This window comes from Vanacampus margaritifer, chromosome 7 (genome assembly GCF_051991255.1).
Source record: "Vanacampus margaritifer isolate UIUO_Vmar chromosome 7, RoL_Vmar_1.0, whole genome shotgun sequence".
Taxonomy (NCBI): domain Eukaryota; kingdom Metazoa; phylum Chordata; class Actinopteri; order Syngnathiformes; family Syngnathidae; genus Vanacampus; species Vanacampus margaritifer.
The window spans coordinates 10,194,597-10,306,938 of NC_135438.1; the positions used below are offsets into that span (position 1 = coordinate 10,194,597).

A 112,342-nucleotide genomic window follows, 5' to 3' on the forward strand; every position below is an offset into this window, starting at 1 on the left:
TGAATAGGTTTTGCCTAAATGTGTTAGCTGGGATAGACGCCATCTCAGCTACAAGTTGCAACCCAGTGTAAACAAGTACTATGGCTGGGTATATGCCACGGAGGAGGCGGGACTTGCGACTTCGGTGTTTGCGACGTGTGGGCCGCGTCCCGGTGCTTGCGCTTCCGCCCTTGTGCCCATCAGTTGCGCGTTCCCGTCGATGGGTGCAAATGTGTAGTGTGTCTGTCTCAGTTCTCCGAAGCATTTCAAAGAGCGGCCCCCACCGATGGGCGCCAGCGCGCGGTTGGGGGGCGCCAGGGTGGGAGTGTTGGGACGCGACCTGACCGGAAACAGCGTGTGTGACTTACGGAAGTCGGAAGTCCATGGCATCTACGCCATAGAAAATGGATAGACATCCAAAACTGAGATATCAACAAACACTTTTAAGCTTAATTTATTGATACAATGTTGTTTCCAGTCACAATGACACAACACAGCACATACAGAAGTGTTGATGCTTTGGTTGCATGTATTTGACTACCTAGCATATTAATAAAAGTACAGTAAAGTACAAAACAAATCGTACAGATACAGAATATCCAACACCATCCGGCCATGAGGCGTTCGCAAGCAGAGAGGAGCCACCGTCCCTCTGGTCCTTTGTCTTGAAATAAAAAAAGTACACAAAAAAAGTTCTGCCAAACTAAAGTCACCACATACAGAAAACATGAGGAAGCAATCAAAGATACAGTAAATAATGGCTGGATCGAGACCTCAGTGTGCTCTAGTAATTTTGAAGTGCTACGAGCCGTGCAAGCAGCAGCATCCAGGCTGTTTTGATGCAAACATACACAAACGTGAAGCGCGACCTCTATTAACCGTTATCGGTCACTTCACGTTATTCAAAAAGGGCTTCAGGCTCAACATCCAACCCAAACACACCAGTGTACACAAACGTTGCTTTCTGAATGTCTGACTGTTTGACACAGGTTCAATCGTGTCCGCATGGTGAGTATACATTCAGTATATTGTTCCATCTTAGGCCTTATTGATGCTCAGAATTTTTTTTTCTTAGCATTTCATGGCACGTTACATTTCCTTCTAATTACTTATATTTAATGTGTGACGTCTAAAGCGCTTTGTCACTCTTGCAAAAGTGATTGTTAACCTCAATCAGAACGAGGGTTTTTTTTGCAAAGAAAAAAAAATAGGAATAGGCCGACCCCAAAAGTACAAACATTCAACCACATAAAAGTAGTAAACACCATTTTGAACACTTAAAGGTTTGAAGTGAGCAGACTTTGTGTGAAAAGAAAACAAACTGTAGTTTCACAATAAGTCTAGTCTCACTAATTGGCTAGTTGAAAGATATTAGAGAGGAAAAGCGGAAGAGTTTGACTCCTCACTGTCTTCGTAAATCTCGTTATAGTTATTAAAGTGGCCATGTGATAAATTGATCCTCATACAGAAAAATTTAATAAACATGAACTTTTCTCATGTTGTGATTTAACAACTATAAATATTGAGCAAAGATCATAATGTAAACATTTTTTTAATACTTAGAAGGGGAAGTCAACCCCCAAAAAATATTTACAATATGTCCTGTGTAGTCTAAACACAGTAGCCTACAGTATTCTGATTACTATTGTATTTGTGGAAAGCAGCAAAACCCACTTGTTTTTATCCATCTCAGGGGGCGGCCATTTTGAGATTTGCTGTCGACTGGAAATGACATCACGGTTATTCGAGGTTCAGGTAACGGCCAATTAGGGCTCACCTCTTTTCTGAAACTGAGCTGTGATTGGTTACTAGCTGAGCCCTGAGCAACCGTGATGTCATTTTCAGTCGACAGCAAGTACAAAATGGGATTTTGCTGCTTAACTCATATTCCACAAAGACAAAATTAATGAGGGTGTTTAGGTAAGTAGGGGAAAACAACATACTATTCAATTGTAAATAAATTATTTGGTTTGATTTCCCCTTTAGGCTACTCACAGTAAAAAAAAACACAAAAAAAAACCTTTTAATTGCAATTGTCCATTCTACATTACAAGCAAGACTAAACAAAGTTTTTGGAAAAAGTGCCCAATGGAAATGTGAATAAGAGTATGGTTTTGTGCAAATTGCACAAAACAAAGATTTTTCTTATTCATAAGTACTTCATGCCTACGCAATCACCTAAATGCAAAACTAATTTTAGTGCCAACCGCTTTAGTCGAACGAGCAAGACTTGTCTCAATAATGAGCAAAAAAAAAAAGGCGAAATCGTGTCTCTACGCTCAAGCAAAGTTCAATAAAAGTCCCCTAACATATTTTTGAACTACATTCTAAACTAAAGTCACAAAATGAGGCTACTTTGTATGTCAACATGTGCTTGTGAGTTTTGCCACAAAGGCTGACGACCACTACAGGGTATGCGGCTGGTATAATAGGCTCCAGCACACTCGCAAGCCTCGTGGGGGATGAAGAAAAGTGGATGGATGCAGATAGGGGAAGCACATTCTTTTGTTGTTAGCATTGTTTTTAGCATTAGCATACCTACTGGTCCACCAGTTACAGTAATGCCTTTTCCCTCTTGATTTGTTTTGACAGCGACAGATGTCTATTGGGCAACCAAAATGTATTTGGATTAGAAAGGCATAGCTTATTTCAATTTTTTATTACAATTACATTTAGTGCAATTAATTCATTCATTACAAAGCTTCTAATTAGATTTTTGTTTACTGATGAACTGAAAATGAGTGAGCAGGCGGAACATCCCTTCATACCACACCTCTCGCTTACATTCGTACATCACAGTGCCGACCGATCACGATTCTTCATCAGTGGCACTGAGCGAGTGCTCCTGCAGAATACACACACACACAGATTTGTTTTACTGTCTTTGTGGGGCCATCTCATTGACATAATGCATTTCCCTAAACCTAACCATCAAAAGTGGTTGCCTACCCCTATTCCTTACCCTAACCTCAACCATAACCAAATTCAAACCTAAACTCTAAAACCAAGTCTTGACCCTCAAAAAGAGGTCTAAACTTGTGGGGCCCAGCAAAATGGCCCCACATGGACGGTTGGGCCCCACAACTATGTGAAATCCCAAAATGTTGGCCCCACTATGTAACAAAAACAAGAACACACACACACGCATGCACGCACACAAAATTAGAACTCAATTACAACTCTTTCTTGTAATTCATTTAAAATTGACAAGAATTACAGTGAGCGAGTCTTTTTCTAAGTAATACTAAGCAAACACGGGATCTGTGGCAGTAGACATTCTTCGCAGAGGATAAGGAATAGATGCCTGCGAACGCACACACACACTCAATTACCTCTTCTTGTTCTTCGTCAGAGTCATCGTCACTAACTACAGGTTTGGCTCTAGTGCGTCCCGATCGTCTGCTTCGTCCTTTTCCTCGATCGCCACCTCGCTCCTTCTTGCCCAGTCGGATCTTGACCTTGACGGAACGGGCTGAGCACGCAAACACACGCACACAAATGAGGTCTAAATGAGAAGCATAGAGCCATTGGAATGCAGAGAAGATTGAGAGTAGATGTACGTACATTCCGACTCGGATCCGTCATCCTGCTCGTCCTCTTCTTCCTCGCTGTACTCTCCCTCGCTTTCCTCCTCCTTCTCGATCTTCTGCCTCAGACTGGTGAAGACCGACTGCAACACGATGGAGTCTTCGTATATCTGCTCGCATCACATGGCAGGAAACGTCATTATCATCATCATCATCATTTCTAAAGAAGAGGTCTTGTAACTCGTTGGCCCTCACCAGGGATCCCTCCAGGTTGAAGGTTTGCGCGTTCTGGAAAAGCAGCATGATGTCTCTCTCCAGGTCGCCAAGACTGCGGTAGCGGTGACCTCGAATCCTCTCCTAGTGTCGGTGACACATATTTTAAAATAAGTTAACTTTGGGAAAAAAAACTGCACTGTCTGCGACTTGACCTTGATCTTCCTGAAGTCCACTGGCTTGCGGATCAGCTCGTAATATTCAGGCAGCTCTTTGCGAGATGGCAGCTGGATGAAGACCTCGCTCAGCTGACGTCCACTCGTGCTACAGGAAGTGACATCATCAAGATGAGACAAGGAAGGTCTGACTCATGAATGTGACTTTAGATTAATAAAATATAATGGGATAGCTAACCAGAGGTGGCAAATCCAGGTCTAGAAAGTAAAATCCCTGCTACAGTTTGGCTTTCGCCCCTGATGCTAGCTAGCTCCCTAGGAGGTAAACGAGCACCATGGGAGCTAGCTAGCTAGCACCTGAAAGTAAAAACCCTGCCACAGTTTAGCTTTAAACCCTGATGCTAGCTAGCTAAATTCCTAGCGGGTAAACAAGCACCATGGGAGCTAGTTAGCTAGCACCTGAAAGTAAAAACCCTGCCACAGTTTAGCTTTAAACCCTGATGCTACCTAGCTAGCTAGCTCCCTAGCAGGTAAACGAGCACCTAGTGCTAAAGCCAAACTGTGGCAGGGGTATTACTTTTAGGTGCTAGCTAGCTCCCATGGTGCTCGTAGCTAGCTAGCATCAGGGGCTAAAGCCAAACTATGGCAGGGATTTTACTTTTAGGACCTGGATTGCCACCCTTGTAGCTAACCAACATTGAATTTAGTGTCTGAGCTGTAAAATCTAAAATTGAATCTCATGAGAATGTGCAGGTGTCCAGTGATTACGTTTGGAACAAACAAAGTCCGTTTTTCTACCCGTCTTTATATCTGATGACGGCCTCAATGATCTTCTTCATCTTCTTGGCGAGGGCAGGAGGATTGGGCGATATCTTCTCAACAGGTGGTCTCCCCCTTTTTCGTTGCCTCTTTGCATCTTCGTCTTTGTCTCCTCGTCCTCTTCCTCCCGAGGAGCACGAGGGCACGGGGAGGTCCGGGTCCCGATCCCGCTTCCTCTTGCGAGTCGTCTTCTTGTGCCGCACCTCCTCCTCCACCTCCTCCAGGGTGCCCTCCTCGATGGCCTGCTCGGGAGGGAAAACCGCGAGTCAGTCGACCCTCCGCCTTGCCGTCCTCCCTACTTTCTCCCCGCCCCTTTTCCTCCAATTACCTTGAGCCACTGCTTCTCGGTCAGCGAATCGCTGTAGTCCACCTCCTTCCGTTGACGAGAGCCTCGTCCGAACATTTTCTCCTCCTCCTCCTCGCAGGTGAGCCGCTCCACCTCGGCGTCGTCCTTCATGATCCAGGTAGGCAGCTCGTCCTCCTCCATCAGACGAGGCTTGCGCCGCGGGTTGCGGGCGTCTTCGCGCCGGCGGTCTAGGTCCATTCGCTGCCAGAGAACAAAACCACAAAAAATGTTCACGACCTCAGTCAATATGTATTCCTCTGTTGCGCCGTGACTTACAATTTCTCTTAAGGTTCTTCTTGCTCAGGATTTAATGCAGTAGAGGGGCAAACACTTGTTTTAAATAAAAAGACGAGCCCAAACAGAAGCACATAACTACAATTTACATGAAATGATCGTTATTTTCAATAGTTTAACGTCTTCATTTCACAGTGTCTTAGCTGCTCAGCTTCCAGTTGCTTGTGTATGTGTGTGTGTTTTTTGTCCAATCAGATTTCAGCGTCAATGTGTCGCCATGCAAATATTATTTGCCCAACGTCTTCAGAATCCCGAGTGCTGGTGTCAATCACACACTGTTAAAATCATTGTTTCATTTTTTTAACCAATGAGATTTCAGATTCACCAAACAAATCCTGCTAGCTGGCTTAGTGACATCAGCATTTTTCTGCCCACTGATTGGTTCAGTTTAATGTGCGCACCAAAGATTGATTTACAGGGGAAGATGCCAATAATTCTTGCTAGAGATGGGTGAGTACAGATACCAAATTAGCAGGCCGAAATGACAAATTTGAAGAATAGAAAATTGCCATTCATTTTATACAATTTTAAGGAAAAATGCTATATTGGGATATGTAGTTATTTCTTTAAAATGATCTGTTATTGACTTATTATTTATTGGGGGACATTTTATGTATCATAAGTACTGCACTGGTGGTATTGGTACTTGGTATTGGTATCGGTGATTACTCAAGAGTTGAATGTTTGTTCATTCCTAGCTCTTGATCATTGGGATATTTTCGACAAAAAGTGTGTCACGGACATGTTATTAATACACATAGGAACCGTTTAAACTATATTAATTTGAGTCTTTTATTTTACGACATTACTTTTTAAAGGGAAAGTCAACCCAAATTTTTTTTTTCAATACGTTTTCGCTGGCCCCCACTAGCCTAAACATGACATTATGTTTGTGGAATAGGCTTTAAGCAGCAAAATCCACTCATTTTTTCAAATATCAGAGGGCAGCCATTTTGTTTCTTGCTGTCGATTGAAAATGAGATCACTGTTGCTCAGGACTCAGGTGACGACCAATCATGGCTCTGCTCCATAAAATAGGTGAGTCGCGATTGGCTGTTAGCCCTGCGCAACTGTGAAGTCATTTTCAGATGACAGCAAATGTCAAAATGGCCGCCCAGATGGATAAAAACTGGTGGATTTCCATAAACACAATATTAATCTGAATACTGTGTTTAGGTTAGTGGGACTGCGTAGAACATATTGTAAAGAAAATGTTGGGGTTGACTTCGCCTTTAAAAAGCAAGTATTGTCATCCAAGGGATTGTCCATGTATGCTTCTACATAAGACTCATTGTGTTAACTTGTGCAACTGAACGGGGAGCGGGTTATCTTGGGTTCTAATGAAACTCTTGTTAAGAGAACTATCAGAATATTTTGTGGAACAAATTGATTTAGCTTTGTTGTAAAAAATATTTCCACGGTCTAAAATACAAAAAACAAATATAAAAAAACAAAAAAACAATTATATTGCTTATTGACCGTTATCTTGCTTAGTGTTTCTTTGTTGTTTCCTTTCCTACAGGGAATACAGCTGTTGTTTGTCCTAAGACTGACCATGAACTGATCAAACTCCTCCTCGCTCCTGGCGATCATCTGGTTGACCGTCTCATCGTCCGGAACCTCATCCTCCTCCTGAAGCAGACGCACATTGGCGAGCACAGCGTAAACAAGGAAACCCTTTTCCACCCCCCCCCCCCCACCACACAAAAAAACTGCTGTGTTGCTGGTGCACGCACACACATTTATCCGTAGACACACGTCTTGTCCCCAGACCTCGTCTTGCTCCTCGTGCTCCAGGATGGCCTGCAGGAAGGCCCTGCGCTCGTGGCTGGACGACTTCTGGTCGAACATGCCGGCCTGGATCACCTTTTGGTCTACGTTCAGTTTGTACTTGGCGGCGGCCAAAATCTTCTCCTCCACGCTGTTGATTGTGCACAGGCGCAGCACTCGCACCTCGTTTTGTTGGCCTATGCGGTGAGCTCTGTCCTGGGCCTGCAGGTCCTGGGGATGAAACAAAGCTAAGAGGTTTATTCTAAATCCACGAAAATGGAAATAAAAAAAAACATAAAAAAGGAGAGAATCGAGCAAAACCTGGTGCGGGTTCCAGTCCGAATCAAAGATGATGACGGTGTCAGCGGACTGCAGGTTGAGGCCGAGGCCTCCAGCTCGAGTGCTCAGGAGGAAGATGAAAAAGTCACACTCGGCGTCGTTGAAGGTCTTCAGTAACATTCCTCTGTCTTCAGCCTTTGTGGTGCCTGGCAGGATGACACATAATCAACATCTTATACTGTCAATGATAGACTGGTTGATAAGAAAGAAAAATCCATGGTGACTCAAAATATTTTTTTGGTGCTATTTTATATGTTACATTATGTAAAAACGACCCCACGTAAATTCCATTACATTCTGATGAATTCTCAGAGAATGCGTTTTACCGTCCAGACGCAGATACTTGAAGCTGCGGTATGCGAAGTAGTCCTCCATGATGGTCATGAGTGAGGTCATCTGACAGAAGAGCAGCACTTTATGGTTTGTCGCTCGCAGTTTGGGGAGGATCCGATCCAACACTTCAAATTTTCCCGAAGCTCGATACAAGTCGAGGCTGACAAAAAAAAGGATGAGATCAGATTATTTTTGAATGAATGTGTTTTTATGGGAGCCACAATTAGCACTTACCCCTGGACTATTCCTCCAGAGAAACCTAAATGTTCTGAGAAAGATTCCTGTAAAAATAGTCAAAGTTAATCATGAAAATCCCTCGGAGGACCTGACCCACAGGATGTGTTTTTCCATGACTTGTTTTTCTAAAATCCTTATCAGTGTGGTCCTAGCATTCTTTTGTAATGTAACTAATTGTAAAAAGTTACATTAATAGATTAATATTTATTTGACTCAGAAATTCTAAGTAAATTTTATAAGGAGAGATTTGAGTAAATTTTACCAGTATATAAAAAATAATAATAATTACTTAAGCGTTGAGGAACATGACCTTCAACTTGGGGGACAGCCACCCCTGAGCCATGCCACCCTTGCTGTTTGCCACTATACGGCATTGCTGGTGTGTCCAAAATGAGAGCAAAAACTCTCATGGAAGGATCAAACCTGACACCATCAATATACTAACTCACAGCAGGAGCGGCATGGCTCAGGTGGTAGAGTGTCTGTCTCCCAACCTGAAGGTTGTGGGTTCATTCCTCAACCCTTGAGTAGCTTTTTTTTTAAATACCAGTCAATAAATTGGTGAAATGTACTAAAAGCTCTCCTTGTAAAATTGACTTTGAGTGAAAAAACTTTTTCAAGTAAATATTACTGAATGCATTCAGCGTTACCTCAATCTGCTGGAACATGTACGGATGGTTACAGATCTTCCTCAGCTGCATGATGGTGTTCATCAACGTCTTGGTTCCTCCTTTGCCCTGATCAGACGCACCAGAAAGCAACATCACAAAGCTTTCCCCCCACCCCCGTACAGTCGACAGTATGGAAACAAAGCCCCTCGCTTTTATGAGCCCCTTCAAACCTACCTTCTTGTCTTTCTCAGAGCCATCGGTCAGCAGGACGCCCTTGGCCTGCATGTGTCTGTAGAGCACTCGCTGGAGAGACGACATGTCACATTTGATCACGTACTCCACCTACAGGGATGCACAATGAGTTAACGATCATCCAATCAATTAGAAAACCTCCACCAATTAGATCCAAAACTTAAAGGAATTACACGAGCGCATTATATGGGTCTATTTGCTGTGTATTGCAAAAGACAGAGGTTAGTCCTGCCTTCTCTGGAAGCTGTGCCTCCACTTCCTTCTTCAACCTGCGCAGCAAGAAGGGGCGGAGCACTTTGTGAAGACGACGGATGATCAAAATGGTTTCCTCTTCGTTGAGATCCACCTGCAGGGTGGGACGGGCACATTGAACGGACAGCAAATAAACCCTCAAAGAGGTATTATATTTTTCAACCTGACCATGAAGAAAATGTCAAGGTTTATTTTTTATTTATTTATTTATTTATTTATTTTTCAGGAAAGCTCAGTATTGTTCATTCGATTTGACATCATCATTGCTCTCCTTTTTTTTTTTTTATAAAAAAAAATAAAATAAATAAAAAATAATAAAAAGAAAAATTATTTTATATATATATATATATATATATATATATATATATATATATATATATTTTTTTTGTATGTGGGTGAGTATGTGTATGTGCATGTGTGTGTGCGTGGGTGCGTGCGTGCGAGCGTGTGTGTATTCATCAGTTCACCTAAAGCCTATTAAAAAAAATCCCATACTAATAATATAATATAATAATAAATTGCCAAATGCAGAAACATCAATGTAAGTTATGACGATGTGGTGGCTCTCGCTAACAGACAGAATTAAGTAACCAGAATTAGGTTAAAAAATTCTATATACGTAGACCATGTTTCTATAAATTTTGATATTTGGTTTTTATTTGAGGCAGATATTTTTTCCATTAAAATGTGATTTATGAGGAGGTTAGACCATTGGTCGATATTCAGAGTTTGTTTATTTTTCCAAGGCTTATTTTGACATCAACTCAATCTGCTATTTCTACACCGATAGTACAAAATAATCCCGAATGTAGTTTGATCCACTCACCTTCTCCCCGGTCATCGCAAAAGGGGCATTAAACCACTGCTCGAAGGTGCTGCAGCTCTTGAAGATGGTGGGCAAGAGGAAGTTGAGCAGCGCCCACAGCTCGGGGAGCTTGTTTTGCAGCGGCGTGCCCGTCAGCAGCACTCGCCGGGGTGCCAGGTAGTGCGTGTTCAACACCTGGGTCAGTTTACAGTGGTGGTTCTTCATGCGATGGCCCTCGTCCACGATCATGTACTTCCAGCGGATCTGTGGGAGGTTTGTTAGATATTATTAACATTTAAATTCTTTATTTCATATATTAACCATTGTTATACATTATTAACATTTTAATTCTTTATATTAACCATGTCGAAATGTTTTATAGATGTGAAGTAGTGTTGAACTCAGTACAATTTGACCTTAAACTAAACTGGAACATATTGTTTAGTCTAAAAAAAATTCCTTCTCAGTGTTCTGTGCGAAAACACATTTGGTCCTTGAGAACAGAATCTGCTTCGAACACACACACCCCTGACTCTGTTTGCGCCATCGCTCACGGAAAAGTACCCAGAGAGTATGTTTTGTCTACAAATGAAAGAGAGGCGGTCTGTTTAACTATAAGAAGCCATTTTCCACGCGGAAGAGACACATTCGGCACTCTGAAATTCCACCTGTTACGTGATGTTTGGAGTCTGTCACGATGTCCAGAGATCTCTGTTTTTTAAATAAATCCTCTTGCAAAGGTGTTTTTTCTTACATTAAATCTGTCTTGATATTTTTGGAACACGCAAAGAGGCCAAATAAATTTATTCCTCTTCAGGTTCCAAGTGAAAAAAAAGAGCATGTCAGGATTTCAGAATCCAACATCCACTTGTTAACATTCAGATGAAGCCCATATGTCTATTCTTGCAAAGCTGATGCTCGGTTGACAAGAGGAACAACCTAAAAGCTAAAAATAGAATATGTATATAGTGTGCACTGTTTTTGATAGTGAAGCCCACCTTAGCCAGGACTTGTTTGTCCTTGATGATGTATTCATAGGTGGTGAGGAGAACATTAAACTTGCCACTACGCAACTGAGGGACAAAAGCTCTTCTGGCAGCTGGAGAACCCTAAAATCAGGAATAACACAACAAATGGAATTGTAAAGTAGCACTAAATACTACACTAGATTATCTGCAGACAAGTAAAATGTTGAGAATAGACAGTAGGAAAACCTTATTATTAAAATAGAGAAGTGTTATATTTCTATTTTTCATTCCTCATGATTGCATCTTTAAATTCAGTAGGAGCTTCTTTTTTTTCATTTGTTAAGCTTCATTTTGCTTTTGTTTTTTAAATACAATGTCAAAATCATCGAGTTAAAACTTTTTTTTTTTTGGTCTAAATCCAGTACAGTATTTTATTTTATTTTTTAAAGCAAATTACATGTTTCCTTAAAACACATCTTAGACGTGTTTAACTTTGAGGTACAAACATTTGCATTTAATCTTTAGCTGTGTGTTTTTAAAATATAGTTTTTATTTAACTTTTATGCAATATTGTTTTAAATGAGTTTTTTTTTTAAACAAAATGAATGTTCCTATATTTAGACTAAGTGTTATTATTCAAATTGTGCATCATGTTGCGGAGGCTTACAATTACAAATTTATTAATGAACACTTATGCCTACTTTGCGTCTGGATTTCAATGTTACTACACTCTAAAAACTGTTGGGTCAAATGTAACCTAAATTGTGATAATTATGAATCGACCCACCCACATTTTTGAGTTATTTAACCCCCAAAAATGTGTCGTATTAAATTCATAACCCACAAAGCAACCCCCTTTTTGGGGGGTTGTTTTGTGAGTTATTCATTCGACCCAACTTTATGGTTAATTGAATAACTCAATTGAATGGACCAACCCAAGTTTTTCAGATATTTAACCCAAAAAGCTAAATGAAAATTAAATGAATAACCCAAAAAAGAAGCCATTATGTGGGTTGTTTTGTGGGTTATTCATTTGACCCAACTTTTTGGGTCAACTGAATTGGGTCAAAATTGAACCGACCTGACTTTTTGGGTGAAATAACTCAAAAAGTTGGGTCGGTTAATTTTGTGGGTTATTCATTTGACCCAACTTTTTGGGTCAACTGAATTGGGTCAAAATTGAACCGACCTGACTTTTTGGGTGAAATAACTCAAAAAGTTGGGTCGGTTAATTATTTGAGTTATTTCTTCATTTACTCAACATTTTGACTAAATCGAATAACCCAAAAACTTGAGTCTGTCCCTTTTTGACCCAATTTGTGTTATATTTGACATAACTGTTTTTTGAGTGTAGTATTAAGTATTATTTGAGGTGGTACTTTGTGTAAAAGGTTTGAGACTGCTGCATTATAAAATGCAAATGTGGTCCCCTTGCTGGTAAAACTGATTACAGTGAGTAAACTTGCCTTATAGGACACTTTAACAACTGTGGGTCCCCACTTGTCAAACTCGTACACCCAGTTTGAAAGAGTCCTGATGGTCAGAAAGGATGTTCAATTCCAAAACGACTTCATGTTTACTTCAAATCTCATAAATGACAAAAAAATGATAAGCTTACGAGAGGGGCACGATGATGAGGTAGGGTCCGTTGAGCCGCTTGTGCTCCATGAGATACGTGATGAGCGCGATGGTCTGGATGGTTTTGCCCAGGCCCATTTCATCAGCCAGGATGCCGTTCAGGTTGTTATTATACAGCGACACCAACCACTCCAAACCTTTAACCTGACAGCCAACCGCAAATATTGTTCATTGTATATACAGTACACAACACACGCTAAAAACAGTTGGGTCAAAAATGGACTGACTTTCTATTTGTGTCAATTTCACCTAACTTTCTTTCTTTTTACCTTTCTTGTTGTTTTGTACCAAAAAAAAAGGGGGGGGGGGTCTTTTGTATCAAATAAACCATAAAGTTGGGTCAGATCTTCTACTTTGGTTACCTTCACACAATTTTGGGTAAAAAAAAAAAAAAGGTCAATTTGTATAAAACAACCCAGAAAGTTGGGTCAGATTTACTTGGGTCAATTTGACCCCATTTTGGATCCATAATTGGGCCATTTTGTATAAAAACACCCAGAAAATCTCAGAATTCTCACTTTAAAGGGAGAATTGTGACAATTCTTACTTTAAAGTCAGAATTCTGTGATTAAACTGAGAATTCTGAGATTTTCTGGGTGTTTTTATACAAAATGGCCCAATTATAATTCTGATTTTAAAGTGACAATTCTTACTTTGCTCTCAGAATTCTGACTTTAAAGTAAGAATTGTCACAATTCTCCCTTTAAAGTGAGAATTCTGACTTTAAAGTGAGAATTCTGAGAGCAAAGTAAGAATTGTCACTTTAAAATCAGAATTCTGAAATTAAAGTGAGAATTCTGACTTTAATCCCAGAATTCTCACTTCAAAGTCAGAATTCTGTGATTAAAGTGATAATTCTGAGAGCAAAGTCAGAATTGTCACTTTAAAATCAGAATTCTGAGATTAAAGTGAGCATTCTGACTTTAATCTCAGAATTCTCACTTTTAAAATCGAGAATAATAGAAGCAGATTAAAGTGAGAATTCTGAGTCAGAATTCTGAGATTTAAATCAGAATTATGAGAATAAAGTGAGAATCCTGCTCAACTTTTTTTCTTTCTTCACTGGCCCTAATCCTCTTCCGTACAAATTGACCCAAAAAGTGGATCGGTCCATTTTTGATCCATAATTGGGTTACTTTTGACCCAATTGTTTTTTTAGAGTGCAAGATGGCAAATGACACAAATTTATATCACACAGTAAAAAAAAATTTATTTCATCACCCAATGAGAATCGATAAGAGAATCCATTAGGAATCAAATCAATAAGAACTCTGTAATCGGAATCCCATCCCAACACACAACCCATGATTATACACTTTTGTTTAGCCACATTATTTTTTATTTACCTGATACTGTTTAAGTTGTCCGTTTATCAATAAAGTGGACTGCTTTTCCACCTTTTCTGTAACGGCATGAGCCACAGCATAGTAAGACTGAAGTCCTCGTTCAAACGCTGCTCCACTGTACTCGTCATCCACATCCTGTTTGGCGTTCCTACAAGGGAAATGCTTATTGATGCTTATCGATAACAGTTGAATAACATGGGAAGAAAATGAACGATTCGTGCGTTATAGTAAGTAGCAGGGCTATTCGCCGGTTTACTCACTCGATAATGTGTCGCACGTCCACCTCTGACACGTCCTCGCTGTCAGGGTCCTTTATCTTCTTCTTGTCATCTGTTGTTGCAGTTGAAGGTTGATGCTCCTCCTCTTCCTCCTGACACACAGACGGTACAGTCAAATAAAATTTGATTTTTTTCCCCCAGTAAATAAATGAAAACACCAACATCTTCTTCCTCTTCATCCTCGCTGTCTTCACTGTCAGAGCGTGGGGCCACCTCATAACTAAAAAAAATAAAAAAGTAAATTCATTCCAGCAATTTAAAGATAAATATGCCAATGTTTACATTGGCGCTGCCCAATGAAGAACATGTGGACTGTATTTCACATTATATCTTAAAAATATATATTTTTAGTATACTACACCATATCATACTCAAGCAAGCCTTTCAAAAAAAAAACAATTTTTCATCTCACCCAGGGTTCATCTCCAGCCACGTCTCCAGCTGCCCCGCCTTAGGAGCATCCACCCCGGTCAAGATGTTGCCACTGTCCACGTGGATGACCTTCACAGGAAGGTCACTCATCTGACTGGTTTCATCCAGAGGCTGCAGAGTTAGGTGAGATCAGGATTTGTAGTCTAAATAGAAGCCACTGACACAAAAAAAGAAGGCGGTTTAACGTTTGTCATATTCCTGCCTGCTCACCTCTCCATCAGGCCCCAAAGCTGGAGTCTGTCCCTCTGGGCTCTCCAACTGAACAGGCAAATTAGTGTAAGTTTGCAATTATGACAAATAAGGCAACTTTTTCCTCCACCTGCATACCTTCTTCTTCTTCTTTTTCTTCTTCTTCTTCTTCTCCTTGAGGGCCTGCGCAGCCTTATGCGCGCGGACCAGTTCGGTGAGGTTGGCCACGTATTCGTCCGTCTGCTGTAGAAGGTAGGCCAAACGCTTGTCCTTCTTTTGGTCGATGAGTTTACGGTAGCCCTCCTCGTCTTCAGCCTGAGCGGATAATATCATGCAAGGGGTAGTCTGCCAGGAGGCGTGCGCGTCCGTGATAGAGTATGCGGTGGCCGCACGTTACCATGAGTCTCCTCATTCGCTCTTTCTCAATGCGCTCGTTTTCTTTTTTCTGCTCCCGTTCGGTGTTGGCGTGATAGGTAGCCACAGCTTTGGTCAGCTTCTGGATTTTGCCCGTTATGGAACGATGATACTCCTTGAAGTCTTTGGCATGTTGAAGGATGCTGTTGAGATACTCCTGCAACGACATGGCGAGCGATATGGTGGAACGCAAGAGAAATAACGGATACAAAAAGGCGAGGAAAAGAGAATGTTGAGTTGTGCTTGAAACTTAATGATACAAAAATGCAATGAATCGTCAGCAAAATTCACCTGCGCATCTCTACTCATCTCAACTTCAACCTCTGAAAATATCAACAATTGTATGTTGTATGTTGCAACATTCAAGCATAATGTGCTTAGCTCACTGGACAATTCATTAGGTACACCTGCACAAGCTGTATTAACAACAGAAGTATACAAGTAAAATCTGTGGGGAAATCATCCCTCTTTAACGCCATTTTATACCTCTTAATTTATACATTAATATTTATATATTTTATCTAATACAATGTGTTTGCCAAAAACTGGATAGAAATAGTAAACAGAAGCAGACCTCAGGCAGATGAATGAGAGGATTCAGAAGGTGAGGTAGAATTAGCAACTTTTCTGCTATATGTCGCCTCTTTTTGATTAATTATAATAATAATATAATCTTAATTGAGTGTACATTCCAAGAAATTGAACATCAAACTGATCACATTTACTATTATAGTAATGAATGAGTAACACTGTAATATGAATAAGTTATCCATGCAACCAACGTAGCGCATCCGTGGCTAACGTTAACAGGGCTAATGCTAGGCTGCTAGCTTACTGTAGTTAGTGTTGCTAGGCTTCTCTTTTGTTGAAACTGGACTGCATGCTCTGTGATTATTCAATCACAAATATACACTTTCATCATCACACTCCTTTCTGAATGGCCGTGTTTGAGAAGTGCATTTATAAAATGATCACATTGTTGTTGTAATGTTATAAATGTATTCTTGGTATATGACTTTTTCATGTATATTACACATTTCCCCAATCAAAACTCAGACTTTATACTCCTCATAATATTATAATTTTCTCCCAGAGTACAACTGCATTTTTTTCATATTAAGACTTTTTCCTCAACTTTATTCGTATGTTATGTTTTTCTTGCAAAGTTATGACTATTTTTTTTTCATTTTGTGTGGCTCTGTATTAGCTTAATGTAGCTATATGATTAATATTAAGGTTGTATTGGATTTTTTGGGTAAAGGCTTTTTTTTTTTTATACAGCCTCCATGTTTTATTACTGTACAGTACATCTAATATTGAATCCTATTAGACAGTGGCGGTGTTCCTAATAATTTAGCCAGCAAGTTTTGCCTACCTGATGTTTCTGCCTGCGCTTGCGCTCTTGCTCGATCTTCTGCTGTTTCTCCAGCTTCTCTGTGATGCGAGCCTCCCTCAGGCTTTGGCGTTTGCTGCGTTTGTAGGCCTTGGCATCCAGGGCCGTTTCTAGAGCCGTGTCACGACGCATGCACACCACCACCTCTTGTCGCAGCTGGATGCAAACGCCTATCGTTAAAAAAAAAAAGTCAAATCGCTCAATTCCCAAAATGCTGTTGCGCTCACCTGTCTCTGGAAGTTAAGCAATCGTAGCGCTTTGAGTTCTATAGTAGCTTTGGTACGTAAATCTCCAGCCAGAGAGCCCGGCAAGTTCTCCAGCTCGGCGATACGATGTGTGATGCGAGCCTGCAACCTGCAGCGCACAATCGAGTTATGGTGACTGCTCAGGAACCCGTTCCATAACTCGATCCTGGTACCTGTACTCCCTCTCCTGCAGGATCTCCACGGGGTCCAGGCCGCATGGCTTCTGGATGGGGGTGATGCGGCTCTGCTTGCTGTGGTAAGGCATCATGGGAGGAGGCTGCGCCGGCTGCCCGGGGGACTGCGTCTGCGGAGGCATGACGGGGGAGGCCGCGGGGGGCACCGAGGGGGGAGCGGGAGAGGGTCGTCCTGTGGGCTGAGGCGGGATCAGCTTTTGAGAGGCGTTGGACGGTGCTGCTGCATTCACCATCGGGCCTGAAGAACGTACAGTACGTGAGGGAATGAAGATGGGGATGCGAATAGTTCATTATCCTCCTAAACATTTGATTTGAGTTTGTGGTGTATATATAGTAACATCCCTAAGATACACTGCGAATTAGAGATAGGCCGATTATCGGTGCCGATATTTGGCATTTTGACTAATATTCACAAAATGTTGCAAAAGGTTGCAAAGATGTTAACAGTTTTTACTTGTCGCAAACAGTTTTCTTGTTGCAAAGAAATGTATACTATATGTATATATACTATACAACTATATAGTATATAATACATATACTATATGTTTAAAATTAAAAGGTTTTTTATTTTTAACCTTTCAACAAATACGCTCAATGACATTTCAACAAGTTTTTTTTTTGTGTGATATTTTTCATAAATATCGGTTATTGGCCTCCTTAAATACTAATCAACGGTATCGTTATTGGCATATATCGGTCTATCATTACTACAAATAAAAATTAATATCAAATTAATTCATTATTTTTTTAAAAATACAATAAAAAAAGCTTTGGCCAGTTCTGCTGATTCATTTCCCTCCCACGCGTCTGCTGAATTAAAATGGATTAATGAGGGGAGCCGCTTCGATTGGCCGGGAGTCGGCTGCATTCTCTCCCACAAGGGCGCACATCAAAAGCGCAAACGCTAGTCAAGCGCTAGACTTGCACATGAAAATTGGGCCCTATTTGGGCAAATACATAAAATTGTAACACAATAGACACTACAAACCTTCAGGCCAGGACTTTGGAGGTCCATTGTGGTTTTGTCCTTGCATTCCTACTGCTGTACCTGATGGACCTGGTGGAGGCATATTGGGGCCCATTATTCCTAGAGGGGAAAAATATTCTTGTTGTGTTAAATCAATATTTTTATGTGCAGTAATAAACATCTGCAGCTTCAAGAAATCCTGCACTCTAAAAAAAAAAAGTCAAGAATAGCCCAATTTGGGTCCAAACGGACCACTACTTGGGTCAATTTAACCCAACTTGTTGTTTTGATCACCCCACCTCAAACCCGAAATAAATAAATAAATGATAATAATAATAATTATAATAATAATAAAGGTTTTTTTTTTTAACAACCCCAAAAATTGGGTCATTTGTACAAAACAACCCCAAAATTTTGGGTCATTTTGCTGAAAACAACCCATTAAAAAATTGGGTTAATTTGTTTAAAACACCGCCCAAAACATGGACAGTTTAGTGCAAAACAACCCAAAAATAATTGGCTCTATTTTTTTTTTTAAACAACCCAAAAAATCGTGTTGCTTTGTACAAAACGCAGAAAGTTGAATAAAATTACCCCCCCCCCCCCAAAAAAATGGGTTATTTTTGACCCAAGTGTTTTTTAGAGTGTGGAAGAGGTTAACAAAGACAACATACAGTCCTCACCGTGAGCTCGACTGTAGCCTGAACTCATTGGTCCCGGTGGCCCAGCTCCCGGCGTCAAGCTCGTCATGGGCTGCTGCATGCCAGGCATGGGCCTTTTCCCTTGGACGGCCATCTGGAGGTGGTCCGGCAGGGGCTGACCCCGGGCCAGCATCTTATAGGCCATGATCTGAGCTCTGAGTTGGTGCAGCTGGCTCTGATTGAAAGGAGTGGGGCCCCCGGGTCCAGAAAGCCCACCGGATTCAAGGCCTGACACCAGGGTGGGGACGGTGGAGCTCAGGCTAGGTCCTGGGCTGGGTCCTGGCCCTGAACTGCCGAGTGGTCCCGGGCGGGTGCCGGGGCCCAGAGAGTGCTGGTCGCCACCGGGGCCTTCTAAAGGTGTGGAGGCGGAGCCGGGGCCAATTGAAGAAGAAGATGAGGAGGAGGATGGAAGTAGAGGTCCAGATGGAGGACCGTTGGAAGGGACCGGACTAGAATGGTCAGAACCACCTAATGGAGAGTGATAACCTGGAAGACATCCGAGAGACAGGAAAACAGACTTACGTTAAAGGGGACATAATATGGACAATTGACTTACAGTAGTTTCTTATTAAAGTTGAGTTATTAAGAAGTGAATCAAATTCTCGGTGTGCCGTTGGTCAAGATCATGTGACATCACGCTCACAAGACTCGCTGTTGTTACTTGCACAATGTTGGAGAGCATTACTTAACAGTGGAATGTTTGATTTGCCAACCTTGTGAGTGTTGGTCCAAGGGACTGGGTGGGGGACCCATACCAGTGTGCCCGCCCGGCCTCACCGTCAGTCCTTTCATTTGACTGAAGCGACTCTCCTCACTCATGCTCTTGTCATGCATGCCCTCCATGGGCTGAAAAGACAACGGAACAAACTTTGAAAACATGTACAATGCACCACTGTTGTTGCTAGTGTTACCTCTGCCATGGATGTGTAAAATATTTCTCTACCGCCCTTACTTTATGCATAGGGTGCATGCTGTCCTGGCTGTAGCCAGATGGGCCCGGCTGAGAGAGTCCAGAGGACGGAGGACCGGGACTGGGTCCCATCATACTGTGAGCGGAGCCAGGGGAAGGACCCGGGCTGGGCCCCAGCATTGCCCCAGGCGAGGGACCGGGGCCGGGGGATGGACCCGGGCGGGGGTTGCCTCCCATGGGAGGATCTGGGGTGGACATTGCGGTGGCTTCCTGCAGCAGGGATCTGGAAGGAAAGTCACACTATGAATGTAAACTTAAAAAAAAAAGACATTTGAATTGAGCAGGGCTTCCTGACTTAGCTTTTATTCACCATATTTTATAGAAGAAACGTAATCTCTCTTCAATCATCTCTTAAACATCTTAAAACATGTTTAAAAGATGTTCTTCTTTTCCTATGACAGTCATACTGCCAGGTTGCTACACATAAGTAAATTGTACCTGCTGCCATCTAGTGGAAGAAGATTTAATTATTCTGCCTGTAACTGTACGTTGTTGGCTGGCGTAGACAGATGAACAAAACAAATTATTAATAGTAAATAAAAAGTTATTTTCAGACTAATTAAAGGGTGATTTTTGCTTTTTTTTCATTATCTTTTGTTGCATTTATTAACTCATTCACTGCCATTTATGGTTATAGACGTCAAATATTCATTTGAACTATTTCTATTAGTTTAACATTTTCTTACCCTTTTGTTAACAAGAGTATGAAAACCTCCAATTTTTTAATTGTACTTTTAGAACAGATATAAAATGTGTGATGAATCGTGAGTTACCTCATGAAGTCATGCAATTAATTAAGATTAAAAAATGTAATCGCCTGACGCTCCTAATTTTTCTAGGTTTTCATACTCTTGTTAACAAAAGTGGAAAAAAAATTAAACTAATAGAAATAGTTCAAATGAATTTTTTACGTCAATAGCCGTCAATGGCAGTGAACAAGTTAAAATTGTGATTATAACCTGACAGTAGTATCTATCTGTGGAAAATCTGTCATCTCTGTCTTCATCTATACCTCTAATTAAGTGCGTCTCAATTTGTTTACTCTTTTTTTTTTTACACCCCTGCAGAGGAGCTCATAGTACTTGCACACTCTCGAACAATGAGAGCGCCACTGCCACCTATTGTAGTGGATGTGCAATTACATTTTCAGGACGGCGAAAAATAATCATGTTCCCTCAAGTCGCACGCACCCCACCCCCATCGCATCGCATTTGATCTGTCATGCCAAGTCTAAAAACTAAAACTCAGAGGAACTATTATAAAAACTCAGTAACACAACACAACACAAAAATGCTAATCAACAACAAGAGTGGGCAAAGTTCAAGCTCAAAGGCTACATTTATTTTTTGTCAACAGACAGATGGGCTAATTAAGTCATAGATTAGGTATACACATTTTAATGAACACACAAATAAAATCTCATTTAAGGCAAAAAAAAATACAACAGGACACTTTCAATGTAAATGTCCGGTGGGCCAGATTAAATATATTTTTCCCCCAAGGGAACCTCATAAAATATTAGCCATAATGCATTAATCGGAACAGTGACAACTGAAATGGCCATGTCATATGGAAAAAAGCATGATGCTGCAATGAATGACATGTCCACAGTTTACATTCTGTCCAAACGCCTATAAATGAGCTGCTGCGCCAAATCATCTCTGGCGCGCATTAAGTAGTTGCGGCTGCACCGTCCATCCACACTTGCACTTGAACTGACGAACATCAAGCACACGCTGTAGTGTGGATCAAATCCACACACATACCCTGTAAGGCCGCGTTGGATATGAAACAAAAAAGATGGGGGCAATGGCGGACTGTGCAAACACGACTCATCTACCTGCACGAACACAACTGGCAAGGCGTGATGGATTTCGGCGTGGAATTTGGGGAGGATGGACATTTGATTTGACTCATCAACGTGACACGCAGCAAACGAATCCACTCACCGTGTTCGCAGTCGAGCGATGATGATTTTTGTTTCACCAACGTAGCTCGAGCGCCCCCCCACCCACCCACCCCCGCCACAGAACCACTCCACTTTCCACCGCCTCCCCCTGCTCCGGTACCGCCGCCGCAGCTCCTATGACCGAATGTCTAGTCACCGCTGCAAGAAAGTGCGCATGCGCGGATGGTCGGCGTCTTTGGATAGCACGCACAATGAATACTGTACAGGTGGACCTCGGTACCGACATACGACGTTACAAACGACACACATGGACTAGTTTAGCAGCGGTGGAACACGTCGTCATGCGACACTAGAACTCAATGTCTTGTTTGAGTCGTCTAGTCCGAAATGTACGTGCCCCCAACACGGTTTTCTGAATAAAAATGCGTGGAATATAAACGCAGAAGAAATTTCTATTTTTATCCATCACTGGGCTGCCATTTTGCCCTGTACTGCCACCTGCTGTCGATTGAAATTGACGTCACAGTGTAGTGCGAAGGTCACGTGCCCAAACCCGAAAACAGGTGAGCTGTGAGCTTGTAACGTAATATAGCCTACATGAGGTTCTTCGGAGGCATAATTTGACGTAGCACTCAGAGAGAATAGTTTATGCTCAATTTATAATTATTGTGCTTTCAGTGAATTGTAGTCTGTACTGTGGGCTGTTATTATTCTGGTTGTTGTTTAACTATGTGCAAACTATAACTGAGCATTATTTTCCTTCTTAAAGGCATTTTTCTAATTGGGATTGTGGTCAATGTTGTGGCCATTTAGTTTAGTCAGAAAAGTAGTAAAATATCATTTAAAAAATGTAAATGAATGTAAGCAATACATTTTTAAAAAGACAAAAAAAAAATACAAGAAATATACACAGAAAATCACTTTTTATGTCTGAAATTGACAGAACTTTCCAATACACAATATTCTGTTTGGGAAGCTTTGTCATGTATTATCTTATCATTGTCTTTAATTTCAGTTTTAATATGGAATCTGAAACAAAACTACCACCTTAAATATATATATATTAAAAAGTCAGTGTTGACCAGTGAGAACCAGCAGAAAGAGATAATATACAGATGAAGTGATTTCAGTGTTTAATGAGGACAACAAATATCAGTAGAAGTGCAACCTGCAGTAAGTAGCGTAGCAAGACTTTGCATAAGAGCCAAGACTAAATGAGATGATCATGATCGGCCCCCATGAAGTGACAAGAGTACGTACAACTGCTGAGGAAACCCCGAATGTGAGCTGAAATCAAGTGTTTTATCACCAGCATTGCGATCACCCTCGTGTGATAAAAAGATGATGAATGCGATCACGGGTGCGCTCTTTTGATTAGCAACTACGACACCAACATGAATGTACAGCAGGTCAAGACAGCTTCAGTGTGACAACGTGACACTCACGCTGTTACTCAAAAAACTCAAAACTAAACATGCACACTCACACACAGTCATACACTTGATAAATAGTGAAAGAATTAGAAATATAAAGGAGATACGCACAAACACAAACAGCACAGCTTGTCCCTGACCAAAGGAAATGTGACATTTGACGATGAGATTTTTAGGCCTGTTAGGTTTGTTTTATACTGTACATGACTTCTCATCCACTCGTGCCTCTCACGAAGGACAAACGGATTTGATGTTAGCTTATAAAAACCCATGTTGGGAAGTAGTTTTTGCTTCCAGGTCAGGTTGCGCCACTAAAAACAGAGCGACCGCCTCCCTGGTCTCACAGAAAGACAAACTCGTCACTGTTTCGTCGGTTGTTCACGGGGGCGGGCTTGCCGGGGGGCAGGATGTGTGGGGCGGGGCCAGTGTGGTTACTACTGTGCGCCTCAAGTCCATAGTCGTGACTCTGGCCCTCCACGAAGGTGAAGATGGGGTACTTCTCTGTGGAGGATGACAGGGCCTGCGAGGAAAACAAACAAAACAACAAACAAAAGATACGTTTAGGAGTTGAACACTTGCAGGGTGTTTTCATATCTTTGTACTGGAGGGTGAAAAGATTGCCAAAGCTGATCTGAGAGGAGGACATCACAAGTAGTGTGGGGTCAATTAGGCTGGAATGTGAAAGTTCTTCCACTGGTAAAATGGAGCATTCAATTGCTTAAGTTAAGCTAATCGTAACCAAATATCCAAATATCAAAATTTATAGAAACATGGTCTACGTATATAGAATTTTTTAACCTAATTCTGGTTACTTAATTCTGTCTGTTAGCGAGAGCCACTACATCGTGATAACTTACATTGATGTTTCTGCATTTGGCAATTTATTATTATATTATATTATTAGTATGGGATTTTTTTTTAATGGGCTTTAGGTGAACTGATGAATACACGCACATGCACATGCTCACCCACATACAAAAAAAATAAAATAAAATATATATATATATATATATATATATATATACATATGTGTGTATATGTATATATATATATATATATATATATATATTTAAAAAAAAAAAACTTTTTTATTATTTTTTTTTTAATTTATTTGTTTTTTTAAAAAAGGAGAGCAATGATGATGTCAAATCAAATGAACAATACTGAGCTCTCCTGAGGAAAAAAAAAAAAAAAAAAAGTTAAGCTAATCGTTATTTTCAAGAGACAATAACTAGAAGATTGCTGTTCGGACTACTGGCTTCATAATGCTGTATTGTCATTGTAAAAAATAATATCCAAATGTTGTTTCGACCAGAATCTGTTAGTCAGTCTACTTTAAATAGCTTAAGTATTTCCTCAAATAGTGCCCTGCAGTATCTGTGAGTAAATCGACCAAAATACACACATTTCTCCCGTGAGGAAAAATAAAAAACATCAGGTCACACCACTTGACTGAACCCAGCCGTGCAGTGTGTGGCGTTGAGCAACTAATGTTCATAAGTGGATCCAAAATTTGAATCGCTAGCCAATCACAGTATGGACAGTCTTTTGTCAGTCAACTGTACAGATGCAGTCAGTTAAACGTGGCCATCGATCATTGCCAACTGCCTCTCAGAATATCTACTCTCCTTTATTGTTGCCCATTTCCTGCTTACTTTCTTGACAATCGCGCCATGTTTTTGCGGTTCAGTAAAAGTAACATAGTACAGTAGCCTGCATGAGGAGCCTCAGGGTCGAAATGCTGCCCAAGTCAAACAGCAAAGTGGGAGGTCTCAACAAGTGAAGTTTAACAGCCAAGACTCACTGCTAAAGGCGCTTTCTATTGACAATAAATGTTTCTGTCCCATGCTTGTAATTATCTAAATGTGTGAAACCACAACAGCTGCGTGACGTCACAGACACAGCAACATCCCACTTGGGCAAATTCTATCTGACAGTCGAATAAATGGCCAATTTGGCAGAAAAGCAGTGTGAAAGGGGCTCGAGATTAGGTTTGCTCAGAATTTACATAGCAGTTAGAGGCTAGTGCTGTCACTAATGACAGTTTATTTTTTATAATATAGTCTTCTGTCACTATTTGGTGGAGTGAAAAAAAAAACTTGGAGTGAGTCTTACTCTGTTTAACATAGATAGTAGATACCGCCTTGTCTTATTACTGACGCACGTCGTAGGGCCGCCATCTTACGTGTGTTTGGCTCCAATAAATTCATTAGAACTCTTTGAATTCTTTAACAATTTTGACGCAGATTGTTTTGGTACAAACATCAGACATGTAGCGATGTTAAATTTTCTCCCTTTTCAGTCTAAAGAGACGACAAACAAACCCTAGGAAGCATCTTGGAAATGTTTTAGTGGAGGCTGGTTGGACTCCGTCAACTATAGGTGTCCGTGTGGAAACACAAAATATTGGTTCCTGCAACTTTGAGGTATTTTTTTAAATGATTAAAATAGCTTTGACGCATGCATTTTTGCGTCGACCAATTTTTGTGGTCGACTTTCCCCCCCCCCCCAGCCCTATTAGAGGCTATAAACTAACTTACCAAACTGACAGCGGAACATAACGACTCAAAGTCTTTCTTGTTCCTGGCATAAAAGCCGATGGTGCAGCTGGGGTCCATTCGAGTGAAGGGCATCTTTTTGGGAGAACTACAGTGGAAGGACTAAATGAAGGAATGAGAGGAAAAAAAAAAAGATCAACCACAGTACATGATTAAGCATGTTATCTTCATTGGCTACACTTTGAACAAGTGTGAAAGTCACATTGGTCTCAGTCGGATGGGATCAGAAGAGAGGAAATACAAATCCAGACCAACTGAGAGCAGCGTGGCAGACACACGAAGCGCACTGTGACGTCAGAGGCCGTGTGGAACTGACCTCGAGAGGAAAGTTGACTTGAGTGACGTCCACCACAGGTTGGCAGTAGTGCGGGTCCAGATACAGCAGCTGCTCATCTGGCAAACGGCGAGAGCGGACTGACGTCATTCGTAACGCATAGCGGGGACATCTCAAGAACATTTGTGAGACCTTGACGGATTCATTCCATTCCACGCCAGTCTCGTAAGAATGATACTACTGTAGTGTGCTTCCCATAATAAGTTAAACGTGGCTGTAGATTACGGGACATGGTCCAATTTTTTCATAATTATGTCCGTGTAACATTCAGCAGTCAACAGAGTTTACTATTGATTCAGTCTCAACTGGCGTGTTGGCTAAAAAGGGGAGATTGCAATCATCTGCTACGGCACTTTTACTCAGAGAATGCCTCCATTGTAACACCCTGAATGCTGAAAAGTAATTACACTGACATTCGTAAGCCAAGTTACCATGTCAATAAAAGCGGTCAAATAGCAGCCGTTTGGGTAATGGACCGGTAGAAGTTTCCCTAATGGCGTTTGAGTAGTGGATAATCCCACCGCAAACACGGTGTGTCCTCTAGCAAATGTTTAACTTGACTACACTTTCAGAATATTAAACCCCAACAAGCAAGTTTAGACAAAAGTGAAGACAAAAGAAGGCAAGTGTGCACCAGGTCAGGTTCTGCTAAATAATATATATATATTTTTTTTTTTACAGCAAAAGTAACAAAAAAATAGGATGGCTTTCCATGAAAGCAGAAAGATTATCTCTGTGTTGAACCAAAATGAAACATTTGTAAAAATCTGCTTTTAACATGGAACTCAACATATTTGCCCATTTTCTGACATGTTACGAACCAAACCAAGAACAGAATCACAATTAGTTTGTACGTTCTCTGCTCCCTCAATTTGAAATAATGGTCTGGGATGGAAATTAACGCATGTTTCATCAATGAATAGACAAAATAATCAATGTTAACCGATTTTTTAAATATTCATTAAAAAAAATATACTACATAGCTCACAATATTTTTTCTGAATTGAATTGTGCACTACTTACAACCTTGATTCACAATTAAAGAAAACTTTAAACTACAATTTAAAATATAGTAGTGTGATGCCAAACAAATCCATTGCTGTAGTGCACAATGCACATTATTGCTTTGCACTATATAGAAGTTCACATGAGTGTGGTGTTTTTAGTATTATGAACAAAAATCAATTGATCTATTTTGTTTATTGATCTATTTTTCCAAATATGAAGACTTAGAGGAAAAAGCGGTATCTCACCTTGGAAGCCAATAAAGTAGAGTGAGTGCTTTGGTTTGCCTCCAATGATTCCAATACAACATTCCAGCTTGAGGATGTTCTGGAAATGAAAAATAAAAAAGGTTTGAAATGTTCAATGCCTACCACCATATAAGAGGCTAACACAAAGAATCCCACCTTGACACATTCAATGTAAGACGGGTTGAGGGCCTCCCCACCGAGGCGGACCGGCACCAGGATGATGACAGACTTCCAGGATTGGTTGTCCAGTTCTGAGGGAATGTGGCTGAGTGGCGGCTCACACAGACGCGCCACGTCCTCCCTGTACACTAAAATAGAACACAAAATTGATAAGGGAAAGAATGTGCATCACTTTCGACACTTGTTCACATGAGTTTTCATGAGCAGAAGTTGAGAAGTCAAAGTGTCACCTGTACAATCCTGAGCGACATACACAGCCAGGTTGTGGAGAACAGTAGCTTTGGCTACAGCTTTCCTAAAAACAAAAAACATTCAAATTAGTGCTGTCACTATCGAATCTTTTAAAAATCGATTATGGTAGCAATTATTCCATCAAATAATCACCCCCACTCTCCTTTTTATATTGTTAATCCACTAAGGTTGGAGACAATCTGAATTGAGTGAATAAGTACTCATAATTTATCTTCTCTACATATGAATTATTATACACCAACAAAATTAGCCTAGGATAAACAGTTAGCAATCGCGATTAGCATCAGCACTCTAGCGATTACCACTTAAGGAAACAAATACCTCTAACAACGATTTAACTCAACCAATCATCATTATATCTTTATTACACATGTAATAGTGTCTTAAAAGTCACTTCCAGACAATGCTTCAAGAATAGTCCAACGAGTAAACAAGGGTAGAGCTAACTGTTAGCTACATGAGGTCAATAACTTCCTGTTCTTTCCTTCTTCTGGGCACATTGAGTGTATGACTGCCCTCTACTGGTTAAACGATGAACACCTAAAACCGAGTGGCAGGTTATATTTTGTAATAATAATTACAGCCCAAATGCTGTTGAGGACATTCTGAATTTATTTTTCCTGTGTTTTGGGAAGCTCAATCACTCAATGTGCTGTATTGTCTTTAATAAAAACCCATTAAGTAGTAAGTCAGGAAGTTGTCATTCCAATTCTGCGTGTGCCTGTAAAAAAAAAAAAAAGTCCATGCATAAAACATGGGTGGCCAAAACACGGTTCTGGTGGAGCTTCAAGGCAGAAATGTTTTAGCCAACCTATTTTCAAAGTCAACTTATCCGACTTGGTCAACTTTGTTTCCACAGCTCTTATTCAAAACTACTATCAAATTCAAATTTCGTCGCAGTATCACTCAACAGCTGAGCCTTACCGCAATATGTGTGCCACTATGGATGGGCCGTACCAGTCCCCAGCCTTCTTTCCAGAACTCCTCCCTATCGCCACCAGCTGGTGCACCCCAAAAAGTGTTGGCGGTTGATCCCCAAACCAGGTGAGCAACTTCCGGTGGACAGGCTCAGCTTGTCGATCCTGCGGCAATTCAACCCTCTTCTTCTGGCTACTCTTAGATGTCCGATCGCTCGGCGGCGTCTTCTCTGGGGTGCCGGACCCTCGCGGAGAGCCGAAAGAGGGGATGGGCACCCCACCGACGCGCACCGGTGAGCGTATTCGCAACACTTCAAAGTCCACGTCTGTTAACTGCTGAGCATCAGGCCAAGTCCAGTCTACGCGACACAAATAAGACTTGTCTTGGCAACAAACTGCATACAGTTTTTTAATCTTTAACTTTGACGAGCAAATGTATACTCGCTGGTCAGAACATTTGGTACACCAATACATCAAGATATGCCACACTAATAGTCTAACCAAAAAGACTAAATGCTGTAAGAAATGCTAGAGGTGGTACAAGAAAGTTTTAGTTAGAGGGTGTGTATACTTATGCAACTTGATTATTGTATATTTTTTATTTGTTCCCTCAGAAGATTTCAGTTTGTTGTACAGGTTGTAAGCGACATTAATTTGATTTTATACATAAAAAAAAAAGTTTTTAAAAGCCTAATATTTGATTGAGCTTTTATACGGAGCAGGTGTACCTAATGTTGCGGCCGGTGAGCAAAACAGACTGAGCGCCAAACCTCGGGGCATCAGATGGACCAGCAGGCCCTGAGCCAGCAGCATCTGGCCGCTGCGCAGCATGCAGCCCCAGCCGCAGTCGGTGGTCCAGCTGGAGCCCTCCAACTGCGGGAACTCCCGTCTGTAGGTCAGCCACAGCCTGGACACAAAAGCCAGGCCGAAGCGCTCCACTTGCTCTGAAACACAAGCGGGTGAAGAAGGAAGAAGAACGTGAGCGTGTGTGCACGCCGCCCACCTGACGAGTTTGTGTTGACGTGATGTTTATCATGACAGCAGAAGCATGTTTTGACATCTGTGGAATGCCTTTGATCTGATGAGATGTGGGAGACTTTTGAAATGACAGAACATTTTTGACAAGAACGCTCAGATGTGCTTATTAGCCATCTGTTCCTTTTTATATTCGATTTATTTTAGCGGTGCAACGATTTATTGATTAATGAACATCTAATCCATTTTCAAATGAATCCATTTAGAGACCTTGTTTGCTCCAAATTTTCCAGATTTGAGCCTCTCAAAAAGGAAGATTCTCCCATTTCTGTTGTCTTTCATGAAAGTGGATTTATTACATGATCTTTGTGTTGAATCAAAATTCATAAACATCTGCTTTTACTTTGGAAAACATTGATCAACATTTTTGCATATTTTCGCAGCAGACCAGTAACTCAATCTTTTGTGCATTTTCTGCAACATCAATTTGAAATTATGTACCGTTTTTGAGTGTAGGGATTGAAATGAAAACTTTAAATCAGATTCATAAAATGACTCGAATTTAATCGAAATAATCAACAGATTAAAATAGACCATCAAAATAATAGTTAACTAATTCACTGCCATTGACAGCTATAAACCTCAAAAAATCATTTGAACTATTTTTATTAGTTCAACTTTTTTTTTTTTTTTTTACATACAAGAGTATGAAAACATAGATTCTTTTAAATTGGACATTTAGAACAGATATCAAATTTGTGATTAATCGTGAGTTAACTAGTGTAGTCATGCGATTAATTTTTAATAATCTTTTTTTTTTATTCATTCACTGCCATACAAACGTCAAAAATTCATTTGAACCATTTCTATTAGTTTAACATTTTTTCCCCCTTTTGTTAACAAGAGTATGATTTACAATCCTAGATTTTTTTATTGTACATTTAGAACAGTTATACAATTTTTGATTAATTGTGAGTTAACTAGTGAAGTCATACGATTAATTACAATAAAACAACTTAATTGCCTGTCGCCTCTAAGTTATAATTTATTTTAATTTTTATGAATTTATGGCAGTGAATGAGTTTTAATTGTCTCTCAATGTTTTTTTTTTTAACATAGCATTGATTGTTTATTTATCATGTTTTTGAGAACAGGAGAACCTAGAAAGTCAAATGTCACTGACTCTTATATTACATCTTCTGTGAATAATAGGGATGTCGTGATCTGCACCCGAGTCAAGTCACTTGATATTTGTATTTATCAGGCTTTGCAGACTGAGTTTGCAGTGACTTTCAGCAGATCGACTAAAAAAAATGACACGACTGGATCAGGACAACTCAAAGATGTTTGATTGTTATTACTGTTTACTTTACCGGTACAGATGATTTATTTTCCAGCCTTGCTTATGGAAAAATGCAATTTTAAATCAAACCAAAGGTCAAGGAGCATCCTGGAGAGGTTATTTGGTCATGTAAGAAACACTGCAAGTGTTCAGTTGTATTTGAACATGATATTTGTGATGTCCTTTTGTTTGTATAGGTCACATGGTCAAGCCTCGAGTGTTTACGCCTCCATGACTAATAATGGCGTTTCCTGACAGGTTTGCCTTTCATTGACCTTTAAGCCCAATGGGAGTGCGCCTTTTTTTTCCCAGCCTGCTTGCGTAAACATCATATATAAATAGGTGTTGATTGACTGATAACATATTAAGTCCACTTTGTGAGGTTCTGGGTTCGAATATAGGTACCTGCCTTCCTGTATGGAGTTTGAATGTTCTCCACGTGCTTCTGTGGGCTTTCCCTGCATCCTACGGCTTCCTGTTAAATCAAGACGACTCTAAATCATCCGTTACGACGATTGTTTGTCCATACGTGCCGTGCGATTGGCTGGTGACCAGTCCTTGCCTCCCAAATTTAACTGGATGTCTCAATCTGAATCATGCATCATTCTATGGGTTGTACATTCCGCATGTTACCCTGTGACCTTGAACGGGATAAGTCAAGTGGAAAATGGATGAATAGACGATTGATAGGTTACCTTCACTGTTGAGCAGATAGGAGTGACCCAAAACAGTGACTGGTGAGATCTTATTGAAGGAGGTCTTTGATTTCACAGTCCAACCTAAACACAAATGATCCATAGGATAAAGTTGGGCTCTGCTTTTTAACATTACTCAAAATCTACGATAGACACATAAATTCTGTTTATATATGTTTAATTTTCCACAAACCATATTTGACGTTGTTCCAAGCTGACATTATTTTGGCTTTGAGTTTATCCATCTCTTCAGGTTCTTCACATGCTTCTTTGCTGGGATCTGGACTCTGCGAAGGTCGGACTCCAAAGCTGCCCTGCTGCGCCGGGGCCTGGAGCCTCCGCCCTTCCAGCAGCTCACTGTGCATCACGCCGCCCGTGTACTGCACCGCGTTGGGGGAAACAGAGTTCATGGCCCGGAGCGGTCAGAGCTGGACTCGGGAACGCCTCATTGCAACACAGGACAACTAGGGGAGGGGACACAAGATCAAAAACGTGAGAGGAAGTGTTGACTATTGAGCCTTTGTACAAAAGATTCATAAGCCTAGAGGCTTTTGAATGTGAAGCAACATTGTTAAAAGTAACATCTGGAGAAAAACTACTTGAAACACGAGATGCAAAACAACTCAATAAATCATTCCCGCATTGCAGCTACAGCCCGGAAAAGTCTACACACTGAAATGCCAGGTTGTTGTGACTAAAATAATTTCACAACTTTTTTCACTATTAATGTGAGCTATAAGATTGTGCAACTCAAATGAAAAAAAAATCCAAGAAGGAAAATACAACACAAATGAACTGTTAGTGATTTGCAAATTAAAAACAAATGACTTTACAGCTGCAAGCAAGTACAACAGAACAATTGTGACGGAGAGTTTTATTACATACGTGTAAGCTTACTATTGTTGTCTGCGTTATTATTGCCACTTCCAGGAAAAAGTATGAATGGGCGCAGCATCAACAGTTTCAATGCAAACTCAGCCTGTCTCAGACCACAACATTGCACAACAATGGGGACTCACAGCAAAGCAGCTGAGACTTCCCCAACAAGGAACACCAAAGAGATGAGAGTAATTATTTGAAGGCACCACGAGACTGTCATTTGACTTCAGACGCAACTGTTTCCAACGAAACTGGAGATACCGATCTCAGAACCATTTCACAGCAAATGTTTAAAATTTACGGTAATGAGCAATTTTAAAAGCCGGGGCCACATTTTGACACGGACATAATCCTTCATAAATCAAGTAATTACGTCATCGAGTTACACCTATTTAAATATTTACACATTAAGACAGTTACAACATAGCGAGCTCAATTGAACTTAGATCTGTACATACCTGTTAGACTGCTCGATCAGTAATACGTAGACTCATTTTGGTGATTTCCCTTTCTTGCTCATTGACTTTTTCGGTGCTGTTTAATTCACCGTATTATTAGCTTGCTAAAGCTAGCCGATAGTAGCATTAGCATTCGCGCAGCCGGCGTAAGCCAGGACCGCGACCTTCCAACAAAAAAATACAGCTTATATCATGATACGAGTTTCTGTACTGCAAACACAACTGACTTTACAGACAGCGCAAAAAAAAAAAGTGTCGATACAAGGGGAAGATTTTCTTCCCTGAAACCACTCACTTCCTGATGGCTCTCTTCAACTCAATGAGATTGGTTGGCGGAGACTCAGTGTAAGGTGATTGGAGGAATGTCATACTCGTCTCCTATTGGCTTTCGGGTGTCGTGACGTTTACTTTTGAAATAAATGTGGAAAGGTTGATGACAGCGTCAAGTTGCTCGTCTCCCTCGAGGTTCGCTGTTCCATTCTCGGCTGTAGCTTTCCTTTGTTGAGTCTGCATGTTCGTGTGTCTCCCATATTCCCAAAAATATAAATTACAAATAATTGGCTCCCCAAGTACCACCATAATGAGCTACAAGTAAAGCCCTCGAAGTGTTCATCTATAACAAGGTAGCGATTTTATTCTAATGAAGTATATTAAATTGAAGCACTAACACTGCGCGTACATATTTACACTCATTCAGTTAAAATGTATTGCATATATAAGTGAATTTGTATTAACACTTCTAAATGATTGCAAATGCGTTGCACTTTAAAGTTAAATGCAATACAACTGAACATAACTTTAGAGTGCTATAAAAAAAATAGTCATTGCAAAATTATGCACAGTTTGAACATTTCATTCAGTGATTTTTTTTTCCAGAGGGAGTCAGTCAGCATCACTAGTGGTAATCACACATTTCACTAATGGTTGTATTATATGAATAACTTGAGTTTCCATCAAATGTTTTTGTTTTATCAACATATTTATTGTGAATAAATTACATTTAATCTCCCCATAATAGGGACAGATGGAACAAAAAGCTCAAACTTTGTTGAAGTCAATGTTAGAAATACGATTGCCAAATGTCGTAAGTGCTGAACACGACATAAGATTACAAATTCGGGAACAACTCTCCGCACTTTATTCCACTCACTGCACTTCAGGTGTCTATCAGAAACAAAAATGAAAATCAAGGTACAAATAAATACATTAGCTGTGAACAGAGAACAGTGGAATGTTTTCAGTAAATTATTCAACTAAAAAATAAAAAATTTCCTCAGAGTAACGCACGTACAAATGTCCCCCACTCCCCAAAATAAATAAATAAAGTGCATAAAAAACTGCAGTCTTAAACATGTAACACAAGTGTAAGAGTGTCGTAAAAGGCCTGAAAATGTGAATAGTAGCACAGGGACTTAAATGATGACAATACATAAAAGACCCCCATCCTGACCTGTACAGTATATTTAGTAGAAATGTTGGCCCATAACCCCAAAGAAAATAACCACATAAGTACAATAAACAAAATGGTGTTTTTGTTGAATACTGCTAACACTTGGTCATTCGACACATATAAATGCATATTAAGTCAACCAGGCTGCAGCTCGCAACATCCGTTCAACACCAAATAAAAGGTCCTTCGTTTTGTTTTAGTTGCAGTTCATTATTGCACATTTCTGTGAATGAAGTTGGAACCACTGGGGGTCAGTACAGTACCATTAAACAAACTGCATGACTGCTTGCTGTACTGCATTTCCCCCTTTTTTTTCTTTTCTTTTTTTTAACCAGTGGGAATGAAAACCGGTTTTCAATGATGTGCTCGTCACAAAATTAATCATTGAATCAAAATCAATTACTGCTTCATAAAAGACACAACATCTTTTGCACAATGACTCAGTGATATGCAACCTTCATGTGCTCGCCACACTTTTGTTATTCTACACAAATAATGTAACTTGTAAAGACTACAACTATTTTCGTTTTGGAAAATCTTTTTTTTTTTTTTTTGAAGTCAACATTTGAAAGTCTGGTCTATTTATTACGTGTTTGCCATGTTTTAAAAACGAAGCTGATTGAGTGGTAATAAACAATGCACTTGACTACACAACTGAAGTGAGATCATTTAGTCCTACTGTCACGCGCACAGTTTGCATAATGTACACTGGCTAGCTACTGTTATGACTTACATGGAGATGAACGTGATCATTGTTCTGATTGACATTAAACACTATATAGCAACATGTAACCATCTTAATTCGGCTACCTTACACCACAATATCTTTTATTATATATATAACCCTATTATTTGATATATATAGCCCCACCCTTTGTTATCCATTGAGCCCTTTTTTTGCAAAAACTTTTCCTTACGCTATTTCCACAACTGCCCTGTTTGGGCTCAAATTGACACATTTTTGTGTGTGTGTGTGCACGTGCTCATGTCGTACGTGTATTTAGATATTATGGAAGGGCACACAAATAGCAGGCCAGCTGTCCCTAGCTGTACTGAAGCGGTTACTCCTTGGTGCCAAACGTGTCCTGTATGCCATCATTTCATTGATTTCATGGATTTTTCCGCATATCTTAAGCCATCATGGTTATTTCAATGAGTATTAGGGCCACACTGAGAAAAAAAAACTAATTTATATATAATAATATTAAAAGTTGTGATATTGCTAGAATAAAGCAATGGGAAAACATTTTTATTTTTTAGTGAGTAGGCCTACTGTCCCCTCCAAAAGTATTGGAACGACAAGGTCAATTCTTGTGTTTTTGTTGTATACTAAGACATTTTGAAAAAAAACAAAAACGGTTATAAGACAGAAATTCACAATTCCAGCTTTTATTTCATGGTATGTGTTCAACTTTTCAGGCCTTTACTCTAACCTCTTATAGTTCCTGTTCAGGAGCTAAAATGCATGCTCTATTGGGTTAAGGTCCGGTGATGACTTGGCCAGTCTAAGACCTTCCACTTCCCAGCCGATGAAGTCCTTTATTGTGTTGGCAGTGTTTTTTTGGGTCATTGTTTGTCAATAAAAGCTGGACTTCTGAACTTTTGTCTCATATTCATCTTTTGATCTGAAACCCAAATGTGTTTAGTATACGTCAAAAACAAAGGAATTGACCTTGCTGTTCCAATACTTTTGGAGTGGACTGTACGTGTCTATATTCCCATATAAACATAAACCCAACAGTCTGAGACCAGCAGCCGTTTTTTATTGGTAGTATCCAATAAAGTATGATGTCATTCAAAATGTTATGATTCAATTCATAATGTAATAAAATACTTTTATTTTTCCCCAGTGTTGCCCTAATCCGGTGTTATATGATTATGCAAATTAGTAACTGTCTGGAGGAACAATATCATTGATTGTATGACTACGTTGAGTGCATGAGAAACCGGTTCATGTCAAGTGCACACTCAGACTGAGCCACTTCTATCATACTGTGCATGGGAGTGACAACCCCTCCTTCCCTGCCCCCCCACCCCCACCTGCACTCAAACTGTGCTGCCATCTTTCAGGCATAACGTATCCTGTACCTTCCTTAATTCATTCACTACCAGCATAAGAAAAATGGATATTTGACGTCTTTATCCGTCAAAGGCAGTGAATGAGTAGCATCTAGAATTTCGATGTTCCCATGCTTAAACGTGAGATTGCCTATTGCGAGCGCGGCTTCAAACACAAACATAAGCGATTTGTTTTTATTCAGCGGGAACAACGACGCTAACATGATGGCTGACCTATTGTTTTATTTCCAGTTGTTTGTCATTGCCGAATCAAGCGTGTTGAGCGCTTCGCGCGATCCTTGGCTCGCTTTCAGGCAAACACATTTCATCGAGCTCGGCGTAATGGATTAAAAAATGCACCAATATCAGCTGCTGACATGGTTGCCTCCTGTGGCAATGCGTGTGTGCGTGAAGGCTTCAATCATAGGGGAGCGAGAAGGGCTGCGGCGGCCCTCCTGTGAGGAGGAGATAAGCGCTGAGCCTGAGCTGTCAGCACCAGAACCGCCAATAACAGACCCTCACATAACACGGCGGACACACACGCGCCAGACGTGACGCCTTCTGACAGCGCCATCCGCCGGGCCAAAATAAACAGCCGCATGAAGAATAAACAAGCCCAATCATCTGATCGTGTGCAGAGGTGGCAAATCCAGGTCCGGAAAGGAAAAACCCTGCCACAGTTGGGCTTTAGCCATTGATGCTAGCTAGCTAGCTAGCTCCCTAGCAGGTAAACGAGCACCATGGGAGCTAGCTTAAGGAGCTAGCTAGCTAGCACCAGGTGCTAAGCCAAACAAGGTTTTTAGTTTCTGGACTTGGATTTTCCACCTCTGATCGTGTGTGTCGTTTGATGCAAACATTCCAAGTGTGCCACAATTGACGACACAACAGCCACAAAATTTGGTCTTCACAGTTTTGATGACTAAAGCACTTTCCCGCCTTCGTAGACCTACTTTACATGTACATACCATAGGACATGCGTTCACGTGGACTCACACATAAAGAAAGACATCTGATAAAGTGTTCCACAATACATTAAGAATCTTCTTATTAAAATAATCCAAAATTAATGCACCTTTATAGTGGATTTTGTCGTCCTGGTTGACCAGTCAATGATTGGAATCAATAAATAAGATTTGATAAGCTCTAAAATTGGAATGTACAACGTTTTAAGTGCTTGACTTGTTCATCCAACGAAGGCATTTCAGTTTGCGGTTTCAGGGATCACATTTTGGTTGGGCTGCCTTCTCAAGGGACGAACTGGCAGGGCTTTGCGTCATCGCCGCCACGAGGCCTCTGCTGCCTGCTGCGGGTTCAGATCTTCCAGCCGTGGCCGCCTGCTTGTCGTCTGCCGCCTTGCTCTGCTGCTCTTTGCTCCGGGAGCCCTCCTGGGAGCCCAGCTTGATGGGGCCCAGCACGTTCTTGGCCACGGTAGTCAGCTGGCTGACGAAGCTGGTCTTGTCACCGGGGGAGACGGGCCGTGACTTGCACAGCGACGGTCCGCACAGGGAGGGGGTGACGGAGGTCGGGGAGGGGGAGGGAGAAGGAGAATGCTCCTCCAGAACTTCCAGGCGACATTTGTCCTCCCAGTCCAGGGTTCCCCGATAGCAGTTGACGGGCCCCAGTCCCTGCCTGACTTTGCCCAGGCTCAGTTGCGGGCCGTGCGGGGGGACGGCGGGGGCAAGGATCCGAGATAGCAGTTTGGGGCTCTTGGAGCTCAGGTCTGAAGTCCTTGAGTCAATGCTTTCAGCTTTTCTCAAGCTGTCCCCCATAGCGGAGGTTTTCAAGGCTTTCCGCAAAGCGAGCGGACTTCCGATCAGTGTTGCGTTAATGATTTTGTCAGGAGTAGCAGCAGAGTTCTTCCGTAAACAAGGACCGTTATTTGTGTCTCCGTCCTGCTTTGGTTCCCTTCCACTTCCTACAAGGTGCTCTTGAGGTGATTTACAACCGAATAGTATACTTTTGGCTGCCTTGAGGTCGAGTTGCTTGGGTGTTGGACGTTGGGTGATCTTCTCACACCCCTTGTTGCCATCTTCTACTGTTTTGGTCAAATTGCTTGTAGCTGTAGTTTCTCTACTCGAACCCAAAGGTTCCACATGATGTCTTCTCGTCAAGGATGTCTGGAGCGCCGCTGCTTCAACGCGACTCAACCGCTCCAGGACCGACTCGCTTCCGATCTCCCTCTCACGCTCCCTTCCCCTCTCCTTCTCCTCCTTCTCTCTGCCCGCCAGCAGCGTCTCCCTGCTGAGCGGCGACTCTTGCCTGCCTAATCTTCTGACGGGCTTCAGCACACGAGTCTCCGAGCCTGCGGAAGACGAGGAGCACGGCAGGGGTGGAGGATTAGGTGGAAAACTCTCGCCGTCCGTCTCCAGCAGACTCTGCAGGCCAAGTTCACACAGGAAGGCGTCCTTGCGGTACTCGGAATGCTGCACTTCAAGGCTGTGCTTTCTCAACGGGCCGCCGAGTCCTCCGGTTGAACTGGACTGGGTCAAAGGCGAGCCGAGTTTCTCTGCCGACTGCACGCGTTTCAGAAGGGGCGATCTCGGGGGCTCTGCGCTCTTTGGCCTGGGACGAACCACTGGGGGTGACGAGTGGAGCTTGACAGGGAATGACTGAGTGGTGTTGGAACTTCCCACAGTGTGGCCCGGTAAGGGAGGAGGTGAGGACTGGGTGGGAGACGGGGTGTGGGCCAGCGGGGACAAGGGGATGTTGCCGGCAGACTTGCAACGGGCAGAGCGGTACTGGCGGTGGAGTTTGGGGGACAGGCCGTGGAGGGAACTGGGCCTCATGTGCTGGGAGGGAGCGGGGGAGTTTGGTGTGCTGGAGGCTGGAGAGCTGCTTTGAGATGAAGCGCCTATTAAGAGAATACAATCAGGATGCAAAAAAGTCCAGATTTATACAAACTCCGAGTGTTGAAAAAAAAACCTGTATCAGAAAATCGCCAACAAAATCTAATTGTTAAACTTTAAAGAGGAAGTCAACCTTAAACATTTCTTGACATTAACATGTTATATGTGACCTGACTAGACTAAACATGACATTCTGATTAATATTACATTTGTTGAATATGAGTTATGAAGCAAAATCCAGCCATTTTTATCCATCTCAGGAGGGAGCCATTTTGCCACTTGCTGTTGACTGAAGATGACATCACAGTTGCTCAGGCAACGACCAATCACAGCTCACCTGTTTTCTGAAGCTGAGCTCTGATTGGTTGTTACCTGAGACCTGAGCAACTGTGATGTAATTTTCTGTTGACAGCAAGTGGCACAATGGCCGCCTTCTGATAGATAAAAAACTGCTGGATTTTGCTTAACTAGAATACCGTATTTAGACTAGTGGGGCTGCATAGAACATATTAGGGGGTTGAATTCCCCCTTAAAAACAAATACAGGAAGTCCTCGAGTTCCGGCCGAGTTCCGTTCCTACACTGGCGATGTAACCCGATTTTTGACTTAAGTCGGATTTCACCGTTAAAGCCGATATTTACATCAAAATACTTTGTAGAGTAATTCTAAAAAAACATATTTGCGCGACCCGGAAGAGCGGAACCAATATTTTGTGTTTCCACACGGACATTCATTGCAAACTTAAAACACGGAAATGTGACGCAACTGATGGCGAGCTGACCTGCTCGATGCACGTCCGTTGCTGGAGGTAACAACAGCAACACAACTTTAAATAACTTTAAAATGGCGTAATTACTGTGGGGAATTAACTAAAAAGAAGGTGCTACGGACGAGGCACGAGCGCCGTAAAGTCAAAATAACGTAGGTCGCTGAAGGGAAAATATCCATGGTTTGATATGTCCTCATGTAACCTCTTATATAAGGATATGTTGTTGTCCTGAACTGTTGTACGAATCCAGGTGCCCAACAATTTGTAAATAAAGGGCGGAATCAGCCTGGGAACTCTTCCTTGTTTATACTACAGCCTTCCCTGCTTCGCAAAACATGTTTTCGAAAGTGTCTGAGAAAGGGCTTGGCTAGCCTGGTTTCTCACGCTAACGGATAAAAGACGGAGCGGCACACGGTCCGGTCAGAGTCAGCTGTGGAATACGTACGATTGCCCAGCCGTTTTGCAGCTCGTTCTACCCGGACCGTGGGCTCTCCGGTCTAGTGTCAAGGTAGGCGCTGATGATGATCATATTGTGCTGCTTAACGTTGTAGTGTGTTGATTGCTGTTTGCGGGGAATAAAAGGCACCATTATTCTAGCAAAGTGAGTTCTGTTTATTGCTGTTTGCGGGGAATAAAAGGCACAATTATTCTAGCACAGCACAGGTGTTGATTACTGTTTGCGGGGAATAAAACGTACGATTATTCTAGCAAAGTTCAGGTGTTGATTACTGTTTGCGGTGAATAAAAGGCACAATTATTCTAGCACAGTAAATCAGTCTCTGTGTATTCATTGTTACCGCCGATCACTCACGATCCTGCATAAAAATGAAGTACTGTAGTGTTTTCCACAAGACAGTCGCGTACGATGTAACTCGAGAACTCCCTGTATTTATAAATAAACACTGTATTATGGTATGTATACAACTGATTTGAATTGGACAATTATTTTTTTTATTTAAAAGACGTGAGTGCGTTGATATATTATTCCTTGAACCAATCAAAAACCAATAAACATGTGTTTTGGCCTACTGCAGCTCCAAAGAGTTTTTCCACTAAAAAGCTGAGTTTCAGATCCACAGGAAAAAAAAAAAGTAAATCCATGAATTTGTGCATGGAGTTAATTTGTGAACGTACCCAGGTATGAGGGCTCAACAGAGGAACGGTACCCCTGAGTTGGAGAGCGGGCAGAGAGGCTGTGAGTCGGCGAGCCGGGAAGACTCTCGCTGGAGGACAGCGAGCGATTTAAAGACGACAAACTGCGGCTGGTGTGGAGGAGATTGGATTGCTTGGTGATCTTGCGGAACAGCGAGCTTCGTTTCTTACTGTGCCATGTAAAAAGAGAATTTTTTTTTTAATCATTGTGAATAACTACAAAGACATTTGACACAAAGTACTCTATCATGACAATTATTATCAATTATGAGACTAAATACTAAGTACTCATGATTCATTTCTTGAGATTCAAGAGTCTTGTGGTTGGAAGCAGCACCACATAAACAGTATAATTATGAAAATTGAATGACCGAGTTAGCTGTTTATGACAAATGTTTTAAATGCATTCATTTAACAGAAATCTGAATCAATTTCATCCCTTAAATTTGTATTCTAATTGTAAAACATTTGCATCCATCCATTCATTTTTTTATACTGAATTAAAGACTATTCCAGCTAACTTTGAGCAAAAGACAGACATGTTGGACTAGTCGCCGGCAATTATTATATGATACTATTTTATTGTTATAACAATAATTGTTTATATTTTTGGACTGAATGATTGCGGGTAAAGATAGTAAAGGAACAGAAAAAAAATCTACATTGCAACATTAACACAAAATTTGGTACTGATTTTTTTTTTTTATGAAAGAAAATGTGCCTTTAGAAAAATAATATTGTACTGTTTCGACTATAATGCTAGTTTTAAGTGGTGCAGAATTGCAGTATATCATATTGAATGATGTTTAAACCTAAACATCCATCTATTTTCTGCACCGCTTATGGCTGTTGATATTATTTATTTGTCTGTATTTGTCTGTTAAACCTCTCAGACAGTAGGTGGGTTTCCATCCACCTATTTTTATTAACATTTTCAAGAATTGCAAAAAAAGAAGAAGAATGGAAACGCCAGAAATTCCCCCCCCCAAAAAGCCCAAAATTTGCAAAAACGTTTTTTTACGCTTGGAGGAGGTGGTTTTTGAAGCGTATGGAAAAAAGGAAAATGCGCATTTTGGCGATGGAAACTGACCGATACTACGTCACACATGTTTGTAGTCACAATAAATGGCGGATGATAAAGTAAGATGTTTGGGGAGAAGAAGAAACACGATTCTTTTTATAATTGATTAAAGAAAAAATAACATTAATGCAATTTCAGATGGCTTTATTCACATCAGCTCTCAATGTAATGACACACTTCACTTTACATGCGGGAGGGAAGCCAACAAGACAAACGACTTCCGTTCCGTCCGTCAAAACCAACATTCCCACATGGAACTCCCCATTGTCCCAAAGTTCCGTCACTACAACGTCATCTCGCGACGCATATTCGCAAAGAAGAGCGGATGAAAACGGGCATAAGTCGCATGTCCCGTTTTGCGCATTTTCGCAAAATTCGCATAAAAATTTCAAAACATTTGGATGGAAACCTGACTAGTGTCAATTAAAAGTAAGCCTAATTATTAAGGACCTCTTAATAATTGCTTTTTGGGAGATTTATTTCCCCTTGTTTTTGGTGGGTTATCAGTGTTTTTGATTTTTTGTGGATTTAAATAATTCAAATTTTCCCCCCATAGCATTTCAATAGCCGTCAATTATAAATGGATTTTTTAAATTATTTTTTTTGGAGAGGGGAAAAAGAAAAAAAAAAAAAATTATACATGGATTTTTGCTATTCAAAGGCCAACCTAGTTGGAATCAACTTTACTATTTTACACATTGAATTTAACATGTAAAGTAAAAAATACACAAGCCAAAACTATCCATATTAGACAGCAAAATGTGGTAGCTCGTACCTGTCCTGGCTGTCCTTGCCCATGGTCCTCTTGTGTCTGCGGGCCATCTTACACTTATAACTGGCTTTGCGGGCAGGACCCACTTTAATGGAGGTGTTCTCGAATGGCGTGGTTGTCACCGTCACCTTGTTGCCGCTCTACGTGGGTGAGAGCCAATAAATAATTTACTTCTCAATATTTGAGTCATTAAAATTAAATGCACTATAAACACGAGTACATTCAGCAAATAAAATAAATATAATCCTTATGTAAACCGATTTATTCTTACCTTGAGGATAAGCTCCACCACCTCAGTGTGGACCAGACCATGGACCGGCTCGCCATTCACATGAGTGATGAGGTCGCCTGCACACAGACCAGCTTCCTGGGCTGGACCACCTTCCTCCACATGCTGACAACACGTAAATAGGAATAAGGAAATTTGTCCAACCATAGTTTAAATTGATAATATTGTGTATTGTAATATTGACTTTAATGACATACATAAAACATATGCAATAGATTCATATCTTTGGCTTAGGCAGGAAGTTGGAGACAAATTTGATTTATGGAAACAGTGAGCACAAGTTTCTTACCCAAACCATATGATGCACGCTGTAGATATCGCTGTCTCCAATGTAGACCCTGATGGCCCTGAGGGTGAAGCCGTATTTCTTTCCAGAGCGATGGATGGTGATAGGCGAGCGCAGCACGTTGACAGTGGGGAAGAAGTCTCGGCTGGGTGAAGAGTCGCGAGACGAGGGATTGGAGGAGAAGGAGTGGGGGGACATGGGACTAGCCAACGGAGAGAAGCCACCGTGCTGATCCACTGGAAGAGGCAGAGAGTAAGAGACACTCTGTTAAGTTTATCAAGGGTTCTTTTGGCCATATTTATTCTGTTTTAGTTAACAATTGTGCAGTATTTTCCAAATTCTTGGCTTTTTAAAATTTTTGTTAATAATAGCGTATCAAAAAATCGCTTGTGGAGCTGAAATTTCACCCAGATTGTCCAAACATGTTGAAGTTTCAAATGGCACCATCCATCATTTCAAAATTATTATTGTCATTATTATAAGTGGGAGACCAATTTTTATAGACGCAGGTCGTATTTATCCAATGTTTGGCTCCATTGAGTCCCATTATTTTTTTTCATATTTTTGATGCACTGTACACCAGATATGTTATAGTCCATTTCCCATTTATCCGTTCAGTGGGCCGAAACTAAACACGGAGAATAAAAAATGGGAATTGAAAGTCTTAAAAGTCATGATCCACCAGATGGAGCTAGAGAGCAACTTTTTTTTAAATTTTGTTTAAGCTGACATATGTCTTTACCAAGTGATCATATTTGCACCAAAACAAGCTTGCATGATCGGGATTGAGAGAACAGGCCAGTCCGTCAAAACCAACATTCACACCTGGAACACTCACACACACACACACACGTATGTGCCTTTGTCTTTGCTACATTGTGGGGCCCATACACGTATGTTTTTCCAGGTTTAACTACCATTGTGAGGACCGATTTGAAATTGTACATAAATTGGACATTTTGGTGGTCCCCACAAGTTCAGACCTCTTTTTTGAGGGTCAAGACATGGTTTTAGAGTTTAGGTTTGAATTGGGTTATGGTTGAGGTTAGGGTCAAAGGGACAATCACAGTTACATCACAGTTTTGCTCATTGCACACTATTGCGTTTGTTCATAGAGGGCATCAAAAAAAAAAAAAATAATAATAATAATAAATATATATATATATATATATATATATATATATATATATATATATATATATATGGATAGGTCTGATGCCACTGAACATTTTGAGGGCTAAAAGTAAAAAAAAAAAATCTTTAATGATATAATTATCACACTTCAAAGAGAGGAGCCAATTCTTGGCTTAAATACCGCGAGAGGGGTAAAAAAAAAAAAATCCCAGCACCAAATCTTAGTGGGTGTATCTTAAATGTGGTTGTGCTCAAGACAACTAAATGCCACTACCAAACCGACACTTCCCGTTCCCAATCCCCCTTACCAGATGGTATGATGACAGACAGGGCCGTGGCCGAGGCGGATTTGATGACCTTGTTTCCAGTTCGGGAGTTACGTTTCTCCCCATCTCCAGACAATTGCTGGTGACGCGCCCTCCTGAGGACCAGGTCATTGGTGGCCCGGGCCCCCAGAGGGTCATACAGAGGCGTCATCACATCGCGACCGACTGCTGCGGGAGCTGGACCCAACGTGTTAATGCTCACAATTCCAGGTGTTTCTCCTTGCTTGGGCGACTTGTCTGTAAAGAATCACGTTGAAAGCACTGGAAAATGTACTTACAAGTCGGTAATGGTGTCATTCTAACACCCACCTGCTCCGTTGATCTCTTTTAAACTGTTCCTCGGCTCCCCGTGGTGTATTGACGGAACACCGGTCCCGTCCAGGGAGGTTCCCCGGACCCTGATGGGGCTCGGCCTCGACACAAAGTCGGGTTCGCCCTCGATGGGGGAGGCAAATCGATGCGTGTCCATCAGCGCAGAGAAGCGTCGCCGTGCGCCCAAAGGAGGACTGGCGTCACCCTCCATGTAGAGCGACTCTGAGCAGGAAAGGCGCTTCCTGCACAGAACGCAATGAAAACACAGCAGACAGTTCAGGATTTTACGATGGAGTACTAAAGCACACTGAAATGAAGACAATAACAAAACTGTTGTGAGGCTGCAGTTTCAAGAACTTAAAAGGAGAAATACTGTTGAATGAGGTCCCTCTTAACCATGTTTGAGCAAATAAAATATTGTATATAACTGGTAGTCATGTCATCCTGGTTCCTTGATTATTATTAATCATGACCTTGGTAATCATTTAAGAGTAGACAAAATGTGTGTTTAAAAAAAGCAGGATTTAGCCAAGTAAAAGTTATTCATAACATTGAGATGAACCAGATACCTACCATGTAAAAAAAAGAAAATCGAATATGTAAGGTAATAAATACAGCATCTTATCAATGCACTTTATCTTGGTTGAATTCAAAATGTATGAATCATTCATTTCATTTCAATGTAGCCGGCTGATTTTTGCTTTAAGGACTGAAATAGAGTTATGGGATCTAATTGCAAACTCGTTCAGTTGCATGTGCACTCTTATCTCTAATGGATAAAACCAGCAGGTAGCTGCAGCGTGACAAGCATAGATATAGCGGCACTGCTGAATTATGTTTAATAACTCCCAGGATCAGCTTGCATTTTTCATGTCGTCAAGCTAAAAATGGAAACCCTGTGGCAGTGAGAAGTCTTTTAGATTTTCTATTCAACACCTTTGTGACAGATGAGAGGCGAAGCAGCCGCATCTGCCTATTATCAAGGATGACTGAAGCACTTGTAGAGTTGTCTGCATAAAATATGCCTGCAATCACTCTTTTTAAGAAGCGTAGTGTGGATTTTTAGTGAGACAAGCAGACAGATTTGGGTTATTCAACACCCTAGAAAAAAAAAGACCACTTAAGGGACATCTTGGGTTCAAATTGGACTACTCAAGTCATTTTCGTGCCCAGCACAAGTCTTAACTGTGCACTGTGCGTATTTTACTCCGCCGTTGTGGGAGGGTACACAAACAACTCAATCGAAGCATGTTAAAGATGGTAAACAAGACTTGACTTTGCATAAAAATGAAGAAGTGCACGGGCACCTGCCTACAAAAATAACGCCCATTGTGTGAACTCACTCAAAAAGTGGCAAGATGAGTTTCAATGAGGCTGAAAGTGGCCATACAGTCAAGACTATCATGTTGACGAATATCCAGAGCTTGCGCTGCACTGCTTACATTTCAGGAGATCCAGTCCGCCAGCTCTTGTCCCGCATGCTGAAGCTTCCCAGGCTCTCTCTCTTGGTTACCTTGTCCTCCCTTGAGCCCTTGTGCTCCCGACGGGACACGGAGGTGGAAACTTTCTGCTCCAGTTGAGAGAGATGCTCCATGCTGCTGTACACCTAAAGGAGACAGAGGCAACAATAAGGGCACATGGTCAGCACCTGCTCGGATTGCAATTAATGCAAAGAGACGTGCAGTTGTGACAAAATTGATTCATATGCTGGCCAAGTTTAGTTATACATCGATTTTTTTTTTCTTAGAAAGGTTCATGTTTAGTTGGAAATAACACCAAAAAGTGGCAAAAGAGAGACATCTTGGGTTTTGTTACAGTCACTTTACAAATGTCAGATTTTTTTTTTACATCATGAAAAAAAGTCAAAAAATATTAATAATCTTTCTCAGTTTATGTATATCTAATGTTCTGAATACATCGAGGGTTAGAATGCTCTATCAGTGCTTCCCAAACAAGGACCACTCAGCCAAAACCCCAAAACAACTGGCCTGTATCCTACTTTAACATTAACTCATTCACTGCCATTGACGGCTATAAAGATAAAAAATTAATTTGAACTATTTCTATTAGTTTAACTTTTCTTTTCCCACTTTTGTTAAGAAAATGGAAACCTCGAATTTTTTTATTGTACATTTTGAACAGATATAACATTTGTGATTAATCGTGAGTTAGCTATTGAAGTCAAGCGATTAATTAATATTAAACATTTTAATCGCCTGACGCGATTTAAAAAAACAAAAGAAAAAATTATTACTTTTTTTTAATCGTAATTGATCGCATGACTTCAGTAGTTAACTCACGATTAATCACAAATTTTATATCTGTTCTAAATGTACAATAAAAAATTCTAGGTTTTCCTACACTAGTTGACTAAAGTGGGATTTTTTTTTTTAAAACTAATAGAAATAGTTAGAATTTTTGCCGTCTGTAGCCGTCATTGGCAGTGAACGAGTTAAAGAGGTTAGACATAAAATAGCAGCCAAAAGTTAACAATGACTACAACACGAACATGTAACAAATATGGCTGCTTTCAAGCTTACTATGAATAACTTCATGCTGTGAAATCATATCGACGAAGGTTGCAAAAAGTGGCGCCCGAAGATAAAGATGAATAAAGTCAATGCTGTACAAGCAACCACACATTTACACATCTTATTACCTGCCACTGAAATGTGTGTGGGGGAGGACAACAAGAGCAAGAGCTGAATCAAGAGAAACTAGACGGGACTTCATCTGTTCACCATGGTAACGAGGAACAGCTGAAGACTCAGCAGCAAAGCCATGTCGACAGCCAGAATATATTTGTGGCACATTTCATCAACATACAGTATATGGAGGCCGCTCACTTTTTCATTCGGCCCTTCTGGAGGGATATTAAGTCAACTGCTGCACTTATTTCTTATGCACATTTTGTCTATTTGAGCCTATTTGTAGAATATACTGCAAGAATATTTGCTTGGTACATTTTTTTTTGTAATCAAGCTATTACTTGAACTGCAATAATGAGTACCCAAGTTGCACCATACAATTTAACCATCTGATTGAGTCCATCCGATTGGGGGGCATTAGGTTGGTCACGCACACAAACAAAATGGGAGTTTCAATGAGAATGGGCATCTAGTCAGTTAGCTAGTCAGTAGCACGGCGGTTCTAATACAGTCCTTCTCAAATAACACCTCTCTAGCTTGCAAAAAAGAGAGAAAAAAAGACAGTAAATAAAATCTTAAGATTTCTCATATTTTCGGGGTGCTTGGATTAATTTTAGCGGCGCTTCAGCACCCAAAAAAAATGGGCTAGAAACGCCTATCAATTAACATATTTTGTAGCTCTACTGTTAAGTACTACAAATCAAGCAAATGTGTGAACTACTGCGGCTAATACAAAGGTGCAGCTTATCCATCAGATCACAAGGGGGCGCACTATAAAGGAAGCGCAAGAGCGTCCGGCAGAGCAGAACAAACCAAGTGAGCCCAAATACAGTCGGAGAGACAGAACGAGAGCGAGACAATTTGCGCCCTCATCATGGAAAAGAAAAGAGCGGGAACCCGGCGTGGTAACATTAAAACACCTGCGGCTTATAGTCAGGTGCGCCTTATAGTCCAGAAATGACTGTATATAAGAGAAAAACATTTGGAGGCAGTAGAAATGATTGCTCAATTATTACAACAAACATTAGACTTAGGGCCAATCAGTCCTCCAATACAACTTGTAATATATAAACATTTAATGTTATGGAAAAGCCCCAAGAGATGAGTCGTCATTTTTTTTAAAGGCGGACACAATAAACACAACACGTTTTAACACACAATAATTAAAGGTGAAATCAACCTTAAACATTTCTTGACAAAGAGCTCTTTGCACAAATCCACTACTTCCTGAAGTCAATACCACTCCTTCATTTCCTGTCTTTCATGATTGGACAAACTGATTAATCCAGGTGTGTCTGGCCATTGTCGTCGTGGTTAATTAGGTCAGGTGGTATTGAGTTCAGGAAGTAGTGGATTTGTGCAAAGAGCTCGTAATATGTTGTACAGTATGTGACCTCACTAGTCTAAACATGGCATTCTGATGAACAGATTAACATTACATTTGTGGAATATGAGTTATAAAGCAAAATCCTGCCGTTTTCACCCCATCTCAGGGGGCGGCCATTTTGCCGTCATAGTTGCTCAGGGCTCAGGTAACAACCAATCACAGCTCACTGCTGCTTATCTCATATTCCACTAACACAATATTAACCAGAATACTGTATTAAGACTAGTGGGGCTGCATCTAACTTATTCTTGTCAATAAATGTTTGCGGGGTTGACTTCCCCTTTAAATCCATACAAACAAATCTGAAATTTGATTCAAGTGCAACCTCAATGGGGCACTTCTTATCAAACATGCAAAGTAGGGTTATTATAGTTTTGGAATTTTCATTTGAGTTAGTTTTATTTTGTTTTGTTTTTTAAATGTAGTTAGTTTTAATTAGTTGTCAGGGTGGTGCCGTTATTTAATAAAATGCTTAGTTTTAGCTAGTTTCAGTGTTATTTATTTTTTTTTAAGTGTATTAATTGTGCGCAATATTTAATAAACACCATGGTAAAATGAAAAAGAGTAACACATTTCTTACATAGCGGGCTGCTGCGAGATGACGTCACTTCTGTGTGACACACTTTCAAACGTCCTTAGTCTGGTTAATATCGAAATAAATATACTTAAAATCACATTTAAAATCATCCCCAAAGGCTCATGCATATTTAATAATAACAGTCCCAAAGACTAAAACGAAGGACATTTTCGCTATAATTATAGTTAGCTTTAGTTAGTTTTGTGAACATAAAATATAGTTTCAGTTAGTTTTTGTTGCATTTTTCGTTTTTATTTTATTTCGTTAACGAAATAGTTTTGGGGATTTTAGTTAAAAAAAAATCCCGTTAATTTTCATGAACTAAAATAACCCTGCATGGAATACAGGAAAAAAAGGCAGAAAAAAATGAGAACATCATGAAGATGTACGAAAGTCCCATGATGGAGGTAAGTGAGAGGTCGACACAATGAACGGCGGCAGGAAAAATGAGAATGCAGCGCTTAACAATGAGGATCATAAGGTAAGTCTAGAAAAAATACTCCCAAGCACAGTCGGACCTCATTTGTGTTTCTGCTCTCATTTAATCACGCGGAGGACCGAACGAGTGTGACAAAGCAGAGGTAAGCGCAGCTGGAAGGAGGTTCGTGATAAAAAAAAAAAAAATGACAGACAGAACAAGCTCAGGGAGATAAATAAGAGATTCCGACCTTGCTGAATCGAGGGGAGCAGGAGGAAAACTGTCTGATCTCCACCGGCTCGTCATCATTGGTGTCGTCCCCGTCGTACGTGTTGATGTGGTGGTAACGATCGGAGCGCGCTGGCACAGGTAGTAAAAAATATATGAGGTGTCACTTGGAACGCGTGACAGAATCACGGCGCGTCCTAATAGAGATGGAGCGTACTATCAAAGTAGCTGGTGTCCTCCTCTGACTCCAGATGAGGGACAAACTCAGCTTTCTGTCGCAGCAAACTATTCCAGTCGAGCTCAGTGAAGAACGGGTGCTCCTTCACTTCAAACGCTCCACCTGACACACACACACACAACGTTGTGAGTAAATGTGCTCTACAGGCGAAAGAGCTGGCGCAAAACAAAAAGTCCGCACCTGTGCCCAGCCTGACGAGAGGGTTGGTCTGCAGCAGGGCGGAGATGAGGGCTTGTGCCTCCTCGGGTAAGGCGTCGTCGCCATCAGGCCAAACCATATTATCTGACGAGACAAGAACATTCATGTACTCTGCATTAAATACGGATACACAAGTCAAAAAGTCCCCTCGCGGGAGTTTTGCTGGGAATGAGATATTTCTTACAGTGTGAACGGAATGCTGGTTATAGGAGAGGATAGCAGTTAGCAATCTTTACAAAATAAAATATTTACTTAGTATTCATTTAAAAAAGTATTTGTCCTATTTACCGCATGAGAATTGCAATATTAAAAACTCAAGAGAAAAAAATTGTCTTTAATGTGTTCTATGTGCCCCCACTAGGTCTACACGGTACTCTGATTGTTGGATTAAGAATTCAGCAGATGAATCCACCCATTTCCATCTATCTAACAGCGCAGCCATTTTGACATTCTATCACTTCCTGCTGTCGACTGGAACTGACGCTAAAGTCGCGTGAACATGTCAAAAAGGCGAATTTTGTCTTTTGGATTATTAAAAGCTGTTGTTCTTATGTTCTTTTACATCCAAATATTTTTGTGAGTTGTAATTTTGCGCAAGTGGCAGAATGCTGAATGCTAATGTTTACAATAGCTACCAACTACTTAATTGTGGCATTGAAGCACAAACTATGACATTTATGTTAAAACTGAATTTAGATTGTACATGATTGTTGTCTAAACATTTTGCACAGGAATTATTTTTGAATAAATAAAACATTTATATAAATGTTTGCTGGATTTATTAGATTAAAATCGATTAAAATCATAATCGTCCTGAATGACTGCAAAAATCGAGATTTTATTTTTTGGCCCATATCGCCCAACCCTACTTACTACCAATGCAATATTCATCAAGTGGGCCCATCTAACATATTATTCCAAAGATTTTTTTTTTTTTATACCTGATTTCACTTTAAGGACATTTAAAAAATAAAAATAAAAATAAAAATCAGTATACCATACAATACCAGCAAGTAAAGAAAGTGGTAGTATAATCAGCCATTAAAATAAAATGACTGATTTTCTCCATGCGAATTTTACCTCAGAGTTGAAAAATTAAAAAAAAAATCGATCAAATAGGGGCCAAACTGACTCTGTATGTAAAATCTGTTACATCTGATTTCAACTGTATTTGACTGCTCTTGCTGTTAACTTATTTTTTCCTCTTTTTTTTAATTTTATTTAACTTTGTAAAGAGAGGGAATAAATCTCTTGAAGTCCCGTATGCTAAAGTGAAGGGAGCATATGGCTCTTCTTCTCACCCGCCTCCTCTGGGGACTCTGACAACTTCATACACATTGAGACCACCAACAAGCCGCTGGTGGAACAGCGGGTGGTCAACATAAGGACTGTGACAGTTTGTAAAGACGTCAACTGGTTTTAGATTTTAAAGTGATAAATTATCAAACGGATCCATGCATCCATCCAAAAAAAATATTTATAATTTGATGTGGAAATTTTGGGAAGAGCAATTTGGTCAGATATATTTGGATTGTTTTTTTGTTTTTTTTTACACTACCCTACATGTTTCTCAAAAGGTGGCAGTGTTGTCAACTGATGTGATTCCAAACCGCACATTTTTCATTGGGGTAAAAAATTTAATCGAACTGTTGTTGTTGGCAAACCACCAAACAAACAAAAAAATCACAAAAAGTGGATACATGTTAATTGCTATCTAGTAAGAAATCATATTTTTTTTGGCTTGTAAATATACATTGCTGACATAGGTAGATGGACAAAAATGCAATATTTGTAGCAAATACATAATTTTCAGACTAATTAAGTGAACCAGGATACTTTTTTTGTGATTTACCTAATGACCACTGAGAGCAAATTGATTGGGAATCACGGAAACAACTTGACACAAAGACAGTGTCTAATGATGTAGATTAAATGTAATTGGAAACATTTAGCTTTTTCCCTCTAATTAACTCATTCACTCCTAGCCATTTTCACTGAAGCAACCCCCTTCGCTCCCGGTTGTTTTACCGGATTTTGACAGATTTTCTAATAATATTGTGTTCTTCTATTGCTATAAAAAACATGGAACCTACCAAAAGAGGGGACAAAAAGTATATTAAAAAAAAAAACGTGTTAACACATTTCTGGGAGTGACGGACAAAGTATTAAAAATATTTTTACACTTTTTTGGGGTTTGAAAAAAAAAAAAAGTCCAATATGTGGGATCTGATGGGTGACCACTGCCATGTTCTCACCAGTGATGACCTGTCCAAATAGCTCCTCGGGAGTGTCTCCAAAGAAAGGCACGCAGCCCACAAGGAACTCATAGAGGATGATCCCCATCGCCCACCAATCCACCGGCTTGCCGTAGCCCTGACGGAGAATGACCTCTGGGGCGATGTACTCTGGGGTACCGCACACCTGAAGATGTCGAGAAAAAAAAGATGCCGAAACAACCCCGACAAAAAAAGAATCAAATCAATGAGAGCAAAATCTGTCTTGTTCAAACAGAGTTGCCAGCGGGACTCATGCATCACACAGACTGATTACGACCACTATCATTTGTAAAGAGCATAAACAATAGCTATAATGGGATTGCCACAATGATGGAAAGCATCATGCTTCACTGGTTCTGGAAGCATGATTTTGCGAAGATGAACGACTTTGCAGGGAGACTTGGCAGGGTGGGATGCACCACCGCAAAAGATGGAATGATTCTTTGATTGCCATTTGACCGTGCATCAATCAAGCATCCGGATTTGGACTCATTTCATCTTATTGTCCTGTTTGTGAAGGAGACTGAGAAAAAAAAAAGTACCTGCTTATCCAGGAACTCTCTGGCGTCTTTCTCAATGTGTCCTTCATACAGATTGGTGGTGAGGCTCATCAGGCCCATTTTGGACAAGCCGAAGTCTGTCAGCTTGATGTGGCCCATGGAGGTGATTAACAGACTACAATAGGGGAGAAACAATAGCTTGTGTCATATATGACAGCCATACATTGCATAGTTCGGTCCAGACTAGTAGGCAGGAAAAACAAAATACTTTGACATGTTGGCACAACTCTACCGTAAAGTAGCCATAAACGATTTTCCACTTTTGTTAATATTCTCCCAACATCTGATGCAGCAGGTGGATTGCGGCCGTTCCAAATTGGACTGTGTGGCCTTGGCAGAGGTCTGCGCTCTACTGAGTGCCATTTGAGTTTGTCAAGTATCCAATCTTGTCCAGTTGCTGCTTTTTTTTCCCTTCAGTTTGGCCATTGAGGTCTTTTTAGCCTGAACCCATTGTGCTACTTTGTCAATGATGTTTCCTGGTAACATTCATTTGGATTAAATTAGGGACTCTCAACTGGCAGGACCGGAACATTCCCATGTTAATAAAGTCACAATCGTATTTACCTGAAGCACTTCAATTTGGCAAAAATAATACACAGAGCACAATATATAAAATGTCACTTTCAATTTTACGCATAGCAACCATGAAAGATCATTGAGGACTGACTTGTCTGGTTTCAGGTCTCTGTGAACGATGCCATAGTTGTGCAAGTACTCCAAGGCCAGAACGGTCTCAGCAAAGTACATCCTGGCCAGCTCCAAAGGGAGAGCCCCGATGTTCTTCAACAAAGTGGCACAGTCACCACCTGCACACATAAAGTCAGTTACACCGTGAGCGACTCATGACGTCATTGCTCAATTTGACACTGAGGAGTAAAATAACACAAAGCTGAAGCTGCTAAGTGCATATAAACAATTCAATGTGGAGGAAACAGCTGATGAAGATGAGACTTAACATCTCAGAGATGAATGTGATTTAATTTAAAAGTGAATTGAACATATTATGGTAACTTTATCGCATAGGAGATAACAAAAAAGCAACACCAGACGTCAAATATGCATTTGAACTATTTCTATTAGTTTAATTTTTTTCCCCATTTTTGTTAACAAGAGTATGAAAACCTAGATTTTTTTATTGTATTTAGAACAGATATCACATTTGTGATTAATTGTGAGTTAACTCGTGAAGTCATGCAATTAATTACGATAAAAAAAATTAATCGCCTGACGCTCCTAATTTTTAATAATCTTTTCTTTTCTTTAATCGCATCAGGCGATTCAAATTTTTAATTGTAATTAATCGCATGACTTCAATAGTTAACTCACGATTAATAATACATTTTTATATCTGTTCTAAATGTACAATAAAAAAATTCTAGGTTTTCATACTCTTGTTAATCTTACCTTCAACGTACTCCAGCACCATGCACAAGTGTTTGCGTGTTTCAAAGGAGCAAAACATGGAAACAACAAAGGGGTTCTCTGCAAAGGTGAGGATGTCTCTCTCGACAAAGGCCTGCTGGATCTGGTTCCTCAAGATCAGATTCTGCTTGTTGATCTTCTTCATGGCAAAGCGCTGTCGGGTCTCCCTGTGGCGGACTAGATACACGGCCCTGGAAAGATTGAGGACAGGTGACGAATAAACAAACATAAAATAGGCTGTCTTTAAACTAAGGATCAGATTTTAAAGGGGAAGTCAAGTCAAAAATGTTCTTTGCAATACGTTCTACAAAATATGCAGCCGCACAAATCTAAACACGGTATTCTAATTAACTCATTCACTGCCATTGACAGCTATAAACGTCCAAAAATTATTTCTATTAGTTTAACTTTTTTCCCCACTTTTGTTAACAAGAGTATGAAAAGCTAGACATATATATATTTTTAATAATCTTTTATTTTATTATTATTATTATTTTAAGAAAAGAGTATTAAAAATTAGGGGCGTCAGGCGCTTAAAATTTGTAATTGTAATTAATCGCATGATTTCAATAGTTAAGTCAAGATTAATCACAAATTTTATATCTGTTCTAAATGTACAATAATTTTCTTCTAGGTTTTCATACTCTTGTTAACAAAAGTGAAGAAAAAAAAAGAGTTAAACTAATAGAAATAGTTCAAATGAATTTTTGACGTCTATAGCCGTCAATGGCAGTGAATGAGTTAATATTGCGTTTGTCCAGCTCATGGGGCGGCCATTTTGCCACTTGCTGTCGACTGAAAATGACATCACATGACCAAACCCAGATAACAGGTGAGCCGTGATTGGTCGTTCCCCCAGCCCCAAATGATTACTTGTACAACAATCCTAGGAAATCACAATGTTGCATCACTGGTGAGGTATTTGTAGCCCTTGTGGGCTATTTGTTGGTGACCCCTAATCTATACAGTATGCTCATTTAGTTAAGCTAATACAGCACAAATGTGAATTGTGAAATATTTGTGTAGTGCAGTCGAGTGCTTTACCCGTAAGCGCCATTGCTGATTAGTTTGATGCTTTGAAAGTCTTCCTCACTTGGTGGTTTGATGGCTCTCCCCTTACCCTGGTAACAGAGACATTAGCCACTTACAAAAGACACTCAAGACAGATGTTTTTATTTATTCATTTATTTTAAATCTCTCTTAGGGAAAGGATGCTTTAATAATTTTTGGTTTGGATTATACAAAAATTACTTATTTTCAGATTTTTTGCACATTATAAGTAAATCCAAAAATGCAGTTTCTAACTGGTGAATTTATTTATTAACTCATTCACTCCCAGCCATTTTCACAGAAGCAATCCCCTTCACTCCGGGCTATTTTACTGGATTTTGACTGATTTTGCAAGGCCCACAGAATATTGTGTTCTATTGCTATAAAAACATGGAACCCACCGAAAGAAAAAAGGAAAAAAGTATATTTCTATTTGTTTCCGTTTTGCAGCAATTAGCATTAGAATTTAGCTAAGTTTAATCATTATTCACAAATCTATTTAGAAATGTGAGTAATTGAGGGTTTTTTTCAACATGGCCCTGATTGATCTCCTTTGCTCTGCTGCCACCTGCTGGCCGTTTGTGTAATAACTACCAATTCTTCAACCGTTCTTTGCAGTTGAGAGGCTGCATCAAAGCCTTCTGTATGATCCAACATAAAAAAAGGTATAAATATGTCTTTGGTACAGTAAAAATAAAATAAAAAATAGAACGTATTTATACGTTTTTGGGAGCAAATGAGTTAAGGGGGTATCTGGCCATATGTAAAATTTCCCAATGAACTTTAACGTTTGGATTGTTTTCCCCTTCATAAATCAACGAGTCACTAAACACTTTAAAAACTACATTTTACAATTGAATAATGATCAGAATTACAATTGTTGTAGCCTTAATGGAGGAGCGTGTTTATGTGCTGGATCATACACAATGAAAGACATGGACGTGTACTAGGACGTTTAGTCAGCTTGAACGTGTATTGCCGAATGTCATCTTGTAGACTACCTCTGTTGAGTCATCGGTCTCTGGCGTGTGTGGACCTTCGCTGTCGTAGCTGTCAAGACTCACGATATCTGGGAGGAAAAACAACACAACAGCTAACAAGAAAAGCGAGCTTCAAAACAAAAATAAATTATTCTTTAAGCTACGGTGGCAGGCGTCTCATCACAATGCAGACGTTGCGTACACAAAGTGATTCCGTTTTCAGAGCAGCCAAATGTGTCACATAAGGAAACACAGCATTAAGAAGAAAACGCTCCTATTAATTTCCCACGTTTCTTTCAGCGCTGCCTCCCACTCGTCCTGCTCTCTGCCAGCAGAAAGCTGCTAATTTCCACTGTTCTTGTACTGCATGTACCGTGCGTGACAGCTGCTGGAGCACGCTGATTATTATTTAAATGGTTCGTTAAAGCGCACCAAAAAAAAAAAAAACTTGAAGGATGCCACAAAGCATTTGATGGAACAGAGGACCATCAATTGTGTCTATTTGGGTTTGATGTGGCACACGCAGCCTCTATTGTGTGCCAAGAAAAACAAAGTGGGAGAAGCGATGTTGTTAAGAGAACATGTGCCCACGTGTGAAGTTGCAAAAATTGTCTTATCTTGAGCAGAATTGATCAGAAAGAAGCCAACTATTTCTCTTAAAAAAGGAGCCATTCCAGGCCATTTAGCCCATCGGCTAATGAATAACCTGCCTTGGTTTAGACCGGGCCCATCTGACAGGTGTTAATTAAAGGTTTGGAGGCGGTGATGGTGACGCTAGAGTCGCAATGATTAATTAGAGACGCTGATGCTGCCACACGTCTTCCCGGCGCAAATGCTTCCAGCAGCTTCGATTCCAGATGTCACATATTGTCTCATCTAGAATGTGGAAAAATATATCATTAATACGCCGTAAGAGAAAAAGCTTCAGTACACATGCAGGAGGTAAAATGTAATAGCTTTCTACAAGATGTTTGCGGTGTGCCACAGGGAATTGTTGCCCATTCGTTCATAATAAAAGAATGAGAAACAGAGGTTTAGTTAGTCATGTGAGGGTACGAGGAAAACGAGGAATGAAGCCCCTAAATACACTTACATTTGCCTCCAACCTCCATATTACAAATTCTTCTCATAAATTTAGCAAGTACGCTAGTATGTGAGTTTCTCTTCTGAAACTGGCCAATGTCTAGAGGCAATAATTAAAACAAAATCTCAAAAAAGTTTTTTCTTCTTTTCTATTTCCTCCCGCTCACCTTCCAGGGGGTCCCTGGTGAGCCCCAGCTGGCTGATGATGTATCGAGGGATGTCCGCCTTCATCAACTGGCCCTCCTTGGCGTGGTCCTCAACTGCCTCCAACAGATGGTAGAATTCTTCCGGATTAAACTCCTGTTATGTGAGCACGCAGACCAAAACAAGCTTGAAAATGGCAGAAAGCCCGGTGTTAATAAAAATGGATGCACAGAAATAAAAGCAGAGTGGGTTCATTTGTAAAGTGTGAAAAATTCTACCTTGTGTGTGTGAAAAAGCCCAAATAATGTCTTTTAACACGTTTATATAGATGTGAAAGACAATTTACACGTGGCCCAAGTGTTAATCATCTCTAGAAGATAAGGAAAAGGACTCTTTGTGACCATTTATTAACAGAGAGGAAAAATATTGATATTGATGGAGTTCAAGCTTTTGTCATCTAATTATACTTACTTCATGTTTGGTTGCTATTAACTTTGACCTTTAGCATTAGCGCCAAAATCCAAAAGGTGAAGAGGGACAAGGTTGAGACTATATGCACAACACTTGGATTGGATTGAACCGGCTTTGCAAATCTGTCATTTTGTTAGTATGATGTCTTGTGATAAAAAGAAACAATAACAAAAACTTTATTGATCAAAAATGTCTCAATGCCACAATCTAAAATATCAACATCATTTAGCATTGATATGGCCGTTTCTAAAAACAAAATACATTTTTCTCCTATTTTTCATATACAGACGCTCCCCTACTTACGAACATTCGAGTTACGAACAACGGTACATACGAACATGTCTGCGCGCATGTCAAAAAATGTTCGAAAAGAGATGCTGTAAGTTAGATTTTTTATTGCGCACCTTTTTCCGAGTACTGTAGTGCTTCTTTCCGCCGCTAATACCGACGCTTGGCGCTGTGAGAGCTCACCCAGCATTGGAGGCTCAGCAACGTGTCGAGGAGGAGGAAGAAGAAGAAGAAACGCCTGTCGCTCATAGATAAAGCCATCGCACTCTTCGAGCAGCAAGACCCAAATATTGAACGTTGCACAAAGGTTGCAAATCAATTGAATGATGCCATACAGTGCTACCGCATCATTTATGATGAAAAAAGAAGAAAACTGTGCAATCGTCGTTAGATCGCTTCTTTCGGCCAGTTTCTAGTAAATCCTCCAAGGAAGATACTCATCAACCCTCATCTTCTTCTCCGCGACCCTCAACTTCTTCCTACATTGAAGTTACGGAGGAGGAAGTAACTTTTGAAGCCCATTCCAGCGACGACGATGAACCTCTCATGATATAAAATCCTCCTCTTCCTCCTCCTCCTCCTCCATCAAATCCTTAACTCTTTGACTGCCAACCGTTTTCAGAAAAGGGATGCCGTGGGTGCCAGCCGATGTAAGCATTTTTGACTGATCTTTCAAGGTCCACAGAAAATTATGTGTTTGGACTATGGAAACACACATACTACCAAATGAAAGATTGGACTCTCATCTTTCATCAGGAAAAAAAAGTTTGTTTCTACCTTATTCCGTTTTTCAGTAATCAACAATAGAAAATGGTTAGTTTCACCTATGTTTTGAAAAAAACGTCTTTTAACGTCTTTGGCACTCCTCCATAGGATTTTACTAAATGTTATTTAACGTTTTTGGCAGTCAAAGAGTACATCTTCCAAAAGTAAGTTCAACTTAATTTTATTTATCTTATTACGTACATGTACATACTGTGTGTGTCTCTCGCTCTCTCTCTTTAACATACGTAGTACAGTACTGTACGTATTCTCTTTAAACATAAATTATAATACAAAATATAGCACTGAAGCAACTTACGAACAAAGTCACCTTACGAACGATCGCTCGGAACGTAACTCGTTCGTAAGTTGGGGAGCGTCTGTAAACCTAAAAAAATCACAGGTTCTTATAAGAGAGATCTAATATTTTCACACGGTGGAAATAAATAAAAATAAATAAATAAATAAATTGAATTACTGCATATTAAATGGCAGTAGATCATGTCCTGTACCGCCTGGTGTGGCCAGCGCATGTACATCTTTTGTCATTTAATACAACGGACCAAGCAATTCCAATAGTGCCGCCCAAATTATAGCCACAACATGAACAAAACAACAACAACACAGTGTTGTACAAGAGCCAACCTTGAATTACTTTTTGAAAAGCATCCCTTGTTCCTGTTTTGGTGTCTTGTGGGATCACATTGTGATTTTGATTACAAGGCAGAGCCGGGGGGGGCTGCCGGGATCATTTCCTGTGTATCCGACACCCCCCCCAGCCACCCTCCCTTAACCAAAAAGAAAAGAACCAGCAGAGGAGAAAGGATTAACCTCCCTCTCCTCAAGGATCATATTTTTTGCAGCTAACAACCTCCGGACCGGCTGACATTTCCACCACAGCAGACCTCAGCCCTGACTTAAATACTAAAGGATCATTTCATCACAGTGTGTTATTCTTGCTAACCGAAAGAGCCATGACAATGAAGGGGAAGAAAATCCATTCGCATCTTGTCTGACCCCATCGACCCCATCTGGATGGTCGTCTTGGCAACAGAATGATGAGCCAAATGTGGGCGGAGCGTCATCAGTGACAAACGTGCGAGGCCATTCGTCAGGTACGTCTTGTGTATATTCACACATTCATTGACTGCATGAAACATGCCAAGGTCATGACTTGCGACCTTCCTGCTTTTATGTACTGCGAAAAAATGAGCAGGGTCGGTATTAAAGCTGTCTTGTTAAAAGCATCTTGTGGCTATCAAGTACACCTGCATGTACAGCTGGGAAATAAGGCCTTAAAAAAAAATTGTGTTCACAAAAATACGATTTGATCCAAAATGGCAATGATAACAATCAAAACAAGGTTTGCTTTTTATTTTTATCAACCCCCTCGAAAAAAATTCTTGACAATAATATGTTCTATGCAGCAAATAATATTGGTTAACTCATTCACTGCCATTGACGTCTATAGACGTCAAAAATTCATTTGAACTATTTATATTAGTTTAATAAAAATTCCACTTTTGCTAACAAGAGCATGAAAACCTAGAAAACATTTTTATTGCAAATTTAAAACAGATATAAAATTTGTGATTAATCGTTAGTTAACTAGTGAAGTCATGTGATTAATTACAATTTAAAAAAAAATAATCACCTGACAGGCCTAATTAAAAAAATAAAAACAAGGGGCGTTTAATCGTAATTAATCGCATGATAATGTTGTATCTATTATTAATGTACAATAAAAAATATAGGGCTTCATAAAAAAATGAAATGAAAAATTGTTAAACTAATAGAAATAGTTCACATGAATTTTTTACGTCTATAGTTGTCAATGGCAGTGAATGAGTTAATATTGCAAAATCCAGAAGTTTTTAATCAATATCAGAGGGCGGCCATTTTGCCACCTGCTGTCGAGTGAAAATGACATCACAGTTGCTCAGGTCTCAGGTAACAACCAATCACAGCTCAGCTTCAGAAAAACAGGTGAGCTGTGATTGGTCGTTGCCTGAGCCCTGAGCAACTGTGATGTCATCTTCAGTCGACAGCAAGTGGCAAAATGGCCGCCCCCCTGAGATTGATAAAAACGGATGGATTTTGCCACATAACTCATATTCCACAAATGTAATATTAATCAGAATGTCATGTTTAGACTAGCGAGGACACATATTACATATTATTGTCAAGAAATGTTTTAGGTTGACTTCCCCTTTAAACCAAACAAGCTTAACTGTTTTTTTCCAGCACGATTTTCCAGAATACAGATAACAGATAACAGATAACGTGAAGGCGCTTCCTCAAAAAAAAAAGAAGGTGATTTTAATGAAAATTCCACTCATCTTGTCTGTTTCTTAGTGGAAATGAAAGTGCCTATAAAGGGCAAATAAAAATTTCTTGTAAATTTGACACACTACATAGAAAAATGCTAACAACCCTGACAAATTTGAATCAATAAGCAATTGAGATATGGTAATCAGATTTTTTTCTTTTATACTCATTGCTTATCAAAGTTTTTAAATACATTACATTGTTGATGAAATACATTATATAAATAACCCATCCACCCCCACTTCCAAAAAATTGAAAAAAGGCACAATATTGTGCAGAGCTTCTTTTCATCCAATCAGGCTGTATGTGGCCCCTGAACTACAATATCTTTGACACCCCTAAAATATGTTTTATATCATCACAGAACATGTGCTTATAACTTGAAGAGCCATTTTGAATTTTGAAGAAAGGCTTGCGTTTGTGTGGTGCGTCGCACCTTTGTACAGTTTCCCGGTGAGAAAGCCGAGGAAGCATATTGATTTTAGTTCAGTCTATAAATACGACCAACTCTTCAAATAGCAACCTTGTGGCTACCTGATGCGATACGCCGATTTTCATTACTTCAAGCCTCTCTCGCCTACAATTGATTATCGACCGAAGCATTCTCTGTAACTTGAAAGAAGGAAAAAAAAAAAGTCAAAAGTCTCACCAAGCACTCCAGCAGCCTGGCCGGCCGAGATATGATGATAAAGAGCTTCTTGACCAGCTCGATGACGAAGGTGAGCTCCGAACTCTCTGAGCGCTCGTAGGCCTGAGGGCAAATAGACGTGAATGGAGAATCTGTCAGTTTTGCCTTGTAGCCAAAAAAAAGGAGACGCGAGGTTTTGATACTCACGTCATGCAGGAGCTTCTCCAAGTTTTCCTGAAGTTCGCAGAAGTAAACACTGGTAATGAGACCCTCTCGCGATTTGGTCAGGCAGTCTCGGGACAGCTCGGCTATCTGGTGATGGATGAAGCTGAGGACGCCGTCAGCCAGAGGCACGTCGCTCTCCGGGGAGTAGTTGTGGATGAACTCTGCTAGCCTCTCCTCCATCTGAGCTGTGGCCTAATGGAGGACAACGCACTGATTTTGTGTGGTGATAAACCTCAAAAAGTAACTAGAATCACTACTGGTAACAAAAAATAAATAAATTCAGCATCCAACACTTCTGCCTTTTTAAAATAAATTTTCTGCCTTTTTTGGCAATTCTTTTCTGCCTTTAAAAAAAAAATTATTATCTGATATTTTTGTCAATTTCATGGAATTTTATGGTTATTTTCTGCTTTTGCTCTGATTTTTGAGATTCATTTTCTTCTACCTTTCATCTTCCGCTTTTGGATTTTTCTGCCATTTTTGCTATCAATTTTCTGATTTTCTTTTTTTGTGTGTGGCAATTTTATGGACATTTTATGGTAATTTTCGTGATTTCTTCTTTTGTTTTTGGACATTTTATAGTTACATTTTAAACATTTTTCTGCCTTTTTAAAAGAAATTTTCTGCCTTTTTTGGCAATTCTTTTCTGCCTTAAATTTTTTTTTAATTCTCTGATATTTTTTGTCAATTACGTGGAATTTTATGGTTATTTCCTGCTTTTGCTCAGATTTTTTTGACATTTAATGGTCACTTTTTGGACATTTTTAGGTAATCAAAAAAATTGTTTTTATCAATGTTTCATCAATCTTTTTGAGACAACAACAAAATTGGGACTCTGTCATTTTTTAAAATAATTAATTATTCATTTTATCCCTGAATTTATTTAAATAATATTTTATCGAAAAAAGAAGGTAAGAAAATATTAATTTATACTATTTTTTTTCTGTCATTTTTTACTACTAAAGAGCCGCAGGTGTGTGCTGACTCCCATTTAACATGAGTTTGAATGGGAGTGGTTAATTCAGAACAAAGCCACACGCCCACTTATAAGAGGGTGTGCACATTTGTGCATCCTAGCTGCTTCTTTTCATGTACAATTTATAGGTCAAAATTAAAAAGAAAGGTTTTGGTGAAATTATTTATTTTGATCAATTATATTTTATATCATTAAAAATATGGCATTTGAAGGGTGAGTAGACTTCATACTCTATCTACTGACTACTGTACCAGTAGTTGATTTACTACATTCCTGCTATGGCAAATAACAGTAAATGTGAGTGTTTTTTTTTTATGGAGCAACAGCTTTGTGTGCGTCTGACCTTGGGGAAGCGCTCCTTGTACACATGGTTCATCATCACTATTTCATTGTCGTAACAGGATGGCGAGCGCCCCGGGCTGAGGAGAGACAAAGGCAAGTGCACGAGTGTAAGACACATCAACCGGTGAGAAAAATCAAAGAGTGAGTAAAATATGCAGGCAAAAGCGTAATGCAACTCTTTTTTTTTCCCTCCTCCACTTGAGAAAAAATAAAACATTCACAGCTCCACGACACGTCCATCTCGTCCACTTATTATGCTAATGCACTCCAGAAATTTACTACTGTCTTTAATTAATGGAGACTTCTTGTATAAAACCTCCATCACAGGCTTTGAGAGACATAAGCATTGAAAGAGTGCTCAAAATATTAATATAATCCCTTTTTTCAACTATACGGACACTACAATGGCACATCAGTGGCATGAGAGAGCATATGATGATGAAAAGATGTCTTGTGGGCAAAACAGAAAATCCTCACAGACTGACGTGATGTGAATAGCAACAATGAGGGACGTCAAGGTACACAATGGGGGGGCGCTGTGGAAAAGCCGGGACACATGCTGGAGTATTATCTAGGACAGGATCTGCTGAGCGGATTAATACGCCAGCCGAGAGCTGATAAGTAGTGATGCGTCGTGTGTTGTTGAGGGATCCGGAGAGGATGCTGGGGTGTGCAAGCAGGGAGTGTGCACCTCGTACCCCTGCAATGAAAAGAGCTGCTGCTTTGTGGAGGCACCCAAAACCACGGGGTGCAAAAATGGAATGCACAAGAAGGATAAGATTTTTTTCTCTCTCTCTGTATTGGGCCTGGTTGTTTTTGTGGGCTCCTTGACAGCACCCGCGGCGTGTGTGCTTCCATCAAGACTGTTGGTCCTTCCTCGGGTCTCCTGACGGCCTCACGACTCTGGCTGGAAGTGTTCGGTTTAGGTGAACGGTATGGGATTTTTTAATAGGTTTTAGGTGAACTAATGAATACACACACACTCGCACGCACGCACGCACATACACATACTCACCCACATACACAAAAAAAAGAGAGCAATGATGATGACATGTCAAATCGGTAAAATTACCAAATGAACAATACTGAGCTCTCCAGAAAAAAAAAAAAAAAAAGAGAGCAATGACGATGACATGTCAAATCGGTAAAATTACCGAATCAACAATACTGAGCTCTCCAGAAAAAATAATAATAATAAAAAAAAGAGAGCAATGATGATGACATGTCAAATCGGTAAAATTACCGAATGAACAATACTGAGCTCTCCAGAAAAAAAAAGAAAAAAGGACTGTTGCAATAAGGTTTTTAGCTTTTCCTGTTACTCACGACCGCCTTCAAATATTGAGCTTCTATCTCACCTCTTGGCCATAAAGTGGGGCAGATCAACAGACAGGAAATTGCTGTCACATTTTTCAGTGGCGCATATTTATATGTATTTAACGGATTACGTACACAATCTAGTCATGCATGCGGTATGCGATGCCAGCGAAACCATCAGGATCAATTTGAGTGGATTGGCATGGACATGTTGACATTCTGCGGTAATTCAACCTCCCTGATAATTAAACTTTAATTAATCCCAAATTACAGTCTGCCACTCAGTGCTGGCTAGCAATACATCTAACTAATGTAGGTAATATGATAAAGATAATGCATAGTTTAAAGTAATTATTTATATACTAGCAGACACACGTTTGGAAAACGGTATGGTACTTGTTACTTGAATTTATACTCTTAAAAACACCTATGTGCATTGAACGTTACAATAGAACCATTCCAGTCGAGTTTGTTTTTGTCAAGGCAATGATTTCAAGGCATCGCCACTCAAAAGGACAAAAATAGCATCCAATCAGATTACACGGATGCTATGAGTGCTCTTAAGGGGCATCTCACTGATGTCAAGCCGAAACCTTTGTACCTCCAAAATCAGCACTTTTCAGGAGATTGCAAAAAACATTTTCAACACTTTAGATTGGCCAATAATTTGTAAAAATTACAGCTACACGTGTGGACTGAGCAGAAGTATAGATTTTTTTTTAAGTGAACTCATTCACTGCCATACATTAATATATATATATTTTTTAAAAGATTTTAAAAAATTAGGGGTGACAGGCAATAAAAAATTTTCATTGTAATAATCGCATGACTTCACAGTTAACTAACGATTAACAAAAAAAAATCTAGGTTTTCATACTCTTGTTAACAAAAGTGGAAAAAATATTAAACTAATAGAAATTGTTCAAATGAATTTTTGACGTTTATAGCCGTCAATGGCAGTGAATGAATAAAATAAAAGAATTAAAGATTATTAAAAATTTGAGGCGTCAGGCAATTCAATTTTTCATTGTAATTAATCACATGACTTCACTAGTTAACTCACGATTAATCCCAATTTTTATATCTGTTCTAAATGTACAATAAAACAATTCTAGGTTTTCATACTCTTGTTAACAAAAGTGGAAAAAATATTAAACTAATAGAAATACTTCAAATTAATTTTTTACGTCTATAGCCGTCAATGGCAGTGAACGAGTTATGCCATTATGCCATAATGTAACTTATGTGGTTTTAGCCCGACGCTAGCGATATATGTAGTGGTTCGCTATGATATGCTGTGATGTATTAACATTGTAATTCTAAACTCTTTATAAGTTTTGGCATTTCTTCTTTCGGTTCTGGAAAATAATTTCTGAACATTCGCACAGTGCTGCCATTTATTTTGGCATTTGTGAATTCACTTATTTTTTTATTTTTATTTTATTCAGTGAAAAGTGGCCAAATCAATGTTTTGCCATGCCTAAAAATACTGCTTTGGTGCCATCTTGGGACAAAGGAGTACTAAATTAAAAGTTTTTAATGTAACAATTTTGGATTAATAGATTAAGTCGTACAGAAAAAGGATAGATGGAATTTGACAGTATATCAAAACAACACAACTAGAGTACGTCTTGATCCCTTTTTTTTCCCCTCGATTGGGTTTTTGCCAATACTAAGTTCTGATCTGATACCTTTTTATATGGTTCAAATCAAGTAAACCATTTTTTTTCATCTTCTTCTTCATTCTTTATTGTTGACTTTTTGATTTGATTTTTAAAACTACCTTTTTCAGTTGTTACGATCAGCTGAAAATCCTGATTACGTGATCGGATCTGGCCAATGGTAACAATAAGTGCACACAGATCTGATTGAAAGGTGCTGACAGAGGAATTTATAGTATTTGACATTATGATCAGCTTGTCCTAAAGCACCTGATCCAGCAAAAAAAAATTTTTTTTATAATTACTGACAGTACAAAATCATCGTCACCCATGACTTAATTAAACGAAACGTGGCATTTTGGCCATTTTTTCCTTAGCGGAGATCTCACCTGAGGCTCCGAGAGCGAGGTCGGACGTGCGGCGAGCGGCGGCCCCCGTCGTCGTCCGTGATGCTCTCGGTGCTGCCAAAGTGCTTGGACAGGAAGTGCAGCTCGTCCATGGTGGGCTGGAAGGGCAGCTGGTGCAGGCGTTCCTGGGACGAGCTGGACGACTGGAAAGGAACAAGCAGCACCCAGAAGAGAGGGAATGATTTTGTTTTATCTTCTGTTTTTTCTTTGCACCTTTCATGCCTGTGAAGCGGCTAATAATTGATGTGAATGAGGGAGCAGAGAAGCGAGGAGGGACAGGAAAGTACACAGTGCGCCATCATGTGAGTGGGTGCAAAAACAACAACAAGGTAGCAAGAGAAAGGTGAAAGAACAGAGAAAATATCAAGAGAGACAAAAGAGTAGAGCAACAGAAGGTTAAACTCTGCAAGGAATGGCGGAATAAAAGTGGCCTGCTGCCTTTCGGGAGTTGATAGCGGCTTTTTTGCCAGCTCAGCGGGGAAAACGCCAACCTGGATCAATAGTAGAGTGAATGAACACGCCTCCCAATGGGATGTCATGCTTGGCATTGACAACTGCTGGAAGAAAGCTGCTTGCAGCCACTTGGAAGGTGAAGAGTGGAATAATGGCCAGCAATGGAGGCAGGCCGGTCAAAGAAGCATCACCGTCACTGAGTGGGAACTGAACTAGGGATTGACCGATTATCAGCCGGGCCGATTGCCTTTGCCGATATTCAGCATTTTGCTGATTATCGGCATCGGCTATTTTGAAGAATCATACGGCCGATATTAGATCCATTTTAAAATGTATTAACTTCAGGGAACTAATTATTGAAATTTTCAGAGATGCTGCTGAACCTCGGAACTCTCTGCCCCTTCTGTTTTTGTTTGAAATTGAAACTAAGAGAAGTAACATTTTAATACTTTAGCTATTTAGAAATTTTGGAAAACTTTATTTACTGTAGAAAACAATAAGGAGCTATTTACTTAAGTTTTTATTTTTAACTTCTGAAGACATGCTACTACTGGAGATCCCTAAACTTTTTGTTGATGATGTCTATTGATTTTTTCTTAACTCCAATATTTTACGAACGCTAAAAGTTGTTCAATAAATATATGCCTTAAAATGTAGAAAAAAATAAAAGGTAGAGTTTGTATTTTTTTCAAATTTTGATGCCAATATTTTCCCTTTTTGTGAAAATGAATATTGGCTCCAAATATTGGCGTCCTTGACTACTAATAATCGGAATCGGCCCTGAAACAACCAGATCGGAACCCATGCTGTCAATACCGAAATCAAGCGAATGTACCACTACACCATCAATGACCTACTATATAAATAAATAATGACATTTATTAAGTTATCTTTTTTGTTGTTGTAAATATCTATGATTAAAAATAATACGTTTGTAGTGCTATTTTCTGATCATAATTATCCATTCATTGATTTTCTATAATACAGGGAATGCCCTTGACAGTCAATTGGATTGGCACATTTAGACAAGCATGTACACTCATATTCACATCTAAAGACAATCAGGAATCTTTAATGAACCTAACATGGATGCCAGAGTAACCTGAGAAAACCACGAAAAGCACGGGGAAAACATGCAAGTTCCACAGGACAACATAACAGATTCAAACCCTCAACCTCAGAACTGTGACGCAGACAAGAATCCACTAGCACGCCTTGCTCGGAATAAATGTTAATATAATAAATATGCAAAATATACAGCAGAACCTTCTCATATTTACCAAGAAGTGGTTTCAAGTGGCAGTTTTCAAAGAGGTTCTTATTTATGCTATGCACCGCTTACTTCCCGTTTCTGAAAATTTTATGCATGCATTTAAAGATGGACGTATGAGTTTCTCCCCACACAAGCACGCTCACACCTTTCATCTACTCTGATCAATATGCAGGGATGAGGCTGCGGCTAACCAGGCGAGTAATGCCTCCAATAGGCGAGAAGGAACGAAGCAGGAAGTGGAGAGGAACATGTGCAGACTGCATGATTAGTGAAACAGGTTCGACGGTACGGGTAGTAGTTCATTTCAGTGCTGCTGTGGACAAAACAGGAAAAGACGCAGAGAGAGATGCAGAGACTTTTCTGCCTAAATGATCTTGTAATCACCTCTGCGCCACCCACCCCTCCTCATTAACTATCCGCGCCAGAGGAAACACAGCGAGGTGTACGGGAATTTATTGGAACACGTTTCAATTATCTCTGCTCCACTTTTCTTTTTTTTTCATTTTCTTTCCCAAGACGACCGAGTGATGGTGCGCAGACAAATCAGGTCAATAATTTCTTGGCAACTGATGAAGTATTTTTAAGTTTTGCCTGCTCTTTTGCGTTTTTTTGATGCTCGCGGGGCGTGAAATCTTTTCAAAGTGAGAAGACACGAGCGGAACAGGCAACTTCAGAGCATGACTATATCAACAGCGTAACGCCAATTGATTTTATGCATTAAAATGTATACACATAAAAATATTCATGCGCAGGACACAAAATATAAAATTTACCAGATGATGAAAAAAAATACAGTGTAGCTGAAGGAAATAGCCCCTAGCACACTCTAAGGCAGGGGTGGAAAAAATATGGCCCGCAAGCCAGGCACGGCCCACTGAATTCTTTAATCATTAATGTTGCGTTCTTTTAAACATTTTTTTTCCTCAAACTAGTTGATTAAAATGTATTTAGTCATTTTTATTTCTTTATTAGCTCACCTAATGACCTAACGACTCGAGGACAAGCGCCATAGAAAATGGATGGATTTGTCTCAAAGTCACATTTAGCTATAGTAGGATAGCCACATGCTAACCTAGTGAGGACAAGCGCCATAGAAAATGGATGGATTTGTCTCAAAGTCACATTTAGCTATAGTAGGATAGCCACATGCTAACCTAGTGAGGACAAGCGCCATAGAAAATGGATGGATTTGTCTCAAAGTCACATTTAGCTTAACTGGGATAGCCACATGCTAACCTGCTAACCTAGCGAGGACAAGCGCCATAGAAAATGGATGGATTTGTCTCAAAGTCACATTTAGCTTAACTGGGATAGCCACATGCTAACCTGCTAACCTAGCGAGGACAAGCGCCATATAAAATGGATGGATTTGTCTCAAAGTCATATTTAGCTCAAGTAGGATAGCCACATGCTAACCTGCTAACCAAGTGAGGACAAGCGCCATAGAAAATGGATGGATTTGTCTCAAAGTCCCATTTAGCTCAAGTAGGATAGCCACATGCTAACCTGCTAACCTAGCGAGGACAAGCGCCATAGAAAATGGATGGATTTGTCCTAAAGTCACATTTAGCTTAACTGGGATAGCCACATGCTAACCAGATGTTGCAAGCCTTGATTCAAACCTAAAAATTCAGAACTGTGAAGCAGACGTGCTAACCACTCGCTCACCGAGCTCCCTTTACATAAAAATTTTAAACACAAACGTCAAGTAGGCTCTTTTAAGCCTCTCTAACAAACTCTTACCGTTGAACTGGGAGTATTTGTGCCATATCCCGAGGAGGGAAGCGAAGCCAAGGACCATCGACGGCCATCAGGCCTGAGGGAGACAGAACAAGAAGCGGTAAAAATTACAACACGCCCTGGAATTTTTTTTTTTTTTATCAGTTTAACTTGCATAACATACAACAACACACGCACACACACACACACTAGATTAAATAAAAGACTAGCCCCCATTTTGCACGTGTTTGTTATCACCTCCTGTTTCACTGTGCATGAGAAATTAATCCCATCAACAATTTCACAGTTAGCCTTTCGCAACAAAAAAGGGATGTGAACCTTCTTGAAGAGGCGAACGAGAAGTGGGCGGGACCACTTGGTGAAAAGTTGCGTGGGCTGTCCAATGGGCTGCTTCCTAGAGACATAAACGTGACAGAAAGGAGGATTTGAACGTTTCTGGAGGGGATAATAACCAAATAATGCAAGACATAAGTATGCATCTCATTTGAGGGCAGTTTGTGCATACAGCCAGTCATTTTTTATAAAAAAAAATAAAAATAAAAAATGATTTCAGGAATTGACTTCAACCTGACTTTCTTATTTTTCACCAAGTTTGAGTCACCCTGAAGCACCCGAGGGAGCTGTCAAGACACCCGCCCGTCAAATATAAATAAAAGACTTGTTCCAAGTGCATGAATCTATCAGGGTTCATATTGGGTTGAAACTGAGAGAAAAGCCTGATTTGGAATAATTTACCAGATTTTGTGAGAAATCCAACAGTTCTTTAGTGTAAATTTACTCTGTGGGACACCCAAACAACGTCCTTGTTATTGGTTTCCTCAATTAAAAACTGTTATAAAATTGTGACTATATGAAGAAAATGTTATCCCCCCCCCTTCTACATTTTCAAGCAAAGTAAACAGACATTAGGTCATCATATTAACAAATTTGAAAAAGGAAGAGTTTTTGTTGCTCTCGTTGCTAGTTACTATAAGTAGAAACTGCTCAGAGTACTTAAAAATGACGGCAAACTATGAGCCCAAAGAAGATACATTGTAAATATCAAATGTGTTTGTGCCGATTTGTAAGTGTACGAGATTGCACTATTTAGTAATTGTAGTCTAAAAATAACATCTGAAGATTCAACAAAGAAAACAGCATCACTGCTGTTGCCATGGCGACCTAATAAGATCGCCTACTTTAGTGATACTGTGAAACCTCGGCATAATGCACAAGTGTATGATTTTCTATACTGACCGATGTGTCCAGGCAGTGGCGAGTGAGGCCTGGGCAGGGTGGGGGACGTACTGGTCAGGATGAGGCTTTTCCGGTTACTCGTTCTGCAGCTGGAACACAATCACAATCGGTCAATAACTGCTGTGACTCTTGCGTTTGTTTGTGTTCAAATCAATTAACATTAGCATGCGTGCGTGCTCGCGTGTAAACATAACGTGATGTTATTGACAAGTTAACACATTTGATCTGTTTTTGACATAATTTACAACAGATAATGGGAGTATTGGGAAACCTCATTTTGGTCTATGAGACGAAGTGACATCACAAAAACAGTAGCGATTTTGCCGGCTAAAACAGCATCATTTGAGTTAGCCTGATTTGTTAAAAAAATGAATCAGTAGGAACTGCAACTGTGTCAGGATGTCAGAAAAGGTAATTTTCGCCCATCAAACTAACTACATTTGAGAGAAGCTTATCCAGCATTTGCTTAGCGGCTAGTAGCTAGCTGCTAGCCACTAGCTGATAACGCTAGCCGTATCTCAATATTAGCATAATTAAGAGGTTTTTTTGTGTTTTTGATTAGTGATTAAACATTATTTTGGGATGACGTTGCGTCGATATTGGTAGCAACAGTTTCTGACAGCAATACAAACTTTGTCAGGAAGACAAACAACCATACACCACCAAACTCTGCCGGGAACAACTTCAAAATATAAGTGTAACAAAAATCAATTCAGGCCCAAAGACTGTCTTTATCGTGTATAATAAATGTTGCGGTGAGAAAAGAAAGACTTTCTGCTCCCGATTGCACCACTCACTGTCTTACGCAATTTTTCACTCCGACATGCTTTGTGGCTCTGTCATTTATAACCACATGTAACAGGGAAAGTGTCTCATTTGTTCAGTGACTCAACAGAAACATAATGTTGCATCAGCCCGCTCCATAGTTCTTTAGAAGGTTGCATTAAACCACACATTTCTTAACTCTGGAGAACCCAAGAACCCTTTTCTTCTTTGGAAAATTATGAATTATACATTAAATGACTGCTATAAGTTCACTGAACACCAAAATATATGTTTTTTCAATTTTAACCCTTGTTTTTTGAACTAGCTCAGAGTTGCTAATTTATCAAAATATATATATATAAAACATACTCCTAGGCATTCTGTAACATGATATGAAATAGATTAACAAAAAAAAAAAAAAATTTTACCATCTGATGGTTTTGTTTGGATTGATTTCCAGCTCAAAAAAACAGCATGTTGCCAGCCATCTTGTCACCACCACTCTGGCTCATGTAAGTGCAATATTCATCCACTAGATGGCCCCATGCAGGGGTCAGAAGTGGCACTCTGGACTTTTGAAGTTCAATTTGTAAAAAAAATTTAAAAAAAGGAAAGAAGGTCTTTGTTATTTGAGTAGCAGAATTTATAGGGGCCAAATTTGACCATGTGGGTTCTCCAGGGTTTAATATATCTCAAACAAGACACAAAGTCTATCATTGCAATCTATACCCCACTGTCTGGAAGCCCTCCCACAAGTTCTCCTGAGGCCTTATCGGTCCTTTCGGAGTCTTATTTGGAGCACAGCGAGACGGCAAAACCCCGAGTACGTCTCTGTGACTCTGGCCGAGGCAGCGCGCGTGTTCAGACTTGCAGAGCGGAGGAGCCGCATATTGAAATATTTAGGGGAAATGCATTAGCTCTAGATGGGGAGCTGGATGTGGTGTCGGCGGCTCGAGAGGATGAAAGTGGAAGTGCTAGACAAAGACAAAAACATGAGGCAACTTCCCCTCGCTGCTGTCCATACAAACACACAATTATTTTTCATTCCGCTCCATACTTCACCTTCACATCTCATGAATGCACATTTACATTTGCCGACATTGGAAGGCTGAATCACTCGAGCGCACACGCTTGACTCCCTTGTGTATTTTTTACTGCTGATTCGTCAATCATCTTGTCTACAGGAGACCCACACAGGAATCAACAAGTAGTTGTGACAATTTATTTTTATCAAACTTAATACTGAGTAATGCCAACATTACGACTCTACATTAAATTCTTCGCCAGCCACAAAACTGTTGAAGCGACGTTTACACAATGTTCCCATTGACTACAGCACAGGGGTCGAAGTTCGGTCCTCGAGGGCCCGAGTCCTGCATGTTTTCAAGGTTTCTCTACTCCAACACACCTGATTCAATGATCAGGATCGTTATCAGGCAGAGCTTGCTGATGAGCTTAAATATGAATCAGCTGTGTTGGATGTGGGAAACCTCTAAAACGTGCAGGACTGAGGCCCTCGAGGACCGGACTTTGACAGCACTGGATTACAGCATCCCCGTTTGAGGCCGTGATTGCCGTGGATGCCCGGCAAGACTTTTAAATTGTCACACCAGACAGTATGTAATATTTTCGTTGGATGCTCAGTCTCGTGATACTCCGACTGCTTGGCTGGGATGATAGGAGGGAGGGAGGGAGGGAGGGAGGAAGAGAGCGAGAAAGAAAACAAGAGAGAGAAGGAGAGAGAAGGAATGGATGTAAGGCGAGCTAGAGAGAGAGAGGGAGTGAGGGAGAGAGAGAGTGAGAGGAAGAGAGACAGAAGGGGAGAAAGCGAGCGAGAGCGCATAAACAAACAAATGAATGAGCGAGAGACAGAGAGAGCGAGAAGGAACAGATGGGGGAGAAAGAGAGAGAGAGAGAAGGACCGGATGGAGGGCGAGACAGAGAGAGGGAGTGAGAGACAGAGAGAGAGCAAGAGAGACAGAAGGGGAGAAAGCGAGCGAGAGAAAGAGAAAGAGAGAGAGAGAGCAAGAGAGACAGAAGGGGAGAAAGCGAGCGAGAGAAAGAGAGAGACAGAGGAGAGAGAAGGACCTGATGGAGGGCGAGCCAGAGAGAGAGGGAGCAAGAGAGACAGAAGAGAGAGAGAGCGAGCTAGCACGTCTAAATGAACAAACGAATGAGCAAGAGAGAGTGAAAGAGAGAGAGAGAGAGAGAGAGAGAGAAGGAACGGATGGAAGGCAAGATAGAAAGAGATGGAGTGAGGGAGAGAGAGAGAGCGAGAGAGCGCAAGAGAGACAGAAGCGAGCGAGAGCGCATAAACGAACAAATGAATGAGTGAGAGAAAAAGAGAGAGTGTGAAAGCGAGAGAGAGAGAGTGAGAGAGAGAGAGAGAGAGAAAAGGACCGGATGGAGGGGGAAACAGAGAGAGGGAGTGAGAGACAGAGAGACAGAGAGCAAGAGAGACAGAGCAAGAGAGACAGAAAGGGAGAAAGCGAGCGAGACAGAGAAAGAGAGTGAGAGAGAGAGAGGGCGGAGAGAGAAGGACCAGATGGAGGGTGAGCCAGAGAGAGAGAGAGAGAGAGAGAGAGGGAACAAGAGAGACAGAAGAGAGAGCGAGAGAGAGAGAGAGAGCAAGCACGTATAAATGAACAAATGAATAAGCGAGAGAGAGAGAAAAAAAGAGAGAGCAAGAGAAACGGAGGGGGAGAGAGCGAGCAAGCGAGAGCGTATAACAAACGAATGAGCGAGCAAGCAAGAGAGAGCGAGAGAGAGAGAGAGAGGGAACAAGAGAGACAGAAGAGAGAGAGAGAGCGAGCAAGCACGTATAAATGAACAAATGAATGAGCGAGAGAGTGAGAGAGAAAAAAGAGAGAGCAAGAGAAACGGAGGGGGAGAGAGCAAGCAAGCGAGAGCGTATAACAAACGAATGAGCGAGCAAGCAAGAGAGAGCGAGAGAGAGAGAGAGAGAGAGAGAGAGAGAAGCTCCCTTGACATCTTGACTCATAATATTGTTGCCTTTGTTTAGAACAAGAACGCAAACAAATGAATGAGAAAAATAAAGAAACATTGAGGCAGTTCGGCAGTTCGGCACTCGGCCTCGTCTTGCCTTTAACGCCAGCATGAATTGAAGCCACAGTGGAAGCAGCCCATTGAAGGTGACACAAAAGCAGCTGTGTGTGACTTTGTGTTAAAAGGTTTATGACAAACAATACACTTAATAGAAGATAGAATTGAATGTAAACACAATGTCAGTTAGTAACCCCTTTCAACGACGCGCATTCAAAACTTATTGTGATTAAATTCAAACAAAAGGCGTTACGTCTTTACATCATTCAAACCAATTCAGATCCAATTAGGTTCATCAAGAACACATTTTCTTCCTGCGCAATTAATTGAGCGAGACGGAAGATGAGGAACAATGCCGGAGGAAGGAGGAGCACGCGAGGACGGGATGCAAAGCGCAAAACCGTGGCGGCGCATTTCAAGTTGAAACCTGAGGAGGCAAACTCGCTCTCTTCTGTCTTCCCGCAGCGCCAAAACACAAAATCATCGGGCTGAATTTCCAAATGTGATCTCATCTGCCACAATGTCTGTGTGTGTTTTTGTTGCCGGCGGTACGATCCATCATAATCCATCATGTGTGCTCAGTGTGTTTGTGTGACGGAGGACTCGTGCTGTGGTGCCGTCAGGTAGATGGCGTGCGATTGATCGCGGCCAACTGTGCGTGCGGCCATTATGTGGTCTGCATGACATGTCAAATTTTGAAAAACTGGTCCTGACACGAACAATTACGATTTGACAAAAAACAAGAGGATCTGCTTGTAAAAAGGAAAATATTTTCCATGGTGTTGAATGAATCTATGTATTATAAGTGAATTTTTCAATTGAACTACTAATATAAATGAATGTTTCTATCTATGATAGTCTAATTTCTTCAGAGGCACTAGTACGCATTTGGAAAAAATCAACAAAGTCATTAAATCAGTAAAAGCCTAAATTAACTCTTTGACTGCCAGACGTTTTCAGAAAAGGGATGCCGTGGGTGCCAGCCGATTTAAGCATTTTTGACTGATCTTTCAAGGTCCACAGAAAATTACTTGTTTGGACTATGGAAACACACATACTACCAAATGAAAGATTGGACTCTCATCTTTCATCAGAAAAAAAAGTTTGTTTCTACCTTATTCCATTTTTCAGTAATCAACAATAGAAAATGGTTAGTTTCACCTCTGTTTTGAAAAAAAAACGTATTTTAACGTCTTTGGCACTCCTCCATAGGATTTTACTAAACGTTATTTAACGTTTTTGGCAGTCAAAGAGTTATAATAAGTCAGTTTTTTTTTTTTTTTAAATAGCTCTGATTATATGACTGCCAAACAGATACGAAATACTAGGGGTGCGAATTCAATTCGTATCACGATTCATAGGTCACGATTCGATTAGATTAATCCCGATACGAATCTATGAATTGATTAATGCTTTTTTTTTTTTTATTACTCACATTTAGAAAATACTCATCAGTAAACGTGTACATGTACACTGTAAGATTTGTATGAAAATGTATTTATTTATCTGAAAATTCAGGCTTATAACTGAGCCACTGCATTTAACAAACAGGTTGCAGTTTGATTCATGTTTGAACAGCACTGAAATAAAATATTAAGGCTTTTTTTTTATTTCTTTTTTTTTATGGAGAGCTCAGTATTGTTCATTCGATTTGACATGTCATCATTGCTCTCCTTTTTTATTTTATATATATATATATATATATATATATATATATATATATATATATATATATATTTTTTTTGTATGTGGGTGAGTATGTGTATGTGCGCGTGTGGGACCTTTTCTTATTTTTCATAATCTTACAGGTAAATTTAAGTAACATTTTCTTGTTCCGTTGGCGGAACATTTTGCTTACTTGATAGGGGTGTGCCCAAAAAATCGATTCTCAAAATAATCGTGATTCTCATTTAGTACGATTCAGAATCGATTTTTAAATGTCCCAAAATCGATTTTATTTAAATTATTATTATTTTTTTTTTTTCTTTTTTTACTGGAGAGCTCAGTATTGTTCATTCGATTTGACATATCATCATTGCTCTCCTTTATATATATATATATATATATATATATATATATATATATATATATATATATATATATATATATATATATTGTATGTGGGTGAGTATGTGTGTGTATTCATTAGTTCACCTAAAACCTATTAAAAAAAAATCCCATACTAATAATATAATATAATAATAAATTGCCAAATGCAAAAACATGTAAAATGTAAGTTATCACGATGTGGTGGCTCTCGCTAACAGGCAGAATTAAGTAACCAGAATTAGGTTAAAAAATTCTATATACGTAGACCATGTTTCTATAAATTTTGATATTTGGTTTTTATTTGAGGAAGATATTTTTTCCATTAAAATGTGATTTATGAGGAGGTTAGACCATTGGTCGATATTCAGTTTGTTTATTTTTCCAGTTAACAAGAATTGGTTTTTTTTGCGATAGTAAGGGCTACAAGTGTAGAAAATATTAAGGCTTAATGTGTCATTAATATAACATTCTTCCATGCTTAATGTGCGAATCCTAACCCTAAGTAAGACGTTTTTGTTGAAAAATCCCATAAAAAAATGGATGTTTAAAAATCGATTCGAGAATTGCGCGCTGTAATATCGCGATATATTGCCGAATCGATTTTTACTAACACCTCGAAAAAATACATTCCATATTTTTCACGTTTAGAGACCCGCAATGGACATGAGTAAATGAATGTGTTGTTTTTGCAACAATAATGGTGAGTGAATCCCATAACAGAAAAAGCAACACAAACAAAATCCATGGCAGTCAGTGGCCAGGTTAATTCTCTGGCTAACGTGTGGTAGGAAGGTCAACGATTAAGTCTGCCGTAATGATTCGTGCAGAAGCTTTGATGACCAATTATCCCCTCTGCAGGCACTGAGCTGGCGCGGGGCCACTGGTGTCTTCTACGGACGTGACTGTGAATGTAAAAAAGGTAGGTGGGAAAAAAAATGCACTTCTATTAACTGTGTTTTATTGACCCCCAAAAAAATTCCAAATATATCGTATTTCCTTAAAAAGTGGATTCCCCTCTAAAAGACACTTCAATTCAATTGCTGCCAGAAATTATAAACACCTCAGCTCTAATGAAATAAACAAATAAAAATAGTACTTATATAAAATATAGAGTAAGGACATAAGTAAAGAGAATTTTGCATCAAATGAATGGTCTCTCTTTTTTTTTTTTTTTTAAGAATTGCTCATTATTAGCCAAAGTGCTGCTGTCAAGTGAGTTGAATTTACTTCTACTCTACAGTGCTCATATCTCAAGTTTGTGCTCGCAAGTCAAAGCAAAAAACAAAACAAAAAAACAACGGGTGTCAAAAATAGTTTGTTAACTTTGAGTTAATTTAAAGTTCCTTTAACGCCACTCATTTTTTTAAATACGCAATTAATGACTGCCCCTTACTTGGAAAGCAACGCAACGCAGCAGACACGCCCATGTCAAAATTTACCAGCAATAAATTGAATAATATTGTGGAGACTGGGGTCAAGTTGTATTTTACAATTTTAAAAATGGGCAGAATTTCATGTTACTTCATGTTAAAGATTAGATCGCTCTTAATATGAAAAGAAAAATGCACTGAGCTGTCACCAATGTTGAACAATTGCAATTATGCCGACTAGTGGCAGAAAAATGACCTCAACACAAATCAATATCTCGTTTTTTTTTACAGTACAGTACATCTTTTTAATTTTAACCAATGAATTATGAATTATTATGAAATTACTGTATCAATGACTAAACGATGCAGCCATATTTCTATTAGTTTATTTCCCCCCCAATTTTATGTTAAGAGTATAAAAACTAAGAAAAAATTACTGTACATTTAAAACAGATATAAAATTTGTGATTAATCATGAGTTAATTATTGAAGTCCTGCGATTAATTATGATTAAAAAATGTAATCGCCTGACACCCCTTGAAAAATAAGGTTAAATAATGGCTAGTACCTCGAAAAGTTCTTAAGTCAGGCTGTTAGCATCTTGAAGCAACACCTGTACTTATTCACTTTATTGTAGATTAGGGGTAGAAATCTTTGAATGTCTCACGATTCGATTCCGATTTTTGGGTGTGCGTTTTGATTTAGAATCGATTTTCGATTTGAGACCGATTTTTGCTTCAAAATGATTTGATTGACAATGATTTTTGCTTCAATCTATAGATGTGCAAGGAATTGTAATGATCTACTCCAGTCTGACTCGCTAATGCTAATTAGCGCGCTACTCGCGGCAATTTTGTCACTCAAAAGAACACTGCAAAAAAAAAAACTTTTATTGGAATAACTTGATTGTGACTTTTTCCTTCTGTTCTCTCATGTGGCTACAACTTAACAGTGAATTAGACCGCGTGGAACCACACTGCCCCTAGGTGGCCAAATCGGGTACAACATGAACAGCGCTCCCAATAAAGGCACACACAGACAAAGGCAAGACAGTATAAAATAATTTAAATAAAATCGATTTTGAATCGTATTAAAATGAGAATCCCGATTCTTATGAGAATCGATTTTTTGGCACACCACTACTGGCTATTACTAATCCAATCGGATTTACTTAACAGTGAATTAGACCCTAAGTGGCCAAATTGGGTACAAAATGAACAGTGCTCCAAATAAAGGCACACACAGACAAAGGCAAGACAGTATAAAATAATTTAAATAAAATCAATTTTGTGACATTTAAAATCGATTCTGAATCGTATTTAAATGAGAATTGCGATTCTTATGAGAATCGATTTTTTGGCACACCACTACTGGCTATCACCAATCCAATCAGATTTACTTACTAATCAGTGAATTAGACCCTAAGTGGCCAAATCGGGTACAACATGAACAGTGCTCCAAATAAAGGCACACACAGACAAAGGCAAGACAGTATAAAATAATTTGAATAAAATCGATTCTGAATCGTACTAAATGAGAATCGGGATTCTTATAAGAATAGATTTTTTGGCACACCCCTATTGTAGATACATATTTATTATTCCTGTGTAAATGCTGAGGGGAAACTTTCTAGAATTAACTTGCAAAGGTTTTTTGTCATTGCCATTTGCTTCTTCTTTTTTGCTAAGTGAAAGGCAGGGAGCATCAATAAAAATGGTAATTTTGCCAAGCCCTAATGGACATTCATCTTTCCACATGTGAGTCACTACAAGAGTGTCTTTGCACTTTCAGGAGAGAAAAAAATCTAAGTGAAAGTACTGTAAGAGGGAAACAAAAATGAAAAGCGTGCCTGGACTTAACCGTCAAATCGAAAGTGGATTAACATAGGACCCTGCAAGGAAATGGAAAGAGTCAAGTCACTAAGCCGATGGTCTGCTGACTCACAGGGCACAGAGGACACTACACACTTCCTGGCGGTTTAGCCATCGATCTACCCAGACACACTTCCTGTCAGGTGACGTCTCTCTCTTTCTCTCTCTCGCTGCCTGTCAGTCCCTCCGGAACCTTTTTAAAGGTGAGTGCATGTTTACAGGTTTGGGAAGTGGGGCGGAAATGAAAATCATGAAAGAGAATCTCTTGACCATCTTGCTGGTCCCCAGTCAGTCTTTAGGCATAATATGCAACATCCACAGCTGTGGCTTAATTTGTGGACAATTTCCTGACGAAATCATGTGCAGTCTATTCATTGATTTGATTGAGGATGTTCAACTGCAAAAAAAAAAAAAAAAGAGGACTTTATAAATATTAAAATGCTAATTTTAACAATATGTTTTTAATAGTTGCACTGCACCATTTGCATTTTTTAACTCATTCACTGCCAATGACGGCTATAGACATCAAAAATTCATTGCACTACAGAAAAAAAAGAAGGATAAAAAAATAAATTCAAAAAAATTCATTTGAACTATTTCTATGAGTTTAACATTTTTTTTCTAGAGTCTAGAAAAAAATTATTATTAAAAATGAGGGACGTCAGGCGATTATTTTTTTGAACCGTAATTAATCACATGACTTCACTAGTTAACTCACTATTAATCACAAATTTTATATCTGCTCTAAATGCACAATAAAAAGAATTCTAGGTTTTCATGCTCTTGTTAACAAAAGTGGAAAAAAATGTTAAACTAATAGAAATAGTTCAAATAAATTTTTGACGTCTATAGCCGTCAATGGCAGTGAATGAGTTAACAAATTAGTTACAAAATATTAGAAACATCTCCCATTATATAGTGGAACTACAATACATGAATCACAAATGCCGTATAGAAATAAGAGCTTTTTTTATTTAAAAAAAAGAAGAAGATATTTTTAAGTGACAAACTTTTAAGCGGCAGTGTATATTTTTTATGTAGCTTTAGTTAAAGGCAGATTTTTCCATTTGGCTTTTAATATTCGGCCTCATTCAAGTGTGCGGGTGCGCCTTCTGGTAAATCATTATAAAGTGAATGCCAGTTTGTTTACTTAGCAAGTAAAAAAAAAACTGACATGGAATAATCAAACACAGAAAGTGATAAATAGCAAGTTGCCAAAATTCCACGTTAACGAATAATTAAGTGTACTGGCTGACAGCGGCATCTGCATCGCATGTGTGTGTCTGTGTGAAACTATCAAAAGAGAAACACTGTGTTATGCTTGGGGTCAGCCTGAACACCAGTCAACAACAGATGGTGCTGTCACGGTACAAACAACAGGAGCCGGAAGACGGAAAGAAGTTTCCATGTTTAATGCTGGGCTCGGCTACATCAGTGCAGCTGCTTGATTTAGGAGAGCAGCCATGCGATATACTGTAAACTTGCTAGTTGCTAACTACAGACGTGACGGAATTGAATATCACTGCAAAAAAAAAAAAACAGGCAGCTAATGGCGGGAATTACAATGTAGGTCCACGTGCCTAATTCCAATTAAATGAACCCGTTGCAGTGGACATGACATGTTTGCGTGTAAACCAACAAAACGCATCATTTTGGTTAAGTCCACACTTCTGGTCCTTGATTGGATCTGAACTAACCGATCACGATCACAAGTTGATTTGCATGATGTTCATGTTAAATATTATCTTGGCGTCCACTATAACAACCTAAAACATGAGACACCCCCCCCCCCAAAAAAATAAGTTTTTATTATGTGGAAAAAGAGTCACAATCAGCAAAAAAATAACAAAATAATAATAATAATAATAATAATAATAATAATTTTGCCCAGCAGAAAAAATGTGTACATGCATTCAAGTAAAGCATTTAAGCATTTGAAGCCAATCACCGACAAAACAAAACAAGAACCTGGCTATTAGGGGTGGGAATGTCTCACGATTCGATTCAGAATCGATTTTCGATTAGGAACGATTTTTGATTCTAAATGATTTGATTGACAATGATTTTTGCTTCAATCTATAGATATGCAAGGAATTGTAATGATCTACTCCAGTCTGACTCGCTAATGCTGATTAGCGCGCTACTCGCGGCACTTTTATCACTCAAAAGAACGGCTCCGCGCTGACAAAAAAACAACTTTTATTGGAATAACTTGATCGTGACTTTTTCCTTCTACTCTCTAATGTGGCTACAACTTAACAGTGTATTAGACCGCGTGGAACCACACTGCCCCTAAGTGGCCAAATTGGGCACAACATGAACAGCGCTCCCAATAAAGGCACACACAGACAAAGGCAAGACAGTATAAAATAATTTAAATAAAATCGATTTTGAATCGTATAAAAATGAGAATCGCGATTCTTATGAGAATCAATTTTTTGGCACACCACTACTGGCTATTACTAATCCAATCGGATTTACTTAACAGTGAATTAGACCCTAATTGGTCAAATCGGGTACAACATGAACAGTGCTCCAAATAAAGGCACACACAGACAAAGGCAAGACAGTATAAAATAATTTTAATAAAATCGATTTTGGGACTTTTAAAATCGATTCTGAATTGTATTAAATGAGAATCGCGATTCTTATGAGAATAGATTTTTTGGGCACACCACTACTGGCTATCTATCACCAATCCAATCGGATGAATGTACTGAAATTCATTGGAGAAAAGATGAAAACAATTAAACCTCCAAAAAGTATCCTAAAAACTCTGATAAAAATTAAATTACACGGAAAATACGGTGAATCTACCCCCGAAACAAATAAGAATAAGAATGTCCCTGGACTGAACAAGATTTTGTTTTTTTGCGGATCTGATCCATTACATCATCGATCCGCTCAGCAATTCACAACATTACACCTGAGCTGAACATTGATTTTGCATAAAGCGCAAAATATTATTATATATATATAACAAGACTGTCATTTCATAGACAACCTGAGCACAACGGTGGTCACGAATCAATTTGGACCGCACCTGATATACAGTCCATCTCCTTTTGAGATGGTGTCAACAAGCAAAGCCCATTGGAATGGCAGGAAGACGGACGCGGGAAGGATGGGGCCAAGCAAGCAGACAGACTGGATGACTTCAAGGCTTTCGTCCTGGGTCCGGTTAACCTCGGTGGGCTTCTCTTAAATGTAGGCTGAGACATCACCTGCGGCTCTGCCTTTTATCCCACCTCACTCTAGCTCTCATTCTCTCTCCCCTGGCTGTTGTTTGCTCTTTTCTTTTCCCTGTTTGGTTTGGCAGCATTCTCCCACCAGCAGCCAGGAAAACATCCTTATTACGCTCTTTAAGGATGGCAAAGTTAGCCTGATCTGAAATATCCGAGAAGCCAAAAATTGGATTCAGATGAGATGTTTTTTTTTTTTTTTTTGCACAGACATTGGCGGTGGCCTGGCGGTGAACCCTATTGACTGTGTTAATCCCCTTTCAAGCAGGGTGACGAGACAATTTGGTCTAAGTCTGCAACGTCTTGGCAGCGATGAGACGAGCTTGGAATTTAATGCACACACAAAAAGACACACAGGATGATTTGCTATAACATTCATTGCATTTTTTTTCTTCAATTATTGTCGGCAAGTGAATATTTGAATTCCCTAATAAAACCTTTATTTAACAGCGTGAGATTTGCAGGGGTCCCTGTTCTTCAGTTTCCCCTCTACCTTAATGTGACTCATTATTCCCCCCCCCCCCTCTGCTCCCTATGCTTCCATTGTTGTTTTATCTCCTCCATATTTCTGTCCCTGAAGTCCACCATCTGTCTGCCATCTTTCCATTACTTCTCTTCTCTTCTTCATGATGTGTTTACTTGAGGAGCTTAGGCAGCTTGTCGGGACTCGCGGACAATATTTTTTTATACGCTCAGTGGCCACAACTTTAGTTAAACCTAGGGGTGTTCGAAAAAATCGATTCGGCAATATATCGTGATATTACAGCGCGCAATTCTTGAATCGATTCGATATGCGGCCGAATCGATTTTTTAAACATATTTTTTTTACGGGAATATTCAACAAAATGTCTTACTTAGGGTTAGGATTCACACATTAAGCATGGAAGAATATTATAATAATGGAACATTAAGCCTTAATATTTTATTTCAGTGCTGGTCAGACATGAAACAGACTGCAACCTGTTTGTTAAATGCAGTGGCTCAGTTATAAGCCTGAATTTTCAGATAAATAAATACATTTTCATACAAATCTTACAGTGTACATGTACACGTTTACTGATTAGTATTTTCTAAATTTTAGAAAAAAAATAAAAATAATCGGATTAATCGGTATCGAATCGTGATACGAATCGAATCGCCAGGTACTCGGCAATTCACACCCCTAGTTACAACTAAGAACTGTATAAAAAAAAAACAAATAACACATAATATGTCACTTTTTAAATTTAAGTTTCATTTTATATTTTTATTTATTGTCACTACTGAGATTGTTCCATAATGGCACTACCCTGCTACCAAAAAAAAAAAACATTTCTTGAGGTTCAATTAGCACATGTATTAACCTGGAGTTTTAAATTGTGACCACTTGTTTAATCCAACAATGCATATTCAAAGACCAAATGAAAGTTTGTATCAGTTTGATACTGTTTGCAAATCTTTTGCGCAATCGCATAAGCATAGGGAAAATGTGTCCAAAATTATTTATTTATTTATTTTTGCTTTGACTTTGCAAAAAATTGGGCTGTTTACTGCCATGCTCAGCTAAAGGTTACGGTCAAAGTAAACATGAAGAATTACACAACATCAATGTGGAGGTTGTTAACCTTTAAGAATGGATATCTGAGCACAAACAGTGCTGCAAAATATGTAGACAGACAATATACCAATAATCAAAGGAATATATTAATTAGGGGTGTGAATGGCCTAGCACCTGGCGATTCGATTCGTATCACGATTCATAGGACACGATTCGATACAGATTAATCCCGATATGAATCTTTAAATTAATAATTGCGATTTATTTATTTTTTCACTCAAATTTTGAAAATACTCATCAGTAAACTTCTACATGTACACTGTAAGATTTGTATGAAAATGTATTTATTTATCTGAAACTTCAGGCTTATAACTGAGCCACTGCATTTAACAAACAGGTTGTCATGTTTAAACAGCACTGAAATAAAATTTTAAGGCTTAATGGTCCATTAATATAACATTCTTCCATGCTTAATGTGTGAATCCTAACCCTAAGTAAGACGTTTTGTTGAATACTCCCATAAAAAATTGATGTTTAAAAATCGATTCGGCCGCATATCTAATCGATTTGAGAATTGCGCCCTGTAATATCACAATATATTGCCAAATCGATTTTTTCTAATTGAGACATTAAAAACATTCCACGAGTGCGCTTTTTGAACATGTCCCTGAAAGTTGCCACTTCTATAAAGTATAATACCATGGAGTGCTATTTTTCTCATTAAAAAACTTTTATTATTTTTTGGGGTAGGCTGGTACCGATTAATGGCATCCCTATTCATTTCAATGGGGAAAGATGATTTGAGATATAAGTGTTTAAGCACCCCTTTAATTTATGTATGTTTAGAATGAACATGCTCATTTTGTTCTAATCACATGTGGAGTCTCTCACATAAAAAAAAAAAATGGGACGTAAAAAAATCTGTGTATGTGTGTACCCTACTTTACTTTACTTCTCGGTTTGTGTAATGAAGAAAAACGTCCCCTCTGAGATGTTTATCATTCCACAGCAAACACACAAAGTAGACCTTCTCTAGCAAAACATCCATTAGAGAGGCGAGGAAACGGGAAGATAGGCGACAGATGGTGCACTTGAGGGACAGGAATGAACGCCTCGAGCCGAGGAGAGGCAACAACAATGGAGGCGCAGGGAGAAGGGGGGAAGAAAAGAGCGAGTGGTGTCGATGGAGAGGAAAAGGCCGGGATTGGTGCCAGGCAGACGGCACTCTCAGCACTGCGCTGCCCACTGTTGGCTCTCCGCTACATAAGCACTCCCTGGACAATGCCAATAATGCCTTTACTTCATAATGCCACTGCTCTTTTCTCACTCACACACACACAAACACAAACACACAGCCGAGCATACCTTTGACCTTGAGCTTAAACCACATACCGCTGCAAAAACTGAAATTGAACCAACATTGAAACTGCTCACGTTCTAAACAACTGCTAACGCATTCACTCCCAGCCATTTTCACTGAAGCAATCCCCTTCGCTCCCGGCTGTTTTACTGGATTTTGACTGATTTTGCAAGGCCCACAGAATTAGCATTAGAATATAGCTTCATCGTGATTCACAAATCTGTTTTAAACTGTGGGGGGGAAAGCTTTTTTTGCAACATGGCCCTGGTTGATCTCTTATACTCTGCTGCCACCTGCTGGCCATTTTTGTAATAATTACCATTGCTTCAACCATTCTTTGCAGTTCAGAGGCCGCATCAAAGTCTTCTGTACGCTCTAACATTAAAAAACATGGGTGGAAAAAAAACCTATAAATATGTCTTTGGGACACTGCTAATATTTAAAATAGAACGTATTTATACGTTTTTGTGAGCAAATGAGTCAATCTTCTGAGCTGTTATTGATAAAGAGTGAGACGGTCGGATTAACAATTTTGAAGAAAAAAAACTCCCCCAATCGCAACCCCGCCCCATTTCTATTATGGGAATTGCGATTTAATATGTGATTTTTTTTTGTTTTTACAAACACAAGCAATAAATTAATGTTTATGACGATAAACAACACCAGATTTATTCGACATATGTTTCGGAAAAACAGTTTATTCATCTGTTTCAATTAAGAGTTGTTACGAAACACTGACTAGCAGTCTCAAGTGTTTACTACCATAACTTGACAACAAAAAAAAACGCTAGTGTGGCGTAAACAAAGGTCACGTAAGTCATAAATCCAATCACAACAAGAGACCAATAATGCAAACAAATCTGAGGCTTTATCACGTCAACATTTGAGATTTCATGGAACAATGATATTTAAATGTGGAATGCACTTCTTAAGTAGTGAACTTTTATTATATATATATACTGTATATATAATTTTTTGTTATTATTATTTTTTTTAATTTTCAACCGACTGACCGAAATTAAGCAGTTATTTTCCAAATTATCCAATTTGAAAATGTTATTCTACTACATTATGATATCAATTTAAATTGTATTAATTGTTTTTATTTAAAACTCAAATGAAAGTAAGCAATACTACACACACACACACACGTATACATCTTGACTACAACGCAACTGAATTGTTGTCCATATTATTGTGTTATATTTATCACACAGAGACATGTGATTGTTAAAACACACACACACACACACCACACCATATTGTTGGAGCTAAATGGAGACAACTGTGAGACAACACGATAGCTGGCAGGGACAATGGAAATATCACCCGGAAATAAAACACGCACACTCACAGACTTCACGCAGCAAGCTAAATGCTAACGAGAGCGAGGAAGCAAAACAGGCACACGTCGTTACCTTTTCGTGCGTCGAAACATGTCGCTAGCAGCGGAGGCTGTGTTGGCAGGTGAACATGAGCGCAGCTGAGCCTCCACACGCGCACGCACGCACGCACACACTCGCACGGAGCCAGTCAAGAGGCAACCGCTACAGCCCACATGTCAGTTCAACACGCACACACATCACAAGTGGAAGATTCGAAGATGTGAGGCAGGCAAGAGACAAGAGTTTTAAGAGCGCGGAGGGCTGCATCCCCTGGATTGTGTGCGCCAAACCGCGAAGAGATGAGAAGGGAGGGGGGGGGGGGGGGGCAGATCGACAGACGAGAAGAGAAAGGGCGGGAAGGGGGTAAGGGAGGGGGGCCCAAACACTATCGAAAAGATGAGAGAGCTAGACGTGAGGAGGAGGGGGGGGGAGAGAGAGAGAGAGGCGGTGGAGACATGACGGAGCAGCCGAGCGGAGACTAATTTGAGCACAGACAGCGCGGGGCGGGCGGGGTGCTGGGCGGCCGAGGGGGGTTCAGTGGGGGCGCACGTGTTATTGTGCACAATTTGACTTGCTGGCACAAGGAAAGCAGGGTGGCGCTTTTTTTTTTTTTTTTTAAATAAACGGAACGCCTGGCGGGAGTCAATATTTCACTTTCTTGCAAGAAGATGAATTGGACATGTATTAAAAAAGCTAAATTGCTTGTGTAGCCTGATGTCTACCATTATTACAATGTGGTTATAGTCATATTTGTCAATATGAATAAATCTTATGAGCCTCATGTTTCATTTGAAGCCACTTTTTTTTCCCAACAGGACCTTGAAGACACATAATAATAATTTGCAGCACTGCGTCAAATTCAAAGCGTAAAGCAATCACTGCCGTAATTACAAGCCAAGAGTATTGAAATGTCGCCTTGAAATACACGTTTAATTTGTTCCTTTTCCATGCTTTTGACTCTGGGACGCTGGGATCTAGAATCACGTATCCCTATTTAAATCAATGAAAATTTCAATAATGCTTTGTTGCCCCCTCAAGACAAAAACAACCCAAATTTAGTTTTTAATGAGTACAAACAGAACTCTATAAAATGATACTCTACAAAGTTAAATTCAACAGTTTTTGCCTCATTCCTCTCTTCAATAGTCATTCTTCACAGAGGATTAAGAATACCTGAGTCCTACATTAAGCCTTTTTAGATGGTGGTCCTGCAAGAACCAGCACGGACCTGTATAGTCATGATGCAATACTATAAGTTTCAATCATTATTTTATATTAAGTGTTTTTATACTGTATTATTGAAGCCTTTAAAAACGTTATTTATTTGTAGTTACTTTTTTGCCTGTTGTGTTTTTTTTTTGCAGAATCAAATCTAAGCGAATATGTAATCTCAAACCATCTGACCACCCTTAAAAGTAATAAATATGCCTTTGAGTATTGTTATTTGCTCTGTCTACCTCTATTGCAGTGTTCAGATATCTGTTGCAACGCCAAATGTATAATATTTAATAAATACAAGACATTTTGAGCCCTCTATTTCATGAGTAGAATATAAAACCCTGACGTATATGATCTGACACATGCATTGCACGGATAATCCATTAGAGGGCAGTATCACCCAGTTGATGGACACTTACACTTAATAATAGTGGGAAATGTTCTTTCAGAGTTTTTTAAATACTAATATGTTTGATATATCTGTTTATTATAATATATTTTTTTACGGTTATAAATGTACGAGTTAAAAGCATTGTTACCGGATGTATCAAATATGACACAAATCAATAGTCATACGTAGAAGTATTACGGAAGAGGATTAGGGGCAGTGAAGAGAGAGAGAAAAAAAAGTTTGGCAGGATTCTCACTTTATTTTCTGAATTCTGACTTTAAAGTCTTTAATCTCAGAATTCTCACTTTAAAGTCAGAATTGTCACAATGTTGACTTTAAAGTGAGAATTCCGACTTTATTCTCAGAATTCTCACTTTAAGTGAGAATAATAGTAGCACTAATGAAGTCAAAATTCTGAGGAAAAAAAGGCAGAATTCTCACTTTATTCTCAGAATTCTGACTCTAAAATCAGAATCCTGATATTAAAGGCAGAATTCTCACTTTAAAGAATTCTAAAGTCATGAATTCTGACTTGAAAGGAAGAATTCTGAGAATAAAGTCAATGTGCTGCCAAACTTTGTTCTCTCTCTTCACTGACCCTAATACTCTTCCATAGTTGATTAAAAAAAAATGTTTGTTCAAAAGGACCAATAAACACTAGAAAGAATCAGAATTTTCTATCAAATATCTCATGGTTCAGGCTTTATGGGGTTAAAGGGTGACAACACTGCCACATAGGTCTCCAATTTTTAGCTGATGGAGTTTTCCCATTGTATGTTAGCATTTAGGTAGCAGATGTAATTCTCTTGTTTTTTTTTATGTTTAATTTGACTAACATTCAGATGAGAGTGGCAATAAACACCTTGAAACCTCTTTTGAAGAATATAATCAGCCACCTTGCCATTTGTTGTGAAAGGGGTTGATGTATTTCATATAGTTCATGTTTGCACTCACAAGTCAAAGCAAACAAATCGGGTCACTCATATTTCAAGGCACCTCGCAAAAAATGTCCGATTGGATGAGCTTCTGCTATTGCCTCTGTCCTACATGACGCAGGAGCGGCTCAGCAGTCCGCCACTAAGGGAGGCATCATTGTTGTGTGAGTGTGTGAGGTATGTACACACACACACACACACTGCGATGCCTCCCCCTTTTGAGCTTAAACAAACCTAGCAAGCGTTCAAGCTGACGCGGGGCGACAGTTACACAGTGGTGCCGAGTGGACTAATTGAATAATGGATGTCGTCTCTAATGTAGGAGTGGGAATGGATGAAATAAACATGGTGGGGAAGAGATGGAGGCGGATGGTGGTCATGGAGAAGGGTGGCTGTCATGATATGATGAAGACGGCAAGTCGGAATTTTTTTTATTTTTTTTATAGCTCAATTATTGCATATACTCTCTCATAAAGTGACACTTGAGCTCCACCCTTCGGATGACCCAAGTGAGCTTTTTCTTCCTTATTTCCCGCTGTGACATATGCTGGGAGTCAAAGGTCACGGACATAACAGCAGCAGGCCAAGGACGTGCACACACACACACACACGCATACACACACGCGCAACAATCAGGAAGTAAAAGTGAAGTGTGGTCGTAATTACTCATGCATTGAGATGCGCACCGACGGGCTCTCTTGTTGCCAGACAGCACCTCTGCCCTCAAGGTGTACGCAGAATACTAAGACAATTAAACAAAACACGCGCGCGCACACGTACGGAACGTATTTAGCCATGCATTCAAAATCACACATCCTCAATTGCTTCTACAGTTTATATGATAAGCAGACGGATAACAAGGGAGCAGAAATAAAATGCATTCATGGCTGTGGGCTGCAATGATTTCAAGAAAGATTTAATTGATTTCCACACACCAAATAATAATAAGCATATTCAGGGGATTTACAACACACCCCCCCCACCCCCATATCTGGCTTTGTTTTTCAAGTCAGCTTCTTTTTTTTTTAGCAAACAAAAGACACGCAGTCAATTTGGTCTCAATGTTTGAGGCTGCAATCCAGCAGCAGGGAACTCAAATCCATCTCTCAGCGACAAGTACAAAGAGGCGTGACGGCTCCACAATGGATTTCAGAACCATGGACAGCACATGCACATGCTGGAGAAAATTACAGTTGGGATTTCTAAAGTTGAACATTGTGGGAATGCTGGTTGACTTCTGATTTGGTGGAATTTAGAGAAACCAGTGTACCGTTGAAAATAATGTCAATTTCATTTCTTACAGGGAACAACTGTCCCCATTCATAAAAACATTTTGTCATAATGCGAGCAATGTTTTAAGTAGGGGTGTCAAAATGACTGTGTTAATTTTGAGTTGATTTATAGTTCCTTTAAAATAATTAAACAACTATTGTCACATTTGTCTCAAATGAATGCTCTCTTTAAAAAAAAAAAAAGAATTGCTCATTATTAGCCCAAGTGCTGCTTATTGTAATGTCAAGTAAATTTAATTTACCATACAGCGCTCATATCTCAAGTTTGTGCTCGCAAGTCAAAGCAAAAAAACAAAACAAAATGAGTGCATTAATTTTGAGTTAATTTAAAGTTCTTTTAATGCCACAAAATTTTTAAATGCGCGATTAGCCTGTACTGGGGGAATTCCAGTCGCAACGCAGCAGACGCGTCCATGTCAAAATTTAGCAGTAATAAATTTAATAAATATGTGGTGACTGGGGTCAAGTTCTATTTCATAATTTAAAAATATGCAGAATTTCTCAAGTTACTTCATGTTAAAGATTAGATGGCTCTTAATATAAAAAGAAAAATGCACTGAGCTGTCATCAACGTCTTACAAATGCAATTATGCCATCTAGTGGCAGATAATGACCTCAACACAAATCAATATCACACATCTTTCTAATTTTAACTAAATTTTATGAATTATTATGAAATGACTGTATTAGTGACTAAAAGATGCAGCCATATTTCTATTAGTTTAACATTTTTATTTGTTTTACACACAAGAGCATGAAAACATTTTTTTTGTACATTTAGAACAGATATAAAATTTGCGATTAATCGTGAGATAACTATTGAAGTCATGCGATTAATTATGATTACAAATTTGAATCGCCTGACACCCATCATTTTAAGTAATGTTAAGTTATGACAATTTAATTGTAAATAAAAAAAAATACGCTATGTTGTATATTGATTGACGAAGAATAAATTGGTTATTTAATATGCGTGTTTAATTATTATCTTATGTTTTGTGTATAGCGCTTTGTTACACCTACAGCTGTTGTGAAAGCGCTATTGGTTATGTAAATAAAATTGAGGTGAAAATTTAGAATGGATGGAGGAAAAGCTTCTGAACTTGACTTGGGATTAATCGGAGGAACTTTAAATGATAGCAGGTGTGTGCTAACCTCTATTTAGCATGCGTTTGAATATGATTAATTCATCCTCAACACAGCCACAACCCGAGTCCTAACATGGTGTGCACAGAATTTGCAAGCACATTAGCTTAGTTTGCTATTTTTACTTACAGTCATGATTTATTTTTCAGTTTAGTAAATACAGATTATAGGTCACACTCTATTTTTTTTTTTTTTTTTTAATATCACAAAAGGCTGGCATTCAAACAGGGGTGTGCAGACTTTTAGGTCCACTGTGGGTAAGTGGATAGATGAAGTCATGATAAAAAAGCAACCACATGCAGTTAATCCTATCATGTTCGTTCTCGTCATGATTTAACTTCTGCCGAAGATGATAGTTCGACCTTCAAATTTGATCTGACGTTTTTTTGGGGTTTTTTTTACGCGTGTGATTGTGCAACCTTAAAACATTCGACTTTAAACGTTCATCATGATCATTTCCAGTTTTCCTATGTGTCTTTTGGAGGCATTTTAATCAGCTTTGTCAGAATGATTTTTTCGTTTCTGAATGGAGCAGAAGAGGATTCCAGGAGCTTGAAATTCACATGACGAAATCCACCTGTGCGGAGTCCACATCTCTATCGCTGTTATCCTGCTTTTGCGAAGCTGTCGCAGAAAGTTAATCTCTGGCTTTAAATGTGGCATTTCAAGGGAAAGTTTGTTAATCCCTTCATTAAAAAAAAAAAAAAAAAGAATCTCCCTCGCTGATTTCTGAATTTCAACATGGTGGCTCTTTTTCTCTTTGGCTCTAAAAGATTAGTTTCCATAAAGGTGTTTGGAGTTTAAATAATTAGTAGATTTAAACTGCAAAAATGTCACATATGCTGATTAGTGATTCTGAAGCAAAATCAGTATATGTATTATCCATATTTATATCATCAGGCCTATCCACTCCATTTTTTAATTACACTGGCGTATTTGCAAACGATTATAGGTGTACTAAATGGCCAACGTGTCGCATAATGAACGGCTTTTAAGACTCAAATTACACATCAGGGCCTCAAGTGGCCTTGCGGTCCTTCTGGCAATGACCTCTAAATAAAGCCCTGACCATGCCTCCTCCCCGTTTGTCTGCTCTTGAATTTCCATGGCAGCAACGCTAAGTGAAATATAATAGTAGGCAGTATCATGTGTGCCGTAAAAAAATGTACAATACTAATTTGAGTGTAAAAATAAGAAAAGAACATACCTGCTACTTTTCCGTGGCAGTGGAAGATCCTTCTGGCGACAAAGAGGGGGGGAAAAAAAAGATGCACATTAGATTTTTTTTTTTAATCAGTTCATTATCATCTATGGTAAAATGCTTCTGGCGACAAAGGCATGATTGAAATATTAAGTGTGCTAATGAGTCCATAAAAAAATAAATAAAAATACTGCATTCGTTTATTCAAATCGAGCAGCAGCTCATTTACAGACTGAAGTGGGTTCAAGCAATTATATTGACATAATTACCATAACTTATAGGCTAATATTTAACTTTTGGAAAAATGAGGGGGGTTCTAATTTGAGCCATTTTTACATGAAAGTGTTCGTCCTCTTGTGTTTACATCAAGAAAAAACTTTCATAAATGAACCTATTACAAAACACACAAACTCGCAAACTCTCATTTGTGTTGTTCATTATTACTTCCCCACTCGAAAATATTTTCTTAAAAAGTGAATTTCCGTTGTACAGGTGATAGGTCACACTAACTGGAAAAGGTTTTAAAATGATTTATCTTGGTATCATTTTTATTCGGGCTTTCAAAATTAATTGATTAATCCACAAGTAATCGATTACCAAATTAATCGACAACTATTTTAACTCATTCACTCCCAGCCATTTTCACTGAAGCAACCCCCTTCGCTCCCGGCCGTCTTACTGGATTTTGACTGATTTTGCTTACTGTATTTCTATCTGTTTCTGTTTCACAGCATTTAGCATTATAATATAGCTAAATTTCGAATATTCACAAATCTGTTTCAAACACTAGGGAAAAGAGCTTATTGCAACATGGCTGATCTCTTATACTCTGCTACCACCTAATGGCCGTTTTTGTAATTACTACCATTGCTTTAAGCGTTCTCTTCAGTTCAGAGGCTTCATCAAAGCCTTCTGTATGCTGTAGCATAAAAAAAACCTTTTAAAAAACGTATAAATATGTTTTTAGGACCATGGCAATATTTAAAATTGAACATTTTTATACGTTTTTGGGAGCAAATGGGATAATAATTGAGTAATCGCTTGGAGCCATTTTTTTTTTATTTAAAATGGCCCAAATCCTCTAGTTTCAGCATATCAACAGTAATTGTTCACTGATTTCTGTAGTTCATGAAAAAAGACTGATTATCTTCTGTGTTTAATAAAAAATAAATAAAAAAAAGCAAATATTCTACTTTGGAAAACAATGACCGAACCAGTAACAAAGTACAACATCAATATCCCCTCTCTTTATTTTTATTTATCACTATACAAATACAAAGTACGAAATAAACACCAATCACTGGTTAATAAACATTAATCAGGGGAAATGCACAATTTAAATGAATCCGATTAGTTGATTAATCGATTGAATAATTGATTCAAAAGAATATTCGATAGTGACAGCACAAATTTTTATACATCACAAAAAAAGGCAATTGAGCCGGGGTGTGAAGATTCTATTTTCACTGTAGGAGGCAACCTATACTCACGACACAGTCAAACTACAAAAGCACTACAAAATGGCGCACTTCCTAGAGCATTATATAATGGTTAGGTCCTTTTTTTTTTTCATGAAACTGGACTACTAGATCTTTCTCCGACAAGGACTATCGCCCCACTAAACAACAGATCACCCTATCAAATCAAACTCATCCGAGTTGATAGTCGTGATGTTGGATGTGAATCAGCCACGGCCAGGTTTGCGATTACGCCGCTAATCCAATGAGCGGCGCAACGGCCCGACCTCGTCAACGCTCGGGGGCTTTCTGAGTGACGGGAAACGGCAGGTCGAGTGAAGCAAAAGTCAATTTTAAAACGGTTTCTGCTCATTTTATGACGACGGGACACAGCAGCGAGGACGCTGATGTGATTAAGATCAAGTGGGACGCACCCGCTCCACTGTGCTTCGTTGCGCCATCCGTTGCCAATTTGAGTCTATTAGACTCAGAGTTGGAAAGATTGGCTTACATATCTCTTGTCAGATTATCCAATGAGTTTGCTCGCACTAACAACGTTAAGGTCAGATGTCGAAAAATCAACAACTGTGAGGCGACTAATGACGTCCCAAAAGTAAATACTCTTCTTCTGTCTGATTATTTGAGCTGCCCTCGATTCATTTCCCTTCTGTGCGTCAAACCCTTTATCTTTGTAATACAAACATAAGCGTCCCGAAAACAGCAACAAAGGCGAGCTGATGAAACGCGACTTGACAGCTGGAGCTCTCACATCAAAACAATCTCACCGCGCGCCTGCAAAAACCAAACCCAACCAGTTTCAGTTTGGCACCGCGAGACAGCACAACCCCCGCCCCCCCCCCCCCACCCCACCCATTACTCCTTGATCTTAAATAACAGCAGCCTGAAAGGATCATTAAATAAACATTGCAATCAGAAATACTTTGCAAAGCTAAAGGCTGCAAGCAGAACGGATGATTATTGTTAAACCTCAAAGGGTTGAGGTAATCGCACCCACAAAAAAAAGTCACATTCTTCACCTTCTGCTCCAAGATTTAATTTGAGCTTCATCCTCATCATGTCATACATCTTGCGAAAAAACAAAAACAAATCAAGAATTAATAAAGGCCTGTCTTAACAGCCTCGAAGGCTTGTGGACAAAATGAAAAAGCGTCAATTATGTTGACGTCAGCAGATCAATACATTTAATACACACACGCTCGCACGCACACACGCACATACACATACAAAAAAAAAATATATATATCTATATATATATATATGTGTGTATGTGTATATATATGTATATATATTTAAAAAAAAAAAAACATTTATTAAATTTTTTTTAATTTATTTGTTTTTTTAAAAAAAGGAGCGCAATAATGATGTCAAATCGAATGAACAATACTGAGCTCTCCTGAAAAAAAAAAAAGCAGATCAATACATTTGACCTTTAACGTCATTTGTATGTCTTGTAATGAGAATAGCAGCTCTGTAAACAAGACCCGTATGGAGTGAATATCTGAAGGCACAAAAAATGTTATATTATAAAGTGACATTAACTTTTACATGTCTGATATGACATGCGTTAAAAAGGAACCCCGACTTGTTTGTTACTTACTAACATAACTCTTGAGATTCATTTTTCGAAAATAATTTCCAATTTGATACATTCCGTGCGTAGTGACATAAAATGGCGGCCGGCTCTCTGCCGAGCAATGCGAAACGCTTATAAAGAAAGCAAGGTAAAGCCTCGCAGCGTTCCTAAAGAACATGTGATCGGGAGAGTCACCCTCGCCCGCACCGTCCTCTTGTCATTCACCGGACGCGTTCAAGAGTTTTGATTGTCTCTTTAGGAACGCGACGGAGGCTTACATTGCTTTCTTTATAGTCGTTTCGCATTGCTCGAATGCGAAGCGATGTCAATAATTAAATTAAATTACGTTTCTACAAAATGGATTCAACTAGAAATGATTTTTGAAAAACGAATATCATAGTTATGTTAGTAACAACCAAATAAATAATATAGAGCAAACTTGTCATTACAGTCGGGGTTCTTTTTAAAATAACAATATGTAGCATATGTTCAAAATCGCTTGTAAGTTAGGAGACCAGGTTGCCATGACAACCCAGGATTGCCAACTTTCTATAATAGTGGCAGTCAAGCCAGGACACCTCTCATGTTATGTGAATCGCAGCAGATTTAAAAACATCATTTAATAACATTAGGGAAAGCTCCAGAATAAATACTAGTCAATTCCGTAATTTGACTTTAAATATTTATGACAAACATCATCTGGTGCCTTTGTAGAATTGTCATCTTTTTCTTTTCTTTTTCTTCTTTTTTTTTTTTAAATGAGAATGACTTCACCCATCACGGGGCGCTTTTCCTGGGATGGCTAATGAGTTACATCATCAAGAGGAAGTAAGCTTGGCCAGAGTGACTCAGACAGCATGTGCTAATGTGTGTGTGTGTGTGTGTGTGTGTGTGTGTGTGTGTGTGTGTGTGTGTGTTTAGATATGGGGTGTCAGGGGTAGCTAATGGATAAAACCCCAACACCTGCTCCCTCTTTTTGTGTGCCCAGTAGGCAGCTACGGTACGTGATGTCGCCATGTTGTTCGCTCTCATTTTAGTTCGCAGGACTATGACAACCTTGGCAAGTCCAAAAACTGTTTTCTTTTTGTAAAATGGATCTCGGATTGAACAAAAAGTGAAAAAAAATGTATGCAAATGGGACAATACATTACAAGAATTTTTGCTTTGCATTGATTGGTGATTAGGATGTACATGTGAAATCAAAATGAAAAAACAGAGAAGAAAAAAACATGAAACAATAAATCAAAATAAATCACATTTACACTTGTAGCCCTTACTATCGCAAAAAAAAACAATTCTTGTTAACTGGAAAAATAAACAAACTCTGAATATCGACCAATGGTCTAACCTCCTCATAAATCACATTTTAATGGAAAAAATATCTGCCTCAAATAAAAACCAAATATCAAAATTTATAGAAACGTGGTCTACGTATATAGAATTTTTTAACCTAATTCTGGTTACTTAATTCTGCCTGTTAGCGAGAGCCACTACATCGTGATAACTTACATTGATGTTTCTGCATTTGGCAATTTATTATTATATTATATTATTAGTATGGGATTTTTTTTTAATGGGCTTTAGGTGAACTGATGAATACACACACGCACGCACGCACACGCATGCACATGCTCACCCACATACAAAAAAAAAAATATATATATATATATATATATATATATATATATATATATGTGTGTGTATATATATGTATATATATTTTAAAAAAAAAAGAGAAAGAAAAAAACATTATTTTTTTTAATTATTATTTTTTTTAATTATTTTTTTTTTTTAAAAAAAGGAGAGCAATGATGATGTCAAATCGAATGAACAATACTGAGCTCTAGGGAAAAAAATAAATAAAAAAAATAAATCACATTTACCAAAAACAGGCAAACCAGGGCTTTATGGTTTTACCAAGCTGACATTGCTATTTTAAGCCACTTGCAAGAAAACTCTCAAATGTGACGGTTATATATTTAGCGGTGGTGTTTATTTACTCGCTAGCGATTTACAAGCAACAAGGCCAATATTTGTACAAATTCTCGCGTGAAGGTAAAAAGCTACACATTGGTGTCGAATGAGTCGTTACTTCTGTCTTACAATGGTCATAAAATATCTAACAGGCTCGCGTGTGCACGCTTTTATAGATAAGTACAAACTCTGCTTCTGCTTTGGTTTGTCACGCAGGAGCAAAAATGGACAAATGTGCTCATAAGTTTATATAACTTATGAGCAAAATTCTACCAGCACTTTATGTCTATCAAAGTTTTACTGTAAGACCTTTATTTTTTTATATATTGACACTAGAAAATGTTGTTTTAGTCGAATTTGCAGGTGTGTGTTGTTGTTTTGCTAGTTACAGAGATCATGCAGCTGCAAGCTACTTCTATTTGTGCCGCAGCAGCAAACAAATGGAGAAAGAACAACTGAGAACGGTAGAAGAGGAAGAAGCCACTGCACAACCTTTGTATTATTTAAGAATATTTTTGGATTTTCTTGTAATGTTTTGTTTTTTTATACTTAACGTAACATTTGTTTGTATTTAAATATTAGTACCGGTATGTTTATTCTTTTATTTGTGAGTTGATTTGTATTTTCTGGTTAGTATTTTTGCTGTAATTTAAATGATTTCTGCTGTATATTTTTTGTGTTGAATTTATTCTATTTTCTCATTTGCATAATTTTCCCCTTCTATTTTTGTCTATTTTAAATATTCTGTTTATTTTAAATGTTTTTCTTTTCCAAATATTTTTGTATGACTAAGTGAGGATAAGCGGTTCAGCAATTGGATGGATGGATGTTTTTTTGTATTTTCCCCCTACATTTTTTTCCTAATATTTGTGTATTTTTCAGTAAATATTTTGTCGTTTTTTTTCTTTATTATTTTTATTATTTTCTAATATTTGTGTATTTTGCAGTAAATATTTTGTCTTTTTTTTCTTCATTATTTTAATTATTTCCTAATATTTGTGTATTTTTCAGTAAATATTTTGTAGTTTTTTTTTATTTTTTTTTATTTTTTTCTAATATTTGTGTATTTTTCAGTAAATATTTTGTCGTTTTTTTCTTCATTATTTTAATTATTTCCTAATATTTGTGTATTTTTCAGTAAATATTTTGTCATTTTTTTCTTTATTATTTTTATTATTTTCTAATTTTTGTGTATTTTTCAGTAAATATTTTGTCACTTTTTTTCTTCATTATTTTAATTATTTTCTAATATTTGTGTATTTTTCAGTAAATATTTTGTCGTTTTTTTCTTTATTATTTTTATTATTTTCTAATATTTGTGTATTTTTCAGTAAATATTTTGTCACTTTTTTTCTTCATTATTTTAATTGTTTTCTAATATTTATGTATTTTTCAGTAAATATTTTGTCACTTTTTTTCTTCATTATTTTAATTATTTCCTAATATTTGTGTATTTTTCAGTAAATATTTTGTCACTTTTTTTCTTCATTATTTTAATTATTTTCTAATATTTGTATATTTATCATCAAATCTCTCCTCCCCTTTTTTTTTGTCTAAATATGTGTATTTTTTGTTGTTGTTTGCTTGTTTTAAGATATACCGCTGTATTATATTTTGGAACATTGAGTTTGTTTTGACTTGGGCCACTCATGTTAGAAAATTGCATCTCTAGTAGCTCTCAGCATCCAAGCCTAAATGCTAACCAAACCAGCGCGTAGTGTACAGATATGTGTTTTTATTTCCTAAGGGTATAAAAAAGGAAGATGTTTATCTGTTTTTTTGTGGAAAAAGTACTCAGCAATTTATTGCGACATGGTGACTGTCAGAGTGGGGGCCACAATTTGAGGTCAGGCTTGGACATCATTTGTTGTTCCAAATGAAAATTTGATTTACATAAATCTGGTTATGAGCATGAACAAAGAATCATGTGTTTAGACAAAACAATCAAGAAAAAAAGACATTGTGTGTGATTTTGCAGACGCAGATGCACGCACGCAATTACATCTTTGGGAAAATGAATGCATTATGCAGAGCATCCGTGCAAGAACTACAAATAATTCATTTGCTCTTCGGTCACCTTGCGATGTTACGGGAGGACCCTTCAAAATATTTGACAACTTTTTCTGCCTAACAGATGAAACAATCTCAAGCGTGTTTTCGTTTATATTAACCCAAGGAGGGAATGAACACTAACTGGAATCTGGAGGGAAGATAAAAAGGTTATTGTGTCGGCGCTCTGGGCAGAATCAAAGCTTCTGTTCTGTTTCTGCTGCCAAAAAAAAGTGACAGCCAATTGCAAGGCAAATGTCACACTGTGTATTCTTCACTTGAATGGTCCGCCAGACTTCAAGATCTACTTTGCTGCTTTGAATCTTACCAGAGCCTTCAGCGGATGTTCGGCCTTCGCTTTTATTACCTCCCCGTTGAATTCATTTTTAAATACAACCCTTGATATCTTTTTGTCCGGGTTATACGGGCTGCTATAGTTCTTAGTACCAAGCTTCGAGCAAAGGTTGGAACCGTGTAGTGTCAAACATGTATTACGAGACTTCATTTAACCCTGGAGAACCCAAGAACCCTTTTCTTCTTTGGAAAATTATGAATTATACATTAAATGACTGCTATAAGTTCACTGAACACCAAAATATATTTTTTTTCAATTTTAACCCTTGTTTTTTGAACTAGCTCAGAATTGCTAATTTATCAAAATATATATATAAAACATACTCCTAGGCATTCTGCAACATGATATGAAATAGATTAACAAAAAAAAAACACAATTTTACCATCTGATGGTTTGCTGAGAAGATGGTTTTGTTTGGATTGATTTCCAGCTCAACAAAACAGCATCTTGCCAGCCATCTTGTCACCACCACTCTGGCTCATGTAAGTGCAATATTCAACCACTAGATGGCCCCATGCAGGGGTCAAAAGTGGCACTCTGGACTTTTGAAGTTACATTTGTAAAAAAAAAAAAGGTCTTTGTTATTTGAGGAGCAGAATTTATAGGGGCCAAATTTGACCCCGTGGGTTCTCCAGGGTTAAACTAAAATACACATTCTGGACTACACAAGGAAGCTTTTTGTGACCACCAGAAACGATGTCTCCAAAATAACCAGATGATGTCCGAGTATTGTTTACAGTCCGTCTTGATGAAGCGGAAACAGAGCAGTGTGACAGAAGTGAGCTGCCTCTTCTGGAGTGACTCTTATCCCCATGTGCTTAGCATATTGAAAATGGGCACACTGCCCAGAACAAAATATCGGACAAATTATTCTCAGTGTGCGCTTGTGTGTGTGTGTGTGGTGTCCTCCATACCCCCTGACAGCGATGAGGCACACACAGTGATTTGCGTGTGTGAGTGAGCGAGAGCAGTGTATTAAGTAGGCCTCCTGACACCTGCCGTAACTGATGGCACGATAACCTTCACTTCAGTAGTTGAGATGGAAATGTCGCATCTCAATACTAGACAACTCCACCAGTACATCCTAAAGGAGAGAAATTGTTTTGTTGAGATTTTATCTTTGACCGTCTTTTACTTGTTGTTTTGCATGCATGTCTTCAGGGGTCGTCAACTTGCGGATCTGGAGACATGTGTGGCTCTTTAGTCCCTCTCCTGTGGAGATCTTTAAAACCCGTGGGCAGAATTTTATTTTGAAATGGCTTGGTCAGAGCCAACAAAAAGCCAAAAAATGGTCACAATAACGCCTAGGGGTTAAAAAAATATATATAAGAATTTTTTTAAACATATTTTTTATTTTTAGATAAAATATTCCTAAAATTACTTAATGATTTAAATAGAAAATAATTAAATATTTAAAAAATGTCAGAGTCAAGATTTTTAAGTTGTCAGAAAGAGATGAAAGGTAACCTGAAAGTTTTGTTTCTTTAACTACCTTAAAATGTCTAAAAAGTAACCATAAAATGTCCAAATAGGAAGAGGAAAAGCAGAAAATTACCATAAAATGTTCAAGAAATTGCAAAAAAAAATCTGAAAATTGAATCAAAAAGGCAGAAATGAAAACATTTGAAAAGTAACTATAAAATGTCCAAAAACAAAAGAAATCCCGAAAATGACAGTAAAATGTCCACAGAATTGACAAAAATGTATAGCAAAAAAATGTCCAAAAAATAGCCGTAACCTGTCTTTAAAAAAAAAAGGAAGACAAAAGGCAGAAAATTACCATATCCATAAGATTGCCAAAAATGTCAGAAATTTTACAGAAAGGCAAAAAATCTAAAAATGTATGAAAATCAAAGCATGAAAAACTTGAATAAAAAAATAAAAAAGGAAGACAAAAAGTAGAAGAAAATCAATCTCAAAGTATTGATGCGACACATTTTTCTGTTATTGTGTAGCTCTAATTAGTTCTTGGGCCCTTCAGTACATTAGACTAACACTAACATATCACTGTTTTCTTCATCGCAATGTTTAAATGTTTTGCGGCTCCAGACAGATTTTTTGTCACGTATTTGACCTAAAATGGCTTTTTTTGACAAGAAAGCTTATCAAAAAACAAAGTAAGGCGGCAACATGACGTCACGCTTCAGTTCATTGTGCGCCGTTCCTCGAAACCGCTATGCTAGGACCGTCGTAAACCGAGAACCCCTACTGACTCAACAGCCGTAATAAAGACCACTTTATGGAAGCTAGAAGTGAAACATAACCCTCAAATCAAAATTCTACCCATCTGCTATGTGAAGTCCATTCAACCCCCCCACACCGCCTTCATCTAAGCCTCTGGGCTTTTTAGGCTGCCCTTCCGCTTCCTCCCCGAGGGTACGCAGCGCTCTTAGGCCACCATTAGTCCTGCTAATGGGCCTGACAACTGTGCCACATCCTCAACATTTAGACCTCCTCTGTCTCAGATATTGATATCGACCACTTCAGTGGAAAAGGGAGAGCGTGGGTGGGTGGGGGGGTGCTTTGGCGGTTGGTCGATTTCATATCCTACATATGGCCGTCAACACACTCGTGCAGTGGTCCAAGCACAGTAAAACAAGCATAGCTTGAACTCACTAATGTATAAAGGATTAGAGCATTAATGGAAGGGAAAAGGGGAAATTACAGAGTATAGCATTTTTAGGTTACAAAAAAAAAAAGTTGTTGTTTTTCTGATACAAAGGTAGGTACAAGTTACAACTTCATTTATTTTTAAATTAAGACATTATTCATTTTTACATTATTAGTTTTGTATGATTTCGTTCTCATAATATTATTTAAAATATATATATATATTTATTTTTTTACATTACAACACAATGTTTCCACAATCACATCACTATTCACAGTTGGTAAGCCTATGGAAAAAATATTTTCAACTATGTAACTTAACATCCTAAACATTCATTTTAACACTGGTGTATGCTTTCGATAATACAACTTTATTCTCGTAAATTTTGAGTTTAAAAAAAAATATTTATTCTAAAAAAAATTACAACTATTCTCATAAATTTGATTTTTTTTTTTGCATTTTATTCTCTAAAAATTCTGAGATTACAACTGTTCTTAGATTGCAGGGGTGTTAAAAAAAAAACGATTCGGCAATATATCGCGATATTACAGTGCACAATTCTCGTATCGATTCAATATGCAGCCGAATCCGATTTTTAAAGATCAATTTTTGATGGAAATATTCAACAAAATGTCTTAATTAGAGTTAGGGTTCACACTTTAAGCATGGAAGAATGTTATATTAATGGAACATTAAGTCTTAAAATTTGATTTGCTTGTTTGTTAAATACAACAGAGCACAGTTTATAAGTCTGAAGTACATTTTCATACAAATCTTACAGTGTACATGTACAAGTTTATTGATTAGTATTTTCTAAATTTAAGTAAAAAAAAAAAAAATCACAATAATTGACTTATAGATTCGTCTCGGGATTAATCGGAATCGAATCGTGACCTATAAATTGTGATACAGATCGAATCGCAAGCTACCAGGCAATTAACATACTAGTGTAATGCCCATAATATTACAAATATATAACATATTTTTTTGGTTTTTAGTATGGGCCTAACACATACCAATGATGTTTGTGAGTGCTTGGACTAGCGTGCGTCTGACAGTAGTTCTTGGCTGCCCACATCCTTGAGACGCATTAAAACCCTGAATATGTTCCTGCAATAACGATTCTGTGGTTGTATGATGGCTTCACTGTGCTGCATCCTGCTCTGAGTGACATGCAAATCAAGCACATTTCAAACAGTGGATATGCATCAACAAGAACGAACATCATTAGTACTTTTTATTTTTATTTTGTGTCTTTAATCCAACCTACAGTCAGACCCAGTAATTACCAACTGGGCAACATTCGCACAGGAAGTCGTCCAATTCGGCGTGTCTATATTTTATAAATGATGAGCAGTCTTTTGCAGCAGATGGCACGATGCGCATCAGAGTGCTTTAATTGTAAATTAATACATGTTGAGGCAGCTAAGTGGCCGTCAGTAGTTGTGCACTATATAGGCTTGTACTGCTTTACTAGATTCATTTCACGGCAGAGGAAAAACCTTGAAGGAATCTCACCGCGGCGTTTGCTGCCAGTCACCAGTGTACAAAGATATCGACTAACCTACTTCATTGGCAAGATGTGGACTAAGCTGCTTTTAGCGCTCAAGGCTCAAGTCGGCTTAATGTACATCTGAAACTCGTACCAGAGCTTTGTCGCCCACTCTGCTCTACAGCGCTGCCTACAGTCGCAACTTGGGAAATGGATGTGTTAGTAAATTAAGCTGAATTGTAAACAAGGGTGTAGCCGAGGGCCATTTTGTTGCGTGGTACTAAAGCAGCCAAAGCTATCTGGTTGGATTAGAAGCCGCGAAAGATGCAATGTGTAATAATGTGATTAGATTGAACTGTATCATGTACAATTGTCCCCAAAATAAATTATCATGTTTCTAGGGATGAAAATTGGATTAACACTGGGGAAAATCAACCATGAATTAATTGATTGGAGGCGGTCTTTGGTTTACGAAGTTACCAACATATGATGTTTTGATGTTACTGTTTTTCATAATTCTTTTATTATTATTATGGCTTTGTTTTCACATAAATACTGTAATTGTGACTTTACTAGTGCGTAGATTAGTTTTAAAATACGTTGTGTTCCAACTTAAACAGGAAAATCAGGTTCTATATCTACGATCCTGGGACAAGTGTTTTCTCGCCTGGATAGGTGGTCTACACCGGGCGGATGTTGACAATTTTTGTGACCTGTGAAGCCCTGAGACTTCTTTGTCACATTAGCAGTTATGTAAATAAACTTGACGAATTAGATGTGTCAATGTGTTATATCAACAAGCATAGTGATTAAGGTAATTTGGAGAACAAAAAAAGGGGGGGAACAAATGTTAATAGCCCACTGAGGGCATTTTGGCTAACATGTGAAATGGCTGCTTTGGTAAGCTACGATTATACCACATGCTAACTTCCACATAAATACCGTGCTACATTTTTAACAGCTTCCCTGTTTATCATTATTTGTGTTGCTGTTCTTCAGTTTGATTGTTGTACAGTAAAATGTAACTTAAATGGGCCAATCAAAGTCTACTCATGGGACAAAGTAGTGAAATCAATTGACAGTTGGGAGTTGGGTTCAACAAATAGGTAAACATTTCACACGTGTTGTAATAAGATGCATAACGGTCTTAGTAAACTCTATCCGTGCTAGCTAAAGCAGGGTCCAAATTTGAGCATTTGAGCACACCTTGACAATTACAGAATGATTAGTTTCCAATTGCATTAGTTATGAGCACACGCTGTGTATAAAAGCTAAATTACAGTACAGTGAAAGGGGGGGAAAAAGAGAATCGTTTGAGCCAGGTTAAAACAAAATCAAGGTTACAAAAGAAACAGAGTAGACCACTGACAAGCTGTTATGTGATATATCCCCTCATTTTGTGAAGCATGTCAGTGTGAGGGGGAAACTAGCACACTAAATTAGGCAAAATAGAAGAATTGTTGTTTTCGAGTTTTAGCTTGCTAATAAATAAGACACTAACCTATGGGTTACATAGGGAAATAAAAACACGACAAACTCAAAGAATACTGTTCCTACCTGGAGCCTTCGTCTTCGAATGATGCCAGAATCGTCCATGGTGATACCACTTGGAGGGTACCTCGGCCCCCTGTAGTTTCTTTTCTTAAACCAGTTCACCAGACGACGCCACGATGTCACGTGACTTCCCCCCTCCACAGCACGCGCCGCGAGTCAATTTAGCTACAAATCGAAGCCCGGGTGGACATCATTTAGCAGCTACGTAGCATATATCACGATAACAAAGAGTATCTTGTATCACGGGCGTGAATCAGTTCACCACAAGTCTAGCGGCGAGGAAGTGGCACAACAGCCTCTCCGGCAGTATCGGGTCGACAAATCCGCGGTAGTGACACCGCGCAGGAGTTCCGTGAACGCATCGCCATCCTTATGCCGAATCAACTGCACGTCGCTGTAATCACGCACATAAAGGCGACGACGTCGCGGTCGCTTTCAGATCCGGATGAAAGCACCATCCGCGCAGACGGGATGTGTCCGAGCGCCCCACACGCGCACGCGGCTTCGTCTCATTGTGTTTCTTGCCCTTCCACTGCCTCTTCTCTACTCCATCCTCAGCTCAGCCACAACAACCGCTTCCTACTAGCGGGTGACGTTTAACCCCCCCAGAGACCAGACGCTCTGCACTGAGGATCCGTAAAGGGAGGGGGTGGAGATCCGATGGAGTTCACACATGGGACCCCCCTTCCCAAAGAATGTGATAACACGGATTGATTTGATGCAATATTTGTGAGCTCGAGGTATCGATCTAAGAAGAAGTGAACGAAAGAGTCATGGACAAAGAAACAAAAACAACAAACGATTAAATATACGACTCACCATTACACTAAAGTTGTAATTAATGGGAGCCCCATTTGGGACAATGACACTAATTTCATTTTGGTCGCACTTCAGATGACATGTTGGAAAATGGAAGCATGGAATTCAGTCTTTTTGTTTTTGCAATGTCTGAACTTCATGCATGGAATAAAAAAAATTCGAAACAATTACATTTTTGGTAGCTACTTCTAACAAAACAGTTTACCGTATGAAATTAGATGTCAAGGCTGCCCGTAAGAAGAAAACTGGCGATTGTTGGCATGTTCTAAAAAGCCAGTAGAGAAAATTCTTCAGCTAGTCCATGTTACTGCTTGCCTCTTGGCAGCCGCACTAACTCGTTTTTTTCTAGTCTTTACATTTTTTCTGGAGGGACCAGGACGTTTTGACGACTGTCTTCACTTGTTTCCTAGTATATTTTACACCTTGGAATTCATTTGAGCCATTCCCCTGACAAAATCTCTCTAATTCTGAGCTAGCTCTCTGCAGAGCGCAGACTATGGCTTATGTTATACGACGTGACCCCAAAATCTCAGGAAATGCCTGCTAGAACATCTGAATTTTTTTGGAGTTCATTAGAGGCGCTTTAAATAACAGGTGTTTGGTTATTTCCATTTTAACATGAGTTTGAATACGATTCGTTCATTCTGAACACAGCCACAACCCCAGGCCAAAAAGGGTGTGTAGACTTAAGCAATCACCTGATCTCACTTGTTCATTTCTACTTCATCTTTATAAATTATTACTTTTTGATGGATTGTACAGGCTACAGCTCACAATGTTTGATTTTTTTTTTTGTAATTATTTACCTTGGTCTGATTTTTTAAGCAGGGTGTGCAGACTTTTGATACAGTATATTATATATACATAGAACTTTTTTTTTATTGGAATTAAGCAGGATAAAGACAATAAATCCTGCTTTACTCTAATCACATCCACTGTCACACAGGATCAATTTGCAGGAAGTATGACGTCTGCCTTGAGTCAGTGCCCAATGATGTCGCTCTAGCGTTGAATCATCACACATTATACAAGAAGATCTTCTGAGGAAAGGATCAACTAAACTTCACCCTTACACATTATAGTCGTATTGACAAGCGAATGGATGATCCAATCAACTTTTAATGGAACAACACTGCAGTGTATTAGTAACTGCTTACTACGCTGGAGGAACATGCTAGGACAAAGTCCGTCACTGTGCGTGTCTCTGTTGGACAGTTTTTCTTTCAAGTTGGGGGGGGGGGGGGTTGGTCTATAATGGCATTTTACTTTCTGTGGTTTAAATTTGGACTCTTTGGGGATCAAATATTAAAACTAAAAGGCAAAACTGTGAACGCATGGGTCAAATTTGAACCTGTAAGTTAAATATGGACTTACGCAACATTGCGGAGCAATTGCATCAGCCTACTGAAATGCTAAGCGTCTTTAAAGATCATGTCTCTACATGTCGCGAGGTCACATTTGATACTTGTTTATATCACGGGAAGACTCCACACTTTAAATCATCTGAAGTTCAAATGCGTCCAGCAACTGGCATCGCAGTTTTATATTTTATAAAGAAACAGGTGTTTATTTGTCTTAAATGCATCTTAAGACTAATTGGAGCATGCCAGAAGATATTTGAGGAAATACATTATTTTATTTATATTATACTTGTAAAAAAATATATATTGTGTTAGTGGACTATGAGTTCATCAGTAAAATCCAGCAGTTTTTTAATCAATATCAGATGGCAGCCATTTTGCCCCTTGCCGTCGAGTGAAAATGACATCACAGTTGTTCAGGTCTCAGGTAACAACCAATCACAGCTCAGCTTCAGAAAACAGGTGAGCTGTGATTGGTCGTAGCCCTGAGCAACTGTGATGTCATCTTTAGTCGACCACAAGTGGCAAAATGGCCGCCCCCTGAGATGGATAAAAACGGCTGGACTTTGCTTCATAACTCATACTCCACAAATGCAATATTAATCAGAATGTCATGTTTAGACTCGTAATATAACATATTATTGTCAATAAATGTTTAAGGTTGACTTCTCTTTTAAGACATTTTCTTGTTGGTCAATGTCGTTTTCAGAAATCTTTGACTTAGACGGAGCTTATACAGTAGGTTCATTATCAAACAGATAACTTAATGATTCTGACCACAAAATATGGCCTAAATATTTATCAAAACAAAGAATATGATGCTACATTCAATAGAATAGACATGCATATCATGCATCTGCATGTTTCCTTTTAGGACTTCTTTCGTTCTTCATTTTGAATTCCCTTTGTTGTCCATGTTGCAAATGACAAAACGCCAAGCATGTGGCAAAATGTGATTGCTTACTAAAAACATGCCTCAAAAGTCGAAGTGTAAACCGGCATCAGCAGGTGAAATATTCCGTTTGAAAGCATGACCCAGTTAGCAGCTTGTCGGACTCCTCTATTATGCCGCTTTTTGTTATTAGCATTAAATAATTGATGAAAGCGCATGAATTTTGCATTTTTTCTTCCCTCATTCATTAATTGTGTGACTCGGGAAGGGCAAGCACTGGCACTGGCTGTTGGCAAAAGCAGGCACAGACAAAAGCTTTCAGGAATGATGTCAGCCCGTTTGAAAAGACGCCCTGAGGGAGGTCACATGGGGTCAGCGGTCCCAGCATGAGGGCCGGGATGTGGAATATGTCTGCAGCTTGCACCATCCCATTTTTTCCCCGACACGGTAAGCCCGTCTCACAAACGCTACGTCAGCTCACATCTCTTCCCGTGCCTCCGTCTGCATTCAAATTGGCTGTGTGAGTGTGTCAATACAATAACGGGGTGGGGGGGAGGGGGGGGGGGGCTACACAATAGCATGCAGACACTATTTTGTTGATTTATTAAAGTGGCTACTTGGGTTATACGAGTTCACATCTCGTACATTAAATGCAAGCATGGGCTACGGAGGCAACATTTGAATGTCGCATTGGA

The 112,342-nt window shown here is 39.1% G+C and overlaps 3 protein-coding genes and 1 long non-coding RNA gene across 9 annotated transcripts; 1 reads left to right on the forward strand and 3 right to left on the reverse strand.

The window, feature by feature from the left end:
• Window positions 1-417: 417 nt before the first annotated feature.
• smarca4b (SWI/SNF related BAF chromatin remodeling complex subunit ATPase 4b) lies at window positions 418-21,707 on the reverse strand. Of its 3 annotated transcripts, none has more exons than XM_077570607.1 (34): window positions 21,638-21,707; window positions 19,671-19,911; window positions 19,432-19,564; window positions 18,701-19,204; window positions 18,039-18,137; window positions 17,030-17,288; window positions 16,839-16,965; window positions 16,594-16,767; window positions 15,202-15,375; window positions 14,943-15,119; window positions 14,826-14,873; window positions 14,596-14,726; window positions 14,346-14,403; window positions 14,166-14,275; window positions 13,906-14,053; window positions 12,540-12,703; window positions 12,388-12,454; window positions 10,952-11,062; window positions 9,975-10,217; window positions 9,129-9,242; window positions 8,879-8,986; window positions 8,684-8,770; window positions 8,031-8,077; window positions 7,790-7,956; window positions 7,446-7,609; window positions 7,095-7,355; window positions 6,909-6,986; window positions 5,043-5,261; window positions 4,694-4,956; window positions 3,935-4,043; window positions 3,762-3,863; window positions 3,544-3,676; window positions 3,312-3,451; window positions 418-2,824 (listed from the first exon to the last, which is right to left on the reverse strand). In XM_077570607.1, the coding sequence occupies exons 2-34, from the start codon at window positions 19,884-19,886 to the stop codon at window positions 2,789-2,791; spliced, it is 4,971 nt and encodes a 1,656-aa protein (XP_077426733.1). In that variant the 5' UTR covers window positions 19,887-19,911; window positions 21,638-21,707; the 3' UTR covers window positions 418-2,788. The 3 variants fall into 3 exon arrangements, with proteins under 3 accessions (XP_077426733.1, XP_077426732.1, XP_077426731.1); XM_077570606.1 differs by having other exon boundaries at window positions 4,694-4,959; XM_077570605.1 differs by having other exon boundaries at window positions 6,909-7,355.
• Window positions 21,708-22,707: 1,000 nt separating this feature from the next.
• Window positions 22,708-33,188, reverse strand: atg4da (autophagy related 4D, cysteine peptidase a). Of its 2 annotated transcripts, XM_077569927.1 has the most exons (11): window positions 32,874-33,188; window positions 31,730-32,000; window positions 31,537-31,620; window positions 29,295-29,468; window positions 28,532-28,883; window positions 27,586-27,650; window positions 27,332-27,483; window positions 27,176-27,254; window positions 25,905-25,981; window positions 25,571-25,690; window positions 22,708-23,550 (listed from the first exon to the last, which is right to left on the reverse strand). In XM_077569927.1, exons 2-11 carry the CDS (start codon window positions 31,944-31,946, stop codon window positions 23,371-23,373), a joined length of 1,500 nt encoding a protein of 499 aa, XP_077426053.1. In that variant the 5' UTR covers window positions 31,947-32,000; window positions 32,874-33,188; the 3' UTR covers window positions 22,708-23,370. The 2 variants fall into 2 exon arrangements, with proteins under 2 accessions (XP_077426053.1, XP_077426055.1); XM_077569929.1 differs by lacking the exons at window positions 31,537-31,620; window positions 31,730-32,000; window positions 32,874-33,188 and adding an exon at window positions 31,251-31,452.
• Window positions 33,189-33,988: 800 nt separating this feature from the next.
• On the reverse strand, window positions 33,989-109,259 carry LOC144054707 (microtubule-associated serine/threonine-protein kinase 1-like). Of its 3 annotated transcripts, none has more exons than XM_077569925.1 (27): window positions 108,579-109,259; window positions 95,496-95,524; window positions 72,665-72,753; window positions 71,747-71,822; window positions 71,432-71,504; window positions 67,945-68,105; window positions 64,579-64,654; window positions 63,242-63,451; window positions 63,056-63,157; window positions 58,581-58,713; window positions 57,352-57,419; window positions 56,345-56,421; window positions 55,283-55,491; window positions 54,546-54,684; window positions 53,861-53,993; window positions 53,298-53,463; window positions 51,025-51,126; window positions 50,824-50,946; window positions 50,629-50,738; window positions 46,791-46,954; window positions 45,346-45,590; window positions 45,019-45,273; window positions 43,580-43,812; window positions 43,273-43,395; window positions 43,005-43,141; window positions 41,131-41,318; window positions 33,989-39,232 (listed from the first exon to the last, which is right to left on the reverse strand). In XM_077569925.1, exons 1-27 carry the CDS (start codon window positions 108,615-108,617, stop codon window positions 37,596-37,598), a joined length of 5,097 nt encoding a protein of 1,698 aa, XP_077426051.1. In that variant the 5' UTR covers window positions 108,618-109,259; the 3' UTR covers window positions 33,989-37,595. The 3 variants fall into 3 exon arrangements, with proteins under 3 accessions (XP_077426051.1, XP_077426050.1, XP_077426052.1); XM_077569924.1 differs by having other exon boundaries at window positions 95,496-95,527; XM_077569926.1 differs by lacking the exons at window positions 95,496-95,524; window positions 108,579-109,259 and adding an exon at window positions 89,340-89,598.
• Window positions 84,321-85,479, forward strand: LOC144055377 (uncharacterized). The gene is made up of 2 exons (XR_013294854.1): window positions 84,321-84,972; window positions 85,235-85,479. It is a non-coding gene; the product is annotated as an uncharacterized LOC144055377 (long non-coding RNA).
• Window positions 109,260-112,342: the final 3,083 nt, after the last annotated feature.

What these genes read in the sequence shown, in the direction of transcription:
- smarca4b (XM_077570605.1), bottom strand. Translation starts at nt 19,886, where the DNA reads ATGTCCACCCCAGATCCTCCCATGGGAGGCAACCCCCGCCCGGGTCCA. An exon ending in TCCAAAGTCCTGGCCTGAAG is followed by an intron (nt 17,289 to 18,038) that starts GTTTGTAGTGTC and finishes TACGTTCTTCAG; the next exon opens with GCCCGATGGTGAATGCAGCA. An exon ending in AGGAGTTTGATCAGTTCATG is followed by an intron (nt 5,262 to 6,908) that starts GTCAGTCTTAGG and finishes GTTCTCTGGCAG; the next exon opens with CGAATGGACCTAGACCGCCG.
- atg4da (XM_077569927.1), bottom strand. Translation starts at nt 31,946, where the DNA reads ATGAACTCTGTTTCCCCCAACGCGGTGCAGTACACGGGCGGCGTGATG. An exon ending in TTGGAACAACGTCAAATATG is followed by an intron (nt 31,621 to 31,729) that starts GTTTGTGGAAAA and finishes ATTTGTGTTTAG; the next exon opens with GTTGGACTGTGAAATCAAAG. An exon ending in TGTCGCTCAGGATTGTACAG is followed by an intron (nt 27,484 to 27,585) that starts GTGACACTTTGA and finishes GTTCTATTTTAG; the next exon opens with TGTACAGGGAGGACGTGGCG.
- LOC144054707 (XM_077569924.1), bottom strand. Translation starts at nt 108,617, where the DNA reads ATGGACGATTCTGGCATCATTCGAAGACGAAGGCTCCAG. An exon ending in TCGTTCGCCTCTTCAAGAAG is followed by an intron (nt 71,505 to 71,746) that starts GTTCACATCCCT and finishes TGTCTCCCTCAG; the next exon opens with GCCTGATGGCCGTCGATGGT. An exon ending in ACAAGGAGCGCTTCCCCAAG is followed by an intron (nt 63,452 to 64,578) that starts GTCAGACGCACA and finishes GTCCTCCATTAG; the next exon opens with GCCACAGCTCAGATGGAGGA.